This window comes from Pyxicephalus adspersus, chromosome 3 (assembly GCF_032062135.1).
Source record: "Pyxicephalus adspersus chromosome 3, UCB_Pads_2.0, whole genome shotgun sequence".
In the NCBI taxonomy this organism is placed as follows: domain Eukaryota; kingdom Metazoa; phylum Chordata; class Amphibia; order Anura; family Pyxicephalidae; genus Pyxicephalus; species Pyxicephalus adspersus.
In genome coordinates, this window is record NC_092860.1 from 21713037 (window position 1) to 21835758 (window position 122722).

General features: G+C 39.1%; 3 protein-coding genes across 6 annotated transcripts in view; 2 read left to right on the forward strand and 1 right to left on the reverse strand.

The window, feature by feature from the left end:
• The window catches only part of UBALD2 (UBA like domain containing 2), a 13929-nt gene extending 7153 nt beyond the window's left edge, over positions 1 to 6776 (reverse strand). The window contains exons 1-2 of the mRNA XM_072403838.1: positions 6586 to 6776; positions 352 to 414 (exon numbers count right to left, since the gene is read on the reverse strand). Of these exons, the coding sequence (XP_072259939.1) occupies positions 352 to 414; positions 6586 to 6705 (183 nt within the window). The 5' untranslated portion in view covers positions 6706 to 6776. The remainder of the gene's footprint in view (positions 1 to 351; positions 415 to 6585) is intronic.
• Positions 6777 to 25798: 19022 nt separating this feature from the next.
• On the forward strand, positions 25799 to 80555 carry RNF157 (ring finger protein 157). Of its 4 annotated transcripts, XM_072403841.1 has the most exons (21): positions 25799 to 25893; positions 26327 to 26535; positions 31856 to 31974; positions 45125 to 45213; positions 46449 to 46595; positions 48041 to 48158; positions 51123 to 51189; positions 53330 to 53373; positions 56850 to 56897; positions 56976 to 57047; positions 57480 to 57639; positions 59551 to 59663; positions 60818 to 61050; positions 61171 to 61276; positions 61807 to 61918; positions 64539 to 64732; positions 64809 to 64862; positions 66536 to 66581; positions 67435 to 67530; positions 72077 to 72117; positions 72974 to 80555. In XM_072403841.1, exons 2-20 carry the CDS (start codon positions 26448 to 26450, stop codon positions 72115 to 72117), a joined length of 1947 nt encoding a protein of 648 aa, XP_072259942.1. In that variant the 5' UTR covers positions 25799 to 25893; positions 26327 to 26447; the 3' UTR covers positions 72974 to 80555. The 4 variants fall into 4 exon arrangements, with proteins under 4 accessions (XP_072259942.1, XP_072259940.1, XP_072259941.1 ...); XM_072403839.1 differs by lacking the exon at positions 72077 to 72117; XM_072403840.1 differs by lacking the exons at positions 64809 to 64862; positions 72077 to 72117.
• Positions 80556 to 104950: 24395 nt separating this feature from the next.
• Positions 104951 to 110247, forward strand: FOXJ1 (forkhead box J1). The gene is made up of 3 exons (XM_072403844.1): positions 104951 to 105124; positions 107147 to 107678; positions 109359 to 110247. The coding sequence occupies exons 2-3, from the start codon at positions 107175 to 107177 to the stop codon at positions 110166 to 110168; spliced, it is 1314 nt and encodes a 437-aa protein (XP_072259945.1). The 5' UTR covers positions 104951 to 105124; positions 107147 to 107174; the 3' UTR covers positions 110169 to 110247.
• The last annotated feature ends 12475 nt before the right edge of the window (positions 110248 to 122722 follow it).

Sequence of the window (122722 nt, forward strand, 5' to 3'; positions counted from 1 at the left end):
AAAAAAAAAAAGACACAAGTACAACTATAAAAGCAATCTTTGAAATCACATTCTCAGAACGTGTTTCATTTGTACACATGTAAAAGGAAATGATCCTGCACATACATCATCCGCCCATAAGCTTAAGTCAAACACTATCCTGGAGACCATTTTGCTGGGGTGGTTACACACACAGTGCTCAGCTGTGTTTACATGTGTTGTACAGTACTGGAATCACACAGGGATCCGTATTACACATTCCTACCACTAGGGGACAGCTCCCTGCACAGAGCTCCACTCATATTAACCCTTCAAGCATTTCCAAAAATAAATGCCATGTGCTTAATGGAATAGATAAAACCACAAACTTACCATGTGTGGAGGATGTGGAGCATTGGGGATATTGGATTCTTGAAAAAAAGTGCTGAGAGCAGTCTAAATACAAAGAAAAAAAACCTGGATTACATTTGATTTTTTACAATCTCACGAACACAACTTAAATCATCAACCAACACAAACAAACCAACATTATTATTATTAAACAGGATTTATATAGTGCCAACATATTACGCAGCGCTGTACATAAAATAGGGGTTGCAAATAACAGTCAAATACAGACAGTGACACAGGAGGAGGAGAGGACCCTGCCCCGAAGAGCTTACAATCTAGGAGGTGGGGGAGGTATCACACAATATGCATTCTATTGTAGGTTAAGAGTTCAATTCCCACCGCACATTATCTGCTGAGCATTTGGTCTCAGTAGGTTACTTCCAGATGTTCCAAGTTCTCTCTAACAATTCAAAAGACTTCCCGAAAGGTTCAAGTGCATGAAAAACTAAAAACGTCTGAAGTTTGCTTAGAGGAGGGCATGGAAGGACTAAGAGCGTCTATTTATTGCCACTTGTGTCCCTGCTAGGAAGATCCACCATCATTAATTAGGAAGTCTTTGTGGACAAGTCACTGGAACATGAAATGAGGGGAATCTTCCAAAGTGGACACTTGCTCCAGTGAGAGCTAAAAAGATTTCCATTTTATTTCTCTTATGTCAAGAAAGGATATGAAAATAAAAAATGCAGCAACTGATGGATTTTTAACTATACCCACTTTATGATAAACTCAGAAAGTTTTGGCTTTAGGCAACGTATCTGTTTAGATTTTGAACCGGTTACAGGGTTGCAAATCTGCATCGCAGTTTGCAGGCATTTGCGTTAGAATTCACATTTTCGTGTTATTTGCAATGCCTGGCAGTCGGCCATCAATGCCACCCAGTGCCCACATTAACCCCAACAAAGCCGGGGGAAACCCGTTAACATGTGCTCACGAAGAGTCAGCCGCACGGTTTTACATCTAACTGTTTAAACAAGTATGTACGACTTCGATGGGGGCATTAGGCTGCATACACACGTTCAATAATTGTCCTTGGTAAGATCTTTCACAATCCCAACTTACCACAAAGAGTGAATGAGCGCTGTACACAGTGCCATCCTGCTCTATGGAGCAGCACCCCGCTGCGCTCACTCCTTCCCTTCTATTAGGACTGTTTGTGGGTCTGCTTAGGATGAGCGCTGTACAGATCCTCAGCCCTGAGGCGATTATCAGACGATAATCATCTGACGTGTGTACGGCCCCTTAGATTGTGAGCTTTATTACCCAGTGCTATACAAATGGACAAAGGTCTGTCCTGTTTATACACGAGACATGTGAATGGGAACAAACTGCACAGCAGCCACCATATTGGTGCTCAGAAAGCAACGAGACAATACAAACACACAGAACTAACAAATGGCTTCTAATACGAACGTGCGATCACCTAAAAACAACAACAAAAGTCATACGTCAATTGTATTCTAAACACAACTTTATATCAACTGAATTGCCCGCAATGTACACTTCTATGTAAAATATAGAGGTAACAGACCCAGGATCCTGTTTTTCAGGTATCTGAGCAGATTACCTACATTTAGGGCCTGTTCATGCTTGTGCAATTTCCTGTACTGCAATCATGAACATATGATCACGCCGGATAGATCAGACAACAACAGGAGACATTCACTCCATTGCATTTGTATTTTAAATGCTGCATTTTGTGCAAACAATTTTTTACCCACCAAGCGCAAAGTGTAATCTAAGGGTATTAAAAGCAAACCCAAAAAAGAGCTCTTGATCAAGGAAAATAATAAAAGAAAGGAAAAATATTTCAGAGGGATCTGCATTAATGACTTCATACACTGTAAATGTAAAGCAGGGACAATGAAACACATGCCAAGCCGCTTTTACTGAACAAAGGAGTACAAAAATAAAAATAAAAGCACACCATGGTATGGATTTAATGCAGAAAACTGAAAATATACATCAACCTGGTATTGCAGCCACCTATACAGGGGAGCTCTTTGTCCTAATCCAGCGTGTCTACAGCTTTGTGGGGATGGGATTGCTTAATAATCATAAAAGGGAAGAAAACATGGCTTGTGCTGAGGAATGCACGGTTTGTTTACAATCACACACCGACATCAGATGAAACCAGGGACTGACAATGTATTGCATGCAGCAGAATATACATAGGAGATGTACGTATGTGTGTGTATTGTAATATATATATATAGTTTATATACAATACGTATGTGTATTATAATAACATGTTATTATAATACACATACATACAAGTCCTGTGTCGCTGTCTGTCATTTGCAACCCCTATTTAATGTACAGCGCTGCACAATATGTTGGTGCTATATAAATCCTGTATAATAATAATACTACATACACACAAAACATATTTCTGTTTCTTGCACACAGATACCCATCTAGCATTGTGCACTTCCATTCTTCATGAAACATACAATAAATGTACAGATACAAACAAGGATTCCACACTATACATTTCAGCAAACAAAGGACAATGTCCCCTGAAAAAAAGAGGGGTAAATCCTAGTAAACTGATGATAGTTGAAGATTTTACACATGGTGGGAGGTTTGGTGATCTGTGTATATGTGCCAGTGTGTGCAGCAGAACAAGGCGGGGACAACACTGACAACAATAACAATGAACATTAACCCTTTCACGCATGCAAAGCCACACTGCGGGATTTCACAAGAAAGCTCAATGCTGAGAAACATCTAGACATTTGCTAAAAGCCAACGCTGTAAACAAAAGTTGCTGGTACGTTATGACGACAGGGATAGAGTGGCACGTGTGGAAATGGAAATTTACAAGAAGAAATAAATTGCTTGGCTTGATGCTAATAAATGCCATGGTTAATAAATACCTTTATTTGCAGGGACACAAAGCTTTAGATTTTAGTGTATTTTAACATCTATGTAGTGCTGAGTATTAGGAAATAGATACAAAATGATCACCATGTGCTAGATTGCAAGCTGTTCTGGACAGGATCCTCTGGTCCTCCTGTGCCACGATCTGTCATTTGCAACCCCTGTACAGCGCTGCATAATATGTTGGTGCTATATAAACCCTGTTTAATAATGTTAGCAGAATAATTTAATTTTTATATTAATAATTAACTTTCTGGCCAGGATTTTCTTTGCTGCTTAGAATAAGATACAGCAACCTGCGACATTGTGATTATATGTCGATTGTCCTGACCCTTTGTCAAGTCAGCAGCTTGGCGATTGTGTTTTCGCATCATTCATACGAGAAGTGTTCCATGGAACTCAGATGTCCGGCGTGGTGATATTCCGGCTCCTGAGCTCATACAAGTATATGAGAGATACAATTACTGTGTTTATAAATAGATGTGCTGGGCTTCAAACCCCCGCTGCTCCTATAGGATCTTAGTGAAGTGTCAGGAGCAAAGCTCCATAGAAATATTTCTACTACTAGAAGTCAGGACCTTCCTGTGATTGTAGAACAATAGATAGACCGGCGATGCCTGTGCCATACAATACATACACGATGCATGTTTGCTGTATCCTAATCATGGAAAGCGTGTTTCCTGTATAAAGAAAATCATTATTATATATCACCCCATAGATAGATCTCACATAGATGATGCCATGAATACTAACTCATCGGATTTCTATTGTTTATTATATAACCCAGCCACATGGAGTGTGTTCTGCACAATACAATGTATCGCAATGCCTGGAAATATCTGCAGATGTTCATGACAAAATATTAAAATGAAATCAATGGCTCCGATTTGTAATGTTCTCAGCATGCCGGGGCTATCATAGCTCACATCCTTCCTCCACATATTCCTCAAAGATTACTATTAAACAGAATTTATATAGCGCCAACATATTATGCAGTGCTGTACAGTGAATAAGGGTTGCAAATGACAGACAGCTATAGACAGTGATACCGGAGGAGGGGAGGACCCTGCCCAGAAGAGCTTACAATCTAGGAGATTACAGGCTTGTACTAATGTTTTTCAATTTACATTTCCACCACAAACACATGACGATGACAAACGTTGACAATTCCTCATGTATGTGCCGTTCTGGGTGATCGATTCTCGGGCCATCGCATGCTGGAAACCTTTCTACCTTTTGTGTGTTGGATGCAGGTCAGTGTTTAGACGGGCGCTGGCATTCTCAAATCTGAGGTATAGGAAAGGGAATTACATGTTTCAAGCATGTTTTAAGTGTTATTTTATAGGTAAGGTGACCCACAGAAACCAATCAGAACATTAGATTGTTTTTTGGGTTATTTTACCATTGTTACACCTGCCCGCTGGCCCGGTCATTGCCGTCTCATATTTCTAGGTATGGGGCAGAAACATTTCTGTTGGTCCCGATCACCAGGCCCATGGTGAATGGTCACAGTACAGAGGGAATATGAAGATTCACCCAACACAGAGCCATCATGGACCTTCCACAAAATCCTTTATTCTGATCCTATATTTGTGTGATCTGTAAATTTCATGTCCTTGTCATCAGGAACCTTACAGCGTATGTGCTTGGCTTGTTCCTATTAGAAGAATCTCTTTATTATCTAACATGGCAGCTAATATAGTCAATACTAATATAGTAATATAGTCATTACAAACTTTTTATATTATTATTATTGTTGCTTCCATCATTAAATTATACTGAGCTGCACATTACATTTACTACGGACTGGAGCCCGACATTAGAAATTTGAACACTTCCACTATTAGGAGATGGCTCGGCTATATAAACACTAATTAAACAAAGAATTCTGCAGAAGTGTAGATGTAACGAATATATAAAGGAGATATTCTGCATTTATTTTGTATTGTAGAGTTAATCTATAAGATTGTAGTGAGATCAGGAAACGGTGTAAGACTTTTTCACCTATTTTTCAATATTCTACTGTCCTAAACCTGTATAATGTTTGTAACTATAATTTTACACAACAAGTGAATTGTCCTGGAGTGAAATCCTGCCCTCCATGAAGCTGCCATTACCCCCCACACCTATCTTTTAATACCTAACTTCCTGGGACACATTTATATTTTCTGGCACTAGCAAGGATTTGGTATGAGGACTTCTACAGCCAATCAGAACTCTCTGAAGTGTGCAGATTCATCCTAAAGCTGGCTGTGCATGTTACATAGTAGGTCAGGTTGAAAAAAAGGACACAAGTCCATCAAGATCAACCACTATTAAAATCTCCCATAGATGTGACATGAGGGCCTGTCTAAGCAATCCATTGGTTTCTTATAGAGAAGGCCATTGCACTATTAGATCTAAAGGAGAATGCAAACTCTGTGTAATGTGAAGGATCAGATTGTTATATGTATGATAAATGAGTGTACAAGGTGTATTATCAGACTGCACGGTGCTTACAGAACAGCCATATGAAAAAATACTTCTGTTATCAGATGTCCTGATGACATATGGCCTCTCTAGAGGTGGTAGTAGGGGCTCTGTAAGTATTAGGGGGAAGTGCAGTTATTTAACTTGAAACCTCCATGCAGGAGATACCTGCAATGAAGACCAGCCTGTGATGTTCTCCAGGATGACTGGTCTGGTATCCGCCCCCTTTTCATGCCTATACTGACTGTCCCCCTTGCACATATGTGCAGCACAGTGATGACATCATCACAACATTCACCTGCTGCTGAGAATGGAACATTGCTCAGTATTTGACACTGGTGGGGCTGTCAGATTTGTACCCCCCCCCCCCCCTCAGTGGTTCCTCCCACTACACTTTAGGCCAGGGCTATGAAAATGGAAGGTACCATTGCCCTAAAAAAAAAGGACATTTCTAGAAATGTGTCAGTTGTTAGAAACAAGTTTTTTTTAATTATTTTAATACCAGGTACCACATTTTCTGTTAAGTTTTTACAGTTGTGACAAACACTTTACATGGGGGGGCACACTGGGAGGGGATTTATTTTCAAGACAAATGTGTATTTACTTAATTAATAATGTATAGGGTGTATATATAGAATTACAACCAATACCACCAATGGAATAGACACAAAATTCAACTTTAGTGTGTTGGCAGGCTGCAGGGGAAAGGTGTGAAACCTTCTGGGTCCATTCAGTACATGGGGGGTCACATGATCACCTCATGCAGCTATAAATAAGCGAGGCGCTGGGCTTGAAGTGTACACAGTGTATAGGGTGTGTGTGTGTGTGTGTGTGTGTGTGTAAACATGGTGTGCTCTGCTGGCTCACCTCAAACTGCCAATGTGCCGCCTGCAGGAGCTGCTTGGCTTGATCCGCCGCACACCCAGCCGTCAGAACGAACTGATTAATCATAACCTGGTGCCGCAGTTCCTCCATGTTCACCGACATCTCAGACACCACTCCGCACTCCCACCCGGCCGCCTCGTTATGTCCTCCACCACAAGACCCGGCGCGACACCCACCAGAGGGGAGGGATTGGCGAGCTCTTATTGGCACGATCCGCTGTCTGTTTATATCGCAGCACCCCTTAATTCGCACGCCTATTGGTCTGCCGTCATGTTTTGGCAGTCAGTCTTCTGTCATTGGCGAAGGCTTTCTCTCTTTTGTTATGCCCGCCCACTCTGATGTTTTGGATCGCGCGGATAGGATGCTGATTTGTGTTGACGGGCGAAGTGATCATCCTGCGGGGCGCTGATTGGGTAGGGGAAGCCGAACAGACCGGGACGCTGTTGATTGGCTGTTGTTTGATAGTTTGAACACAAGGCTCTGAAGTAGGGAGCGATGTGATTGGATGGTGGGTGCTCGTATGTGACAACAGGGAAATGTGGCCAAGTTCATTGAGGACTTTGTAAGGGTTAGAAAGGCGCAAGTGTGTGTTTCTGTGTACCACAGGCCGGGTCATGGAGGAGTCAACCATAACAGTGACAGAAAACTCAGTCCCTTGCCTACGACAAGTATGCACCATGGCAGAACATGTGCCAGGCTCACTAAAACCACAAATTGTGTCTTATATATAATATATTAAAAAAATACAGAATGCAATCTGTGCATAAAGCATACATTCAAGGTTCCAGTTAGAATGTGGCCCTCACAGACAGGAAGTGAGGGGCCCCTGTGTCTGAGGGTCTGTCATTGGCTGTTACTGCAGCTCTTCCAACAGAAAGTTCTGGTGCTAAATATTAGACAAAGCTTCATCTCTTCACACCAGCCAGCGTTCTATTCCCACATGTGCAAAAAATACATTTTCATGACTATCTCCTCACAAATAATAAAGCGGCATTTATAAAATACAGATTTTGTTTCGCTATATGTAATATAGAAACATGCAAGCAAATATAACACAGGAAAATGTTGCTGCAGTATGGTTGTAAAATGCAGCTGCATGCAATATGTATGATAATGTTATTATTATTATTATTATTATTATTATTAATAATAATAAACAGGATATATATAGCGCCAACATATTACACAGCGCTGTACATTAAATAGGGTTTGTAAATGACAGACAGATACAGACAGTGATACAGGAGGAGGAGAGGACTCTGCCCCGAAGAGCTTACAATCTAGGAGATGTTCCATAATATTGTCATCAGGTCTTGCATCGTACTGGCATCCGTCTCTGAGCTGGGATGCCTCTTCTTTCTGGTTCTTCTTTCCCTACGTCACTCGACGCAGGCGCGAGATTGGGTGACGTAGGTTGGAAAAAAAAAAACTTACCAATCTCACTGCGCATGTGAGAGATGGGCAAATTTTCCTTACTTCACCAAAAGGCTCCTTCTGTTCATGCCCAAGATGCTCGGGCATGTGCAGAAGGAGCACCCAAGAGCCTCCCGGGATGCGTGACGTAGGTATCCCGGGAGGCTTTGCGCTCCCATTCATTCACGATCGAATTAGGGGGTGGTGCTGGAATTTCTGAGTTTAGGTACACATTAACTTCTGGAGCAAGCTGTGCTTTGATATGCAAAAAGAAACAACTGCAGAGTTTGTCTTGGTCATTAAAGAGTTACAAGAGGCTGCTGAAAGCTCGCCCCTCTAAGATCACCCACAACCTCAGCTGTGTTTAGCAAAAGATTTCTTCTGCAAGACATGCAAACAAACCCCCTCTGCCCCATCAAGCCTCCATCCTGCACACAAGGGAGCAGGGGAGCTCTGTTCATATCTAGGAGGTGTCTGTATGTCGGATGTCCTTAAGTCAGGGACTACCTGTACATGAATACGGCCCAGAAAGATAAAGCATGGCAAAACCATATGACAAACTTTTCCCCCACCACAGAGACTGACGCCTGGCTGCAGGATATTGGTATGGCATATTCTATTTTTTTGTTTCAGCAAGAAAAGTGAGCCAGCTGGGGAGTCAGGTGTGACCAGGTGTGGGTGAAGCAGAAAGGCAGCCAGGTGCATAGTTAGGTCAGGCAGGCCAGAAAAGCAGCCAGGTGGAGGTTTGGGCTGCACTTGCACCTGACTGCCTTTCTGGCTTGTCTGATCTGACATTTGGACCCGGCTCCTTTTGCTGTTTGTCAGGTCCTCCTTGCATCTGGCTCACTTGGATCTGGGGTTAATGACCTGTAGAAAAAAAAAAAAACGTTTTGTATTTTAAAGCCTGAAAAAAGGCTCAAAAAGCCTAAAAACAATGTGTTGGCAAATACAGGTGCAGTAACACTCATATGTGTAACATCAGCACAAGATGATACTGATCATATAGGCTGTACAAAGCTCAATCACTAATATTGTCTCCTATTGTTTTCTGTTCATATCTCTCTTTTCTGATCACAGGCACCTGAAATCGATTACAAGAGATCACTTTGGTGTGATCAGGAACAGGGCGATCTCTACCTACTACAGGGGGTCATGTTGAAAGGTCGGCCTTGTTTGTAATAGCACCACTTACTTGAAGCCTATCCAGACAATAACTGCTTTACAAAGCTTAAAGTGGAACTAAACCAGTGATACTCATCTACATCCGCCATCTTCCTTTTTCGTTTCGTCCTGCAGACGATCTTGGACCATCTCAATTGGCTGTGCAGGGATGATGCAGGCGGACTTGAGTTCATTTATTCCCTACATGCACAAGGGAAGCCGGGCTTTTCTGGTTTTCCGGGCAACAAAAGTTGAGCAAAGTTTGACAGCTGGCCGGTAAGATGAATTATTGCAGAAGAAACATCGCCTGCCCTTTCTACAATAATCACCTGTCTGATCATGGAATTTTCAAAATGGGACTTTAGTTCCATTATATGAGCAGTAGACTGTTTTATATTCAATAATGTGTAAAATAGACCTTTACATAACATTCCCTTATTTCCTTACAAATAACAAAGCCACATTTATAAAAGATGGTTTTTGCATTGCAATATGTATCATAGGATTCTAAGAACACACACCATGCATGCAAATGCAATGCAGCCACTGTAAAGCGGTATTGCATTTGCATGAAACATGTCCTTGTATGTATGAAATCAAACTTTGTAATATGTAAAGCCTGTAACAGCGAAATCAATGTTGTCTGGTTTTTGCAGTTTATTTTTTAGAGATGCTGTTATAGCTAAAGGCTGACCCTCCAACATGAGCCTCTTCCAGTAGGTACAGATTGCTCTGCTCCTGATCATCGCTCTGCTTTCCTGATCTCACACCTGAAATTGAAGCAAAAACATTGCAAAAGTTCTAATCTGAGGCGTGTGATCAGAAAGGCAGAGTGATCAGTTCCTACTAGGAATGTTGGAGGGTTTGCCTTTCATTTCAGCATATTCAATTAGACAATACTGGTCATACAGGCTTTACAAAGCTCGATCATTTTACATCATTATGTTTTATATTCTATGATTTTATCACACCAACACTTTTACTGTAATCTCCACTTTTCAAAAATTGGCATTTGTGGCCAGAATTGAAATGAGTTGGCCCAGGTACCACTTTCAAATATGTTCCTTAATTACTCCACTGAATGGAGCGCCTGATAACCAATGTAGGGTAATTATGGTGTGAGATCAAAGCACTGACCGCCACTGCAAAATACAGGTCATTCTTTATCTGATTGCTGCTTCTTTTTAATGGTGACCCTAAATCAAAGAGGAGCATAGAAGAGTTTTACCCTGATCAGGGTAATAACAGTCACTTCTCCTAGGCAGGAATCGTGGGTTTGTTCACACAGGTATACAGAATTCAGAAAGTGCTTTTCTAGTGTTTCACTGTTAAAAAAAACTAATAAATAACTGCAAAGCTCTCTCCATATATTGTAAACTAATGAGGGCAGCTGGAGAGACCTTATTTATTTTTTTTCAGCTATGTCTCGATGTTGAAACTCTTTGCGTTGCATGTCCTGGTCAGAGCACTTGTTAGACGCATCAACAAACATTAACAGGATGCCAGCTAAATGCTCTTTAAGAGGTTTATAACAGTTTCAGAAACAAATGTACCAACAAATTTTGCTTCTTTTATATCCCTTTAGGACAACTACAACACAGCTCTGGTTTGGGTGTTTTAAAAATGGCTGTAAAATCCTTGCCAAATCTGCCTACAAATGCAATCAGGAACCAGTTGGTTCTTGTAAGTGGTACCTACACCATAAATAGATCATCCATGTAAACTTGGGCCATGTACACATGCTAGATGATTGTCACCCGGGAGAAATGATTGTGATCATCTCAAAGACCTAGTGTGTGGACAGCTGTCCCCCAATGTTCTTTACTACTTTGTCCGGGCAGATCAATGAATGACCAAGTAGGATGACCACTGTACATTCCTATGGAGGTGGAAGCAACAGGGCACCACGTGCATGTCCTCCCATCCCCCACCTCTATAGAACAGCACTTTGTGTACTGCCCCCATTCATTCTACTCTTAAGCCGCATACGAACGTGCAATAATAGTCCATGCAAAAGGATCTTTCACGATCCTTTACAACGACTAGCACTGCACGAGGCATGAATGAGTGATGTACATACATATATCTGCTCTATAGAGAGGGGAGGGGGACAAAGACAGAGCGGCACCCTGCTGCGTGCTCTCCCCCTTAGCTTCCATTACGATCGTTCGTCGCCCATCATCTGTAGAACCGCCAGGATGACTGATCAGACGATGGACAACTGGCGCTGTACACACGCCAGATTATCGCCCAATATCAGCCTTGAGCCGTTTATCTGGCGAGAACTGTTGGACGTGTATACGTAGCTTTACTGGAAAAGATCAAGAAAGATAATTTTTATTTGAATTTGCATAGAAAACAAACAGTATTACAAACAATTAAATATAATTAGGCCAGGGAGGGGAAAAAAGGAAACAATTTCCCATATATGGTGTACACAGAAGGTAGAAAGAAGAAAAATCATAACTGTATCAATATCATTAAACTAAAGTCAACACCAGAACAATAAAAATTCCCCAATTGGTCACAACTGGACCATTTTTCATGTTTTGGACATATTTTCAGAAATCTAACATGTGTACATAGTCTTAGTTTAAAAGTAAATCTGCTTACTTTAAAATATTTATTTTGTAAACCTGGTGAATGTAACTTTAGTGAAATCCAGGTACTTCAGTGAGATCCAGGAAAACAGAAGCTGAATTGTTTTGAAGATCTCAATTTTCCCAGTTAAAATGGAACCTAATTCTCTTACTTTGTTCCCCCTGGCGGCATTGGCTGTTTTACTGTGCTTTCAATAAAGCCAACACGGCTATTCTATGGCCTCTATTTATATAACAGTAAATTAAACATTCCCTGAAACATTCTCTGGTGGTGAATCTTCATGTGTTTTATGGCAGTAATAGGTTCTCCACCAGGAAATGTTTCAGGGAATTTCAGATTTCCTTTTTTATAAATAGACCCCCGTGTAAAAAAAAGCTGCCATAACGCCGTAGGGTGACATGGCAATCGTCTTCCAACTTTTTCCATTCTTAGTCTTTGCTCCATACCAAATCACTATTCACCTATTCCATACTTCCTGAATCCTCTCTCCCCCTACTACATAAAACATTAACACTCTGGCGGGCAGCATGGTGGCTCAGTGGTTAGCACTTTGGCCTTTGCAGTGTTAGGTCCCAGGTTTGATTCTCGACCTGAACACTATCTGCATAGAGTTTGCAGGTTCCTCCCAGATTCCAAAAACATGCAGCTAGGGTAATTGGCTTCCCCCAAAACTGTGGTAATGACATATGACTACGGTAGGGACATTGGATTGTGAGCCCCTTTGAGGGACAGTTAGTGACCTGACTATGGACTTTGTACAGTGCTGCATATTATGTTGGTGCTATATATTACTGTGCAATAACACTCCCAGTAATGATGTGATCTACCATGGACACTAGCAATCAATACATTAGATTTTTTTCAGCTTCATAAAGAGACCCCTTGAAAAGTAAATACAATTTTTGTTGCTATCAGTGTGCCCATTGGGGAGATTTACCATCACTTCCTGTCTCTCTGACTCCCTGTTCCTAGGACAGAGTGTGATAATAAATCTCTCCAATAAGTAAACAGCAATAAAATCCTTTCATTCCCTATTATAAAACCAAAATTATATTTTGGATGCTGGCCATTGCTGCACATAGGTTCTCTACTGATGCTTACACAATATTACAACAGAAAGTGAAAACTGTAAAGATTTTATATGCAGCTATGGTAAGTATGTGCTTTCTTCTTTTTTATTAAATGTATGTCTAGGAGTAATGAGGCAGCCATGTACCCAGAGGAGCTGCGGCAGGCAAAAAGAGACTCACCTGGAATGATGACAACTTTAAAGCGGACCTATCATCACATTTTAACTGGTTTTTTTTTAATTGTTTAAAGAATTTTTTTGGTTTTATTGGGGAGGTCCCCTTCCCTTACTTCTTTACCGCTGCAGCAGTAAAGACAGAAGGGGAAACCCACAGCCTCCTGGGATATTTTCATAACATATCCCAGGAGGCTGTGGGCTGCCTGATACCTATAATGTAAAAAAAAAAAAGCCCTTTTTTTACATTTGTAGAAAACACATCATCCGATCTCACGCCTGCGCAGTGTTGTGTTCGGATGATTTAAAGAAGAACCCGGAAGAAAGAAGCTGGCAGTGCGCGATGGAACGGCGAGCGCCAGAAAGTAGAGGAAATTTGAGACAGCGCATGACATGCTGAGCTCGCTGTACATAAATTGAGGGCTTTTCGCAAGAAAAAATTTGCAATATATTTATTTATTTTTTCATGAATGTTCCACTTTACAAAGTAATGGTTGGAGTTGAGACCCAAGCCACTGATATATTAATTCTTTTGATATTTTGTTCATCGCCACATCTGAATTTTTTACTACATTGCTTTTGAAGAGTAATGCTGCATTGCAAAAGTGCATCATTACTAGATTGTGGTAAAGGTAAGATGATGGGAGTGGCAGTACAGAAGAGAATATGACTCTGGCTGGGCTCACATTACTTAACTCTGGGCAATCAACTTTAGGTGACCTAAGCTCCATTTTATCCAGCAGACACTCCCTAACACATTTTATAATTTGGTATTTGTGATACTTTTAGGTCTGTTGTCAAGAAATGTGAGCAAACGTCTTAAAATATACAATCCACTGAAGGAAAAGTAATAACTCTCTCCCAGTTATGGTTTATTACCATTTGTTTTATTCCGCACGCTCTGGATACAATACCCAATGCTTCAGGTGTGAAGGAGCGTGTGACCACCACCCACCTACCTACCTACCCACCAACCTACATACCGACCCACGGACCTACCAGATTAAAAAGGGGTCAATGCTTTTCAGATACTAAATGCAGGTCATATACACCTGATTGTGAAATTCAAATGATCTCAGAAAGTTTACAAACTGATTGCAGTTATAAGATATATGCAAGTTGAAAGAAAGCTGCATTTTGCTATCCACACAGGTCATACATGAAACAAGAGGAGGGTTAAATTGAGGATATGATTAGATCATGTGCTCACTTACATGCGCTTATATTGGTGATCCATGAACCCATCTATCTGAACTATAATTCGTATAGTTTGTGGTCCTAGTTTGCCATATGTTTCCCTTGTGCTCCTGCTGGGCCCATTGGTTTCCTCCACCAACCACTACTACTCTACCCTGTCCTGTATTGATGTGGAGGTAGGTAGGAGGAAGCACAGCATGGGACCATAGAATGAATTATCAATTTCTCAGCATATTTCATTTAGGAAGCAAAGCTGGATGAACAGGCATTGGAGGAACATGTTTACTGCCTTCCAATACATGGATAGTTTTTCAGAACTATTTTATTTTCCAGGCACATTGATCTTTCTCCACCCACGTAAGTACTTTTTTGTACTATCCTCTCCAAGCAAATATTCTCCCATGTACATCCCTACATTGACAGCCAGTATTCTAACCTGTCCTATAAGCCCAAGCTATCATGGGGACATCATGGTACTTCATGCCGGCCTGGCTCACAGTACAGTGCAGTACAGAATGCCCATTGCTGACCTTGGGTAAGAAGAGAAAGGACCCATGATGTCACCAGAGCAGCCTTGGTTATGGTATATATTTTGGGAAAAAACAAAACAGGTGTATGTGGGGGGGATTCAGGGAGGAGGAAAGGACTTGGGGGCTGTTAACTGATACTTGTGTCCATTAACACCTGTTTGTATAAAATACTCTGTCACTTCCAGCTACTAGTGGAAAATAGCAAATGCTCTGTCCGTGACTAAGATTAATGATGATGACGTTGTTAAACTAAGTGCAGGCAAGGCCTCTATGTACTGTGATTGTGACTGTTATTATGACTGATGATGATCTCTGAGAAGAAGTGTCCTGCACCAGGTGCACTCACAACACACTGACTGTTCTGTTTTCATGAGGAGGTTGTGTGAGATTAAACAGCTCTTCCTAATTTACCTTGGGAAATGGTGGTCAAACACTAGAGAAGATGGGAAGGCATTATAGGGAAGCATGCCAAAGATCACCAGGAGCTGAAATTGGTTCAGACTTTGTGTGATTTGCAAGCTGAAAAAACCCAGTTCATGCAAATCTGTTTAACCATCTGAATGTGCTGTAGCTTTACCTAATTCTAATCCTCAAGACATGAAGCTATTTGATGTATGTAATATATTGGTGACATATAAATACAGTTTATATTATTATATTACTAATAAAACTAATATTATTATTATTATTATTAATAAAGCAAATCAGTTGACACCAGAACATACCAGAATATCTAAGTATGAGTCTCTCTTTTACTCCAAGGTGCTGCATCACAATAAATCCACCCTGACACACATATTTCATGTTATTTTATTTGTTATATTTTAATCGGTATGAATAATGACCCCAGATCTAGATAGATTCTTGTTGTTGTACTTGTTTATAAATTGTCTTATATTTATAGAGCATCAACATATTACACAGCGCCGTACAATAAATAGGATTTGTAGATGACAAACCTGAGTACATGACAAATGCAAGCAGACATAACTCCAAATGACACAGGAGAAGAGAACCCAGCCCAATCGACAAATATATTACATAATAGATCTTAATATATCTACTGCACGTTGTGTGATAAAGGTAGATTGATAGTTTTGATGACTTTTTATTACATAATTTCATATTAACGTGCGGATGTGCAATATTAATTTTTGCAATCCATTCTGGCTAGTTGTTATGATTTTGGGCTGCTTTCATTTCACAACAATAATTGGATTGTCTGTATTATAATTATTTCTAAAGAAAAAAAAAGTTTTCCTTTGAAAAGAAAAAAAAAAAAAAAGGAAAGGATTCTTCTTTAAACTAAATTATATTTTGTATTTTTTTCTTGGGAGGTGCTAGGGGGAGTACCTAAGTAATAAACAACATTCATTACCATAACAGTAATTACAACTACAATACTAATTTTGATATACAGTATTTACCAACATATCAATGGCAGATAACTTTTTTCAGAAATACCAGGAAAATGATGTATGGAAGTAAAGAATTGACACCCCTTTGGAGACCCCACCAAAGACTACCCCCGCCACCAAAATCCACAACTTTTTCAAAGCACTGGGTTCTTGCTTTCCAAGACCCCAACCGCTAAAACGAGCCAAACTTTCAAATTATAACCATAACAGAAGGGGTGGCTGGACGGGAAACTTTTTTTTTCCAAAAGGGGGCCTCTCACTTCTGTCTAGCCCCTTTTAACTTGTCCTATTCCTAATCCCCTCCTACCCCACGCTCCATACTAGCCCAGCCCCCTCTAGCATCACTACATTTTATTAACCCCCTAAGACCCCTGGACTAGGCCTAGCAACCTGTCATGTAGGCCCTGTGCCTAATTTCTTACGGCTACAGGCCTCTCTTTCATCAGTGAGGCTGGGTAATCCAGCAAACCTGGAATGGATTTCCTAAAAGTCATTAACTATTTGTTAGCAAATGTTTTTAATCCTGGACCAGATCTATTCCATGTTTGCTGGATCACCCAGCATCACTGATGAAAGTGTATTCTTTCCAGCCTTGGAGAGCTTTAATAAATCAGGGCCTATGTCTTAAAGTCTTCCAAGTTTCAACCATCCTGGAGGATCAGGAACAATGTGGGCTTTGTGTGTACAGTGCTTGTTCAATAACCTGTCACTGGAAACATTCATTCTAGTGACAATTTTCCTATGTGTGTACATACAGTAGCTGTAGTGGTGAATCACTAAACAAAGTTGCAGGACACCTGTACTGACACAGATTTTCACTTGAGACTGTAACAAAGAAACGGTCCCCAGCCATGATAACCTAGCATCTGTACACACGTTTAGAAAAGATATCTTTTTGGCTTGCAGCGAACACCAAACAGATAACCAAATGTAAACAATTGTATTTGTTCTCCTTTCACATACACATCAATTAGGTCTTGTTCAGGGAGAAAGTCGTCTCCGCAGCCTCTAGGCATAAACATGCCCTGCCTAATGCAAAATTCACTGTTAAATAGTGAATGAAGCTAGATGCATGTGTTTTATTAATGAACAATGTATTTATTGTTTAAGTGATTCTCCATACGCTGAACCTGCTTTGTTAGAGGCTACTGTGATAATACATTCTATTTGTAAATTTCATCATTATTCATTTTATTTAATCATTTTATGTGATGGGTTTATATACAGCTGTGAGATGGATGGCCAGCACTTGTTTATTCTACTGTCGCTGGAAACGATCACAAAGATTTCACTAACATCTGTACAGGACTTAGGACTGTCATGATGGAGCTGCCCGATGTAGAAGATGGTAGTACATATACACTATATAGCCAAACACATTTGGACGCCTCTTCAAATTATTTAGTTTAGGTGTCTGCCGTAAAGGTTACAGCATACAAAGACATTTGAGACCATTGGCAGCTCCATAAAGACATATTAAGGCTCAAGTGACATGCACAAAACCCTGACCCCAACCCTACTCAACACCTTCTGAATAATAGCACTGATTAAAAACCAGGTAAAAGTTCTACCAGCATCAGTGCCTCATAAATAGTGATGGGAGAACTCGCCTGAGTTCAGTTTGCTAGAGTTTTGGTGAACCTTATGACGGGCTCTTATAGCGCCTATGTGTACACACACCCTACCTGTAAAAGAAATGTTTTTTTTTACCAAGGCTATGCTCAGACTGGCTGTGAGGTTATAGTGAAGTTACTATGTGGTTACTGCTTCCTCATGGCACTGACCTACAGCTTCAGGAAGATGCTACATGTAGCGTCTTATCATTATTAATATATAGTATTTATATAGCACAAACAGTACGCAGCGCTGTACAAAGTCCATAGTTGTGTCACTAACTGTCCCTCAAAGGGGCTCACAATCTAATGTCCCTTCCATAGTCATCTGTTTTTAATACAGTCTACAGGCAATGTTTGGGGGAAGCCAATTACCCTAACTGCATGTTTTTGGATTGTGGGAGTAAACCGGAGTACCCAGAGGAAACCCACACAGAACCTGCAAACTTCATGCAGATAGTCCTGGCTGCGATTCTAACCTGGGAACCTAGTGCTGCAAAGGCCAGACGTCTGAGCCATCATGCTACCCAGTGGAGAAGGAATTGGGGCGTCAGTGAGTGATTCAGGACCACTTACTGATGCCCACGGTCAAGTCTGCAAGTGCTAGTTCTTTAACAACCAGTGCGGAGGTGCAGGCTGGCAAGGTTACAGACCTGCCTCAGGACCAAGTGATCCCATGTAACTCCCAGCAGCTAACACCTTGCTAACTTAGTCAGTGATTTGACAGCAAGTGGCAATTAAAAGTACTGTACCGCTCACTGCCACCTCCATTCATTCTTTTATAGCATCTTCTCAGGGGCAAAGTTGACTGGCAAGAGTAATTGGTAACAGCAGCCTTTTTGCCAGTGTGAACATAGCCTAAAGTACTTATCCTGCTGCCCAATATCCTCTTCACATCAGAAGTAGTGAATGGTTGGTCCTCTGCAAGCTGTGGTTCTTTTCACTGACCACTTTGTCATTATAGGACACTGTGGTGACATAGAGGTCAGCAGAAAGAAACACAGCAAAGGGGTCACAGGCATTTGACACTGCCAAGTGTTTATTATAAAGTTTTGGGCCAGAATTAAGATTGGAGGAATAGGCAGAGGTACAGGTGGGTATAAAGTCTTCTTTGCTGATGATGCTTTACTGCATTTTATTTATTTATTTTTTTCAATGCTAGTTGCATAGGTATATAGTAAGGCTGAAAAAATATATATATCCATCAAATTCAACCACTAAGGAAAATAGCATACTAAAAACCAGCATATCCCAGATAAAACCATATACACATAGTGGACCCATAGTGGATCCAAACCTATAAAGTACCAAATTCAATTTACTACAACAGGGTAAAAAGATTCCTTTCTGATCCCATGAGGCAAATGGAAGATCCCTGGATCTATAGTCTGTTGTCATTCTTTAATACTTTAATACCCAGTTATATCCTGTACTTCTAGAAAAGCTACCAACTTCTTCTTAAAGCAACCAAAAAAAACCTTCCTGAGGGAGCTAATTTTACATTTCCAAAGATCTTACTGTAAAAAATCCTTTCTTCATGCAGAGTTTAAACTTTCCTTGTCTTTAGTAATGACTTTAAAGTGAATAAGTGTGAAGCGAGTTCTCTGTATGGACCATTTATATAGGGAGATCATATCCCCCTAAATGCCTCGCTCTAAAAAAAACTTCAAAAATAACTTTGAGATGTACAGATTTGCAAAGCCGGGGTGTATAGAATACAGTAAACAAAACAGCTTCATAAAATAAATGACCAGGCAGACATCCGGTCCAAAGTGAAAGCAATACAAATCTAAGTGATCATGTGTTTTACAGCTGGACAGGGAGTAGCATAGTTACATAGCATGAAATAAGTTTTTGTTATTTTTTCCTGCAAAACTTTCACATCACTATTCTGTGAAATCTACTGTAAGCTGTTTTGTAGACAGTACTGGATCCTGTGTTATTCATAAAAAAATCTTTGATACCCCTACAGAAAAACCCTGCAAACAAGTCCTTTGTGTAGGAGGGTGACTCACTTCCTCTCTCGTTTTTTAGATTGCGGAATGTTTGCAGAGCTGCTAGCGTGTGTGAATGTGTACAGGATGTGCAGGAAACAGCATGTCATAGGGCAACTACAATATTCCTTGCTAGAAGAGCTGACAATCAAAGTTTCCTTTGAAACATTTGACAGATGTTTATTCGACAGCTTCAGTTGTGATGCTACTTGATTTTAAAGCCTATTTAAATCCTATTCTTAGGCATAAATTAACCTCCTCCTATTGCTTCTTTTTACCCCTTACTCACCTAAGCTTGCTGTCCAGGTTCATCACTGGTGCCATCTCTGGGTGCGGGTCATCAGTAATCCATTACTGTAGATGTGTCTGCACCTGCCAGTCCTTTATTAGCCCCTTCTGATGCCCTGTGATATGAATGCTAACATTCTGCCTCGAGATCCTTAGAGGACCCCGGCACTTGACAGCCAATAGGAAGTGTCCATGTCTCCACAAGAGAGGAGACTTGGGCCCGAAACAGATTACAGACTGTAGATATAGGTGAATAAAAAGGTAGTGGGGTTTTTCTTTTTATATGCCAGCAATTGGAGTTGAACTTTGACATCAGCATAGTACAATTCTCTTTTAAAGACCAACTCCTTTTTTTCCTTAACCTCCCTTTTTGAAACAGCCTCTTTTCCTGCTGCTTAAAATCAAGCAAATTTTATTGAGTATGATTTTTCCCCTTTTATTTCCTTTAGGATTTTTTTCCTTCAAAATGCTATTAGAAAATTATTCTTGGTTTATTCTTGTGTCACACCAATGGGTGGCGCTGTAATCTCAGGTAAAGTGTGTAAAAACTCCTCCTGACAGAAAGTTTGTTACACGCTTTACATGAGTTCACAGCGCCATCTACTGTTGGCAAACAATAATATTCTTATTATACTGTATTTATAAAAAGCTGACTTAATATGCAGTGCTGCAAATGACTGACAGATACAAACAATAACACAGTAATGCATAAAAGATCATTTAAGAGTGACCCACCATAACCAACAAGTAAAAAATACTTAAACCTATGAAAAAGATATACCGACTGAGTCCATCTGACTTTTATTTTCTCCATGCATCTATTTATTCACATTCATTTTCTTGGCATTTCTATTAGTTTCTGTTTCCTGCAGTCTTCTTGCTGGTTTGCTGACCTCAGGGGCCCTTCCTCTTCTTTTTCTCTGCAGCAGCTACAATTGGACCTTGCTTCTAGACAACACTTTGTAATATGATTATGGTGTACTGCATGATAAAGGGATAGAACACCTATTAGTTTTCTATGAAATGCTTTGTCCCCACTAGAGATCATTTGTGTTATAGAACATGAGAAAATCAGTTTTGATTTGACCTCCAAACCAGTGCTGATGTTATTACTGTATGTTGGCTGCCATTGTTTTTTTTTTGGTGCCAGTCACTGCCAGGCAACCAGCTTTAGGGCAACAAGTCTGCAATGACAGCATTTTTATTGCTATTAGTACAAGTTCCCTTTGAACTCTTCCATTCTTCAATTATGTCAACACTGTGGTACCTATTATTCAATATGCAAATTCCCCAACAAAACCTGACACCTACAATGACTTCAATGCATGAGTCATGAATTGTCTGTGGGGAGATAAAGAAGAAGGAAGCCATGTGAATTACAGCTCTCTAGGATGACTTTCTTTCTTAATAATGCTGCAGATGATATTCTCATACCTTTAATTGGCACAGCACCATCTAGTGGGAAAGGAAAGAATTCCTCACTTTGCAACAAATGGATGGCAGGTTGCCTTTATTTTTGTGGGGGAATAGGTGAATTTTTCTACATTTCATTAACTGGTAAAACTTAATGGAAATAAAAAAAAGAGTAAACACGCAATTCTCAAGGCTTTACCACAAGGGTAATAATCATTATTTCATTCAGGTGACTCATTTCTAAAAGTGAAGTTAGGCTAAAAATTTGGTTACTTTTTTAAAATAAGGATCCTTATACTAGTATGTTTTGTGACTTAAACCGATTTATAATGCTTTGTTGTGGTCATACCACGACTAAAAAAATGCAGCAGTGTGCTTTATTAATTTTCCTAAAACTATCAAAGAGAACTATCAAAGTCACATGTCCAGTAGGAAGAGAGAACAACTTATAGTTCTTCAGGCCTAATACTGTGGCCTACATTTAAAGAATGGGCTGCAAAATCGGCTATGGTATCGTGGTATTGGATAATGTTGTGCAGCATAATATAGGTATTTTATATTGGCTCATGATATTCTATCTAATATATAACTTATACATTTGCTCCTGACATGTCCAACATGTTTTGTGACATGTTTTGTACTTGTGCTATTAATACTTATTTGTATTTTATTTTTTTTATGTATTTATTTTTTTTTATATAATTTTCTGAGATACAATGAAAGTGTTCTACCTTTATTTTTAAGCACACTTCTAATATGTAGCTTTTAAATAGAGGTCCCCCTTCCAACTCTTTTCCTATGTGACAAATTGTCAAACCTCAAGTTTTATTTTAGATTTTGTTCCTTTCTCCTCGGTTTGCAAATATTAAAAGTACATTGCAACACACATGGGAACAAATGCTCTTGAGGCAGCCCTTAACTAGGTACATTCTTGCATACTTGGTGGGAATGCCTTCTACTTTTTGGTCCGAGGTATTTATCTTGTTGACCACCATTCTTCAACAACCAATTTCACCTTGTGCAACACATCCTTACTGCTGCCAAACTATGCATAGCTAAGTCTCCTTCCCATTAATTTTTAGGAGGTGAAGTGGTGTGTCTCCTGGATTCATGTCTAAGAAAAGAAGAGCTCAGCAATTGGACCGAATGAAAACATTCGACCTAATCTGGTCCCCATGTATCTCCTATTCCTTCCCATCTTCTTTTATTTGTGTCTTCTTGACGATGAAGCCTTGTTTGGGCCTTCCCTCAGTAGCATCAATTTCTCACTTTTTTTTTTTCTTTTTACCTCTCCCATATGTTTTGTCTTATTATTAATATTTATATAGTACCAGGATTTATATAGGATTTACATATTACGGTCTTCCACCTGGTACCAATCTTCTCCCGGTCTGTGGCCTAGACACATGCTTCCAGAAGATCTGGTGTTATTTTGAGATTCTCTGATCATTATACAGGTAGTCCCCCAGTTAAAAACATCCGACATACGGATGACTCCTAGATACCAACGAGGCTTCCCTGCTGGCTTGTGTGCAGGACGGAGGCTTGATGGAGGGAGGGGGTTTGGTTTGCAGGACTTTCAGAACAAATATTATGCTAAACACAGCTGAGGTTGTGGGTGATGAGCTTTAATGACCAAGACAAACTGTGCACTTTTTTCTTTTTGCATATCAAAGCACAGCTTGATCCAGAGGTTAATGAATGTCCATAATGAGGTCCAGGTTATGAGGTCCATAATATATATATATTTTTTTTGCTTTGTTTGTGATTAACTCACAGTGAGGATTTTATACAGTAACTGACACCACACTGCCGAATAATATGTTCAGACAAACATCTGTCCTAATTTCATTTATCAAAATAATGTACCTGATCTGACTTACATACAAATTCAACTTAAGAACAAACCTACATTCCCTATCTTGTATGAAATCCGGGGACTACCTGTATTTAATAAAAACGCTTTAAGGGGCGCTTTAATAAATAAGCTTTCTATGGGACTCCTATTTGTTCAATACTTCTATGACACTCCCAATGATGTGTGTTCAATAATGGTTTGGTTTATACTGTTCTTGTTATGTCTCTTGAAATTTTCCAAAAAAAACATTTGGAAAAAAATAAATTAATATAGTTCTCTATAGGAATATTAGAACATAGAAATATTAGAACATAGAAACATCCGAAGCTCTGTTAGAGAGATTTACCCTCACCTTCAATAAAATCTGACATGGGTTCTAGCCTTTCCCCTCTCTACTAAAGAAAACCATTTTTATTTCTGTCTGTGTTTTTGTTTAAGAGTTCCTCTCACTTCTTTTTGGTAAAATGTTGTCAATAGACCAGTAAAGGAGGTTATATTTCTGTAAGAAAGCTCCACATAGCACTAAAAACATAAAATGTGCTTTTATCTTTCCCTTCTCTTTCCACTCTCTTCTAGCTAAGACAAAAATGTTTTTTGGTGGATATATGCTCAAGATGAATTAGTTTGGCTTTGCGCTGAAAAAAGTGAACACCAATCATTGTTATTTCACAGGTCTGCCAATGATAACATCATAAAAGACATTGCTCTCACCTACAGGACAAACCATACTAATGGCTCCACCATCACTGCCCTACTACCTGAAGTGAGGAGAAAAAGACCAACCAAGTGCCCACTTACCCATGTGACAACTTAGCCTACATGCAAATACCTCTGCTTTATTTTGAGGAAGAGGAGTCACCTGCGGACCTTACCAGGAAGTATCAGTTATTTGTCTTTATTGCCCGTGGCCAAACAAAGCAGCAAGGTATGTACTCTGTATGGAGCAGCTTGTATTCACATCAACTGATAGTTGATGACAACTATGATCCATTAACGAACTCCCCTTTTACTTCATGCCTGATCGACACTTTGATAAATAACGCCATTTTTACATGCCCTGATCTCCCCTGTAATAAGCACTAGATAGCATTTGCTGTTTGCCACAATTAGATTTTTCTTAACACCCTTTTAACCACTTTTGCAGCTATTCACCTAAAAAAGAAGTTTAGAACAGTTCAGGTGAATGGCGCTTCTGAAAGCCATTGTAGTGGTATAAAGGTGATTGACAGAGGGTGAGTGTCAGGGGAGATGATTGATTGACATGGGTGATTGATGAGGAAATGATTGATAGGTATGAAATTGATTGACAGGGAGGTGACTGATAGGTATTTGGTTGATTGAAGTGTACCTAAACTCAGAAATTTCACTTTACATAAAAGGGTAGACAACCCTTAAAAATTCTGTTTGTTTGTTTTTTAGGTGAAACATCCTTTTTTTTATTACAAAAAAGGGTACAGCACTGCACCTATGTCTTGATCGCCTAGGCAATCAAGAATGAATGGGAGCGCAAAGTCTCCCAGGATACCTACGTCACGCATCCCAGGAGGCTCTTAGGTGCTCCTCCTGCGCATGCCCAAGCACCTCAAGGAGCCTTTTCGTGAGAAGAGAAAAATTTGCCACCAAGTTTTTCTTTCAATCTACGTCACCTGTTCTTGCACCTGGGTCGGGTGATATAGGAAGAAGAGGAGAAGATAGCGGCGCCCGGAGCGCCAGCTCGGAGATGGATACCGTGACGACCAGATGGAGGACACCTCCTGACCGCTGCGCTGCATTTTTTTTTTTTTTTTTTTTTAGGCATTTTTGAGTTTAGTTGATTGACAGTAGGTAAGTGACAAGAAAGGAGAGTGATTGATTATCAGGGGTGTGGGTACAGAGGTTTCTTTCCTACCTTGATATATAATAATAAATCTAAAAAATAAGAGCACCAATAAACAAAAAATGTGTATGTATAATCCTAATTACAGGAGAACATATTTAATGAAATAAATGTGTAAGATTTAGTTGCACACTTGGACAGGTGAGTTGCTAAAAAACAACTATTGATTAAAAATAGAAAGTTAAATAAAGAGAGAGCTGGACCAACTTCTACCTTTGTGTTCTCCTGCCCAATATATAATGCAATACAGTATACCGGCCGCTAGAGGGAGTACAACTTTAGTCTCCATTCACATTACCGGTGACCTTTAGTCGCCATTTTTCTCTAACGTGCCCTGTATATTATTACCTTACTGTCTAATAGCAGCCAATACTAAATCCCTTAGCATTTCCTGTCACTATGAAAACACCCTGCTGCCCCTTTCTGCTGATCAGTCCACACACCGCTCAGAACACGTCCAGCCTGCTGTCTCCTCCCATCACCAACCAGCCCTTCCCCCCAACACTGGGCTTTAAACACGTGGTTCCCGGGTGAGGAGAAGTAGTTGTCATAGGAATGATGTCCCCGCCTCCTTTCTTTCTATTGGCGGACATAAGCTAATGGGCGGAGATTTATAGCTCCAGTGACGTCACGGATGTGTTCTGCAGCTGCTGCAGGGACCGGTGTCAGGGATCGAACCGGCCAGGTAATGTCAGCTGGGTCTCTGCCATTAGATGGGGCAAGGACCGGGATCAGTGTGACAGGGCGGGGTCCTAGCACAGGGTGGTCACCATTAGGGGGGAGTACAGTCTGATGCTCAGTGGCTATGGATTTATCAGGTCTGATCCATCACTGCAATACAATATGTTGTGGGCTGGTTTAGTGCTTTGGGTGGCACAGCATAGCAATATATTTCAGTTTTTATGCTTTTGCAATTGTTCTGCAGTTTATTAAGTAAAATCAATGACATTTCAGCTTAGATCCAGTCCAAGAAATAATTAAAGGATCCATGGTGGCCAAAGCCCAGCAGAAAAGTATTTCTTGTAATTGTAGATTGCATTGTATAGGACTGACCTAGATAAGAAGGACAGTACTCTGATATTAGCTGTGTGTCTGACTACATCTACTTTAACTTTAAGATTCCTAAAGGAAATCGGAGGTCGGAGTGCCGGGTGTCAGTCTCGCTTCCTGTCAGTGATTGACAGGTGACATGGCCCATCATTACTAGCACCCTGCACGTACTTCATCATCCCCGGGAGGATGGGGGCGCTCACAAGCCGGCAGCACGCAGGTGTTGAAGAGGTGGACATGCCGTCAAATTCCGTCTACAGATACCCCCCGAAATCCGGTGAGTGCTGGCCACACATCTGGGGCCACTTACATATCCACGCCATGCACAGGCTCCAATCACAAAACTTACACAAGAATAAAGATCGGTATTGTCAGACATGTGATCGTCACATTGTACAGCGCTGAGGAATGTTGGCACTTTATAAAGAAAAGATAATTAAATCTCACGGACTGAAACGATCACTTTCTTTTCATAAGGACCCTGTCCTGTTATGGAGCCTTCTATATAGATCAGGGATCCTCCGGAACCTTGAGCAATCTGTACCTCTCAGGTCAGTTTAGGTGAGGGTGTAAGGCTGACATTCTTCCCACTGGCCAGCAATGTAAGTGACATTCTTCCTACTGACCTCCACACTAATATACCGTGATCTATGGATATAGTAATTATAGCCGGGGGTTCCCTGAGGACCTGAACGTTTTTTTAAGGGTTCCTCCTTGTTGTAAAGGTCCAGAAACACTGATAGATTGTGCATAGTCATAAATCCAAAATGTATTTTATAAAGCAGTGAATCTGACGTTCACTGAAACATTCTCAGGTAGAGAATCCGTTCGTACCATTGAAACACATGGTCATGGAAAATTCTCCACCAGGGAATGTCATATTCACGGCTTTATAATAGATCCCTTTATATCCGTCTGCCTTATATTATACAGTGCAAATATTTATTGCTCTTTCCATATCATAAAAAGTTTCCTCTTCTGTTATTTAGAATTCCATCTACTGTATATAGCTGACATGATATAGTGAAATAATAATGCAATAGGAAGATGTATAGTGAATGTATGCTGTTCCTTCTTCTGACATATAACAGATAAAAAATATCTGTGTTTATGTATGTAGAATTTTTATTTTGGAAAGTTCATATATACATATCTATCTCTCTATATAGCTATATCTGTATATTATGTATATATTATATATATTATATAAAATGACCCCGAGATGATCCATGCAATGGCTGTGCAGCAAGTACCGTCTCTTGTGACTGCAGTGTCCTTGAATACGGTTACATAAAAAAAGTTTGCATTGAATAGTTAGTCTGCATTCCCATCTTCACATCAGAGAGCCTTTGGTAGATAATTGAATAAACCAGATCATATTTTAGCTTTGAAGTCTTGTAATTAATTCTTGATGTGCTTATTTCTTAGCCAGCGTTCTTTATTAGTCATAAATCACCGTCTTTTTCTACTCGGTAATTGGCTGTATAGTTTATTACGGTATATATGTGTAAAAGGAAGCAAACTCTGCATGTTTATTATTAATAATAATAAACAGGATTTATATAGCGCCAACATATTACGTAGCGCTGTACATTAAATAGGGGTTGCAAATGACAGACAGATGCAGACAGTGACACAGGAGGAGGAGAGGACCCTGCCCTGAAGAGCTTACAATCTAGAATATATATATAAATATATATTAGAAAGAAGATTATACATCCTTATTTTTTCTGATATTATACGCAGCTACCGATCACACATATTTCAGAGTCATGTTGGCTGGGACTTGAATGCGTGGGGTTTGGCTATACTTTTTTTTTTTTGCATTGGGGTTTATATAACGAAGGATAAAATGAAATATACAGTATGTTGTATCTTACAAGAAACATGATACATCATGGATAACTTCACCCTCAGTTTCCTGTTCCTATCTCAGGACGTTACCAAATGGTTACTAGAGCCAAGACGTAGGAAAGTCATACTCACGTGTTTGGCAAAGCTGATTTATGTCCATAGAAGCCTCTTTCATAGCTTTATTTATAGCTGATTTCAAGATAAAAGATGTAGTTAAATACATATCCTGGGGCTGTTTTACCTTCCAAAGGATTTGTCTTTCTTTCCACCCAGCCATGAGATTTATACAGGCCTGCAGCATGGGCTCCAACTTTCTCAGCCACCATTGGAGTAATACAGATCACCCAGCCTTCTCTGGTCTGTGATTGGATAATAAAGGAGCAGTAGCTGATTGCTTTAGTTATCTCTTTACTCATCCCTACAGTCAGTAAGTTTCTTCCATGCCCCAAGTGCTGCCACTCCCAGACTTTTTTCTGTTATATAGCGGATAAAAAGAAGTCAAATTGGATACCAAAAAATCCATGTATTTTATTCAGCATTAAGCTCCTGCTGTATAATACTATGTTTAACATTTCAACTTAAATGTGATAATATACATCCTGTAATTAATTTTTATTGATTTATTGCTGATCTAAATTGGATTGGTGAACATCAGTCTTGTAATATAGAAGTAACCTCGTGTTAAAGAATTCTCATCCTCAGGATCTTTCATGGGCGCTGGCATGTGGATGGAGAAATAGTAACGTGTGACAGTAGATGTGATGGAGAGAGAAGCTAGAACATCTCAGCGGTGTGTCTGCATAGTGTGTGACTGCATTAGCCTGCTGCATCAGCCCTGCAGAGTGTCGTACAGGGGCCGGAGTCTCCGCAGCGCTCTTGTCATTTAATCAGTGTCTGCTGAGCACACGCTGTCATTTCACATGAGCCGCCAGTTCAATTTACTCTCCGTACACTGACCAGACATAGAAAGCGTTTCAGATTTATGTCACGGAGGCTGACAGCGACCCGTACATGTGTGTTACTTGGATAGGGTGTCCTGCCTAATAAAGGTCACAGCGTCTTATAAATAATATGATTTTGCAAAAAAACAAGGCTTTGATACACCAGCCGATTTTAACTTCCAATCTGAACAGCGATCCCATAATTGAATGCAAGTAACCGGTCAGTCAAATGTGTTAGTAAATATTAAACAAATGCAAGCAAATCCTAAGAGTTCCCATCTATCCCACCCTAATCAGAATATGGTTTAGGCATGTGCCGTGTTTTGAGTCCTCTACTTAAACAGTTACTGATTGGTCACCGCTCAGACTGAAAAGTCCGATCGATTTGACTGGTCATTTAAGGTCTCCTTAAAAAAGACCCTCATGATGGATTTGCAGCGCTGTCAGCGTATTCAGGTTAGTTTATGTTCCGGTAGTTCTATCCCCACCTCCTCCTAAGGCCTGATCATTCAATGCACCTCCACCTCCGCTGTTTAATAATGCAGACCATCCAGAAAGCAGCTTGCATGAATAATGCATTGTGCAGAGAAAGGCCTTGGATTTTTATGAGTGTTAAATTGTTTTATGCCAACCATTAACTCTTTCCATGTAAAAGTCTGTTCTGTCGCAGGAAGGGGGTGCCAGTCAGTGGTCACTTCACAAGTAATCTACGTGAGTAGCACACTCCTGGAGCAGACGGTGAATTATGATTAATGCATTCTGGACTTTAGATGCTTGACAGGTCTTGCAGCATGGATTATTCATAAGAAGTCTTTGTCAGCATTTCATTCCTCCAAAATAACTTTTCTTCTCGTGACTGTTCATGCATATATCACAGGATGTAGGGAAGGCTATCACAGGAGAGGAGAGAAGTGATTCACTTCATTTAAATCTAAATGCATATGGAAGAATTGTGGTCTAAAAGCAAAAAGTTTCTTCTTGGCCAATAAATCACTGGTGATGATAGCACTTCCTATGTTTTCTGCAATGGTTATAATGAACAAATGGACCTGTACATTGGAGAAATGTGCATATGTTGCAAATGTGTACGTAATGGGCCTGATTTAATAAAGCTCTCCTAGACTGGAGAGGAGAGACCATCATGGAAGAACTTGAATAATCCAGCATGAAGGGATATATAGCTATTATTTGCCAAATGTTTTCAATCCTGGACTAAATCTATTCCAGTGAAATATTGATAAAGCAGGCCCAATATGTTTTTCTTTTAGTATTAATATTAATAATAATAATAAACAGGATTTATATAGCGCAAACATATTACGCAGTGCTGTACATTAAATGACATACAGTGACACGGGAGGAGGAGAGGACCCTGCCCCAAAGAGCTTACAATCTAGGAGGTGGGGGAAGTATAACACAATTAGTTAAAAAAGTGCATAGTGTGAATGGGTCCCTAAGGAGTATCTACCCCCCTCCCGGTTCAATGGAATGGAATACACCCCCCAAAACAAAGCCACTGGTTGTAAGCATTCCACACTTTACTCAAAATCAAGAAAGGGTTTAAATATACCTTAGGGGGCCCTCAAACAGTTGCTTTTCTAACACAATTAATATTCGTTAGCTTTTAGCCTGAGCAACCTTTCTAATCACTCAAAGAAACAAATATGTCTAGCAAGGGCTCCAGAAACATTTGCCTCATCATTGCTAAGGTGCGTCTGCAAACATACTTGATTGTAAGTAGGTAAGAGGGCATGGGCAGGTAGATCAACTTTTCTTATAAAAATATTACAAAATCAAGTAATCATGGAGGTATAAGTCAATTCATAACCCTTTCTTTCCTGATGGGTAATGCTTCACCCTTCTTGGTACTTTACCTTGACCCCCTTCCCTAGTGCCTAGCTTTAAGCCCCCCACCTAGTGCCAAACCTTAACTCCTTCATTCCTGGTTTCTAAAGCTTACCACCCCAACCTGCACCCTAGTACCTAACCCCAACCCCCTGCAAGAGGAACTAAACTGAAAACTGACAAAAAAACACTTATCTTCAATTCCTCAGGGCAGTCTGATCAGTCCGGGGGTGTCTTGCATTGCATCTTCTCTTCTTTTTCCTGATTCTTTATCCTACTTCACCTGACCAAGGCGCAAGATTGGGTGACGTAGGATGAAAAAAAAACAAAACACTGCGCATGCGTGAGATCGGCAAATTTTTCACTTTGCCCGAAAAGGCTCCTTCTGCGCATGCCTGAAATGCTTGGGCATGCACAGAATGAGCACCCAAGAGCCTGCCTGGATGCGTGACGTAGGTATCCCGGGAGGCTTTGCGCTCCTATTCATTCGCAGGCGATCGAGATTTACGGGTTGGTGCTGCACCCTTTTTTTTTTTTTAAAAAAAGGATGTTGCACCTAAAAAAACAAAAAACAACAGAATTTTTACCTTACATAAAAGGGTTGTCTACCGTTTTATGTGAAGTGAAAATTGTGAGTTTAGGTACGCTTTAGGCTGAGGTTAGCCTACCCAAAATCTAACCCCCCAGAACAGCCTACCCTTAGCCTACCAGGTAGGACAGTTTGATGGGTAGGCTATTTCAACAGGGCTGCAGCCCTGCCATTCCTTTATACAGTGCTATACATGTTAGAACATGTTTTACTTTGTATTTTTGTTTCCCTGTTATTCGTCTGAACATTATAACAAATATTGGCGTGTAAAATACCGTTCTTCTCCACTTTTTCTATATGCATGTTGTTGCTGGTATCTAATGCCCCATGCTAGACCTTCTCACTTTCTCTCTTGTTGTTTTTCCTAGGTAGTTACTTTGCCAGCCACTTTATCATGGGTGGAGAAAAGTTTGAATCCAGCCATCCAGAAGGCTACCTGTTTGGGGAAAACAGTGACCTGAACTTCTTAGGCAGCCGCCCTGTCACGGTACGTATATGTATGCCGTTATTTCATCATAGTTTATGTGTACATCTGCGTTTCCATTTTTAAAGAACATCTTTTCATCACAATAAATCATTCAGACAGTACGCATGTAATATGTTTTTTATAGCCATTGATTCATACCAAGTCATTTTACACCTCCACCCTCTGTCTTTACAATTCTGTGCTCCCTCCCTCCTATGCCAGGCTGTGTTCCGGGGGCATACCAGGATACCACCGCCTTCTTTGTAGAGGGATGGAGCACAGTGCTCACACGTGTATGGCTAATCCCCCACACATGTGTCATTAACTCTCCCTACTACTACTGCACACGGAGGTGATTAAGTCATCTGCTTTTATACCACTCGGGATCTTTTAATTCAATAAGGCATCACATCATGCATGCACACATACAGCTGGAAATGTCATTTGTGTGTTGTCAATGTTGAAATGGTATTACTATCCCTACACTGACACAATCTTCTTACCTCTTGCTGTCACATACAATTAACCCCTGCTGCCTTGATTGCAGCTATTGCTGATAATTCATTGGAGCACAGGGTTAAACCAATTATAACATGTAGGGTTACTAGCTCATCTGTTATAAGATCTGATGAAATATGCATGCTTCTGGCACTGGTCCACCCCCAGCATCTCTCCTGTATGTAAGAGTTGACATTTAAAGCTGAATCATTTTTGAGCAGGAAGCTTTTTGTATTCTCTACAGAGTTTAGTTCTGCTAATTCTTTTTATTGGCTTTTAAAACATAGCTTTATATCATTTCTGGGTGTTACAGAATGTACTGGTATATTCTTGCTGCCATACATTGGTGAACACTACGGCCTGGCTTTGTTTAATAAAATGCTGTTTCTTTGTGATCGTTTGCGTTTAATAAAACATACAAGGCGGTTTATACTTATGGTGGTGAAATATTAAAGAAGTGCAGCTTCATTGCAGAAACAATGGATTGTATTGTCCCAATGTAGTACTGTGTTAAAATAGCCATTTTACATGGTCTGGCCGGACAACCTAAAGCAGCAAAGAAGACCTGCAACATTTTATACAACATATGAGCGCTGTATGTGTGTTGTAGTGCAGCGTTTGGCATTTACTGTATGTGTATGTTGTGTTTAAAATGAATACATGAATAGTGATGCACAATTACGTGTGTTGTGCTGAGCAGAAGGCACCATGGTGTGCTGGCTATTGTGTGTTCCTCTGCTGTGGTCCTTCTAATACCACCTAAGGCTGGCAAAAATTGTCATTGGAAAGGATCTTTTCCAATAACAAAAGACTGCACGATGCATGAGCGAGCACTGAACATACAGTGCTATTCTGCTCTATGGAGAGGGGAGGTGGAGAATGATGGAGCGGCACCCCGCTGTGCTCTCTCCTCTTCACTTTCATTATGATCGTTCCTTGTCTGTGGATCCGCCAGGATAGTCGTCCGGATGACTAGCGCTGTACACATGCCAGATTCTCGGCTGATATCAGACGAGAATCATCTTACGTGTGTACATAGCCTAAGTGACTTCTATCACTGGAAAGGTGCAACAAAATTGGTGCATCCTTCTCAAAGTCCAGGCATTAATCTATTATCGCTTCTGACATTCAGGAGGTAACGGTAAAATTGTAAAGGATTTGTTTTGCTTCCCAGTGTGGTTAGTTAAGTTGCTACCAATCCTGGGTGATATCTTATGCTGATAGCCAAATGCAGCCCTCGTGTAGACACTTCCATTACAAATTAATTGATGGTTACATTTGATCAGCTATTTATCTCCTCTTAACTTGTTTTTGACCTGCTTTAGCATTTCTGTAGACTTGTATGAAGAGTGTAGCAGTCAAAAAATGGTCCAAAGTGACTTTATTTGTTCACATGAAAGAGTTAAAAATATGCACACATTGTACAATAATGACATTATCACTTTTTATCGTAGAAAAGGAAAATATTGGAAACAGAAAAAATCCAATTCAGATATGTGTTACTGTTTGTTTTTCCACATATTCAAGACTTCTCTGCACGTAAGCTTATGTTAGCACACATGTTTTGGTGCATTGATGTGCACTGCGTTAAAATAACACAAGTGTACCCTTCCAGTGATAATTTTAAAAATTTGTGTTCTGCCACAGTGATAATCACCAGGACATTCAGCGAAGGAAAATCTCCACTCAGGCTGATGGATGTATTAAACCTTTCATACTCCGAAACGAAATCCAAACATCCTACCAGAAAAAAAAAAAAAAGAGTTTAGACTTTTACGTATATTTTATCAGATCAAATCCAAGATATCCCAGTGACGTTAAAATTTACAGCTTATAAATGTGATGTCTTTACCCAGCTTAGTAAAAGGTTACTGAAATGTCTGTGGGCATATAGTAATCTGTGCGGGAGCTCCCTGGTCAACTAATTAAAGTTTCTGTAGGTCACGTTGGATTTCCTTGTACAGTTGCTAATTGTTTTATCAGCGCCAGCGTTGTCTGCAAGGTACATGGAGTCACTTGGTTAGTGTATGAATGTTTATATATCAGTCGTTCTAAAGCAGCGTTTCTCACCCAGGGTTCTGTAGAACCCTAAGAATCCTCCAAAGGTTTCTCGGGGTTCCTTAAACAATTTGTGACCCTCAGGTCAGGTTAAAGCAGAACTAAACTCAAAATAAAAAAAACACACTCGCCTTTATTCCCGCAGACTTGGTGACCCATCGGGAGGTTTCTTCATTTGGGGCCTGCCTCGTCACGGTATCCTTCTTCCTCTGCGCTGGACGCTGCCATCTTTTTCACATTCTTCTGGGTTCTTCTTCGTATGTTTCTCTATCTTGCACTGCGCAAGCCTGAGATCGGTTGACGTAGATGGGGAAAAGATTGGCAATCTCATATTAAAGAAAGGGCTCCTGCCAGATCGGGCATGCACAGAAGGAGCAGCCAAGAGCCTCCTTGGGTGCATGACGTAGTTATCCCGGGAGGGAATCAAGATAGAAAGAAAAGGTGCTGCACCCTTTTTTTTAATAGTGCGTTTTACTTAAAAAAATAAAATAAAATTTTTACTTCATATAAAAGGGTTGCCCGCTTTACGTGACACCAATGATCTATTTGGCTATCTGTAACGCTGACATTCTTCCCAGTGACCAGCAATGTAAGAAGCATTCTTCACACTGACCACCATGCTAATGCAATATGCAATAGTATACAATTAATTCAATGACTTTCTCAATGCAGCTTGAATGCCTATATATATGTATGAATTTGTGATTGGTTTAGGTACAAGTGATACCTCAATTTAAAGTAACACTTCAATTTAAAGTATTGAATGATACACATGTATCGATCTAAAATACACTGTATCGATCTAAAATACAGTCTGTTAACTACATATTTAAACTATAACTGGATCTTGGTTATGATCCCTGACACACATGAAAATATTTGTTTAATGGGTGAGACTTTATTGAAAAAAAATCATCACATTATGGCAGAGACAAAATTTAAACATTCATAAATTGGATCTTTGATCAGTTTCATCACATGACTGATTATGATAATATGATATAATATAATATATTGATACATGTGTAGGGATACTACAGACCTGATAACTAGATTGGGTGACATTCTTATGCTTGTGGGTGGCCCTGATTCTGCCAGCCAGCTAGTGACCCGATGGTTAAAAAATAAATAATCAGAATTAATCAGACAGAGCTGACTTGGGCTACTTTAAATTAAACTCTTTTGCTCTCTATTACGAGTACAAATAAGCAATCGGCATGCTTTAGCTATCCCTCAGGCTCCAACTCACAACATGCTGTTAATAATGTTCTTGCAGACTTTAGCGAGGCAGTGATGTAAGCGTATTACTTAAAATAGAACCTAAGCCAAAGCTATTTTTTCACTTTTTATTATAGTGGGAATAAATAGAAATTCCATTTGGTTTTTTATTACTGTTTGTGATCCCTCTGGTGAGTATTCCTTTCTGTTATGGGCTCATTTAAAATGAAGAACAGATATCTACTCTCCTGTATACATTACTTTGCAATGCCCAGAGCAGCCCACCTCATTCATAAAAATTGGGCTATGGTACTTAGCTGGCAGTGCCCCAAGGAGTACCATTTGTTTAATGGGGGAGAGTCGGTCATGTGACTCTTTTCTGCCTCTAGTATCTGATGATACCCATGTACATTGGATGTGAGATTATTATAACAAGCAAACTTTCCTATTGTGTAATACTTCCCCACCTCTTAGATTGTAAGCTCTTTGGGCCAGGGTCCTCCCCTCCTCCTGTGTCACTCTCTGTTTTTGTCTGTCATTTGCAACCCCTATTTAATGTACAGCGCTGCATAATATGTTGGTGCTATATAAATCCTGTTTATTAATAATAATAATAATAATAATAATAATTAATAATAACACAATGTGCGTTGCATTTACCATGCTCCTTAATTTTCATCGGGCCCTTAGCATACAACTATGGACAAGAAACTTTGCACCTGCTTTAATATCTTTAGCAGAGCACCACACGTGTTTCTTATTGCATGTGTTGTGCCTGGGGGTCAGATGTGTTTTGTTTTGTCTGTGCATGGAGTGCCAAGTGACATGGGATCATTCATACACTGCACCTAAATGTGAATGTGGAAATAATAGGATTCCAGATTTGGGGAAAGGGTGCAGGTTAATCCTTATTCTTTTGTCCAGGTCTGAACAGGACATTCCCATTGTTGTCATATATCTTCATCACATTGCTTAGATATGAGACACAAATTCATTTGTATTAATATATCATTACATGTATTTTTTTTAATGGAAGCGGTGTTAAGTGCTCGGATTTGACCAGGGATTAACATTTTGCAATCCCTGCACAGCAGGACCAGTGTGTGAAAGCTTCCTAGATTTAAGTATGAAACCAATCTGTTCATGTGCTGATAAGAAGATGCTGATAGAAAAGAAATGAGATGCTTTTCTTTTTGCTGTCCAATCAAAGATGGCGGGTTCGGGAGGACCTGGGTTTAGGGGAAGTGGGTTAAGTGATACTTGCCATCAGACTGAGGACATCTAATGGCAGAGAAAAAGTACACCAAGGAACATCTCTGAGTTGAAAATGAGAATTGCAGCAAAATCTGGGTTTATTATGTTATTCTTTTTAGCTTGATACTTTTGGCTGGAGTTCTGTTTTAAGGTAACTTTCTTTACAAGAAAATAAATGACTGCTCTTGTAATTGGAATTGTTCAGTCTTTTTAATAGTGTAAACATAAACAATGAGAACAGTTTATGTTAATCATATAAATGTGTCAATGTTTTAATAACGCGTTCTCTATATAGTTTGTATTTAGAATTGCATATTTCAACTTTGTGAGTCCTCTGACTCATTGAAAACAGCAAGCTCTTTATGTGGAAGAAGCTTATATCATCACAAGTCGTAAAAGTTGAACTTCTTATTAAAAACAAGATGTAATATAGTACTCATAAGTGCATCAGCCTGTACAGTTTTATTTTCTTGGTCGCTGCAAATACCTACAAATATCCCTTGAGGCTGATAGTGAAATTCACCAGCTACCAGTGATTGGGTGACAACAATGCAGCACACCTCCTGAATTCAGAGTAGAGTTGCCACTCTTATGTGGGCTGTGTCTGCTCTATGGTGGAAAAGTATTGCACAAAACATGGTCATCAGTACTTTTACTTCCGATTTGCTAGCCTGTAGCCTATAAATCTGCATCTGCCCATGAAGTCCCACCCACAGATTTCTGGACTGATAGCATTGCCCCTGTGGTTGAAGCCCTCCAGTGCCATGTGCAACGTCTGGGAAGGGGAGCGTGTGAGACAAATTGGTGCAGTTAGGAAAGGTAAAAGAGTAATTTTGTTTTTCTTTATGAGGCCTGTGGATCAGATGATAAATTTATTTTGGTTTTAGTGTCAAACAAGAACCTTTAATTGTACTTTAAAATGGAACTACAGCCATGTTATCCATAACATCCAGTAACTCTGATCTTGTTTCTGCCTCTCGAGTCGATATGGTTAGCCTGGCATGTGGGCCCGAGTACAAGTAACACAGATATTTCAGCTCTGAAAAGTGGAGGCCCGGGAAGATATAAATTAGGAACAAGCTTGTAAAATGTGGAAGTGATTTCAAAAACGTCCATCCAATATGAAGCAACAGGTTAATTTTATTGGTATGTTAGCTGGCTCAGAGGTTAGCACTCTGGCCTTTGCAGCGCTAGATCCTAGGTTAAAATCTCAGCCAGAACATTATCTACATGGAGTTTGCAGGTTCTTCTCGTGTTTGCGTGGGTTTCCCGGGTACTCCAGTTTCCTCCTACATTTCAAAAACATGCAGTTAAGTTATTTGTCTTCCCCCAAAGTCGACCTTAGACTGTCCTAATGAAATATGACTATGATAGGAACATTGTGAGCTCCTTTGAGGGACAGCTAGTGATATGACTATGGACTTTGTACAGTGCTGTGTAATATGTTGGCGCTATAGAAATACTGTGTAATATTAATAATGTTAGTGGGCTGCACATGCCCGCCTTTCCTTTATTTGTTTGCTGTTCCAAACATTTGCTTGGATTAGAGGAGGGGGAAGTGTAAGCTCCATCTCCCCATGTCGAATTACCATAGGGCTGAGGACTGTAAAACTGTCCCCTTGTGACAGAGAAGAGCCAGACACCAAGCACCATGGCACACAGCTTTATAATGAAAGCTCCAGTGATTGAATGGAGTAACAGGAGTGCAGGGAAATGTATTATGGGTTGGGGGTGAGGAATGTTAAAACAAACCTGTTTCTTTGAGCAATGCACAGGTTTCCTTTCAATGACAAGTTCAGTAACTGGTGCCCCCAGCCTTCTCAATACACTAACTATATATAACAATTGTTGTGTATATATTTATATATATATATATTTATAGATAGATAGATATACACACTGTATAACAGTGTTTCCCCAAACAGTGTAGAGAGTCTGTTTTTTTATAGTAAGTCCCTTATTCCTGTCACTGCAATAATAGTTCACATTTTGTGGTCACTGAATATACACTCCTTCCCCTTTTCACCCAGATCTATAATATTATTGAACATACTAATAAATATAATACAGCTAATGAAAAATGTACCTATTTCAAAGGGGCAGTAGGCTGTTTGGTATTTATATGCAAATAATGAGATTTTTCTGTTTCCATCAAAGGCATAGATCACCATATTTATAAAGTGTTGATCAGTGCCCACATTAAAGTCAATGGCCACTGAGCACTATTTTTTATGCAGGATTGCCACTTGTAAAAGCAGCAAACAGTTACTCCATTTAAAGTAATAGAGCTTCTAATAGCCAATTTAGGATCAATTTGTTATCACAATCAAATCCCTGATCATCACAGTATTATATGACATACTCTATGGCATTATAGCCACTTCTTTATAAATAGGCTGCAAAGATATTGTAAGGCAGGACAGTAAAGTGATATTCTAAACAGGATTTTATTTATGTTTTTCTTACATCACTATACACAGCAGCAAGATAGAGAAGATCAATACCTATGAGAACACTACCACTATCGGACCGGCTGCTTGGCATTCATCTGGGAAAATGAAATAGACTGTCACTTAAAATGCGGCCATATGTTGCTGTCCATATTTATTTTCTCATTGTACAACACAAAGCCAGTGCATCCCAGTCTCCACTTGTGTAACCATTCTGCTTTGATGTCCTAGATCTCAAAAGCTGAAAGCATTTTAGCAAAGAAGTCACGTTGTCATTTTTATTTACATGTAAACACTGCAGCAGAGTCCATGCACCATGCAGTCCTGTAGCATCGGGAAGATTTGAAAGGCAGAATGAGATATCTGGTGGAGTTACTGAACTAACCTGATTTTTTATCTATAAACATGATTTACATATGAGACAAGTGCTGCAGGATTCTTTGCTATTTTTGGCTAGTTGGCTGGGACTGACCTGAATTGTGAGCAATCCTAAGGGCTCGCCCTCATCTGTGCCTGCAGCAGAATTTTTCTTTCTACAATAGTTTTGTAGCCAGGGCTGTGTCTACCATACATAAAAGGGTGACAGTTGCCCCTGCACCCAGTCAACAGGAGCCGCCATGGCTTTTGTTTGCTGCCTATATCCAGCTTTATTCATGACGATGGCCCTCCTTATGTCTGAGCCTGTCAGATGTGCTGCATGACACAAGGACGACGCATTCCACTTATATGGCTGACCCCCAATACCCTGGGCATTATGGAAAAGAAACCGATAATCCCAAAATGGACTTATTACAATCTTGTTTCAGAGCCTTTTTTCGGAGGACATCATACGCATTTGCATTACCATTACCTTCACTAAAAGTGTTACTGCGGGTAGGGAAGAGATGTGGTAGTATCTGGGGAAAGTGATATGGGGTCCACCAAATGCTTTTATGCCCAGGTGTCTTTATATAGCCTTGCTTGTAGCTTACAGTCATAAAAAGTAAGCTAAGTACTTGTAAAAGAAATGTAACAATACTTATCAGTCCTGCCTACTCTTTCTCAACAATCTTTTTCATCTGACTTTTATGGTTGTGCCGGGTGCTGTGCCCTTGCTATGCACTGGGTTTCCACACACCAGCCCCTTTGTGTCACACTTACCTTTTCTTTGATAAAGCGCAGGAATCTCTCTCCTGCACATGCAGGCGGCTCTGACCCTGGAAGTTTTTAGCTCATCCACATTTTATCAGTTTCGCCCATCCCGCTGGCCAATCAGGAAATAGCCTCTTTATTATCTCTGGCTTTTTAGCTAGCTTAGCACTCAGTGTTCGTGCAAAGTGTCTCCACTGGTGCGGAGCCCCCTAGCTCTGCTGAGCATTTCCTCTACACCTGCTGTTTAATTCAGCTCTCTCCCTGTCCAGCTCCCGTGTTGTCCAGTCAGTTGTTTCCCAGTCTGTTGTTTCCCGGTCAGTTCTCTTGTGCTGTTTCAGTGTTCCTCCCTTTCTGTGGTGTCACCTGTGCCTCCTGTCGCTTCCTGTGTTTCCTGTGTTCCCTGTATCTGCAGTGGCCCCTGTGTCTCCAGTGTCTGTTTCCTGGGTCCCTGGTATTTGACCCCTGGCTTGTGACCTGACCTCTCTTGATTGCTGCCTGCCCGGACCCTGGCATTCCTTGCCAATTATTTTTCCTAGTGATTTTGTACCATGTCTCCACCCTTTTGGGCCCAAGGACCGCAACCTGGCAGTAACCAGCAGTGCAACATCCTCACCACTAGAGGCTCTGGAGAAAACCTGGTTACTACTTAGCCTTGGCCCTTCTTAGGGCTCACACCACTTCCGTGCAAGCCGTAGCACCCCCTAGTGGCCCTGTCTCCGCAAGCGTGACACTATGGTTGTAAAAAACTAGGAGGGGGGATGCAATCACAACATACAGAGGTGAACACGGGTCTCCGACACTTCTGTATTGTCGAACGCTTCAAATGCTTTGATTGGTGGAGCTCTGCAATGGCTGTTTTAGTTTTTTTAGTTTCATTAAAACTTTTATATAAAAAAATCCCATCCTGGCATTCGTGGAAATAATGAATGCCCTTGTGTTGGTAGGAGTAAAAAAAATTCTTCAGTGATGGGTGGGGGTGTCACATCTTCTATATTCATTGATTACTTTCCTCTGTTAGGTTCCGCAGAGTCATGGCCAGTACTATAAAGTCATCATTGGGCATTCTTCTTATTAGTCTCTGTAATAGATTTACAGGTACAGCAACTCCCTATAATGTGCTGTAAGAAAGCTGTGCATGCGGTGCATTCTCATTATAGGGGCCAATAACTCCAGCAAGGAGCTATAAGTTACCCAAGGTACAGAGTTTAGTGTCTGCTGGTCTCCAGTTTTTAGAGCTGTTTTTTGACGTACATGGAACATTTCCTGGTAGCTTTGCTTATTTAAGCAAAAATGTGTACAGTATCCAGATCTCAAGTTCCATTTGTTTTGTACTAGAAAGAAAATGAAAACCGGATGGCTTGCTGCTGACAACACATGTACTTGTTTTCATCAAGTTAAGGAATGCAGACATTGTATTTTGGGCAGGAAAATGTTTAGTTGTGTGGTTGTGCCTGCCGTTTGTGAACTTCAGCACACTGCAGAAACTACTGATCACAGATTGTTGAGCCACAAGCAGATTTTTATTCTTTATTATTTATTAATTAACAAACATTCTATTTTACAATGGGTTACCATATCATATTACTCCATTCTGGTTATTTAGGAAAGATGAGGTTTTAAATTTGGCAATTAAGTTTTGAATGGTTCATAGATAACATATACATACAAACATGAATCAAACCATATGTACAAGTCAATAGGTTTTAGGTCATACCCTATATACATACCAAGGGTGTTCTTGACCGTCATCTATACCTGGATACACAATTAAAATTTAACGGGAGCAAAGAAAAAAACGAGAAACTGCTGGACATCTCTTAGCCTGACGCGAGCTTAGTAGGGATGTATGTATATACATACCTATTAACCTACACAAATGGTCAAAAATGTTACTTTTACTTACTTTGTAGCCTAAGCATCTTTTAACAATACCCCTGAAGAAGCCAATAGGCGAAACACATCGGGCTAAGAAGCGTCTAGCGGTTTCTTGTTTTTTTTCACTCTCGTTAATCATTTCTATATTATTAGAGTATCTAAGCATAGATAACGGTGAAGAACACTCCTGGTATGTAAATGGGGTATGACCCCAAACCTATTAATGTGTATATATGTTTTGATTCATGTTTGCTATGTATATGTAATCTATGAACCATCAATAGAAACTTAACTGACAAATTTAACACCCCAGCTTCTTCTCTCTTCATTGTCTTCTTACCAATTTTTTATTTCATTTTAGAAGCATGATCACCAGGCAAAAACAAACTTTCCTTACCTTTACAAAAAAAAAAACATTTTTCTTATTTCCATTTTTTTATATTATAAATAGGCCCCTCTGAGTCCACTTCCTACAGGCAACAGCTCCACTTCTAATCTACTAATTCTTTTCTGTTTTCGTGAATCAGCCTAAATATTTCCAGGGTGCATTTTTATTTAGCAATTTTATTTCCTTCGCCTCTGTCCAAAATCCCTGCAGGGCCCTCATGTATTAGCACATGGCTCTGATTGAGGTTGACATACAGCATTAAATATAAAACTGTGTTTTCCAACTGTGTGTTCACCTCAAAGGCCTTGCCTAAAATAAAAATTTACAACTGCCTTCAAAATCCTGTGGTTTTGGGAAATTTGGTTTAGCTGAAAATATTTTTCTGGTTTGGTGAAAATAATACAAATATATAAACATATAACACATAAATAAAAGAAAATCATTCACATCATTTTATTATATGAGTTTTTTTATTATTAATGTTGTGTAAGTGCTTTCCAACAAGCGGAACCTCTTGTACTAAAAGGAAAGATACAATTCTAGTTACCCCAAACTAGTAGCACAGATGAAGGGCACATGTAGCTTATAGAAATAACCAGGTAGGTATAGATCTGTCCAAAGCCACCAGCTTACCATTGTCCTACCCGGTACACAGGAGGAAATAAGAAGTCCTGATCTCACAGGCAAACATGGACTCCTTAACTTATAAACCACCAAATGTGTTTTGTTCTATCACTTAAATGCAAAAACATTTCCTGTTGATTCTGCTAGAAATCATGCAAGCTAATAAATTCCTTTGCTGTGCTTATCAGTGTTATTGTTCCCAGTTCCTTCTGTGGACTACAAAATACCTCTGCTGTAGGTTATAAAGAAGCTGGGAGGGGAAATTGATGTTTAAAGCTACGTACACACGTCCAATGGTTCTTGCCCCGCTCAGGGCCGATATCAGACAAGAATCTGGCGTGTGTACAGCGCCCGTTGTCCATCGTCTGAATGACCGTCCTGGCGGATCTATGTATGAAGGACGATGAACGATCCTAATGCAAGGAAATAGGGGAGAGCACGCAGCAGGGTTCCGCTTCGTCATTCTCCCCTTAGCATAAAGCAGAATGATGCTGTATGTACAGAACTTGTTCATGCATCGTGCAGTGCTTAGTGGTTGGAAAGGATCGTGAAAGATCCTTTCCAACGACTATAATTGCACGTGTATGCAGCTTAGGTTTTGTCTGTGGTGGCCACACTGCTGCATTGTCACCCTGGGACAGGAAATTTATTAAAGCTTTCGAAAATAAAGAAACCAAATGCAGCCACCAAATGTAAGGACTGCTAAGAGATAATATATAATATTCATCCTTGGGTTTATACCAGGCAGATATGAAAGACCAATTCATTCTTTATTTTTTTGCCTGACCCTGTGTGAACATACTACTTCTTTGACATAACTAGTTGCTTTCTCGGTCCTGGCTAGTGATTGACCTGTCTTCACATTATCTTCCCATAATCCTTTGCAAACCAGGACTCAGAGGTAGAGGTCAGCAAAATGGGCCAAACAGGATTTTTGCTGAATGGGCAAAATCATAGAATCCTTTAAAAAGGTGTCCAGTGGCAAGTTTACATTTTGCCAGACCACTGTTTAACCCTTTTTTTTAAGCTGGGTGGGAAGAAATTGTAGGTGGGTGGCCTAAAAAAACAGCCAGGTGGTTACTGAAAAGTGCTGGGTGGTGCACCCGGCTAAAAGTTGCTGGAGAAAACACTGCAGACCTTTCTGCACACAGTTTTTTCTTATTCGTAATAGAAAAAGTTTTGTCAAAATTCCTTACACTGACAGCATATCATTATGTAGGCTACAAAAGGCATCTGCCAGTCCCACTGGCCAATTCATTACATTCTGCTATGGTTTATTTTTGCTGATGGTTGCCGCCAAGGTGAAGAAGTAGTCGAGAAAGAGTTGATAGGGAAGAAGGTGCCCACTCTGGTATCAGATTGACCTGGCTGTTAACTCTAATTAGTGAGTTATAAAAGGAAAGGGTAGTATAAGGAAGGGTGAAGGGGGTGGCGCCAGAAATATAATTCACCATCACAATAAAACGCTATTACACATTGCCTGTGACGTGTTTGGAAATGATAACATAGTTATGGGCAAAAATGTAAACGGCTTACCTGTCAGTCCATGGTAACATCCAACATCGTAGTTTATCTGATGACTATCTCTGCCCAAGGACCAGCAATCTGCCATGTATTCTGTAGATGACTGTATAATTGTTGAAATTTTCTAGCAATTTTCTGTCTTTCTTTTTAGTTCCCATATGCTGCACCTTCACCACAGGAGCCAGTGAAAACACTACGCAGTCTGATCAACATCCGAAAGGACACATTGCGTTTAGTAAGGTGACTGAACAACTAATTACTTATTTTTTTGTGTGACAGTATATATAGTAAGATGCTTCCAGACATCATCTAATATTCTCAGAGAATAAACATCCACTCCAGGTTCCCTGCTCAATTAACCCATACCCCCTTCCAACCACAAAAATGGCTCAATACATCCCTAAACCCTGGTGTTTTTTTACCGGTGACATATTGAGTCCTTCCTCTTCATCTTTTCTCCTGCACAGAAAGGCCATAATGACCCCACAGGGGTTTGATAGTCAATGCTTTGTTTGGGGTATGTTTGTTTTCATCCAAACCAGAAGAGAACCAGTAATAGATCACAGATTGATGACCCAAAGAGCCAATTACAGACAAGCATAAACTTAACTGTGCCTAAATCCCTGTTTTGTCCATACATTTCTGATTGGCAACCAACAATACACGACCCCTAGAGAGTACTAGGCCCATCATAGGGTGACAGTAAAAAATGGTGGTAATTTGCCAAGACGGTAGAGAAAGTTCAAAGTCAGAGCTCCCACCCCAATTGTTAACAAGTAAAACCCCAGTTTACAAACCTTTAGGCATGAATGGCCATCACACATCCCCTTCCTAAATCTAAATTATATCTCAATTCAGACTAGGAATTTTTTTGTCATGCTTCCATATGTCATTCCTTGTCTTCAAGAGAAAAAGGGGTCCTTTAAAAATGTTGTTAAGTCAAATAATTCTGTAGGTCAAACATTATAAAATTTGTTACAGAACAGTGAGTACCAGTGAATGGTACCAAGGTATGGCACCATTACTTTTTGTATGGTGATCCTAAGAGTGCTGCCCACACATATATGAAAACTTAGATTTTTAAAAGAATTAGGAAAAAGTCATGTAATGTAAGTTTCAACTGTAGAAGAGTAGTTTACTGCTAATGCAGCATTTTCTGGAGCAGCTCTGGGGTTGCAGATTTCCTAAAGCTCTGGTCAAGTCTGGAGCTAGATCTCTACAGATGGAGCCATTGAAGTCAGAGCTGACATACCTAAATCTCTGCCAACTCTTCTTTAGGTTATACCTTTATTATTTGAGAAGCAAGGGCCCAGCCTAAGCTGTTATTTACATGGATGGTTTTACAGGATTATAATTTTTTTTCTTCAAATAGGCTCATCTATCATATCCATTAACAAATTATTCATTACATGTTTTTTTTGAGTTTGAATAGTACATTGTATGATTTCTGGGTCTAGTAACATGGCTTTTTTTAGGTGTACAGAAGAAATGAAGGCCAGCAATGTGGAGGGCAGCCGTCCCAAAACACAATATAATGTGGAATTTACATTCGATACAGATGCACGAGTGGGAATCACCATCTATTACCAAGCAACTGAAGAGTTCCAAGGGGGAATTGCCAGGTGAATATTCAGTGACTGAAAACACTGTGCACTGGAGTAATTGGCCAGAAATAATGTAATGCCACTCAGTCTTGCTAATTACGGTATATATGGGGTATATACGTAGACTTCTGAGTACTTTATATTTGCTCTTTCATCAAGAGCCTGCCACTAGATTTAGGGGTAAAGCTCCCAGGTCAGTGTTCTCCTAACTAATAAATTATCAACTTCACATATGTTTTGCTAGGTGTATTGCTGAACAAGTGGACTCTGCTTGCAGTAAACGTTCCAATTTATTCCAGTATTCTTAAGGGATAAGGTCAGGACGATGTACAGGCCATGTGAGTTCCTCTGCACTAGACTGATCATACCATGTCTTTATGGGCTTGTCTTTATAAACGAGCAAAGCCATACTAGAACAGAAAATAGCCTAGCTCAAAGTGGTGTCACAAGGTTGGAAGCACACAACTGTCTAAAATGTCTTTGCATCCTGTAGCATTACCAGAATCTTTTGGTGGAAACACCTGAACTCTATCTTGTGGAGTGCCACATAATTCTGACTATTAAGTGCATTATAGATTGTCATTAAAAGAGAAAGGGGCAAGGTTTCTACACATACATTTTACTATATATATGGTGGCTCGGTGGTTAGCATTCTGGCCTTTGCAGTGCTAGGTCCCAGGTTCAAATCTCAGCCAGGACACTAACTGCATGGAGTTTGCAGGTTCTCCCCGTGTTTGTTTCGGTTTTCTCCAGGTATTCCGGTTGCCTCCCACATCCCAAAAAAACATGCAGTTGGAATATTTGGCTTCCCCCTAAAATTGACCTTAGACTGTCTTAATGACATATAACTATGGTAGGGACATTAGATTGTGAGCCCCTTTGAGAGACAGCTGGTGACACGACTATGGACTTTGTACAGCGCTGTGTAATATGTTGGCACTATATAAATACTGTATAATAATAATTAAATAAAGACACAGGTCAGCTTCTTTAATGTAGTTGTTAGCTCCCTTTTTCACACCAGAGACTTCTTAGCAGTTTCCTTTACAGCATTTACAATAAAGATTGGAAAATAGTAAGGTATGGTATATTTTGTGGTTTAATAAGATACAAAAAGTTCATATTTCTCATAACTCTTTTATCATCTAATTGTTTCATCTGTGTCTGGCTATGAGCACAGACCATTGTCAAGTTGCACCCTGTCTCCTGTCTGTGGAGCATGTGGTTGGAACAATTGCTGGTGGTTTAAATGTAGCTGTAAAGTTGAGTTTAGCTTTGTAGAGATATGTGGGAATTATGCATTTGGGTCAGGCGTTTCAGGTATGCACAGTAGAATCTTGGTACATAGGTTGATCCTATTGCATATCATTGTATGCCTGTGTGGTTATATATAGATCATGGTCCCATTTTTATTCATTCTCTCCCATTATGCTGAAACAATAATTAATTGTGTTATATCTCAGTTACATTCCTAAAGCCAGCAATCTGCAGTCAGAGACCATGTACTTCAAGAAAGGAGTCAGCCAGCAATTTTGCCTTCCGTCATTTACCGTAGACCCATCTGAATGGAGGGAAGAAGAGGTAAGGCTTTTTTACATGTGAATATCATATGCCTATATTATTTGTCTCCTTTAAAAATCTGTTTTTTGTTTAAGAAATGGCAATAGTTTTATATGTCCCTGATTTAGCAAATTAAATGACATTCAGTAAGGGTTTACATTTACATTAAATGCTACCAACCTTTACAGGTCAACAACATATTTAATTTTAAAAACTAAAATATCAAGTGTTGTGACCCTTAGCATTTGCTGTAACCATGATTCCAAACATTTTTGTATGACAAAGAGTTGCAAAGACAAATAAGGATTTGATTGGTGAAACATTGTAACCTTAATTCATTCACATGATAAAATCCTAAAACCTAAAAACCACTGTCATAAGTAAAATCAAGAAAAAAACAATTACAGATTATGAATTTGTTTTATCCTTATAAGATGGGGTTGATTCAATTAATAAGTAGTTAGATATGTTTGATGCATTTTGTGGAATTACGGTAACTACTTCTTTAAAGAACCAAAACTAAAGGTGAACATGGGGAAATATGTTTGAGTTATTTCAGGTAGTCAAATGAATCTGAAAAATGCTTCAAAGTAACATAAATGAGTAAGAAAGAGCACACAAGGAGTCACAGAAAAAAAAAAAGACTTCCTCAGTTGCTATGTGGTTAAAAGGCTTTCGCTGTGTATGTGCAGGCAAGGACTTGCATTGCCCACTGTATGACCAGTATAAGGGAGGGAGCCTAAAAACTTGTAGGATAACTTGGAGCAACAGGGAATGAAAGTTCTGCAAATGTTGACATTAATATTATTATTGTGGGTTTCCATCTACTGCTGTTCTGTTGGGTAATAAATACTGCACTGCTGGAATCCTCTGGGATGTTTCTTTTCCAGCATGCTGATAATGATTCATTGTACAAAACTTTACAGTATGAAAGGCCAATTTATATCAATCGTTCTCCCTCCTAGACCATCAGAGTTGCTACTGCGCATACTAGGAGTGGTTTGGGACAATGCCACTTAACTGGGAGGAAACCCATACAGACATTATAGGAACATACAAACTACATCCAAATTGTGTCCCGGGGAAGGGGGTTATCCAGGAAGCTGACAAGCTGACCAATTACTTAGTAAACCTTCCTAAAAAGTTCAATCTCCTAAAAAAGACATAACATTAAAAGTCTTAGTATTTGGAATATTCTTCTGTACTTAAACCTTTAAGTCATCTCATCAATCATAAATTTTGTGTGCCACGCTTTCAATGGTCAATCATTTTATTTCAGCTTTCACTGTAGCAAGAGAGAATGTGGGCTAGTTTACATGAACAGGGGATGTGGTTTCTGCAAAGTCTAGTTAAAAAAAATGATGGTTACCATGGTGAGATAAAGAAATTATTTCTCCATTTCTTCTAATGTAGATAATAAGACAAGTCAGCTTGTTTTTCCTAGAGTACTGTACTTATATATATAGTTTCTGTTTTCCAAACAAACCTTTAATGCAGATTACATATACTAAACTGGCTTCACTAGTGTGTAAAAATTTATTTTAAGCTATTGAGCTTAGTAAACAGCTTCTTTTTAAGCAGAATATTTACAGATAAATGTGTAAACATGTGGAAAGTTGCACCTGGCTGGCTGAAAATGAGCACACAGAATATTTATGTCTTATTTATTATATACTTACTTAAAAAATAGAAACTATTTTATACTTCATTTACAAAATCACTTGACATCTCAGACTTTACCTTTATTAGTTGTCATTGTAATGCAGTCAGACTGCTTGTCGTTTTCTCTTGTATACAGGCTGTGTGCAGTAAAGGTTAAAATACCCTGTGCTGGCAGCATGCTGAATACTCACGTTGAGGACTACACACAACACATGGGCCCAGGCCCCCAGCTGTCTGACATCCCTTTACACTGCTCTAATTAATAGGGCTTCTCAGGTAGCATGAGCACTCTTGACTTGGACCACTGGAGATCCATGGCAATGTGTTTTGTGTAGGAGCAGAGCTCTAAATCTTTAGCAATGTGCCAGCGCAATATTTTTAACCCTTCCTGCAGCACATAAAAAAGAAAAGAACAAGCATGTATAGTATCTTTATAAGGAAAGTCTGTTTGGGCTTTAAAGCAATCCAACCCTTTGCCCATATACAACAAAGCTAAAGATTTGTGTAAACTGCCTCCTACATGCAGCAAACCTTTACCTTTTCTTCACACCCCAGCTGGTGGAGTTATTCATTTCTTATTGTACAGTCTGACTTTAAATAAATGACAAAACTACCATTACTGTGGGGATTCCCCGCACTGCAACAAATAAAGGTTTGATTGAACTATTGTATTCTGGGGGATTCTCACTGCAAGATTAGTTTAGTTATTTACTTTGAGTTCAGCTGTAAATGGCTTTGCACTTTGGGGCCTAGTGGGCAGCAGTGCATAAAATAGAAGCCATCAAGTGAATAAGGGATCAGTTAAGTTCTTTGTTTCTAAATGATCACAGATTCCTAAGCGTAGGGCTAGCCCTAGGCTACCGATAGACTGGCAGGTCTCCTAGGCTACCAAGGACATGAGCATGCATACCAAGTAGTTAGGAGGAGAAGCTGGCATTTGAAGGTCAGATTGCCTTCAAATGTCCATGTGCTATCTAAAATGACTGGCCAAGGAAAACAAGTAAGGTAGAAATTCAGAACTGCCATCCATTCTGTGACCCTAAGGGGCACATTCATAAAGCTGCAGTACTGTTGCTTTATAAAGAAAAACCCACACAAGTATAAAGCACTGCAGTGAGCTTTACAGATGTGCACTTTGCTGTGACAGCTTGGGGACTCTGGTGCAGACTAACAAAATTCGATGAGAGTTCTGTAAACACAAAACAGAAATGAATTGTGAGGAGCTCCGTGATGAGTTACACGTCTGTCTCTTCTTCAATCATTGACATTGCTCCATTCAGTATTATTTGACCTAGAAATATAATTCTACTTTATATATTTCAGCTGACATTTGACCTGGATCGAGAGGTGTATCCAATGGTTGTTCATGCAGTGGTGGAGGAAGGCGAAGGTGAGATACAGACCTGTCAAGCTGCTTCACTCTTCCCCTTTAGCATCTAATAACTGCCGGTCTGTTCTTAGAAGAAATTTTGAACACTTAGCGTGCACCAAGGCTTGACAGTATTTTCATTTTTTTAGCAATCCCTCAGTGCCAGGAATGTGTGCAGAAAGAGGGGTGAAAAGTTTGTAGTTATTGTCATCCTACACCGTCCCACGTCTGCTTCTTTTGCAGAGTGCTGTCCACCACCATTGACAATGCAATGAGGTTTTTTTCAATACAGTACGGGTAAAGCACTTGGTGTAATGTTTTCTTAAACCGAACCGGTGGTCAGGCTATGACCATTTAAATATTTACTTGTTCTTTGCAAGCAATAATTGAACTTTAAACTAAGCCTTTACTAACCTCTCCAGCAGCAGGCTTTGGAAAGCAATTCATCCTCACAGTCCACAACAAAGACCCTGAAATCTTCAGTTTCTTTTATTTCATCCTCTGGCAACAGAAACTTAACCTGTCAGCCTTCTAATAATAACAAAGGGCAGGTACTGTAAGCTGACTTCAGCTACTCCATTGTTTTTTCTGCAAGCTTTGAGTATGAATTGATCCACAGTGTCAGGCCCCATAGACACAATGTATTCAAAAATACATCTAAAGTGTGAGCTTTAAAAATACAAACCCACTTTAAAAACATTAAAATTCTGCACACTCCTGCATTTTGCAATCATGTAGAACAGTCTCTTATTGACTTTCTCTCCATGGGGAACTAAACAGCTCATGTACGTATTGCCGCTTTCCTTTGGAGGCACCCGCTCATAGCTGTCACTATAGACAGGCAAGGAGATCTGTTGCAGCTTACTTATTATTTCAGTATGTATATGGTTACTTTAGTTATGCTATAATTTATTGAAGTGCATCTAGTGTTAATTCCTTGAATTGGTAATAGCCTCTTGCTATCCTCTTTCAGCACCTAGATTGGGTAAGGGAAGGACAACACCTAAGCTACATACACACGTGCAATAATTGTCGTTGGAAATGATCTTTCACGATCTTTTCCAACGGCTAAGAACTGCACGATGCATGAATGAGTGCTGTACATACAGCGCCGTTCTGTAATATGGAGATGGGAGGGGGAAAACAACAGAGCGGCACCCTGCTGCACGCTCTACCCTTTCACTTCCATTGGGATCGTTCGTCGTCCGTGGATCCGCCAGGACGGTCGTTCAGACAATGGACGACTGTACACACGCCAGATTCCCATCCGATATCGTCCATGAGCCAATTATCGGATGAGAACTATTGGACGTATGTACGCAGCCTTAGACTCAGCAAGACTTTATGTAAATGTTCTTCATGGGCAGAAAGAGCAGAATAAACAAGGGGGAGAGTTTTTGCTGTGCTGCTGTCGCTTTAATTCCAACAGGCTGGACAGGTGCAGAGTCCTAAACATTGATATGAAGATCTTGTGGTTTGAGTGGTAAGAACAATAAAGTGGGTCATTTTGTTTCCCATATTTCCTGTATAAGTTAAATAAATCTTTCAAGTCACTTTTGGGTGTAGTGACCTCTCATGGTTTGGAATTGGTGGTGCCAGAAGTCCCCGGCATGCCTTTATTATCTGTTTAAATTTGTTTGGTTATACAGTAGATAACATTAAAAAAAAGATTCCCTGTCTTTATTATAACTCCAGTAACACCCTTGGATTAATTAATCAATGATTAATTCGTATTAAAGTAAGAATGAGTAAAAGATCCATGTGTATGTAAATAGATAACAAGAAATGGAGGATTGGAAATAAAATCTAGATATTGGGCCTGATTTATTAAAGCTCTCTAAGGCTGGAGAGGATGCACTTTCTTCATTTAAGCTGGGTTATCCAGCAAACCTGGAATGGATTTCTTCAATTTCTTAGCAAATGTTTTCAATCCTGGACCAGATGCATTCCAGGTTTGCTGGAACACCCAACTGATGAAAGTGTATTCTCTCCAGCCTTGGAGAGCTTTAATAAATCAGGCCCATTAAATCTAGAAAGAAAAGAAAATAAATTTGGTGAATTAATTTAGAGCTTGTTCCAGTTCCTTGATCTCTGGGGAAAAAAATCTGTATTCCTTGTGATACAAAAATTTACAATCTGAATAGTTTCTTTCTCTTTTCAGAACATATTGGTCACTCTCATGTGCTGATGGCAACATTTGAAAGGGTGAGTGTTGTTTTTTTTTTTTTTGTGGATTAAGTGTCAGTAATTCAGTCTTTATTGGCAGTGCTAGCCGCTGTGCCCCATAACATTGTGCAGAATCCAAAAATATTAGTTCTTTTGCACTACAGGTACCTTGAGAACTTTCTACATGAACCAGGCATTTTACTGCCAAATAAAATTATAAAATGTTAAGCCAACAAAGCTCTGCAGAGTTATCAGTGCTTACTGCGATAGAAAGAGCTCTGTGATCTGTGATGGTGGAGGACCTGTCTTGTGACTTTTACTGAGCTCCATGACAAAGCTCTGCTTCCCAGAGGTACATTACATCCAAAACATAAATAAAATGTTGTGAAAATGGCTTTACATACCCTTTCCATTCCCTGTCTAGAGTTACATTTTGTAGTGTAACATGTCCTGATATCTTCATTCTTTTAATCAGGTACTAGAGACCCAAAAATGACCAAATCTTCCACAGTAGTGGAATCTTGATATTGACAGATTCGTATGCCCTGGTTTTAGTTCTACACATTGGGCCTGATTTGTTAAAGCTCTCTGATGCTGGAGAGGATACATTTTCATCAGTAAAGCTGGTTGATCCAGCAAACCTGGAATGGATCTGGTCCATGATTCAAAACATTCGCCAGCAAATAACTTTTAAAAAATCCATTTTGCTGGATCACCCAGCTTTACTGATGAAACGGTATGCTCTCCAGCCTTGGAAAGCTTTACAAAATCAGGGCCACTGACTGAAGAAGTGATAATGCCATCAAAAAATAAAAGTTGGTAACCATTCAAAACATGGTAACAGCAGCATGGGATTCTCCAATAATTCCTGGCACTTATACTATAATCACTATGACTTACTAGTTAACAAAACAAAGATAATAATGACAAGGTCAGAGCTTCCCTTGATAGGAATTAGATTGGCAGTGCCTGTACCATATTCCTATCTTGAGGTTCCTCTTTACTGAGATAAATATGGGGATTGTCTTGGCCAACATTTTCTAAAAACGCTTGCCGACTCAGCGTCATCCATACTTTCTGAGGCATTGACCCAGAATAAGTATTCATTTGCTAACTTGTAAAGAATGAGTGTAAAGCTCCCGATCTGCAAACTTGTTACTGGTCAGAAAGTAATGAAGCTGTTGGGGAAACATGGCAGCTAAATGAAGAGTCAGATTTTAGGGGCTCATTCTGAATACATGCACTTATACAATTGCTAGGGTTCTGTAATGTAAGACCCTTGTCTTGCTTTTTTAGGCACATTGCTGTGATTATTGAAGGGCCGTATTCAATTGATTTGTGTGGGAAAGTAACAAAGCTTTAAACATTTCAGCATGCAGGGCTTTTCTGAATACAACAGATTAGTTGAAATGGCATCCAGGAGAAACAATGGATTTTTCTATATCCATATATTCCTGCATTTTAAACCAGCAAAACATGAGGCATTGAAGTCGGAGTAAGCCAGTCCTAACACTGGCTGTTTATAGGAGTAACTCTGCTGACACCTTGCCTTGAAGGAAATCGTTCTTACTGAGCATCTTGCAGAATCAATATTTTTTTTCATTTCCAGTGACCTGAAGGGGTTTCATTGCACCGTACAAGTCTTTAGATATGGTGGCTACATTTATTTGCTATTTTAGACTAAGAACATTTCAGCAAGGTAAAACACGTGCTGACCCTGCCTGTGTCTTACTGTCACTTATTTTTAGAAATATTTTATCTACCCTCTATAACAATAAATCCAAGTCCAGTCTGGGTGACAACCACCACCCAGTCCATGGATTTATAGTTCAGTGAAGTGAGAAAAGCCACCTAGGAAATTTATTTGCAGAAATACCAGGTAAAAATAAAGTAAAAAAAAGGAGCCTGAACGATGAAATCTAATGCAGCCACCTAATTTAAGGACTGGTAAGCTGCAATATAATACAGTTCTGTTTTTTTAGTACCGATATGCTTAACAAAACTGTGACTTTTTTCCACTTTAAACAAAGTGACATAGACTATTCCTATCTCACCCCTTTGACCCTCCTTATACTCGCATATCCTGCTGCTCTGTTGTTCTGCATGCTTCAACCTATGTAAGCATTTGGCCCCTAAGGCCTGAGCACTTCATATACATCTTGAAAGGCTCCTGCGTACCCAGGCGCATCAGGCATTCGTTCTGCAACAAAAAAAAAAACAGCAAAAGGGTGCAAAATTCTGAGTGTAAAGGAGTTGGGCTGATAAGACACTGTTACTGATCTAAAAAGATATGGAGGCTGCCATTGCTGACCTCTCCTGAAAAGGCTAGTTGCCTTTCTGTCGTAATGATGCCTTCAGTACCATATATACTCAAATATAAACCAAGGTACCTACTTTCACCTGAAAAAAACAAACAGGAAAACTACATTGACTTAAGTAAAAACCCCAGGCTCAAAATATGGGCGTCATTGCTAAAATTTTAAAAACTGTAATTGCAAAAAATGCCCATAAAAATGGAAATAAATCCCCCCACTGTGTGTTATTTTAAAAGCAATTATTTAGCTTGGTCTGTTTATTTCCCCCCTTTTTACAAGGCAAAGTATTAAATACTTTTAAATAGGTTCTGATGGGTCTCTTTCTCCTAATTGATGTCTTGTGCATTATTGTTTGCCACTGGTAGATGGCACTGTGTCCTCATGTAAATCGTTACAAAATTTATTTTGTACTCTAGCTATGTACACACGTTCAGTAATTCAAACAAAAGACTGAACGAGCACTGTACATATAGTGTCCTTTTGCTCTATGGAGAAGGGAGGGGTGAGAATGACGGAGCGGCAACACGCTGCACTCTCTCCCCTTCACTTGTATTATGATCATTCGTCATTCGTGTATCCATCAGAACGGATTTATGAATGATGTCGGGTGAGTGCGGTACACACTGCAGATTCTTGTCAGATACTAGCCCTGAAGCGATTATTGGGCGAGAATCATCTGAAGTGTATACGTAGCCTTAGAGTTTGCCCTAGATTTTACATGAGGACACAGCACCATCTAGTGGCCAAGTATAAACCAAGATTCTTTATCTAACGCTGACACATTTGCTGCATGCTTGTGCCTTCCCTGTACATAGCTAAAGCAAAAGCACTTTTGATAGAAGGCTAAAAATGGCAGCTCTCATATTTCTCAATATATTTTGAACAAACCTGGTATATGTGGAACATGGTATATTTTGAACAAGCCTGTTCTAAAGGATTACTGACTTTTTACAAGAATGGAAAACAGAATGTTACTGGAGATAAATTAGAGTACATGTAGAGAAAAGGTACATCAACATTCCAGAGTATAAATATGTTAACCATAGCCAATCACACAGAATGCATCCAGAGTGTTCCCTAAGTTTCTGGCAAGTAAAAAAAACTTTTTAGTGGGTAGGACCTTATTGTGCCTGTCTAGTAATGAAAGCGGAGTACTGCAGATTTCCTTCTGTCCTCACTGATGTCACTTTCCTCTTGCAGCATGCAGATGGCAGCTACTGTTTAAAGCCTCTGAAGCAGAAACAAGTGGTGAGACAAGAATAAATTCGAGGGATAATACAAAGTGTGTCTTCTTTAGCAGATTCTTAGTTTTGTCTTCTTTTTTAGGTGGATGGAGTTAGTTATCTCTTGCAAGAAATCTACGGCATTGAAAACAAATACAATTCACATGACTCCAAGGTATCTGCATGCATGCTTTCTGTATGATTTTTGCATTTCATACATACATAACAGGGCAAAGCAACATTTTAACTTAAATCCCCCAGCAATGTATACCTACCTGATCAATGAAAGGAGGGGAAGCCACCTTGTGTAAGCTGAGTTCCCTAAGTTTTAGCTTAAACATAACTTTGGAGTTCACATGTCACAGCACTAGTTACATGCTCCTTTATACCTGGAAGTACTGGATATAAAGGTTGCACTTAGCAGCTGGTAGGTAGTATTAGAAAGGTGAGAATATATCCTGGTGAGGTGACATCAAACAAACTGGTTGCTATTCCCTGCAAGGGAAGCTCCTATATTCACATACATGTGATATTTATCAGGCTACATCTGGGGCAAAGATCTTGGAAATGTGCAGAGATTATATATATATATTTTTTTCTATACCAGGTGCAAGAAGATGAAGTCAGCGACAACAGTGCTGAGTGTGTGGTTTGCCTTTCCGATGTTCGAGACACCCTTATTCTTCCATGTAGACACCTCTGCCTGTGCAATACATGTGCAGATACTTTACGTTACCAGGCCAGCAACTGCCCAATCTGCCGACTGCGTGAGTGCTAGATCTGCTTTAACTGTATTGTAAGGGCTTTTACTTTACAATTCTTATTAGACATTACTGTAACTTTTTATTTCCTCTACTCTATAAAAAGCATGAAACAGTTTCCCCTACTGTGTGCAAATTGTATATCTATTTTGGTTTATATGGGCCCCCACTTTTTATTACATAGATTGAAGATGGCTTTCTTGAGTACATTTGGGATTCTGGCATCTTTCTGTACAATTTTAATGTACAGCGCTGCGTAATATTTTGGCTCTATATAAATCCTGTTTATTATTGTTAATAATAATAATAATAATAATAATAATAATAATATAAAGTGGAACTAAACCATGAAAAATTAGAGGATCATCTTTTTGGTAAAAGAGACTTTGTGAATATTATAATATAATATACTTTATATATAAATTATTATTGCCTGCAGGGTATGCACATTGCAGTGTACATTTCCTGACCCTGTAAGAAGGTGAGAATGAAATGCCACGGCAGTGTGACCCAGCTTTGTACAAGAGTTGCATCAACTATGACTGAAGAAGTAAACGCAGACCTAGTGGTATAGGAGATGGAAGCCAAGTGCTGGTATTACTAGAAGCCAGCAGACTAGGGCATAAAATCCACCACAATGCTCAATTTTTTCATGTAAACTTAAAATGTTTCTAGACCCAAAAACAAACATGTTATTTATTGCAGCTTACCAGTCCATATGTGGTGGTTTTATATAATTTTTAATTTTGACCTACCATACCATATACACTGGAAATCTAACAGAGGTACCTACTTTTACCTGAAGAAAAAGACAGAAAAACAACATTGACTTGAGTTAAAACCCAGGGCACAGAGTTTTGACATAAGTGCTATCTTTTAAAACAGTTATCAACAGATAAAATTAATGTAATTGAATACAGTCATGGTGTGTTATTTTTAAAATATTTATTTAAACTGTGGATTAAAAAATTAAAATCACATGAGCTCATTTTTTCCACTTTTTACAGAATTAATTTTTTTTGCACTTTTGAGTTGGTTTTGATAGGTCACTTGAACTTTTTGCATTGTTGTTAGTCACCAGTAGATGGCGCCGTGCCATCGTAAAGTGTTACAACTGCTGTCCAAGGTGACAACAGTTTATTATACACTACACATGAGGACTCAGCACCATCTAGTGGCCCAAATATAAACCAAGATTCTTTTTTAAATGGCATTCTCAGGTCAAAAAGTCTCAGGGTATACTAAAGTATGTACAGTAATCCTGTCACTAATAAACTTCCTTTCATATGCTCACTTACCATGTTTTATCTGGAAACCTGATAGCCTTGTGTCAAGTTTTAGTTCACAAGAGGTTTCAAAGACTCAAAATGTATGGCAGGATTAACAGCTATTTTCTGCATTTACTTGAAAAAAATGAATGCAGCCAGTATATTTCAAGGTGCACCTATGCCTGAACGTGGACTGTAAAATACTTATATATTCCAAACAAGCAGTAAAAGCCCTGATTTTTCTAGCTGCCTGCAGTGTGCAGTAATTCATTCAAAGATCCATAAAGATCACATCAAAGACTGTAAAATCGGGTTTCTGTCCATTTTTATCAAAACCTTGCAAACAGAAATGATGCGTATTGACAGCCCCCCAACAGGACATTAAAGTTAAATGCATTTTTTTCAGACCAACAAGTTTTTTTTTCTGTACTTGCAGGGTAATGGAAGAAATGTGCATCTATTACAAAGATGTACTCCCTAGTTTTTTTAATTTTGCCCAGGCATTTGCCCGTTGTTATTCTGACTAGATGGAATGAGAACTGGCGGATTTCTGTATTCTTATTTAGATGATCTGAGACCTACATACAGATATTCCTCTGACATATTTTCTTTGTTTATCTCATGCTATTCTACTTATTCTGTCCTGCAGCTTTTCGTGCCCTTCTTCAGATTCGAGCAATGAGAAAGCTTCCAGGTCCTCACTCACCAGCTGGATTCAGCCCTATAATCGCAGCCCCAACCTCAGATTCTGACGAGCACACGGTGAGTATTATTTACAGCCTTTGTGTGAGGTACTGAAAAGCATTTTGGTGGTTAAATTAAAATACACTGGAACATCTTATCATATCCCATTATTATGTGAAAGGGTTCTGTAAGTGCCAGTTCTCATTCACCACCCATATGTTGTATTGTTACCTGCCAGCCGCTCCAGCACTCATCAGGCAGCTATGGTTCAAAATGAATCAGTGTCTGCACATGTGACAGCTGACAGCAGTGAGCGTTACTAGTACCGCTAATTGCACTTATTCATTCCCTATGGGGGCTGCGGCAGGAGACCTAGATGCAGTATCTCCCTAAGCAGCAGCGTTTCCTGGCACGAAGAAGCGGTAAAAGCACCACGGCTTCACTGCCAGTCTAAATTAGCTCTCCTTTTGGAATGTATATGGGTAAAGAAAAATCTGCTAAATCCAAAAAACAGTGGTATTCTTATTTTTTCTTGGTGTATTTGTGCATTTCTTTCTAGATCTGTGCAGTAACTGAGCATAAAACAAGTCCTGCTCACTTTCTAACTTGTACAGAGTGACCGGACTTGTATCCCCCCCCCCCTCTTGCATTTTTCTGCTGGCTGCCTGTAGTGAATGTAGTCCCATACATAGGCTGGGTACTGCACCGTCATCAGGTCACTGTTACATTAAAAATACTATCTGGGTTTACAAAAGCATTTGATGCACACAAAGTTTTAATGTTCCCCTTCTGGGCAGCACATAACTTTCCTTCACTCTCCTTTTGCTCATCTAATGGTACTTTCAGCTATAAAGGAGCATGTGAAGCACAGGCATGTGACGATGTTGGGAGATTGGCCCAGTGCCATTACATGAACATGCAGATATTCTCAATTTGGAGCAGACCAATGCTTTCTTTCCACATTTCTGGTACAGAATGGTGGAAGTGCAAAGGAAACATGAGTATGTGTTGCTGGGAAATGGCGAATCAAAGCATGGGTTACCATTAAAATTTCTGAGGCATATTTATGAAAGATTTATATGCTCTTTTTTTTTTATTATTTATTACGGGAGATTTACCCTGACTGCATTTTTGTACTACATTTCTTGTGATTGTCATTATTCTATCACATCTTTCCTCTAACTCCTCATTACATAATCTTTTATCTCTCCTAAATTGCTTCCCCGTATCAGTCAGCTGAACATGTTCCTCCTGGGTATGAGGTAGTTTCTCTCTTGGAAGCTCTGAATGGACCCCTAACACCATCACCATCTGCCCCACCTTTGAGGGCTCTGGGGGATTCACGGCGACCTGGTGTGCTTCCATCATATGGCAGCGATATTCAACTCCCTCACCTACGAATGCACTCACCTCTGCAGCACCTATGTAGCAGCCAAGCTTTAAAGCTGAAAAAAAGTATTTCCAGGTAAAATAATTGCAGAAGGATCCTAATAAAATTGTTCAGGCTTGTTTTTTTTTTAAATGTCATGCTGTGTTTCAGATTTCACAGTCCGTTTGCAATTTAAGTATTGTCTTTCCTTTTCAGGTCACTTTCCCAGAACTCTTCTGTGTTACAAGAAGATGAAATGGAGAAATCATTTAGTGAAGCTGAGATTCGAAGTCCAAGGAAAAAGACGCCTCAACTAGCTGAGGTCAGTAAACAGTTTTCACAAACCTCATAAATATAGTTTATTCTTCCAGCCATATTGGCCTGAAACAGTATATAGGCAGTCACTCATGGAATAGTCTACAGTGATTGCTAATCATATATTTTTTAAAATGATCATCAGATGATCTATCTCAGATGTATAGGTGATCCATAATGGTTATTCCATGCCTCTGTTTGCATACTTGTCTGTTCTAAAGGTGCCAGGTTGGATGGTAAAGGTAGAGCCCAAGATAAGTCTAGTTAGAAAATAGATCCTGGCTGGCAAATTTCAGTGGCAGGAACAAGGTCATCCAGAAAAATCAGGCCCAATGGAGATCCAAATGTGCCAAGACTTATTTATTCACTTTTTAGGAAAGAATTATTGATAGATGTATTGTAGAATTAAGTTAAGATCTGTATTTTGCCTCCACTGACTTTTGAATGTAAAGAGATTGCTAAATGACTTCAAACCTGCTGGTGCTAAAAATATTAGAAAATAAAGTATTCACATTTTTTATTTGTGTTTTGCCCTAGGAGTGTGGAGCTACCCCAGAGAGTGAGAATCTAACTCTGTCATCCTCAGGAGCCATTGACCAGTCTTCCTGTACAGGAACACCTCTTTCTTCTACCATCACTTCTCCTGAAGGTTAGGGACTCTGTATTAATTGTTTAAATATGACAGTACAAAAGACTTCACATATTCATAGAAGCTAATGCTGTTACAGGCCTATAAAGCACATATGCCCCAATGGATATGGCCATGCTACCAAAGTTCCCTTTTGTTAAAATGCCCAATTTTTAGGTGTAAGTGTTAGGTTTACATATCGATCCCCCCAGTGGTAATTACCAACTGCCTTCAGAAATATCAGATGGCATTTTTTACATTTACTTAGTTATTTTTGGCAAGGAGCTGCACCTTTAATCTGCCCCTTTCTTGTCACCATGTGTAAAGTTTTGCACCACTGTGATGTTTATAGTTGGAAGTGTATAAAATGCAGCTTTTATCTACGGAACAAAAAGGACTTTTCATACATACCATCAGCTTTTATATTGTGCACACATCATCATGTGATCACTATCAGACAGCAATCAGTAGATGGAAATCCATGTGATCATGGCTGTCAGTAGTAGCCTGGGTACAGCAGATATACTTTGCACACATTATCATATATTTCCATGGCTATACACTTTTTTTGTAGATCCATGTGTACATTAAACCTTAAAAATCTAGCTCTACACCCTAAAACACATTTATATTTAGCACAAATATGCTACTTGACTATAAAATGTTTACATGGGAACATACAGGACTTTCAAAAGTTCTGATGTTGTCCAACAGGTGAAATGATTAGCAAAACACATGGACACTGCATTATGCAAACAATACTATTATATTTCATTGACAAATCTTTTTTTTCCCTGTGACTTTCTGAATGTCAGAGAGTTCCCCCTGTTGTCAGGATACGTCATTTAAAAGTAGTGAAATAAAGTACATCTCTGCTGTTTTAAAGCACATCTACATTATTATTATTATACAATATTTATATAGCACCAACATAATATGCAGGGCTGTACAAAGTCCATAGTCATGTCACTAGCTGTCCCTCAAAGGGGCTTATAATCTAATTTCCCTACCTCAGTCATTTGTCTTTAGTACAGTCTGAGGTCAATTTTGAGATGAAGCCAATGAACCTAACTGCATGTTTTGGGAATATGAAAGCTACCATTACTGAGTTTGTTCTGCCTGGATGTAAAGCCGATCTTTTGGTGTCAATATTGTCGCTCACACACATAACACAGACATGCAGATATCTTTGTGACAATTAGCTGAACAACTAAGCTACATACTCATTCTGGGTCAGTGATTCAGGAAATATTGAGAACAGAAGCACATAACACCAACTAGGGAAGCTGTATATTTTATAACCAGGGAAGAAATGGCAGCTCACATATTCTCTCTCAATGTAGATCCACTTTAATTGTTATTTCGGCAAGGAACTGATTAATTCAGCTTTTGGTTGGTGATAAACATATTTGATTTAGATGCACATTTTCCAGTGTTTTGTCCATTTAAAAGCCCTGCGAGTACAGAACAATACCAGTTAATTCTGATAGGAATACACTCCACTCCCAACCTTCTGTTATAGACAGTTGACACAGTGAGCAGGACTGGAACAATCCCTTGAGATTTCAGTGCAGAAGAAGCAGTTTCAGCTTTAAATCTCGACATTTCTTTGAATCAGCATCACTTATTATTTGATATAACAAAACACTTTCAATGGTAATTACCAACTGATCTCCATTTTTAAACAGCACTGGGGCAGAACATCTGTTTGTCTCAGCGCCATTTTATTATAGTATGCTGTTCTAAACTTTGTGACTCTGGTGGGTCCTTGGCACTGTAAGATCAAAAACATTGGAAGTGAACTGACACCACAAGTAATGTTTCTGCACTTCCTGTCAGTACAGGGCTAGACAGAGCTGCAAGAGTTTTCTAATTCAGCAGTAAATTACTCCTATGGTGATCTACTGCTAGCTGGTTGTAGCCTGAAATAGGTCACATTTCATTGTCATGCACAAATGTAAAGAAGGGGGCTGGATCAGGCTAAAATGACCCTAAACCCCCCCCCCCCCCCCATCAACAACCCAATCTAAACTTACCGTATGTTATGCTAATAATTTACATAAAACGAATATGGGGTTTCGTGAGTTCACAGTAAGTCCCTGGCAGATAACTAGGTTAAACGTTAGGAGAAGAAGCTTCTGAAGATGACTTCCATACAATTCACCAGCTAATTTGTAAATGCAGTTGTTTTTGGAAAACACCTAATGTGTGTTACACCTAATCCGCTCCTACTCTACAAGTTTGGACTTACTCCATTACGCATTACTGACAGATCAGATAAATTTTTGATTTTGATTGTTTTTGAGTGGGTTGTTAGAGCTCTCTGTGCGTTGTCTGTTGCTTTGACTGAAACATTTCTTACACCAGCTTTGAGAATTCTGTTGCTTGATGCTTCTGTAACCATTTAACTGTACTCCTCACCCGTCCCTTTTCTGCCCATCTTTCACCCCTGGCACCTACTGCTTTATTCCTCTTCCTCTGGTTATCACTCTTTGGTTTGTGTCTCGCACTTCTCTGTACCCTGTACTGTAATCCTCACTTCTCATCTTTTTCACCTGTTTATCTTGTTTTCCCCTTTTGTCTTATCATTTGTTATCACTACTTCCTTCATTGCTCCATTCCACCCTCATCTCTTGCGCAGACCCTTTGAGCAGTAGCCTGGCACAGTCCGTAATGTCCATGGCCTCGTCCCACAGCCAGCAGTCCCAGCTCAGCACAGACACAGTGTCCTCCATGTCTGGCTCCTACACAGCTGGCGTGATGGAGGAGGAGGAAGAGGGGATCACACCATCACCTCCAGTGGCACCCAGTGGGTCCCCATCAGAAGAGGGAGAGGTAAGTCATGCATTGTTTTCAGCACCATTCATTCATAGCCTAATAGATACTAACAATCTATATGGCTTTCTTACAGCTATCACCAGAGGGGCACTTTGTGACTGTGTCTGCAGATGAAATGGATGCAGAGGTATACCCCATTACTGCTTGGGTAGGAGAGGGGAGGGTATGGATACACGAGCCAGAATTCAACATTACAGAGTTCTGATTGAGTCCTTTCAGAACTTTGTGATAGAAAGTGTACCACCTCATATGTGGTGCAACCAAGATTATTTTGAAAAGCACCCCACCCCATATTGTACAGTAGCAGTTTGGGTATCAATGCACATGTTTTGTGTTATGGCTCGCTGTTTCAAAAAAATGGTCATGTGCATTTTTGGATTTGTTGTGGTGCATTGCCGGACAATTTAAAATAAATAGGCTATTTTATTGCAACACAAGTGCGGTAACACTTCTCTTTGTTTACAGTGTTCTCCCCAAAAATGTTTTGCTGCTGGATGTGAAGAGGCTGTAAGCAGGTTGACAACATGCCTACAGCCTCGCCCCACCGAGCTGCAAAACATTTCTGCGGACAACATGTGGGCACATTTAGTGTTCCTAGTTGTTTGTTCCATTGCTATCCAGTAGCCCCTAAAAAATACCCCCCTTCCCTATACTTTGTCTAACTTCCTAGTGCCCACCCCCTTAGTATATTCCATTTTCTATCATCTTTTTGTTATGCTCCAACTGTCCAGTGCCCCTGTATTGTTACCATACTTTTTAGTAATAGCCCAAAAACAGCCGGGTGGTTATCAAAAAGTGCCAGGTAATATAGGGGGCTGGGGAGAGAGAACACTAGGTAATAATATGTTGCAGGTTCGCTACATAACATTAAACACTTGCCAATACTCCCTACTGTATTTACTATGCAAAGCATACAGTAATTCTTGACACCAATCAGTGAGGCCAATTGATCCTAATTTGACATCTGCCTAAAATGTAGAACTGCCTAATGTGATATTCCTTTGCTAATGAAGTTATTTTTAAGTAACTCTTAAAGAGCTATAGTAGCAACTTTAGATTCTAATAAAGACACCAGTAAAGGTGGCATCTAAAAAATATAGTAGTATATCTAAATCCCAATTTATTCATTTTTTTATTACTGTGTATACAGCAGGTAATAAACTGTTGTCAGGTTGTTTTATTGTGTTCTCCTGGCAAGTTTCCCAGGAAGTCCTCAGAGATTGGCATCAAACTTTTTTGAGTCCTAATTGTTATGTTCACTCATGCCGAAAAAAGTATTAAAAGGTAGCCAACACAGTTTGGGGCTACCAACAACCCCCCTTAAGCAAAGCTTTCAGGGGAACAAGATATAACTATCATTAAATATGCATAATCAATCACAACATAACATAAATATAAGTAAAACAAAGATAATCACATATGAATTACAACAGGTTTTAACCTCATTTACTCTATACAAAACTAAAAGAAAAGACAACTTAGGCTGTCCATGATTCTCCACTGGTACTTTCATGGCTGTTTTCCACATACATGTATACTGGGCACAATTTGAAGGACATTTTTCCGCAATTATTTATTTTCTCAAGTCTGGGAGGTTTTAATGACTGAGCTGGACAGAACCAATATTGATTTTAAAAGATCAACCTCATTGTAACTATTAGATAACAGTAACAGTTAAATCCAGAAGATTAATATTTTAAAGAAGTGATATAGCAGCATTGAGACCAAAGCTTTGCTTTATACATGGGTCGCAAGATCATGGACTTACTGATGTCATGTCGCCTTTTTGTACTTTTTCAGGGAAATGTCACAGAAGAAGAATTTGCGTCTCCCGAAGAGGACGATGGTAACACTTTCAGTATTTACCCTGTTGAACATGTTCCATCTACTGCTTTAGTCTTTTCATGGTGCCACCATTTATGTGTGTTGTGTTTCACTAATCCTCTATGGGTCTAATATTATAATAATCTGAATGGGCATTTATGATAATCTGAATCTCTTATTTATTGTTACAGAAATACACACTTGCATCCCAGGGATTACTTTATACTGTTTGCTTGTAATCCTTCTTTTACTGCAAAAGTGTCAAATTATAAGGACCTAACCCAATGGGCTTTTATTTACATCAGACTGGTTTTGTATACAGAGTGTAGGGAAACATAAAATCTGTTTAAAACAGGTCAGCTGTAGGTCAAATGCTCCTATCATTGAAATCAGTGTGATCAGAAAAATCCTGTGCCATCAACACAAGACCAAAGCCACTGACACAGGTCCTAGAGTTGTCTTCTGTCTGCTAACAGTAGGTATATAAAACTATCATGTAACAAAAGTGCTGTCAGGATTGCCGAAATACAGAGGCTTTGCAATTGAATTTTAGTTCTTTTATTCTGGTCAGAGCGTTACTAACCAGTAATGCTTTGTAGGTCAATAGTTTGACATTTCTGCTCTGACCAGTAGAGAATACAAGTGAATAAAGATTCAGGCTCTTACAAATGCCCGCTACAGATCGGTACTCCACTTATATTCAGCTGGTGTTTCATAATCTGCATGTACAGACCATTCCTGCATGGCACCATTATTGCAGTTGACAACTCTCTTCCTCTTCTTACTGTGCACAAAAAAATTCCAGGTTAATATATGTTGGGCAGTCAATCTGTAAAAAATCGCGCCCATCTCTAACTTCCTTAACTTTGTTGCAGGACAGAGGACTGGCAGAGAGTGTGACAATAACAATGCAGCTCATGTCACACTGGACACTCTGGACAATGTGCGGGGCTCTGATGGCTGCCTGGCCGGTGAGTGGCTGCCTCCTGAACATGAACTCTACCTCTTCAACCCCAACCCTAATAATGGTATCTCACACCAAACAAACCCAAACAGTCTCCGATAGCAGTGAGTGGGGAGAGTGCCTGCTCATAATCCCTCTAATATCTGTAGTTGTATCACTCTGCCCTGTCTGTCCTCTTCTATTCTTATTCACATATATTCCTTTCACTCTGTCCGATGTCTTTTCTCTAGTTCCTACGAGAAATTTTGTTTTTCATTTCTCATTACTTTTTTTTTTTACCATTTCTTCATATATTTACTTTTTAAGTTGTCTGAGAGTTCATGGCAATGCTTCGTATCAAGCATTTTTGGTATAACCAAATTGTTCTAGACATTCGTTCTTTGTAAAGTGCTGACCAGGACAAGCATGCTGCAGTTAAAGTCATTGCTCTTAATCTGCAGAGATTTGGGATACAGACGGCAATAAATTCTGAAATAGTTGCACATCAGCTGTGTCATAACATGCACTTAAAGCTGAAGTAAACTCTAGAAATAAAACATGGCAACCAGGCAGGTTCTTTTTTTACAGAAGAGATAGTTGATGTTCCTTCTGCAATAAAATAGCTTTATCTGCTTGATCACCTGTCTCTGTTCAGTCACAGGCACCTCCATCTTCTTTCTTCTCCTTACCCTGGTGTTTGTTTTTAGCCATCTTGATTGGCTAGGCCAGGATGACGTAATTCCTATGCAGACACGTGAGAGTTCATTTAGTCCTGACAGCTGTAGAGGACGCCAGCATGCGGCATAACACTGAGCTGCGCATGCAACTGAGAAACTACATCTCCCGTGTCCATCCCAAGGCTATGTTTGAACTGTGACTTTAAAGTCAAAGAATGGGAATGACAGCCATGTTGCTCAGGAGAGGAGCAATGGCAGCCCCTGTATTTCTTTTTTTAACAATTCCCTCCTAAACAATAAAGAACTTGGCTCAGTTTAAGAACCTTGAAGTTCATTCAAGAGACTTTTGAGGCTCAAACTGAGCTGAGTGATCTGGTGCTTAAAGTGGAACTCAAATCCCACTTTACAAAATAAAGATTCAAGCAGCTGGTTATTACAGAAAGGCACCGGCGATATCTTTTCTGCAATAAAACGACTTACCTGCCTGATCTCGCCAGGAATATTTTAAAAAACTGAACTGCACATGTGCAGCATCAGCTTTGGTTGCTGGGCAAACTCTGCATACTGGCTTCCCTTGAATGTGCTGGGGGTGAATGGACTGTCCCTTCTTCAATAAGATGACATGAGTTACATCATCCTGGCACAGACAATTAAGATGGCCAAAGCTCGTCACTGGGCATTAGAAGGAAGGAAGATGGCGGTGCCCTACGAGGGAACACGGAAAGTTAAGTGCCACAGCTTTAGTTCCTCTTTAGGAAAGATTGTTGTGAAAATAAATATAGGGGCTGCCATTGGTATTTTACTTCTGCCTTGCTTGGTATTTACTTATCATAGGTCATATTCGGAGTGTACCTTCATCTACCCTGCCCTTTGCATTTGTTTCACCCTGCAGTCCTCAGTTGGACACACCTGTAGTTCTTTTCCCCAGCATTTACTCGTAAAGTCTTTTGAAAGAAAATCTTGACTCCTATTGTTAGTGCTTTTTCTTGCAGCGTAGATGGTTGATTATTGCACAAAATATTGATCAGTCAGGCTGGGCAAGAAATAACTGCTTTTTACTACTTTTTTTTAACTTTGTGCGTTTTTTTTTTTCGATCCCCAGCCAGATGCAGATTTTTATCATAGAACAAGGGAGAAACTTCTGTTCTAGCACCTAGGACATTTGATTTCTGCCTCAGGCAACAGTTGACTTCAGTAAATGCAAGGTGAATGGATTGTTCACCTTTCCTCAGAATGGTCCTGAATGAGTCATTCACATTCCCAGTGTGTTGAATAATTATTGTAAGTTCTGCAAGGGCTTTGGGTACATTTGCATGCTGGCTGTAACTTTGGTTTTAGGCCACTTACTGCACAGTTGCTTTTGGTACCCAAACACTGTATATAAGTCTGATATTGTGGAAGGATTCATTTTTGCAGAAAATTACTTCAATATCCAATCAACTAGTGTATGGGTAACTTAAAGGGAACCTGCCTAAAGCTAAATATGTTAGCAGCCATTGCTGACTTTTTTAGCAAGTTTATTCTTCAGGACCGTCATCCTGATCCTGTAATCCTTTAATACTCTTTTTTCTGGTCAATGACTCAATCATCAATGCAATCATTAAAGGAAATTGCAGCAGCCAAATGTACACGTTCAAGGTTATCAATGGCAGCTTCTATAGGCCTGTTTTAATAGGTTTTTTGTGTCTCCTAACCCATGGGCCCTGATGTATTAAAGCTCTCCAAGGCTGGAGAGAATACACTTCCATTATTGAAGCTGGGTGATGCAGCAAATCTGGAATGGATCTGGTCCAGGATTCAAAACATTTGCTAGCAAATAGCAAATGACTTTTAAGAAATCCACTCCAGGTTTGCTGGATTGTCCAGCTTCACTGATGAAAGTGTATCCTCTGCCCAATGTCTCAGGCTCCTTGTCAGCAAAAGCCTTTTAAAGGGTCGTCACTTCTTGGTGTTATTTCCAAACATTCTGAATTTTTCTTCCATGTTTCCATTGCCACATGGACGATATTGTTATTAGGGTAAAAAGAATGGTCCTTCAGACTCTAGTCCAAGTTTTTGTTTCCCTTTTTTTATCTTTCTTTGCATTTTAGGTTTCTTTTGTCATCTAGTCATTTTTATTTCTCTTTTTCCCAATTCATCGGTGTATTTTTATTCTATTTTTGCTTTTCCTGTCTCTGTTTCTCACTTATCACTTACCTGCTGTAAAAGTTCATGTTCACTATGTGTCAGCTGTGCTCACTGCTTCCTGCTCGGCCTGACCCTGCTACCTATCTGCCCCCATGGCAGCACACGTGTACCTTGGCATGTCCCTACAAAAAATCTGCAGCACCCTCCAGGCTTTCTGCGCTACTGGGGCTTTAAAGCAAAAGACCCCTTAAAAAAGCTTCTGCTGCATGAGACAAGACCTGGCGGGACAAGCTATTTAAGGCACTGTAAAATTAGTTGTCTGATTTGGCTAAGGTATAAAAATTATTGTTTGTCTTAACAGCTGCTGAAAACAAGAATCTTTAATGCTGAATAACCGTGTTATACCTTAGTAAACTGAGCCCAATATCAGATTCTGAACTGCCCTGGTGTATGCCAGTTGGCAGTTATAAGTACAATTTATAGGTTGCTATGGGCTTACAATGGAAGTTTCTGCTATACACTTTTATATACGAGTGCCTTTGAGATAAAGGGTTTTTAAAGCAACCCTGTATAGAGCAATGCACAGGTTTTCTTAAGTTTCCATTTTCCTCAGCAGCACAAACTCACTTTTCCCCTGCTCCCCAGACATTAAATTCATTCATTGGGAGCACAGAAAGTACTCAATACAGTAAAGCAAAAGCAAAGTCAAGCTAAAGGTCAAACTAATAAAACTGCAAGTAGATAAACATAAAAATGTGGTTGGATGTGAGGTCAGAACCTGATGAACATTTTAGCTAAAGTAAATCACAATAAAATTGCAGACGTCTATCTAGCAGAGAGTCATCTTTTCAGGAGGTTTTTTTTATCTCAGTGTGTGGCCTGGCACATTTATGATCTTAGCAAAAAAATATCTACTGCAAGTAGTTGCTGGATGGCTTTGCAGCTGACTATTTCTCTAAGATATTTATACCAGGCAGTAGTAATGTGGCTTTTGGACCTACATTATATCTAATAACAATTACCATTGTACTATCAATCTAGATTTCTGCTTTAACTACCTTATAATCCCTTCCCTGGATATAAAGCAGAATAAATACCTAAACTAATTAAAAAGAACAAAGCAGGAAATGAATACATTTTTAATGCTGACTAATCATGTAACACTCTGCAATCGCCCTTAGATTTATCTACAAATGTACATACCTACCTAATTGGGTTTTAGCTGGCATTTTTCTTTAGGATTGCCTTGTATAGTTGTTGGCATATCTAAAGGAGATTGTACAGTCCTGCTGGAACCAAGCTATGAACATTGAAGCATTTATATATTCTTCAATCACTGAATGGACTTTACAATCTTCACTAATATCTGTAGAGCTGTGGAGTGGTTCATTCTCAAAGTTCAGAAGCAGAGATTTTGTCCAAGGCTTTGTGTTAACATTAGAAATTAGACTGCTAAGAGGAGCTGAGCTTCGGAGAGATACTGAGAGATAAACAGACTTTAGTGCATCTGCTATGAGCTTTAAGGATACATTTCTCCACAGTTCCTGCAGCTTTAGTGGTAGTAAAGGGGTTCGTTGTGTATTTACTATATCCTAAATGCTTAAATGTCCATACCCTGGCTACAGGTTTACATTAGGTCTGCTGTCCCACTTGCCTGCTTGGATTTGTGCTTTCTTCACCTCTGTTGTCCATTCTGCTATCTGCTTACTTCTGCTTCAGTCTCTTCTCTACCACTGTCTTCTTGTTTCTTTCTCTTCCGCCCATCCGCAGTGGCTGTTCCGGATCCCCAGTCCATACCGATTGGAGATTAGGTAGGATATGGTTTGATGGTCTAAATAAGAGTTCACATTCTGCTCAGCACTAAGGAGTCTCTGAACTCTACACTTTTTCCATTGCTATAAACCATTATATTGTCAGTCTATGTATATGAGATATTTTTGTACATGGCTGGAGATTCAAGGGTCATTTTTTTTTTTTAAAAAGATTCAATGACAATTTTGTGATCTAGGCTTATGACTGATAGTTAAACATAATATTAATTTTCCAACTTTGGGTTGACATTCTCTTAAAATTTGTTATTTTAGTGTTCTGTTCAGTGGTGACAGCTGTATTTATATAATTACACAACCTGCATATGCATAAAATAGGCATCAAATGATTGCAAGATATAAATGGCGTACGATCAATCCAACATCAAATGTAATTGTCATTGAATCTTCTTAGAAATCTGCCTATATATGTCAGTCCTACAGTTTTAAAAGACACAGAAATGTTTTGTCTTTTTTTGCTTTTACCATTGTGGATTTGTAGGCTATATTCCTGTGTTAATTACGTTCCATTTTAGTGAATAGAATGAGCCTTATGAAAGATGGATCTTTTGTGATGTCTTCAGCAACTAAACCGATCCTTCCTTTCATGATTCTGACCTAGCTTAGAAAATGAAAGGGAGCTTCCTACTGACTGCTCTGGTTCTTCACCAACTTTCATACAGAAGGCTCAGTATTGTGTGTAAATTTTGCATCGTCCTATTTTATTGTTCAGTATCCCAGAGTATTTAATGCTGATTCTGGTATTCCCCATCATTCACATTCCAAACATTACACATCTATATCTCATGAATTTATTATTTATATGGATGATATAAATATCCCGTCTTTTTGTCCTTAGATGGCTGTTACCCAGATGTTCCTGCACAGAAGAGGAGGCATCCATACCATGTGTCGGACACTTGTATCTCTCTGCAGGAGTTGGGAGACAGACAAGGTCGGCTGGGTGCTCAAGATGTGTGATGACTCTTCTCTCCAATGCCTTGCTGCTTGCCCCATGGACACCTTTCCACCTCTCTCATTCAGAGAGGCTCCCTCACCCATTAAGTCGCTCAGGACTCACTACTGACTATATCCTGTGCCAGCTTTCATCTCCTACCTTGTTTCACGCTCCAGCTTTAAGCAGGTCAACATTTTCACTCACTGCCTTTGCAGGAAGGTGGTTCCTGCCCACTTTATGCGTGAATCCTGGACTAGAGGAGCCTGGCACTGGCAATGCTGAAACATGCACTACATTATGTAAGCTAGAACTTTGGTAAATCGGTTCCAGCAAAAACTGCTGGCAATTGTTTGTTATAGAAGTGTATGGTGCAAAGCCACACGCTATGATAACTGTGGGACCTGCTGTACCTTCCAGTAAGTAGCAGTGCCTATTATGGTTTATTGCTGTAAGAAGAGGTGCCGGGGTTATCGACTGCTGTGCTTATTAATGCATCAACTATCTATTGAGGTCACCTAGTCTGTTTGTACCCTCTGGGCAAAAAAAGAATTAACAGAGAAGAATGATCGTATCTGAAGTGAAACTCCAGTTTTTGTGGAAAACGCCTTTAGGTCTGCTATAAAGATTGCAATAATTTTTTAGCAAACTTTATTTCACATCCTTACCTGCTTTTGTTCTATAGCATAAGATATGTTATGCCAGTGCACTTGATTACACCTTTCTAAATCGGCGCTATGCCAGAAGTTTTGCCTTTGCTTTATTCGTGTGATTATGCTCAGTTTTGTAATAAGGGGCATTGCATCCCAGAGTCCCTGTAGGTGTACAGCACCATGTACATGTATCTCACCAAAGATGACATTCCCATTGCGATCAATGTTAGGAGGTGACAAGTGGTACTTGATTTCCGGTTCTATGCAGCCTTCTAGAACCATTTACAGAAGGATGAGTATAATGGGATATCCTGTCTAATATGAGAAGATAGTTTGTATTGTAGTTATACATTTTTTCTGAACTGGAGTTTCCTTTCATAATTGGACCTGAGTGTAGATATCCAGATCCAGTATTGTTGGTATGATTGAGAATTGAGTGATTTATCGATGACTGTAATATAAGGCCAGTTGTGTCAGCTATATGATCGGGAGCTGAGCCATGTATAATGGGAACATGTAATACTTCTACATGCTAGGGTCTAGGAGTACCAATACTCTATTTCTTTCATGTTAAGAGCATAGCACTGCCAGTGCATGTGAATATATCTTTGTTTTCTTCTATGATCTGAGCCTTTTCTGCATCACATCTTAAGTCAACAAGAATTGGAGCCAGGGAACAATGTTTTTACCAGTGGCAAGGAACTACCTGCTGGATTTTATTTTCTGATCTGTGTTGATAAAGGTCCTGATTACCTTTTGCAGTATTTATGCAGTTAGCCATCATTGGTGTTTTGTGTTATTTCTGGCTGTCCATTAAAACGTTCCTGCTGGTTTACAAACATGTGCCTACTCAGATGCTCAACATTCTCCATTTATGTTTGTCACTTGGGTGGTTCTAGTTACAAAATGTGTTCCTAGTTCTGCCTCTAAAGGGAACCAGTCACAAAAGGATATGTGAATATTTTTTGTTGGATAATTTCACTTTTGTGAAGTTGCCATTTACAGATCCTCCCTTTTTCTTTCTCCCTACTGGAATTTCAACAGAGCAAATATTTACCTGCAGCTTCACTAATGGGATTGTCACGGCTCCAGCCTGTCATGTGGGTGTTTGGTGATCCCTGTTCAGTCCTATGAATAGATCCATGTTTGTATTACAAATAGAAAGCCATCCACAAAGTATAGTACAACTTCTCCAAAAGTGCATCTGTTCTTTAAAGTCCAATTAAAACTTTTATACAAAGTAGAACAATACTGTGTTCACAAAAATTCAAACTGAAAGGTATTATAAAAAAAACCCCAGTACCCGACCAAACTTCATCACTGGCACATATCGTATACCAGTTCTGTGGTGATTGGCAGGGAAAGGAAGGGTTATTACAAGTGAAGCACTGATTACCCCACTTATCATTATATGTGGTCATACAAAGCAGGGTGACAATTTTAATTGCAAGCCATTCAGTCCTGTCACCCTGCCGGACTAAGGGGGAGTAATTGGCAGGTTCCCAAGGTATTCATATGTGGTATTCTGAATAAAATGTAAATTTGTATAATGCAGAATATGTTTTGCACAGTATTATTTTGGAATGAGAGTATAGTTGTACTTTAAAGTGTATATAATCCCAATCACTAAACTCCCATATAAGTTTATTGTTAATGTCTTGTTAAATATACAATATTTATCTAAAACCCCAGTGATCCTGCCATTAAGATCACTTTCTTGTTATAAGGCAATCACTGTTTTCCAGCTGTCTTTGCACATTGCACAGGCATGGCCCAACATTATCATTATAAAAAAAAACATATGCAAAGGGTAATATTTTATGGAAAAAAAACATGGCGGGTAATACAGCAGTTCATAGTTATTTAACAAACAATATAATTCAGTTACAGTTTGTATACCCTTTGTTATTGGTATTTATTGGAATGCTTTTTTTATCCTTAAAAAATGTCACTTGCTTAACTCCTTCAGGCCTTAATATCTCTGGATTTCAATCTTTCCGTCAGTAACTGTATTCTAGGCATCATATGGGCAATTGATATTGCTTGCAGTATACAGCACATATACAAAACCTACATAAAGCAGCTCTACTAAAATATCTTTCCACCAGGAACAGAGATAGTGCTTCTGTGGACTGGTAAAATCACATATCAAACGTTTCAATAGAATAATGCAGGTGACAGTTGTGTTTACCCTGCCATGCTTTGTGTTTCTTCAGGCACAACATGTCCTATTGAGGTGTATTTGAAATGCATGCAGAGCAGGCCAAACACCACCTTTTCTTACAAACTCTGCATTTTGCATTTGAATGCCTGCGTTTGATCAGCTCTGTGTTTGACTGCAAAAGGCTGCCTTTGACAAGAACACTCATCTAAATAAACTTTTATACACACAGAGCCAATCACCAACTTCACTGTGTTGTGCTACAGAGGAATTTCATAACGACTGCTATGGGCATTTTAAAGGAGGCAGTGACTATTTGTAACTGTACTTCAGTATTTTGGGTGGGATAAGGAAGTTAGGGGAACTGGAAGGACATTTATCCACAAGCATATGGCCACAGTTTGACCTGGCCAAGCTGTTAGACAAGGCGAATTTCCAAATATTCCTATAGGACAGGCATGTCCAAAGTCCCGCCCGGGGGCCAATTGCGGCCTGTGTTCAGATTTCCACCGGCCCGCAGCCTCTGTCATAAAAAATCAATAATATGCACCAATGTTGACCAAAGTATAAAATACATGCGTACAAAAAAAGCTTTTTTTTATTTAGAGTTGATCAACCGCCTTGCAATTATCGCCCGCTACTCCGCGGGCATAATCGGCAGAACAGGAGTCCCCATGTGTGCCCAGGGAATCCCCTATGTCATTATAGTTGGTCTGTGCTGTGCGGGACCCACATGGACCACGCCCACTCTGATTCCAAGAACATGTTCTGCACGGAGCTCGCACTGGACTCTGTGCACAGGGAATCCTTCACGTCACCCTGGTGGGCATGTGCTGTGCAGGACCCGCGCAGACCATGCCCACACTAACCCATTTTCTCCTCACCAAATCTGGCTCTCTTTGCAAAAAGTTTGAACACCCCTGCTATAGGAAGTCAGCTATAGGGCACTGTATATATTTTCTATCCTGTTGATGTTACATAGAGGTGTATGGAGGACATATAGATAATGGTAAGTGGGTAAAAACAGTGCTTAAAATACTTTACATTGCCAAAATTAAGTGTAGATCTCAGAGCCAGAGAGAGTCACTGAATTTTACTTTTTTGTTTTTATTAATTAGTTGCCTTCATCTTTTACGATTGCTGCCCACCTGGTCATCTAGTTAATTTCAGCCCTGATCCAGGAATCCTTACTGTACACCTCGCTCCAAATTTCTCCAAAAGTGTCCTCTTTACACGGGACATGCACACCTCAGCATCATTTATGCCTATAGGAAAGCTGTACTCCAAGCAACTGCTTGAGGCCACCATAGGTATTGAGTTGGATTGGAAATCAATAGGACTGTGGTAGGCATTTATAATACAACTTTTTAAGTAAAAAGTAAGCAGCTTAGATAAGGACTGAAGGTAAATATGAGACCAGGAGGGCCAAAAGACTAATGAAATCCTTTTTTGTGAACCAATTCCATTTCAAGAAATCACAATGGTTTTGGTTCAGACTTCTCATATAATTTTGTGTTGATAAACAGCAGAATTCAAACTAAAAGGTCATGTCCAAAAGCAAATGTCCTAAAATAATCTTTATTCTGGCACCCTAGATAAAAATAGTTCATATTGCATAGAAACCTTCAGCTTTGTGGACACAAAGCAGCTAATTTATTTTCAAATGAATACACTACCTACCTAAAACAAACGGGCTGCCAACACTTTGTACAGTACAATGCAACACAGATGGTTCACACATAGGTGCACTGTGCCATTCAGATGAGATGTTAGACCCAGCTTGGAGCATTACAGTAAAGAATGGTTTATTGCAACGCAGTAGTCTGAGCCAATTCAATGCAACGTTTAATTGAGCAGAATGGAATTAGAAAGTTTTATGTTTCCATTACTAATTTATATTTACTGATAGCTCTGTATCCATATTATTACATATCTGTGTAAATCTAACATTAGTATGGAAGCAAATAAAAGCTCCTCTGGATCAACCCTCAATAATAACCATGCTTCTCATGTCTAAAATACAAAAAGGAAATAGCCCATAGGAGTATTTAAATAGGTAAAGTAAATATGACCGACATCTGGATAATTCAGATCTATGACCCAAGTCTCCTCGTTATGAAGTTCCTCTGCCAGTGGTCACACTTCATCTCATTCCTTTCTGTTTTCTGATTCTATTTCCCATTGAGTACAATGCAGCCAAAATATAACAGTGACGGGAACAGCGGCAAAAGCAGGAGATTGAGCGTGTAAACCTTGGATGGCAGATCTTCATAAAAGAATAGATCATCAGCTGTTTCTGGGCTTCCTGTATAGGCCGGGGTTGTAAATGGAAAATGTCATTTGTTTTCAGAATATAAAAATATGCAACATTTACATGCTTGATATGTAGATACTGCAAACATTTGTGTATATATTTTTTTTTAAATAATTGTTCTATTTATTTAAGAGCAGTGAGTTGTTATAATCTTGGTTGTGTGTTCTTTTTCATTTGGTAGTTGTCTGTTGCTTGCTTTGCTCTGATATTTTGTTGTTCCAGTTATTATTAATTGTTTATTAAAGGATCAGTCCACAAAGTGTAAGTCAAGCTCAAACTTTGTTTTTGGATAGATTGCAGAAGACTTGGAGCCTCTTTAATATTTATACATCAACCTAGGGCTTTGATTTGGAGTTTTACCTCATTTCCTGCACCAAATTTACTAAATGGGAAGTTAGGGGAAAACTTCACCAATGGTAAAAGTATTGTCACTGGGATAGGTAGTGAGGGTGAATTATAATTGAGCCCTTGAAAATCATCTGAAATCCAATGCATAAAGAGGCTAAACCAAGAAAAGGCTGGGGAGGAAAGGGTTAGATCAGGGGTGTAAAACTCTGGCCCCGGGGGCCAAATCTGGCCAAACCCCCCAAAGGCTCCTTTTTTTGACCCCTAAATATGAATTGCAGCTGGCTTGCCGCTGCATTGAAATAGCGCCGCTACTACAATTCATCAGTCGCGTCCATAGACCAGCGGGCTCTTTGCCTATGAGTGGCCCTGCATTGGACTGTTTTATAGGAATTGTAGTAGCGGTGCTATTTATCTAAAATAGGCTTGTTCCAGACTGAGTGTTAAGCAAAACCTCTTTGTTTCCATATGAAAAAGTTTTATATCTAATGAGAAGGAAAAACTTCCTCAATTTTTGTTAATAAACTTCAAGGTTGGCCCGCAACTTTGTCTAAGTTTTTATTTTGGCCCTCTGTGTATTTGAGTTTGACACCCCTGGGTTAGATGATCCAGGATGCCTTCCAAGCAGGAAACTAGGCAGGGTCTGAGTTGCTGCAGTTTCTGATGCACACTATGAGAAACACTTATCTCTTTTTGTGAATTAGTGATCTGCAGAAGGAACCACAGCATGGAGCATTGGACCAGGTAGTCAATATAGCTTAGTAGTGATGTATACAAGCAGCAAATGGAGAACTACAACCCAGAGAAGTTAAAAAATATGAGCCATCAGAAGGTATACTATTCATCTTCCTATATACAGGCCAACTCAACTTTGAAAACATCTTATAACAGGGCCAATGTCTTATATATTTTACATGTAAAGCTCAGTACAGATGCTAAATTGCCAGCGCTGAGATGGTCATTTGGATGACAGTCAGTACAGGTGTCCATGATTAGCAATAAGTCGCTCCAGATCACTAAAGGCTGCTAAGGAGGTCTTTAAAGTCACCACATTGGGGAAACCCCTGCATAGCAAAACTGCATGCTTGTACAGCCAACTTATTCCTGAAAGTAACTGAGCACCTGTAAAGATCTGTGAAGGTTGGTGGGATAAAACAACCAGACATTTCTTTTTGATCTATGACCCTTCTGCAGGACCTCCATTGCAGCTCTTCGTAGTCACCAGTAAGATTTTGATCAGCTTTAGGCATTTGAAATATTCATTGTTTGCCTTTGTGGTTTTGCCTGAAGCTAAACAAGATAATAATGGTGACTGTAGGGAGTGGAGACAGTTCTTGCTGCTAAATTCTAGAGGAGCGTTGGTGAAGTGCTTTACGTTCCCGTGGCCTATTACTAAAATGAAAGTTTTTGGGTAATCTTGGAATAAAAAGAATAGGGTGTGAGCAATGGCAGCTATTGGGCCTATAGCTGTGAAAATTAGTGAACAAGAATACATAATTATCTTCACGTTCACTGTTTTGAACTGAAAGCTGCAATGGAAAACACATAAGCCATATACCCCTATACATCCCTATATTCATGAACTACATCCTGCTCCTACAACGCACACGGCTCTTCACATCCAGTGCCAGATTTATCCGCCAATAATGTCACTGTGTATACCAAATTCTGTATAACACGTTCAGTTGTCAGTTGTACATTTGTACTCATGTATGTGAACAAGAGCAATATGTAATAATACATGTATGTAACTGCAGGGCATTGCACATCCATGTACTATAGAGAACAGGTTGCGTGTTCTGCCTTTCTATGCATATGTGAAATCACTATCAGCTCCCTATGGAGAACGCCCTGCTAGTCTTACCTTTGCTGCAATCTCTGACTATGAGAAGAACCATTTCCAGATGGGATAATACTCGCCCTTCTCTCAAATTTGTATCAATGCAATATGTATATGTGTATTTAGATCCCTGCATGAGCACACATGAATAAATCTTTAACTTCCTTCTGTTCTATTCAGCCTGGTTTCTTGAAGTTGTGTTGTAAGAACAGCAGGGAGCAGCCTAATACAAAGGTTCCCCAGTGGGTTCCAATGTTCTTATGAATGTTCCTGACAGGTCAAAATAAATAGAAACCATATGGTATTTTTTTTTATAAAAGTTGTAAATTGTATTGTTATATACCAGCCCTAAATTTATTTCAGTTTTTTTGGTCAAACTAAAGCCATCAGGGGCGAGATAACCCTATACTGATACCCGTGGTTTTGGAATGGATGTCCAACTACCTCATATAGGTGTGAAGGTCAGGTTGAACTTTTGAAAATATAGGGGCTGATTCATACAAAAAACAAATTCTCCTTGCCTTTATCATGGCTTTTACAAAACCTTGAAAAACTTTTATTATTACACCATCATATTACGCTGCGCTTTACAAAGTCCATAGTCATGTTACTAGCTGTCCCTCAAAGCAGCTCAAAATCTAATGTCCCTACCCTACCTAGTCATATGTCATTACCACAGTCTAAGGTCAGTTTTGGGGGGTAACCAATTAACCTAACTGCATGTTTTTGGAAAGTGGGAGAAAACCGGAGTAACCGAAGGAAACACAGGGAGAACCTGTAAACTCCATGCAGATACTATCCTGTCCGAGATTCGAACCTGGGACCTAGCGCTGCAAAGACCAGAGTGTTAACATGATTCAGGTAATTGAAATGATCATAGAAGTAGTTTTGCATGGCATCCAGCAACAATATGTTGGGGACACGCTGATTACATGAAGATTAATGGGAAGCTTTCACCTATTTACTGTCATTGGTATAGCCTCCTTCAGGATGGCAATGCTAATGCAGTGCACTTCAGCCAAGGAAACTTCATCTTAACCTATAGGCAGAAGTAAACCCATCATACATGTCCCCGTTCCCTCATACGGTGCTGGCATCTTAGTCTGGTAGACGATTTTCAGCCATCTTGATAGGCCGGGATGTTGTAACTCCGCTCAGATGCACAGGAGCTCCTTCTTTCCTGGCACATGCAGAGGAAGCCGAGAATACTGGTTATCCTGGCTACCAAACTGACTGCACGTGCCAGAAACCCCAAGCAATCAAGTAGGTAGGAGGAATTATCACAGAAGAACATCACCTGTCCCTTTTTGCAATAAATCAATGACATGCCTGATTGTGGATTCCTAAAATAGAAACTTCTGCTTTAAATCAGAAATGAAACACCAAATTTAATGTATCACAGCTCCTATGAATATTTATTAAATATTGGTAACTCCTAAAAATCAGAGCAAATGCAGTGATAAATACATTGCGACCTTATAGTGAAGGTAAATGTTATAAAATACCAACTATGAGGAATGGTCAGTTCTTATTGTCTAGTCTACAACTATCTGTAAGGCTCCTATGTATCCAGGGATTCCAAATGCAACATACAATCTTTATAATTAAAATATCTGATAAGACAAAATCTTCCTAATTCTAATTGGTAACTGGAAGGATCAGTTTTCTGCTGTACAAGTAATAATCAGCTGTTGTTGCCCAAGGCTAGATCTCATTCTGCGTGAGGTTTGTGCCTTCAGGCAGTACTGTACGTGTGGCTTTCTGAGATCAGAGGATTTCCCCAATATGGTAAATGATGGCCTAGTATATGTGGAGTAACTGGAACCATCTCTAAAACTCTAGCCATCTACAAGGTAGCCTAACCAAATGTGTTCCAAGCTAAGGTGGACACTTGGATCAAATGCACTACAATCTTCTTATTCTCTAGCAATCAGCTTCTGTCCTTACTCCTATATGTCCTGCTGTTATTTCTGCAGTGTAAACTAGAATTTCAGCAGAAGGAAACCTCTTAGAAATGGGTGAATTTGCATCAACTGGGTGGAAAGTTTTAGAAAACAGGTTGAAAGGGAATCTAAAGAAACACAACATTTCTTACTTCTCATTCTGTACATTCTAGTTGCCTGGCTGTCATATTGATCTATTGACATTAAGACTTACTTATGTAAATTTTTTAAATTTCATTCACCTCTCTCCAAAGTTTGTCCAAAAACACAAATCAGTGGAGCAGACGTGAGTGTAGACTATAAATTCATTTCATATCTTATGATCCTTGGAAAACCAAAACTTTGTGCAGAGAAACTCAAGCTGTTCACTTGCAGGAATCAGAAGTCCCTCTCCCAGTGGTGGTTACTACACTTATATATAAATGCAATACCTGGGTTCTCAGCAACAATAAGCATTTCAACACAGGAGGAAAGGATTATATAACTGCAATATTTATTGTCAGATAATCCTTTCTTCCTGTGTCCTCAGAGTGCCTCGTCCCTGCTGTGATCATATATATCAGGTTTGAGTATGTCCTAACACAATGATCACCATGATCTGATATCATAGTAATCACATGGTCAGGAGTCAATTAACAGGACCACTGGCCGAAAATCAGCCATATTTCCTCATGGTATATGTAGGCTGGGCTTCCTGCTCAGTAATGATTACCAATATTTGTGCCTTTTTATGCCCAAAAAAAAAGTTAACTGGGCACAAAAAACTTTACTTTAAATATATATTCTTCAATAGCCACAAAGGATATAAATCCACTTTGTGTGCACCAAATGCCTTTGCATGCCCAGTTATTACCTTGTAAATCAATGTTGATATCATCACTGTGCTGTACATCTGCCATGAATAGGGTAGAGCTTTGGGATGGCCTGATTCATTAAACCTCTACAAGGCTGCAGAGGATACACTTTCCACAGTGAAGCTGGGTTACCCAGCAAACCTGGAATGCATATTTAAATTTCCTTAAAGTCTTTTGTTATTTGTTAGCAAATGTTTTGAATCCTGGATCAGAACCATTCTAGGTTTGCTGGATCACCCAGCTTTACCGATAAAAGTATATGAAGGCTTGGAGAGCTTTAATAAGTCAGGGCCATAAAGTCCACCTATTACAGGTTACGTGCAGAATACTACAGAGGGGGTGGATACCAGACCAGTCACGCTTCACAAGAAAGGAGGACAGCAGTGACTGGTCTTTACATAGGAAGCTCCTGCACAGAGGCAAAGTTTTTCACCGAATCTCTGCTCAAAAATACACAAATTACTGCAATACACCACAACAATACAAATTGTCTTGTATTTACAGCGTATTTATGTATCCCAGAGTAAAAGAAAAAGATTTTGTTTCCAGCCAATTTCATGTAGCTCAATTCCAGGTTCTTTTTCAGTAAAATCCAAATTTTGCTGTAATTACTCCACTCATTCTTGTTGGAAAGCAGAGTAAAACAGTTCGGACTACCCTTCTTTTTTGCCTAGGGTGTGAGAAGTGCTATTGGTACAGCTTGTATGAACTATAATTACTATGTATTTTCTTTTGTATTGTTCAGTAAAATGGCTTCTGTGGGTGGCAAAGGACCGTCATCAATTTCAGCCTCACAATGGTAACAATTGACATTATTGCAGATATACAGTGCAAACAGCAGCAATAAACTTGGCTAAAGGCCTTCTTCTCCACCCATTACTGGACGTCATTGTCCCCACTTAGCCCATCAAGGTCAGACCTGTTCTGCCAGCTCTGCAGGTGCAACATGAGCAAGGGACTCTAAGATTGTTCAAGGAAATTATTAGACCTTAGATTGTCACAATAGCTGTAAGTCCCTTTTACAAAGAAAAGTCTATTTTAGTGTTTCTCTGATATTTGAGATGACCACACGTGTATCAAAGTAATCTAAACGTTGCATGGACATTACGGAGACCTTGTGACCCCCACCCCTCCGGGTCCCTGTAATGTCAACAGGGATTATTTTGCCTTTCCAATATTGCATATACTACTTTACAAATAAACATAATCATATTAACTGCAACATCAGCAAATTGTACCAGGGTTTTTTTTGCCTTCCTCTGGATCATAGGGTTTTAAATCTGGGATATGTTTATTTCACTAGTGGTTGAACTTGATGGACTTATGTCTTTTTTCCACCTGACTTACTATGTATCTATCTGAGTTCAGCTTGATATAATTTAAATCAGACCTACAAATTCAATAAATTTTTAAACCCAAAAACAAACATTTTAATTATTGTAGCTTGTATTAGGTGGCTGCATTATTTTCACTGGCTTTTTTTTTTTTTTTTTGACCTCGTAGTCCTGCCAGCTTTAAACTCCTGGGGTGACAACATTCCTTCACTATGCCTCTATAGAGGAGGAGCGTCGCCACCAATTTTATGATTTGGCCTACAAACAACCCCTACAAACAGGGGTCAATAAATGTAACAAATTTAAATGTAACAATGTCAGTCTTCTGATCTGCTGTTTTGAGTTTACACAGCCATTTATTTTTTTGGACTTATTCTATTCTGGTTCCAGCAGCTCACCAAGACACTTATACTTGGACACCTGTGCAAAAGAATTGAAGTGGTTTCTTCACCATTCGGGTGCTACATATACCAAGCCTACACACTTTCAATTATTGTCACCCCAGACTATTGTTTCAGGTGACAGTTTAGTAAGATTTTCATTAAAGTCTAATCACCATATTTATAATGCCAGATTTAAAAAAGGTCGATCAGGTTTAGTATGGTTGTGTCCAGTGCATTGGTGGCCATACCACCCTTTCCCCAAAATTGAAGATTAGAAGCTCCATTGGAGTAATTGATTGCCATATTTAGAGGTGTATGAAGCCCATTTAATTTCATTGTGGCTGCAGTCACCCTAAAGGTGATCAGAGTGTTTGAAACAAACATGACTGTATCTATTGTGGTCTATGGTGTTCACTAGTGTTGGTGTTCGATATCCGGTTGTTCTTATATTTGACCGAATATGGCTGTTCGAATTTGGATAGACCTGACCCGAAAAACACGGAATTCAATGGCGCAAATTTGTGTGTGAAAAAATGTGTTAAAAAAAATTAATGTTAATTTATTGAATGTGTGTGATTTGTGTAACTAACTTTTTTTTTTTTCAGGTTATCCCACAATGACAGGATGATTCCCATGGCTGCACAGCTGTGGGAATCCTCCTGTCAGTGTGGGATCCCCGGGCACCAGAGGTTAAATGAGGACAAGTCTCCCCATTCATCACCTCTAGTGCTCTGTGATTGGCTGAGGAAAGGTAAACCCTGAAAACAACCTTTTATAAATCTGGCATTATAAAAATGGTAATTAGACTTTAATGAAAAGCTTACTAAAATGCAGCCGCTGTGTGCGACAGTGTGTGATCTGAGGCACTAGAGAATAACTAACCTCTAGTGCCGGGGATCTATCAATGAATGCAGCCACGGTCACATTCATTGATAACAGTGTGCGATCCCCGGCACTAGAGGTTAAATGGGGACAAGTCTTCCCGTTCAAAACCTCTAGTGCTCCCTGATTGGCTGAGGAAAGCTTTCCCCAGCCAATCAGGGAGCACTATCCTTATTCCTGGATAGAGTTTCTCTATCCAGGAACACAGGACTCCCTGTGTTCTTGGATAGAGAAACTCTATCAAAGAACACATACAACTAGTAAAGGGCTGCAAGAGCAATCAGGGGAGCGGAGCTGTCACCTCCCCTCCTGTGATTGCTTTTGCAGTTCTTTACAGTCCCGAAAAATACCCGAATTTTCCCACTATTGACTTTTTTGGTGTTTGAATTCGGCATTCGATCACCCGAACAATATCCCCTATTCAATCGAATAGCTGTCGAACCGAATAGTGAGATATTAGACCAACTCTAGTGTTCACCCTTATCATTGTGGCAATTATTATCGGGCAATATGTAAAATGGTCATCATGCTTACTGCTGCTTCATACCTACTATAGAGGTGGTAAAACCTCCAGGATATGGATGCTCAATTGACAATCATATCAGCCGATCACTTATTTTCTGAATGTCCCCTTTCTATCAGCCAGCATGGTCACCAGTTTTATAAATGGCCCCGTTGACCTTAGATAGGCTTTAAAGCCCAATGTTTGCCACTGAGTACTTCAAAATAAACAACCGGGTCAATGACAGCAGCAGGGATGGAATCTCAGCAAGTCTGCAGTGAATTCCAATGAATCCTTTTTTTTCAATATACACATAACCAATAAAAAACAATGGGGTTTTTCAGGTCAGTCATGCAAATGTTAATCGATGAATATCACAGGATGTGACTGATGGCAAAAATGTAAAAAAAAAGTAGAAAATCAGTTGTTAAAATAATTTTTTTATCTTCATCCTTTTTCAAAACAGGATTAAGAGAAGAGCAGACCTGTGTGAGCTGTATGGATTGTGCGTGGCAGGATTACTAACAAAGTGCAACTGTGTACACCATAGCCAAGCATAGATACACTAAGGCTACGTACACACGTGCAATAATTGTCGCTAGAAAACAAGCAATTAATGACCGATAAACGATTATTCACAATTATTTTGAATGATCATATTGTGCACAATTCTGTACATGCTGAAAAGATACGATAGTTCAAATATAATCCACTAATAATGTACATACACTAGATGCGATCGTTTGAGCGGTGCAGGAAGTGATATGTACAGGAGAGAGTGCACCGCAGAACAATTCACAATCACTGAATGACCGTACACACAATAGATAGTGAACAAATGTCACCCAATCAGATCCGCCAGGATGGTCGTTCATTTCCAGCAACATTCCTCGTTTTTTGGCGTCGTTGGCCAGACGTTGTGCACTTTTTTTCTTAACGATTATCAGACGATCGGTCGTTAGTTCGCTTCCAACGATAAATATTGTACGTATGTACCTAGCCTAAGTATAGGCATACAGGAAAACAATCATCATCACAAAATCAACATAAGCAAATACAACATTCATTATACTTCTTATAGTTATACCACAAGATGGCATGATAATGCCTCTGGTTTTATGGGGAAGGTTTTTTTTAATATATGTATATATATATATATGTCAATGAGCTTGATTGTAAATAATTTTACCAATGTGTGCTTTTAGAATTTCTCTGTGTAGATAGAAAGCCAACTGCGGTTTACCCCTCATCCCTGTTTGCAGCACATTCTTTGCTTTTTTTTCCTGATGTTTTTTTTTCGGTCACTTGGGGTCAGGGTATATTGATTCCTCTTTTTAGCCCAGTGATGGGCACATCCTAAATGCTGCAGAAATTGGCACCATAAATATGGTTCTCTCTGAAGCATTACTTTGCAAGTGGGGAGCACCCCGATAACACAACTCTCCCCCACCCAAGGTAAGGTCTTTGATGCCCTGAGTTTAGATGAGTTTAAATAAACAGGGTGCATTTACTAAGAAGTGGTGAACTATTACCAGATTGCAACTATTTTGTTTGCCATTCTTTGGTGCATCTGACCAGACCGAAAGGCTTGCTTTGACAAATATAATAAAATGACAAGTTCCTGCAATGTGTTTTTTATTTCAGATATGTGATAAGTGTTAAATAGGAAGAGAAGACTAAATATAGGCAATAAAAGGCAATAAAATAAGCACACATTGATAAAGTTTACATGAAAAGTTAATTTCAAATGAGTCCATTACAGCCTTACAACAACCCCCCTCCCATTTCACATAGAGTTACATGGGTAACTCTAAATCCTTAATCACAAATTAATAGTTGACATGAACACAGGTACCCAACTCATTTTCTGTAGTTTCTCTTTTGTTTAAATTTGTATTATTCTCAAAATCAAGATTTAAGTATGGCCCAATTTTTGGGGGTTTTGGAAGGATTAGAACTAGATTTTTATATGTCTTTGCCTAGCAGATTAAGCCCCTGTATTTGTCCTGGTGATCACCATCACTGAGACAGAAAGTGATGTGATAAAGATTTGAAATATATAAAAAAAATAATACACATATAATGTGATGTGATATATGTTTTTTTTTGTTTGAATGTGGTTGCCAATTATTTAACTGTGTGCTTATTTCCCTAAGGAGTGCTTTATAATGTCAAAAATCATCTTACATTCTGTCATTTTCCAGCCGGATACAATAGAATACCTTAATATTTCAGAGAGTATTATGAAGATACAGTCATGGCTCAACCACCTCCTTTGCATATGCACAAGTAAAAAATTTTATTTCGAGATATAATTGATTCATGTAATGAACCTGATTATTGGATTGCTGCTAAAGAAGTGTCCTTCTGATGAAGCCTATGGGTGAAACGTGTCAAGGACCTTTAAAAGCAAACCAAACAACATCATTGCAGTATCCTAGTCATTCATTGACAATTGTATAAGAATTAATGTTTTTCGTGTTGTTTTAAGAGAAAAATAAAATATTGCAAAAGATTTTAAAATTTTAGTTGTGAGTGTTACAATTATGCACCATAAAAATCCTCAGCATACTTTTGTAAAGGAGAATTTAATTATAAACTTGGAGGATGAGGTGTAACCTATAATACTCCCCCAGTGACCCAGTATTATATAAAATAAATAAAAATCCATCAGGAAGAAGGGTCATTGCATGTGTGAACAGGAATGCTCAGAGGTCTCAGCTATACATTTCCCTGTAGATACAAGGGATCTAATAAAGCTTTCCAGGACTAGAGATTAGAGATTGTCATGGAGGAATGTGGATGACCCAGCAAATCTAGAATGAATTTCCTAAAAAATAATTTGCTATTAGTTGGCAAATGTTTTCCTGATGCATTCCATGTTTGCTGGAAAAAATAGGATCGCCCATCTTCTCCTCCCTTGGTCAGCTTTAAAAGCCCAATATAAGAAATAGGTGATATTAAAAACCAGACTCTAGATCCCATAGTTATTCACTCATAACTGTTCATTCAGACAAGAGGGTTGTAAAGCAGAAGAATAAATGCCTTAATCCTTACTAATGTGGCATAAATTTTCATCATTTGCACCCCAGACCTAAATGGAGAACCTTACAATGGTCCCAGAACACATTCTTATAATGCCAGAAAAAGCATTCTTACTACAGCGTCATCTACCCAGATCTGGTGGGGAAGAAATTCCTTTCCCCAGCCCTTAGTTTTAATTAGCAGTGATTCATAGAAATATGGGGGCTCAATTAATGACACTTTTTTGTAGCTCACCAGAATTAGTTTTACCTTTTCACCATCTACCATAAATTGCAATATCAGTTTGGATGGCCTAGGCCTTCAATAGATAAACCAGATCCTATCAGCATGAATAGGTCAACAGTTATAATAATACAAAGCAGATACTGTTATGTTACCATTCAAGAATTTTCTTTATAGGTTGTACTCAAAGAATAGCCCCCATTCCTTCTAGAGCATTATAGATCAGCATTCCAGTCCATTCTGTATACATCCACAATGTACACATTTCAGTATCTTCCTAACACCTCCACTGTATGTTTGAGTCTCAGATAACAGCCCCAGTCTAAAAGGGAAATGACAAGTCCCTGCAATGTGTTTTTTTATTTCCGATATGTGACAAGTGTTTAATAAGAAGAGAAGACTAAATATAACTTTGTTTTAACAAGGCAATAAAATAAGCACACATTTATAAAGTTTACATAGAAGTTCATTTCAAATGAGTCCATTACAGCCATTCAACAACCCCCTCCTATTTCACTTATCTCATGGGTAACCCTAAATCTTAAATCACATATTAATACAAGTTGACATGAACACAGGTACACAACTCATTCTCTTTATTTTATCTTTTGTTTAAATTTGTATTACTAAAATCAAGGTTTATGTATAGCCCAGTTTTTTTGGTTTTGGAAGGATTAGAACCAGATAATGTTAATATGATGTATTAGAAAAAAAAAATAATACACGTATAATGTGATGTGATATAGATTTGATGACTGTATACAATTGGATGGGGTAGGTAGGTATGTAGGTAGTGAGAAGCAATGTAATAACTGCACTGATCAGCTCAATAACTGATTATATCAGAACCTTTTTTACTGCATTTTGTGCACACATTGACATACATTGCAGTAACATGGGGTAAAGCGTACAGGTAAACATGTGTTACCATAATGCAGAGGTATAAATGAACCCTGAGAGAGGAATTGTAAAGATTTTTATATCAATTCCTGTTGCATCACAAGGAATGTAGAAAGTATCCACAATAGAACACAGGCAGCAAAAAAACAAAGTATATATTTTTTTCCTTTTCTGTTTAAAAATAAGTGCATTGCAAATAAATATCAAAAGCAATAATGAAAATACAACAAAAAAAAAAAAAATAAACTGAATATTCTAAATAAAAAAAAGATAATATTTTTATCAAGAAAAATCAGTTTACCTAGGAATGTATTTTGCAATAACTACAGATCTGGCACTTTTGGAATATATATATATATATATATATATATATATATATATATATATATGTGTGTGTGTGGTGGGGGGCTGGGCCCATGAACACTTTTACTTTCTGGTAGATTACATTAACATATATACCATATGTTGCAGTGTGTTGCATTCAGTGCATGTAAGAAATAGGCTGGCAATGCACCAAAACAGACAAAAAAGGGATTTGAAGCTCTTTTTTTGATGCCGCAAACCACATGGCAAGATATAGGAGGAGTGAAGTTTATTGTGTTAGTGTGGGCGTTCTACTATTAAAAATGAATTGCACCACAGTGCTCTAACATAGAAAATGCACATTGTACTTTACCTCTATAGCTGGTTGTCAGTGGGCCCTTGTACAGTCAACCCTTTGTCTGAAATAGCAATGAAAGTAAAATGAACAAATTTCCTCTGACAAGACAGAGTTGTGTGTATGAAAAAGGCAAAAGGGAACAATTCATAACTTTAACAGTAATTGCTGGGTGTACAGTATGTGCACATTGCAATTATATTCTGATGATTAGTATTTACCCTTTACTAAGCTAGACTTTACAATAAGTAGCTTTAATCCCCTGTTTTTGGAGTTTGTAGGATTTGGGGTATAGACTCTTGGATTGGTTATCATTAGGTATCCAAGCTAGAAAACCGGTCTGCAAAGTGTTACAATATGGCCTATTAGTTTCCAAAAAGCTTAGCACTATCCTTTAATTAGGGTCAGCAGTAAACTTTCCTTTTAAATCTAAGTGTGGCCTTTTTATGTAAATTTTGAAATCAGACCACACAAAGCAGCATAATGCTTTGGTGGGAATACATTTGGGGGAGTGAGAAATGGAAAAGGATTTGGGGGTTCTGATAGATCATAGACCTAATAACCGCATGCAATGCCAAGCTGCAATATCTAAAGCTAGTAAAGTAATTTCTTCTATTAAAAGAGGAATTGACTGCAGAGATGGAGACATAATCCTGCCTCTGTACAAAACATTGGTCAGACCACATCTGGAATATACAGTCCAGTTTTGGGCACCAGATCACAAAAAGGACTTTTGTGGAATTGGAGAGAGTGCAGAGAAGGGCAACTAAACTAATAAAAGGAATGGAGGAGCTCAGCTATGAGGAGAGATTAGCTGAACTGAATCTATTTAATAAAAGGAATGGAGGAGCTCAGCTATGAGGAGAGATTAGCTGAACTGAATCTATTCTCCCTTGAGAAGAGACGTTTAAGGGGGGATATGATCACCCTATAATATATATAAATGGTCCATTAAGATAACTCTCCCCCAATTATTCACTCTTTGCATCTGGAGTAAAAGAAGTTTATGCCCTGGATAAGGAAGGGATTCTTCACTGTAAGGTCTGTGAAAATGTGGAATCGGCATGTAACTATGTAACTATGCTGTCTTAGCAGCATGTTCGAGATCTGGAGCGCTGATCTATGGGAAGAGCATGCAGACAGGTTAAGGTGCATTTCTATGCTCTTGTGTGCACCTGTAGGAAAAGATTTGTTCAGTAACATGCTCATACTCCTGTGCATGGACACATGGGTACCTGTACGAATGCATTTCTCAACAGATGCAAGGGACCTATTTAAACTCAGCCTCGTGCCTGCTTCTATGCTGGTCGGTCCTCAGCCCAATATATGGACCCAATCTGACCTGTGTTCCTGAATCACTTGTGGCATCATATCCTGATCTTGCTCTTTAGATCACCCTTACCTGGGTATGGACTATGTCTAACCATTGATGAACTTGGCTTGTTCCTGGACTCGCTTTGCCAATTTTTCTCAACTGTCCCTGTCAGCATGCTGCTGACCTTCGCCTGTTCCACAACCTGTCTCTGATTTGCATTCCTATACCTACCAGCACAGACGCTTGGCTTTTACTCGACCTGCCTCTGATCCGAGTTTCTGTACCTTGTTTACTGGCATTAATTCACTCCATGTACCTAGTGCCCCCTGCCATCAACCTCAGGGGCATTATGGCTAGATACCTCCATCACCTCGGGCATCCATCATCTACATGACAGCTGCTCTGTATAAGAAAAATAGTCCAGATCTTCAGCTATCCACCATGCCCCCAGCACAGAGCTTCAATCAATAATGTTAGTATTGGAGCCTGAGCTTTTTTGATTGCAGCAGTGCACAGGGGGCATGCGGGACCACTGGATCTGCTCTTTTGCTTGGTGCCTTTCCTACCTTTGTGAGGGATCAGATACTTTACACAGTACAGTACTTTTTTTGTTTAAAGCAGAAACTCAAAAGTAGAAGTAAACCCAAACACTAAACTGTAATAAAAGCTAAATTAGGACAGTGAAACGAATGATAATTATGTATCCAAGTTTTTTAACAAGTGGTACAACTTTATGAAATATTCCCTTGATCCCAGAGAATTACAGCTAATACAGCATTGCCACTGTTACTCTACCTGGCATGCCCTCCACTTCCCTTAGGCCTCCAATTGGATCACAATAATCGGTTTTACAATGAAAGGTAGTTGTTTGTATACTAATTATCTAATTTCCCCCTTTTTTTCCACCCCAGATCCCTTAATATTATAAATGAAAAATGTAGACAGATGTTGTGTGATTTTATTGAATAAGATTGTTATGTCCAGGCATGGGTAACAACAGTTTGTACACCGACTACTGTAATGCAATATATATTCAAAATATTTTATTTTCTTCTTTTATTGCTTTTGTGTACTGTGTTTGTTTATTGTTTGTTTATTCTCTGCTACCATAAAGTTTAAAAAAAATATTGTGCAATGAAGGTCCCTATGCAAACATTTACCGTTATAGGTTTCTAGATTGTAAGCTCTTTGGGGCAGGGTCCTCTCCTCCTGTGTCACTGTCTGTATTCGTCTGTCATTTGCAACCCCTATTTAATGTACAGCGCTGCGTAATATGTTGGTGCTATATAAATCCTGTTTATTACTAATAATTATATTAATAAAAATAATAATAATACGGTGGCAATGTCCTATCCTTGTCTTATAATTGAGCTTTTACATTGTCACCTTGGATTACTCTTGGGTTTCTGATTGACACCTTCACTGACTGTTACAAAGGTTTGCCGGCATGTTTGACTGTTGTCAGGAAATCTACCCTGAGAAATACCATAATAAAGCGTATTACAAAATATAGCATGGAGTCTAGATTAGATCAGCTGCACCAAAGTGTTCCAATGACTGGTAAGTATTTTAAAGGAAACAAGAAAAAAAGGCTCACAGTGCTATAGCAAATGATATGCTTTATTTATATTTCCATCTAAAATTAAACAATTTATATCACCTGGTCCCAACAAGGAACTTGAGTCATGTCGAGACCTACCTCTGACATAAGCATTCAATTGTCCTCACCCAAACTCATCAATCATTCACAGTGTCATTTACATTGCATTGTATTGGCATGTAGGGAAAATCAGTTTAAAGGCACCATGAATGTAGAAGGAACTATAACAGTTATTTGTGCAGTATGAAGGATGTTATCTGAACACAATTAGTGTGTCACCAGTCTAACAAATCTTGTGTTATGCACACAGAACAATGTCCAATGAAAGTTTCAGTTTCTGAATTGTTGAAGTTCAACTTTAAAGTTGACAAGAAATATGAACATATTTATAACATTTATTTGTAGCAAATGCAGAAGGTTCAAACAGAGATCTAGAGCACAAAAGAAAGTTTGGATCATTTCTAATAAATCAAACGGTTCTATATGACTTTATTGAAAGTGAAAGATATATTCTTTGCCTTTTATTTGGTAAATTGTGCCTCTCTTTATTGTACTTTGGAGATGACCTGAATGATGGAAGATTTGCCAATTCTTTGGTAAGTCATCTATTTTGCCTGTGATCCCCCTGCTGCTGATCTTTCTTCATTATAGACTTACCATGACTTGTTCTTGTGTCTTTATGTGCTGTCACCCTAATGAACCGTCAACCTAATGTAGTACTAGTGCATGGATATTTAAGAAACAGAAGGGGGGTACATATGGCACAGATCCATAAATGTGAGGCCGAAGCAGGGAGATCCTTGCATTGCAGGTCCTTAAGCACAGTTTTGTCTCCAGCAAGCCCTTTAGAAATCAATTAGCTGATGAAATATAAAAGCAGTCCAAGGCAGCAGTGCCATACAACCACATTGCAGATAAACAACCATAGGGCTGTGGATACACAGCTTTTTCTCAAGAGGATATAAACAGAAAATATAAACATTTTTTGGTACCATTGGTTGCATTTTTGCATGTCCCGTTTTGGGTTCACTTTAAATCCATGAACTTCGGCCAAGAAACCCTTCATTTAGATGTGATCCTCAATAGCCACAAAGAATACAAATCCATCTTGGGTGCACAAAATGTCTGTACAAACCCAGAATTAATCTTGTAAATGTAGCAATGAAATTATCTCTGTGCCCGTGGAACAAACAGAGCTGTTTGTAGTCATTCCACTATTAGCTTCAAATTCAAGATATTTCTCCGTACATTAGCTACCTTCAGTAGCAGTGACTAGAACTCTAGACATAGCTAGAGTATGCACAGTTTGGAACTATTGTTTTATTGACTGACAAGGACTGTGGAGGCTCTGATTCATTGACCAGCTCACAGTTAGGTGAAGTATTACTATTGTTACTATTATCATTAGTTGTATTATTTTGGTATTACTACAGAAATGTAAAATATTAGTTTGCTTTTTCTCACTCATTATGGGTTTATTTCATTTGAATCTAAGACCAAACAAGAAATGATAGTTATCAAAGTCAAACTATTTGATGCTATTAAATATAACAGTTAAAGAATATACACAGGTAAGGTCATGCTTACCTAAAAAAGAAATAAATAAATGAAACAATGGGATGAGAATCGGTATTCGTGGAGCGGGGTGACTGCTGTAATGGTGGAAACAATACTGAAACGTACGGCTCGGCAGCGGTTCCCTCATACAACTTAATACTACCCTGACGTCACACTGCGTCTCCCTTGTTTTTCTGTCTCTAGTACAGTTTGTGAATTAAGTGCAAAATAAAGTGGAAAATTGTCATTCAGAATACAATAATTTATTAGAATATTATTTCTGATTTATTATTAATAAAACATATAAATTGCAAATAATGTCCACGTTTTTCTGTGGACCACCAAACTTTTCTCCATGGACCACTGGTTGGCAACCACAGACCTAAAGGATTCCCCCTGTCACCCTATCCTGAAGACATAATAGGAGATGAGAAAAAATATCTGTCTTTAACCTAACTTAGATGTGACCCAATTTGGTGGTTAGGGGCTTTATTAATGGCATTTTTAGATTATTTGAGACACTTCGGTCATCATTTGATCATTTACAAGGGGTTCACAGTGGGACATGCTAGAACACGGCATTCTTCCTCATGCACATAAATGGAAGGGGCAGGAGGAACATGCACAGAGGTATGCTTTGTTCTAGTGTTCTTTGTGGACACAATTTAATCTATGTACACGCTGGATAATTGTCACCCCAAGACGAACAACCGTGATCATCTTTGGAGAAAAATCTGGTATGTGTACAGTGGTCCCCTAACAATGTGTGATCCATGTCCGATCCTTAAACAACCTACCAGGGATGACAACTTTAATTGGACACTAAAGCAGACATTTTACATTTGTATGCAGCTTTGGACCTCCTTCACTTTCTGTTTCTTCGTGGGTAAGTGAGAGTGAATTTCCAATATGGAGACACAGATGATTTCAGTAAGACCCTGATGGAGGTTTTATTTCTTTCCCCACTCTACCAGAACTAGAAAAACAAGTTTTTGGATTAAACTTTACTGGATTAAACTTTACTTTACAGCTCACTCTTACACTTTTGTAGACCATACAAGGGTGCCAAGCCTTCACCAAAACATGGGAGAAACCACTGGGAATTTCTTTTGAACTGATTAACAGGGGGTGGGATTCTTGTCCATTTTAACTATTATAATGTAAATGACCCAATAAGGAAATAGTATACTTCATTACTGGGATCCTATGCACTGCTCATTATTTAAACAGATAGCTGCCTTTGTTTTGTTTTCACACCTCAGACAGAGGAAGGCAAGGAGACAGGGAGTGTATATTCAGGGTATAGGAGTGCACTTGTCAGCTGGATCCCTACACTAGTTCAATACGGTAAATATTATTTAAAAAACTGAAGAAAGATTCAGAAATGGGTTGCAGGGCTGAAGTACAGAAGATTTTAACATGTTCCCTTATCTTTTACACCTTCAGTTAACTGTTTTGGAGATAAGGAGTGACTAGTAAGGCACCACCTGCTGATTTCAGGAAATTTCAAATATGCAAAATAATACCAATTCTACATTAAATTATATAAATATTATGTCAGGATAAATATTAAAGCTGAACTTCAAGAATTTATATTTTAATATGTTTACAGTGTGTTAAGATCACTTTATCTCTGCATTATTTTACATACATACATTAATTAGCATTCATACATAAAATACAAATAATGAAAAAAATATATTTCTGGCATTTATTTTGATCCTGACTTACTTTATTTTATCACCAAGATCTTGTATTAATGATTGGAGAGTTGGACTGTTGTGTAAAAACCACCCAAAGATTCTTTGGGGGAATTCTCAATGGGGTTCAGGTCTTCTACTCCCTGAACTAATCTTTCACAAATGAATCCTGGCATTGTCATCAGTACCATCAGGGAGGAAAAACATCTATTTATGGAAAAACCTGGTCATTCAGTCATTCAGTATATTTATATCATATATTCATATATATATATATATATATATATATATATATATATATATTGGGGCCCATAACATTGCTGAACCCAGACCTGACCAACTAAAGCAACCCCAGCTCATAACACTGCCCCCACAAGCACCCCGGGTCATGTACATAATAGGCTTGGGGACTTTTTTGGGCCATAGTTATAGAAAGTGTACCATCTAGGCCAGAACCGAAATAAATAAATGAATAATAATAAATTAAAATAAACTGAAGGGTCAGTCTACCCCATATTAACACATTATACATGACTTTTATGTTTGGTTAAATAACTGACTGGCATATTGTATCTCCACCAAAGTAAGAGGAATCTCAGTGTTTCTACTGAATCATCAAAATGAAACATTCAGTGAGTAAGACTAGAACCCCTGCAATGGCTACAGAATGTAAGCAGAACTGGAAACTCATGTTTGGAGATCTTGTAGCCCACATTCTCGGCAGGAATATGAACAATGAGTGTTAACTAACTTGTCAGCATCCACCCAAAATATGAGATACAATATATACTCATTATTGTAGTAAGGTAGCTGTAATACTAACTACCTGCATTCTCCATATGGGCAACCTAGCGCAGTGTTTCTCAACCAGGATTCCTCCAGAGGTTGCTAGGAGTTCCTTGAGCAATGAACAATTTGTGCCTTTCAGTTCAGTTACCACTGACACCAATGACCTTTTAGGCTGTCTATAAGGGTGGCATTCTTCCCCCTGGCCAGCAGTGCAGGAGGCATTCTTCCTACTGACCATCATGTTAACGTATTCTGAGCTGTGAATATATTGGAAAGGTTCCCTATGTCCTAAAAGATATTAAAAAGGTAGATATAGAGGATAACAGCAATAGTGGATTATACACAGTACTGGCCTATATCAATGTATTTTGTATTGTCTAACCTAGTAGAGCAATTATGTTTCGTGAATGACATCACAGATATCTCATTACCTTTGTGAAGCCTCATATATGACATGGCGTCAGGTTTTCACATATAGGCCCCCAGATAACACAACCAACAATGTTGTACTGCTGTTCCGGTGATTCCCTAATAGTAGCAGAGTAGCAGAGATTTTCAGATTCACTTCTCCAGGTCTATATTTAAAGCAGGGGAGTCAAACTCCGGCCCACGGGCCAACTCTAGCCCGCGATGTATGTATATTTGGCCCTCAAGAAAATACCAAATGTCTAATATAGCTGGCCCACTGATAGACAGTGCATGCACCAATACTACAAATACCAGAAAGCTCTGCTGGTGCGTCGATAAGGACCCACAACTTCCTCTGTTGACATTCATTAGCGAACTTCCTCAATTGTAGATATTTTTTCAATATCAAGGTTGGCCCATGACTTTGTCCAAATTTTTCATTTTGGCCCACTGCGTACTTGAGTTTGACACCCCTGATTTAAAGTGTATACAAATCCAAAGAATGATTTTTTTTTGTTATTTGATCTCTTTAGATCTAGTAAATATACCAATGAGCATTTAATGAGTCCAAAAATACTGCACATGTTTTTTGTATATAATACAAATGGATCAAAGATCTATAGTATGGGCACCTTATCTATGGGGCTGGTCACAGGTCTTGCTTTGGTGTTATTCTTCCTTTCTAAAAGGAATAATGGGGCTAGACTTGGATATGTTGTTGCTAAATGTGAAACCATTCACACTGACTCTCAGCAAATTATAATATGACCTGCCTGTTGGAAGTAAAAAATAAAGACCACTTGTATGAAGTAACAAAGAGGTTCAAGTGTTCTCCAGAGGTGATGAAACACAAACAGAAGATAAATGTATTTCCTAAGTGTTTGATTTGGACTGTTTATGCTACCCTATGGTGGTCAGTTAATTTTAGATACAAAATAAATAAAACAAACAAGGGTTATCTAGCATACAAAGAAGATCATTTTACAATACTTCTGCTCTAAACAAAAAATTATTTTTTACTAATAATCATGGAGTAAAACTAATAATAATGGTCAAAAGAAACCCAGGTTGGGTAATTGTAGTGTATCCCTACACTAAGGGTCGGTGGAGAAATGCCTCTTACATTGGAGGCCATTGGAAATGTGCGCACTCTACATAATTGGAAATGTGTGCAGCTTACATTGGAGGTCATTGGAAACATGTGCACCCTTACATTGGAGGTCTCTGGAAATGTGCCCCCTTACATTTGAGGTCATTGGAAACATGTGCACCCTTACATTGGAGGTCACTGGAAATGTGCCCCCTTACATTGGAGGTCATTGGAAATGTATGCACCTTACATTGGAGGTCATTGGAAATGTATCTTTCATTTTAGGTCTTTGGAAATGTAACTTAATTTAAATGATAAAACCACTATACAGAGGAAGAAATAAAGGTATTTTGGTGCAACATAAAGCAGTCCTCTGCAGTACTTCTTCTCTGCCACTAGATATCCCCAGTTACACAGATTGAGCAAGAGCCAGAATAATCCAATCCACTTGCTGTGAGCCCAGGTTGTTATAAATTCTTTCCCTGGGCTTTAAATATTCAAACACTCTGGGCTCACTCTAGTCCAGGAACAGCTACCACTAACTGATTCTATCCTGCAAAAGTATTGGTGTTCAAAATTAAAGTATTCTACCCTTTATTTAAAAACAAATCAGCCCCCTTCATCTAAGCAAAAATCCCTCAACCGAAATGCCTTACCTTTTCATGGTGGCATCAGCCGGTTACATCCTCGGGCACAAAATCCATGACATTAAACAGAGGCAATAATCAGCCAGTGCATTTGCTCACCATAGACTTTGGTCTGAACTGCAATACTAGAGATGCTAGGAGTATGGGCCTATGGGGGGGTGTGTAAGCACCTGGATCGGGGAGGCTCTGCCTAGGATTAGGGTAAATGGCGTAGGCACTGTAATATACAGGGTGGATTTGATAACATTTAAATGATGATCAATGGGTTTCACTACATTTTAGAAGGGCATTTATCTGTGGACGTGTATTCTAGGTCAACCGCACAATTTCTCTGGAAACTTAAAGGTAAATGTTATATTTTGGGTCTGATTTATTAAAGCTCTCCAAGTCTAGAGAAGATAGACTAACATGGGTGAGCCTGGGTGATCTAGAAACCTTGGAATTAATTTCCTAAAATCATTTGCTTTTATTTAGCAAATGTTTTCAATCCTGGACCAGATCCATTCCAGGTTTGCTGGATCACCAAGTTTCACTCATGATAGTCTTCTTCATCATCTTCTCCAGTCTTGGAGAGCTTTGATAAATCAGGCCCATTGTGTTGCATTTCATTATATTACTATTTGGCATTTTCATATGAAAAATTGGTAAACTATGTACAGAAGCAAAAATGGATGAAAAAGCCAGTTACTATTAAAGACATATTTATAACAAAGAGAAGATATCAGAGCCACTCCTATGCTTTTAAAATGTGTCCCTAAGATACTTATTCAAAAGGCAACTGCACTGCAAAACAAAAAAGAAAGAAGAATTGGAAGTTATTTATCATTATATAATCACATAATAGGGATTAGACTATTTGTAAAATTCAGACAATATGTAATGCCTATTAAGTAATTGTACATACTCCTCTTTAGTATGGAATTTATTTATTTATAAAACTTTAATTAGGACCAAATTTAAAGTCCCTTTATGCTGTGATCCAGTTTTGAACTGCTTGGTTTTGTCATGCAAAAAAGGTGATAAATAGGGTGAAAGCAATGTTGGCACAAACAGCCATTGTTGATAGTGTGCAGGATGTAAATAGGTCCATCATGTCCTACACACCTGTCTTATACAGGTAATGAATGTAAAACAGAGGTAGACAGAGGGAAAAGGGGGAAGGAGGACATTAACACATATAAAAGGGAATTCATTATGTTAATGTGTCTGTGGAGGGGATCCAGCTCAGAGAGAGGGAACAAGCAGCAGATATAGCGGGAGATAACAGCAAGCTGTTTTTTTTACAGACCCTGCTTACAATGCCTTTGCTGGGGGCTACTTGGTCAAGGTCTTTTGAAGCGAAGTTTTAGAGGGAAAATGTGCCAAATTTGAGCCAAGCTGCCCTCCAAATAATCAGTCTCTTGACTGCTTAGAAAGGGACTGTTCAATCCAGTGTTTTCTTCTGTCTAAAACTGAGCAATAGCGTATAACACAAGCCCTCATTAAGAAATAAGGTGAACGTGAATTTCTGTATCCGTATAAGAATGTTAACTTATTTTCCTACCACTCCTGCCCAAGCTTCAGTTAAGTCGGCAGCAGTGAATGGGTCAACTCCTTGCAGTTCCTTATTATGCAAATAGGTGCCATGTCTTTGGCCTACGTCCAGCAACCACTACCCTCCGCCTCCCCTAGTATTTTGGGGGATCTTTTCAGGTCCCAAATTTTGTCTATGGGAAAAAACCCCAATGAATGGGTCCCTTGCTCTTCCACGGTACAGAGGGGACAGGGCTGTCACGAAGAGAAGAGGGGAGGCGGGCACTGCGCCTGCCAGGCAGAATAGAGGCCAAAGACTGCATTAGAAGAATTGTTTTCTGGGGCACAATCTCTGCCCCCTCTTTGCTCTTCCTTCATCCTTCGCATGAATATCAGTATCTTCCCATCCCACTAATTCTATACTACAGTAAAAGGAAAGCAGCCACAAATTGTTGTGTATATTATAAATCACTGCTATATAAACTTTACAACTTTTCAGCTGCACTGCTGTACTGGCTGCTGAGTTTTACTGCCATACAAGTCTACATATATATGTATTTCTGGAAACTAGCAGGGCTAATCATGTAAAGTTCACTTGCTATGTAACCGCAATCCAAGTATTAAAACAATGCTTACTTCTAATTTTAAAAATAAATGTATGACTCTCATACTGATCCAATGGCTTCACTACTTTCAATCACTTGTTTTTTTTAAAAGCACCATGCTCTTTTTTTAATGACAAGAACACAGTCTCCTGGACGGAGCTAACATTTGTTAATGAAATAAAATAAAATGCTCCATGTTCAATAATAGTGCCCATCAACTGAATGCAGAGGTACAAATTCATTATAGCCACATACAGTGGTTGGCCTTATAACACTTTAAGGTTCCTTGACCACCATCTTGGTTTCTGTTCTTACCCTCAGTGGAAATTATGATTGTCATCTGCTTAGTATTTCACCAGCCTGGATGGTAAAAAGTGGACATGATTATTAATTGAAAAAAAAGGTTGGTACTAATGGAATGGAAACCCATCTTCCTGAAGACGTTAACCACATTTGCCATGGGTCATTTCCTGAAGCCTTCCTACATCTACCTTCCCCAGGGGGATGGGGTGCCCATGGAAAACAATAGTAAAGACAGTATACTAGGCTGAGAAGCAGGAAAAGGTCTTCAAGTAGCTGACCAACCTATGTAGAAATATTAGGAATTAGTAAAGACCCCTACACATGTGTTTGTTAGTGGTCATTCAACATGGATTATGGCTTTATTTGGATTTAATACTTTGGTTCAGTGTCTCATACAAGTCAAGTTTATGTAAAAAGTCATCAGACCAGTATGACTGCCAAACAACCAGAACTTTCCCTTTTTAAGTCTTGGAAAGTTTACCCTTACCACAAAGAGTATTGAAGTTTTTGCCCCATGGGCACCTATAAAGTCTAAAACCCACAAAGCAATGCCTCTTTAGCCCCCTATTATAATCTGCCAATGACTAAAATAACAGGAATCTGTAATGGGAACTAAGCCAGGCTATCCTTTTGATCTAAAAGCTTTGCCATCAGAAGGGTCAGATTTTTATCACTGGAGCCTATAGGTGCACAAGTGCCCCTCTGTATAATCAGCCATTTCCACACATCTTCTTATTTTCCTGGCCCTACATTGATTTAAAATATTGTGAAAATGTATAGTCTCCTTTATCAAATGTGTGTTACCCGGGACTCATACTGGTCCAGTGCCTTTGAATCTCTGATCTTAGGAATGTAGGCAGAGGCACTTTACTGTTATTTTCCTGTACCTGAGATAGATCAGTGATTGTGAAAATGAGGAATCCAGCAGATCAATATGATGGTTACAAAACTAAAACACAAATGCCAAAAAAACAAACTTAAGTGTAAAAGGATAGGTGGAACTCTGAGATGTATGTGGTGGTGGGAATTATAAGGGCACCTTTACTTCTTTAAGTTGTGTAATGCATGTGTGTTCGAGTACATTGCACTAATCAGTGTTTCTCAACCAGAGTTCCTTCAGAGATTCCCAGGGTTCCAATGATCAGTTTGTGACTCTCAGGTCAGTTTAGGTGCATCCAATGATATTTTTGGCTATCTGTAAGGGTGACATTCCTTCCCAATGGCAGCAATGTAAGTGGCATTCTTCTCACTGATGAGCAAACTAATGTACTGTGAGCTGTGGATATATTAAAGAGGAAGTAAACCCAAAACTACTCAAAACCAAAAATATCACACCGTCAATCCTACAAAGCAGTTGAGCTATTGGGAGGTTTCTTCCATTGGGTCCTGCGTCGTCCCGGTATCCATCTTTGAGGGAGCGCCAGGCACCCCTATCTTCTACTGGTTCATTTTCCTAGGTCACCCGATGCAGACGTGGGATCTGGTGACAAAGTTTTTTTACCTTTTTGATGGAAAGGCTCCTTCTGCGCATACCTGAGATGCTGGTGCATGCACAGAAGGAGCAACCAAACCCTCCCGAGTTGCATGACGTAGGTATCCCAGGGGGCTCTGCGTTGCCATTCATTTTTGATCGCCCAGGCCATCGAAAATTAAGCCAGTCGGTTCAAAAAAAAAACACAAAAGAATTTTTACTTTAAATAAAAGGGTTACCTACCCTTTTATGCAAACTGAAATTTCTGAGTTTAAATACAATTATAGCAGGGGTTCCCCAAGAACTGAAAATTATTTTACGGGTCAGTAGAGGCTGGGGTAGACTATCATAGGAGAACATAGATCATAGATGAGTGATCCAGCAATCCTGAAATGGTCCAAACCAGAACTGAGAATATTCCCTAAAACCTGAAAGTTATTTCAGGTATAAAGTTTTCAGTAAGGGAACCCATAAAAAATGTTTATTTTCTAAGGCAACTTCACCGTTTATTGTTGCGTGCCACAACGCCAATGCATTGGGGTGCCATTAATGGTATTTTGACGCATGTTGTGATAACGCAATGTTTACATTCACACGTCATAGATTATAATATGATACATTTCTGTAAATGTGTCACCTATCATAAACCGAAATATTTCTGTATTTTATTTCCAATACAGCATACTAATAGCACTTCCTATGAACAATAATAAAGGAAATGGCACTGATAATGGCAGACTCAGCAACCTGCCTCATTCACAGGAGGCGTGGCCGAATGACTGAGCTCTCCATGGGAACTTTTCCACCAATCCGAGTGCTGAAAGCTGTTTACCAGGGCGGGGCGTTACCATGGCGCTTTGAGAAGCCTTTCAGAACCGCTGGTACTTAATGCGTGGCAGCGAAGAACGGGGGAAAAGCTGGCAGGGCGATAATTCATCCAAACTCGCCGGTATCTGCGCCGCTTTATTCTGGAAGCTTCCGATCTGTTGTGCGTCACTCCGATCCTGCACATTCGCCACCAGGTAATGGGGAGCTGTTCACCTTGCAGGCCGGTTTCATAGCTGACAGGTATTGGCGGTATTCGGGTGGTTTCAGTGGGTTATATTATCTGGCTGGTGAGGGGTCTGCTATGGGAATGCCAAGAGGCAGCAATCAGGGCTTGTGTAGGAACGTGCATGGAATGTGAATCAGGGGCATCAGATGGCTGCTTGGGGCTTCCTATTATTTATATAAAATGAGTATTCACCCTAAGGGGCTGCTGGGTGAGCTGGGGTGACCCCACACAATACATGGCACAGGTTATTGTATGCACCCATTGGCATCACCCCCAACTAGGACAACAAATCTCACCTGCTGCCCTTATCATTGGGTTTTTTATTTCTTTCTTGGCTTGTATTACCAGAAAATTTTGGTAAAATGTTGGTTTGAATGTGGTCATGTGACCTTCCCTCTTACCCCCCTTGCACCCTGTTATGTTCATTTGGCACCCCTGACTTTTTCCGGAATGACTGTCACTTGTTGCTATTGGTGCTTCTCATATTTCTGGCAGGAGAAGATCATACAGAATAGAGGATAATGAGTGGGGTGCATTGATTTAAATGTGGTCATGTGACCTTCCTTTTCACCCCCTTGTATCTACCTTGCAACAATGACCTGTTACATTCATTCTGCACCCCCACAGGGACTAAACAGGTCACTATTGCCACTGGGCAGTCCATGGTGCTTCTCATAGATCTATTGCAAGCTATGGAATCTGGCAGATCATACAGAAGGGAGGATAATGGTCCTGATTTATTACAGCTCTCCAAGGCTGGTGAGGCTGGGTGATCCAGCAAACCTGGAATGGATCTGATCCAGGATTCAAAAAATGTGCTTTGCTAGCAAATGACTTTGTTGAAATCTATTGCAGGTTTGCTGGATCACCCAGCTTCACTGATGAAAGTGTATCCTCTCCAGCCTTGGAGAACTTTAATAAATCAGGCCCTATGTGTGGGGTGCATTAGTTTAAATGTAGTCATGTGACCTTTTTACCCCTCTGTATCTTTTTCCCCTCTTGTACCCAGTGGTGATAGTAACAAGTGACCTGTTTAGTCCCTGTGGGGTGCAGAATGAATGTAACAGGTCATGGCTACAAGATACCTTGTTACTATCACCACTGGGCAGTCCATGGTGCTTCTCAGAGATCTATGGCAAGCTATGGAATCTGGCAGATTGCTGTTATTTCTTTCTTTATTTTTTGGAGATAGAGCGATGATTTACCAAGAGTTCTTTTTTTCAGTTCCACTTTGATTGGATATTAAATGTTAAAAAGTTAACTTCTCTTAAGTAGATTAGCCCCCATTGAATTCACTTGATTCCGCTGTTTGGAAAATGTTCAATTACCTGAAAGTACAATACACCAATCGCTTGCCTTGGCATTTTTGTCTTTTCTTTGTGGTACAGAATATGGCAGACTATATATTAAATTTAGTGTATTGCACAGAAACGTGGAAGATGTGCTCGTAGGTTGTTGTTTCTGCAATAATGAATTTATCTAGACTCATAGTGTAATGATGTTTTCTGATTGCCAAATGGTTTTCCAAGGCTTCGATGGATAATTCTAGAGGAATTTTATTAGCAGCGCTCTGCACTTATCACAGAAGTGTTTCTGCCACCCCGGTCTGGTGGGTGTGAGGTTTGCACCCTGGGAGGCCTTGAAGGGGGGTTATGCAAATATTCCTACCACCTCTTCCTGACATTCAGCACGTTCTGTTGGCTCGTTTTGTACCATGATTTCCGTATCAGAGTTTCTCAGGCCTTATTGCTAAAAAGCATTTTTGAGCTTTTGTGAAAAACTTTTTTGTGGGTGTGCAATGCCATCTTTCTAAATTTTATCAATTGCAATATAAATATTAGTATTAAACAGGATTTATATAGCGCCAACATATCACGCAGCGCTGTACAATAAATAGAGGTTGCAAATGCAGACAGGGGCAGACATGCTACATTCTATTTAAAAGTGACGCTTGAAATAAAACCTACTTTTTCCTTTTTTTTTTTTTTAGGAAAAGTCTATAGCCCGAGGCTCTTTGAATGTTTGATCTGCCAACTGAAATCCCCACAGACATGGCAGACAACTGGCTGAACTATCAGTCAGAGGGGGAAATGAGCCACGACAACCTTTCTGGGTCGGTCAACTTAGATGACAGTTTGACCAGTCTTCAGTGGTTGCAAGAATTCTCTATAATCAATGCCAACGTGGGGAAGACAAACTCATCATCCGGAGATTCCCATGGGTATCGTCAGTTGCCAGGCTCAGGTGCTCCGTGCTCCCCCTTAGCTGCTGATCCAGCATGCTTAGGAATGCCACACACCCCAAGCAAACCCACATCCTCATCTACCTCAAGGGCAGCCCTTCCGCCCATGGAGGAGATTGACTATAAGACCAACCCACACGTGAAGCCACCTTACTCCTATGCCACCCTCATATGCATGGCAATGCAAGCAAGCAAGAAGACCAAGATCACACTTTCTGCAATCTACAAGTGGATCACAGATAATTTCTGCTACTTCAGGCATGCCGATCCTACCTGGCAGGTAAGGCAGACATCCTATATCCAATTATATATATAGACTTATCAATGGAAGCTCTTAGTTTGAGTATAACATATATATTTATCAAGGTTATATTAAGAGCTGCCATGGATATATATTTGATCATATAGTTACAATAGGGTGACCATCTACCCATTCACTCTAAAATTTCTATATTGCATCCTCAAAACTGTCCTTGATTTCTGTACTTGAAGTTGTAAAGCAACAAACCATGCAGCCGGCATCTCTCTGCTTCTCCCTTGTGTATAATTACTCTCAGGTTCCGTGACTCCTGAGTTACTATTTTGTACATCCTGCATCCCAGAGCATCACTATTGTTACATTAACCCTCAAATCCTTTAGGCACGTAGTTGTGTGACTATTCAGAAACAAATTGCAGCACAAGGGTTAATGCATGCATAACAGTGGTAGGTCACTGCAGGTTCTTATACAGGGTCACTAACTACACTGCCATATATCAGTGTACTATTAGACTCTGAATGTCAGAGCCCTTCCCGCCCCTTGTTCTGTAGACTCTGTGTGGCCCTGACATACCATTGTCTAATAGTAATGGATGGTCTTTGGGAGGGACCAGACGAGGCTGTTTTATAGGGGAAATCGTGTACAGTCAACTGGGGAAAGAAGGGGGGTCTACCAGAAAAAGAGGGAGCCCAGTTTCTGTGCAGCTTTAAATACATTATTCACGTATAATCTATTTAAACTCATTTGTGTGTCCACATAGGGGCAGGTTTACACACAATCAAAACTTTCCTAGTGGTAGAAAATGAAAAATCCTCCCTCTACTAGACTTGAGAAAGGCTGGTTTAATTAAACATTGATGGTGGGGGGGGGGGGGGAATCCCAGAAAGACACAGGTGGCATGGATGGAGACTGCTGAGGCAAGAATGATAAATATGTTTAACTGGCCAAGCAATAAGCATCCGAATACAAGCAGGGAAAGCGATGAATAGAAAAGGGAGGTGGGGGCTGCGTAGTTTGCTCTCCCCCTTGTTAAATTTCATTAAACAGTAAATAGCGGATCAGTAAGATCCGGGAATCCTGTGGCTTGGAGAAAAAAGAAGGGGGGTTGCAGGGGTAAAAAAGAAAACTATTCCTATTTCTGTCTGACTTGTAAAGTATTTCAGAACCTACTTCTTGCCCTCAGCTTAAATAGGAAAAGGGTGAACTAAGGATGTGTCCAGCTATTGGAGCTTCTCCAAGACTCCTACACACATTAGCTTATTATTTATGTCCTCTTTTTATCTTGTTCTCGTAAGGTAGACTTTAAAAGAGTAAGTGGCCCCTTCTATTCCAGGCAGAATAATGGGAAGCTGCTTTGCATTTTTATTGGTCTACACAAGCACCACGTCCTAAAAAGTTACTATACTTCCTATATTGTTGCCAAATATATAGGTATGGAAGAGTTAAAAAGAATTAGTGGTCTTCCCAAGGCAGTCATCTTACAAATGAAAAACAAAAGTTTATATGGATAAAAGCTTCTTGAAATTCACAAGTTAGTTCTTATAGAGATTTCAAGCTTCCACACATTTTGATGATTTGTAAAAATGACAATATACTAATTCATTAAATAAAAATTAAGTAACTAAAAATATACTACATTTTCTACATATATTTTACTATAACTATAAACATGTTCTGACAAAATGTTTTCCTATGTTATAGAATTCCATAAGGCACAACCTTTCCCTAAATAAGTGCTTCATTAAAGTTCCTCGAGAGAAAGATGAGCCAGGAAAAGGTGGATTCTGGAAGATCGACCCACAATACGCTGACCGTCTTATGAATGGAGCCATCAAGAAGCGACGGCTGCCACCCGTTCAGATCCACCCAGCTTTTGCGGGTGCTCAGTCTACTCCTTGCTCAGACAGCAATATGGGCTCTGTTTGGCCATTAAGTGTCAACTCTGAGTCTAATCAACTGTTGAAGGAGTTTGAGGAGGCCACAGGCGAACAAAGCTGGAATTCTACTGGTGAACATGTCTGGAATGTGATAGACGGCAAAGGTCACAAACGCAAACAGCCATTACCGAAAAGGATGTACAAGACTCCCCGTCTATCCAGCTCCCCACTTTTGTCCCATGATGAACAGTCTGACCTGGGATCACTTAAAGGTGATTTTGACTGGGAAGTCATCTTTGATGCTAACATCAGTGAAGCCAACTTTGCTTCCTTTGAGGAACTAGAGGGAACCCCTCCATTAAGTCCAGTCACCAAATCTGTTGATCTTACAGTCCACGGAAAGCACATTGATTGTCCTCAACAATGGTACCCCATGAGGCAAGAGCAAGCAGCAGTCCAAAACAGTTTGGATTTTGATGAGACATTCTTGGCCACCTCATTCCTTGAAAACCCTTGGGATGAAAATCGAAACGATTTCCTATCTAATTCTGCCAACCTGGATCAACTCTTTGACCTCAATGAGGATTTCCCTCCAGGACTCAATGACTGGGCCTCCATGGGCTCCTATTTATAACAATGGTGCCATCTGGGACTCTTAGAGACACATAGACATTTGTAATATAATTCAAATAAAATAAAAAAATATATATATATATGTTTATCTTAAAAAGTTGTTTAAAAAAACTTTAACTCATTCATGGAGCAGAAGTTTGATTCAAAGTTTACACGGCTGGTAAAAAAAAATCCAGCACTTGCTATATAATATCATTCTGCCAGACAGAAATTGTTCAAAAAATGTTAACTTTGTACAACAAAATGCCATGTATGATTCCTCTAGTCCTTAATGAAAGGGCAGTACTTGGTAAAAAATACATTTTTGTACTTATTTTTCTATATACTAAAGCAAAAAAGAGATTTGTTTAATGTTAAACTTTTTTCCTAAATTCAGTCTTTTACAGACAGCCCAAGAAAAAAAAAAAAGATTAATGACCAATTCTAAAAAAAAAAATATTGGTCTGATTTATAAAAAAAACTGAAGCAATAAAATGAAGGGGCATGTCTTACTTCCTTTCTCAAGTACAGTTTCCACGGTACAGTGGAAAAGCTAATACTGTAAGTGATTGGTTGATCTTGGCCAATGGCAATAGTTCTTTTTTTCTGCTTCAGTTTTTATAACATAGCACAATATTACCCGGCTTGTAATGACTTCCAGTATGTTGCTAACCTTGGGTACTATGGGCATTGTGTGTCCATTGCAGAACAAAGGGCAATTTTTTTTTGTTTCAATGTTGTTGTATATTTTGTACCTCATTTTTGCCTGTTTTATATTTTTTTATATGTTAGAGTCAGTTTGTTTGAAAAAAAATCAAAACACTTTACAACTTCTTCATGGCGCATTGCCAGGGCAGATTGCCATACCTTTTGGTTTATTTGTTTTTTTTTGGGTGGCAGAACATTAGGATGTTAATGGCGGGGCATAATATGAACAGTTGCTGCTAGCAATTTTCAACAATTATAAAAAGATACAAGATGTTTGGATTCAGTTTGATATATACATGCATATAAAGCCTTTGCTGCCAGAGTCCATATTGTTTTTTTTCCCCAGTTCCGGTGTTAAGAGTTAAGTAAGTGACCTTGCTTGAATTCCAATACGTGGAAGAGGAACAAATAGGTTTGTGTGCTGTATGTGTGCGTCTGTGAACAGAATTGGCATCGGTGAACAATAAGGAGTTTATGACTGTTCAACGCCTGTTTAAATGACTTAAACATTGTTATGCAATTTCAACTGGGGTGGAAATGAGGGCTGAATGCTGGGAAGACGTGAAAGAAACAACAGCACACTTGTATGGGCTTTGAAGGTGCATTGAGTTTCTTTGCAGTTTCTATTTCTACTGTTCTGTAGAAATAAATAAATCTCAGAAAAAAAATCATCTCTTGTATTTTCTTTTATTTATTGGGTGGTCTTAGAGTTTATTACACATTCCAAACTTAAGTGTCTAGTCTTTTATATCTGAGCAGTTTAATCAGTTACATCAAGGAATTTTAAAACCTTAAGTAACCCTGAAAGATGGTTATTGATACACAACACTGTACATATTTAATATATTCACTACACATAGCAACATTTAAATTATATCTAAAAAAATTAAATATATTGCAGCTGTCTTGTTTTTAGTTTGGTGGGTGTATTAGTTGTTTCAGGCTCAGTACATTCTGCATAGATGAAGAAAACGTTTTATCTTGCCAGAAATCTTTCATCCTTTCTTTACACTAAACTTATATCTCAAACAATACTACTGGCCTTTTCAATTATTTTTTTGGATTTAAATACAACATCACATTAGCAAATGGATATCAGGAGAGGAGCTTAAGGTGACAACTCTGCTCCCCAATATATATTGTGCATTGGACCTAATTTATTAAACCTACAAGACTGGAGAAGATAGACTATCATGGGAGAACCTGAGTGATCCAGCAATAGTTTATCTTCTCTAGTCTTGGAGAGCTTTTATAAATCAGGACTATGTAGTGGGCATTGCTTAGGACAGGTTGTTCTTGGAAAGATCTTCAGATTAATGTACAGGGACACAAATGTGAAAATAAGGTGATGTAGCCACCACATCTGATTAGTCATCATAGGAATCATTTTGGTTTTTCTTACAAATAGCCTAAAATACACACAGGATGTTTAATAACTGTACATGACCCATTAAAACATGGATCAAGGACATTAAATCCAGCAAAGGTAAATGCTGACTGGTTGCCCTTTGCAGTCTACTGATTCTTACTCCAGTTTTTACAAATCCACTCAGGTACTCATGTGAGGTTGATTTGAAATAAAGACTATTCACTTAGCGAATGTTCTCTCTTCAAGGTGTACGCTTTAGTAAATACATTGAATAAAATAAGGAAAATCAACTAACCATGTACTAATAGAAATCCTGTTCAGCCTTTGACTCCTTTAATAGATCCAGCCCACTGGTTGTGATGTCTTTTCAATTCTGGACTATTATCGAGTCTAACATTTCCCGAAAAAACAATTGTGTGCTGACTCTATGTGCAGTGTACACTCCAGATTTAGAATATTTAGGACATTTTTTGACTAATCACATTTACAGTCAATTCCTACACCTTATGCACCCTTCTTATTTTTCCAAGATGATCAATGTTGGCTGCCATTGTGGCTTTGTTGGCTGCCATAATTCTACAGATGTAAAATATTCCATATTCCTCAAAATTTTATTAAGTGTGTAAAAGGAGGAACCGTAAAAAGGAAAATATTAGCAGATGAAACGTCAGCTTTTATGATAAAGTATTACAAGGAGTTAATTGTTTTTTTAGGTTTGACTGGTTCAGAGACTTAAAGTACAACGATTGTGTAGTACTACTAACTAGGAAACATAATCTGTATGTGTCTGATCCCATATACATAAGTCAATGGAAATCATACATAGAAACAAGGATTTAGGATATTAACACATATTGATTAGTTTATTTACATAATGACATTATTTGACATAATCAAAAAATTGTATAATTCTTATTGTGAATATTCCCTTTAAGGTAGCCATACCTGTATCCATTATTATTCAGTATAAAAGATCTCTCAGTATTGTAGATTGCATGTCTATTCATTGTTGTGTTATACATTAAAGCGGAACTAAACCCAGTCAATACTCATCTGTCCATGTTCCGTCATTCTGGTGCCACTAACTTCTTCCTTATTCTATTATCCATTTTTTTCTTCGACCCTCTTGATTGGCCAGACCAGGATGACATAACTTTTGCCTTGTAAGAATAGATATTACAGAAGATACATCACTTGTCCCTTTCTGCAAAAAAAAAACCTGCCTGATGGCCAGTTTTCAAAGTAGGATTTTAGTTCCACTTTAAATGAATTTAAAGCTAAGAATAAAAATGTTATATATTGCAGGTAACTCAGTCCCTAAATTTAGTGAAGTTTTCTTTTTTTTTTTAATTCTTCTTGTTATTTTTGGCTGCGGATTAAGCCATCAATGCACTGCCTCTCCCAAGGTGACAACACTCAATGGTGGAGCACGTGTCACCCTAGGTTGCTCTCCAGATTTGGACTAGAGAACAACTCTACCTCCACTCTCCATAACACAGGGAAGAGTTATTCTTTATTCCAGAGAAGAGAAATTACAAGCACAATGAGTTTGTGTCAAAATCAAAAGGTATTTTTCTATCCTTGGACAAAATGGACATAAGCTAAAAAAAGGGAACCTAATGCAACTTTTACATCTAAGGACTGAGTCTGGAATACATGACTTTTTGTTTTGTGTTTTGTGATTGTTTTATCCTTTAAGATGTAAATGTAATTTAATAAAATGTTTTATTTTATTTTTTTTCAATGGAGGAAAAATTCATGAAACCTATTATCGTAATGTTGCCATAGGACACTTGGGGTAGACTGAAAATTTTCAATGAAAAGGATTAAATGCGACCCATACATATTTGGACATCTTGGTGAAAAACATTGATGCTCTTTTAATGTATTTCTAAATACCTTACAAGTTGTCTCAATGGTTTCCTTGCCGGACTGCTGTGAGTAGTTCTTTCACCTTTTGTCTTAGGTTTACTGGTCCCGTTTCTTGTAGAGCATGCTCTATTTGTTGCTCTGAGCTCACTGGCTCGTAACAGATTGCAGGGTTAAATGTGGTGGTGTTAAATGGGGGCAAAGAGTGAGTTCACACAGACTGTTGCCAAAGAAATGTGGGAAATCAGTTTAGAACTGGGATTTAAATCCCACCATGGAGCAAAGGGACTAAGAATTGTAGTCTGTGTGACCTTGGAGGAGAGGGGGGCTGGAGGTCAGCGAGGTAAAAGAAGCCATAACTGACTTTGATGCTCATACACAAAGATTATAAAAACACTCAAAGGTTTGTATAAAAAACAAAGACGTAATAATAAAATGAAGGTCCCTAGAATACCAAAAGCAGATATCTCTACATTTATATAATATGGGTCTACTTATAGATTTAATAAAATATAAGAGATGTGGAAGACTGGTCTGTTCAGATTTTCACAGTGAAAGTATTACGATATTTATCCACACAAAGTGAGTCTGTAGGGGGTTGACATAGGATCTGCAAATCTTATTACTTAAAACACATTAGCTACGCAGTGCATTATTAAAAGAATGGCAATTCTTCATTTCAATTTGAGAAAGCAAAGCAAGCACAATGAAGTCCCTGGAGTGCTTATAAGCTACGTCAGGTCCAAGTTACCAGCCATTCAATTGGAAACCAAAAAGTGAAAGTACACTACAATTCCTTTGCCTGAAATATACAGATATCACAATAAACTGCTCAATATTACATCATCACATACAATTGTAAAAATGGTGATTAGCTGAAAAAATAATCTATTTTTTCTGCATAATGGCCACTGTGGGAATACCAGATCAGATATATCTTTATAGTTTGCTTAAAAAGATGTTTCTGCTTTGAAAGTGGAAAATGTTATAGGCCACATTGGAATACAGTGGTGTTTGATTCAAACATTTAGATTAACGCTTTTTCTGCTATAGCCAAGACTCTTACCACTGAGATGGAATAAGGTAAGGGATAGGTTTGTAAGGGATGGGCTCATCCCGCTGCCATGAATCAATGGGGGATGGACTGAACACATATCCGAACATGTATAGCCTGAAAGGTTTGTCCCTTTAGCCATCACATTAAATGGCTATCACAATCATTTACAAATGGATTTATAAATATTCCATTGGCATCCCATGTTCTAATTGCAATTCCTTTTAAGTCTAAGCAACTGGCAATCCCAAAATACCAATAAGCCTATGGAAAGTATTAGTTGGGTTAGAATATATTCTAATTCTAAAATGTGCTGAGATGATTCCATTTGATACCATTTGTCACAGCACACGTAGCACCATTTGATTTTGGGGTAAAAAAAAAATAGATATAGATCTTGGCACTGACAGGGATGTCAAGGGCCTACCAAAAACATTTATTGAATGAACAGCGAAGCATCTTTGTTTTCCTCTATACACTTCTCAGCCTTATAGACCATTTGTGGTCAACTTGACATTGGTGACGTCAAGTCAATGGATCCTTTATATTGTCCCCACATGTTATTAAGTGTATATAATAAGTTTGGAAGCTTTGCATGCATGCTGCCCAAAGACTAGGGACATGGTATAGAAGTTGTTGGAGACTGAAGATATGCTTCATGGGACAGTTATGAGACATGAAACCATTACATTAGACTGCTAGACATCACTTTTTTTACAGCCCCTTTACAAATCAAAATCCATGATAAAAGATGCAAAGACGAAAACCAACAACACACAAAAGCCATTAAACTCTTGGAAGCCAATCAAATGTAGAAGGTAAAGAGTCTCCTAGAGATTTGTTGTGTCCTAGACTCTAAAGCACAAATTAATTGATTCAATTCTTGGAAGCCAATCTAAGGAATATTTTCCTTCACTGGTTAACTGCAGGGGCCCTAAGGACTGCACAATAGGTGTCAATAGGCTTCAGGTTGGCACTAGGGATTTAGGCAGCCAAGGCCTCCCAGTATCCATTCAGTGGCTCTGAGTACATTTCTACTGATCAACAGAACTTTTCCCTTACAATTAGTCCAATGTTCCGCAAAACTTTACAGTAACTGGTAGTTGCAAGGAACAAACATTTTTATATTATCACTGAACTACAAATGCATAATGATTATTCATTTCATTGTGACTTAACATTCTCCTAGATAAATTGTGCAGCTTGCTTTGTGTTAAATGTTGTTTAAAGAGAAGGAAAATTACAGAAATGCTATATTCTAGAATCACTGCTTAGTGTCACGTTCCAAACTGCTAACATGTTGGTTTGTATGGCTTCTAGAGGAAGATTTATTATCAGGGCTGCTAGGAAGCAACAATAAATGTCATATGAGTCAGCTGAAAAATGTTAATTCAATACCGGGCAATGTTCAGTCTGTAGAGTGGGCATCTCATTGCTGTAAATGCTGCTTATCTTATATCTGGACATTGCTGCTAGCTGAAAAAGAAAGGTCGCTGTCCAAATAAATAATGGTTTGCAGAAAAAAGTATATGTTTCAAAAACTGAAAGTGGACACCTCAATAATTCTTCAAGCCTACAACAATATATTCCTGGCATATCACAATACACCGCAACAGTTTAACTTTTGAGCTCCAATCCAGGCTTTCCTGGCCTGAAATTACCATTTTATATATATACCCTCCAATGTGAGTTGAGGAGAAAAAGGCACAACAATTTTTCTTTCAAAAAGTTATATATAATTATATAATATAAAATAATAAAATATATAATACAAAAGGTATATTATTCTATTTTCTATTGATTGTACAGCATGGTGGCTCAGAGGTAAGTGCTCTGGCCTTTGGAGCGCTGGGTCCCAGGTTTGAACCACTGCATGGAGTTTGTAGGTTCTCCACGTGTTTGTGTGGGTTTCCTCCGGTTAGGTAAATTGGCTTCCCCCCAAAATCGATCTTAGACTTTGTTAATGACATATGAGGTAGGGACATTAGATTGTGAGCTCCTTTAAGGGACAGCTAGCGACATGACTATGGACTGTGTAATATGATGGTTCTATATAAATACTGTGTAATAATAGTAATTGTAGCACTTGTACAAAGCTTTCAAACAATACAATATTTATTATTTCATAGAATCTGCTTCATAACATTCACAAATCTTTCCAATTCCTGACCTGATCATATTTGGAAGCCTTTGCTTGGGTTTTCAACAAATAAAACCTCTGGAAGCAATATGTGAAAATAACTGATTGCCATCAATTTGTCCCTTCTTTTTTTCTTGATGATGTTTTTTCCAAAGTCTTATAGATATTGCTAATATGAATACCTATATAGGTAAATGATTTTTTCATGGAAAATATTGAAAATTATGTTTCTAATTAAAGGTTCCACCCATATTTTACTTAAAGGTTTTTAATTAAATGGTTTAGAAAAAGCATGTTTTGCCAAGTGCATTAGGAAACATACAATATTTGACTTCCTTATCAGCAACATCAGCATCAAGTGCTGGGCAGAAAAAGTAAAAGAAGAAATTAATTGGAGCAACCTTGAGACCCGAGCAAAGGGACCCATTCATGTGGAAAGAGAAGATTTGGAAGAAGAAAGATTTAGAAGAGGAAAATAAGAATATTGTGGATCTAGACATGGAGACCAAACTGAGAGTTCAATAACATTTCTGAACTTCTTTAAAACTTTTAGTTATTTTTTTTGTAAATTGTGAACAAAAATATGAGGAAGATACACACAACATAAGTTTTATATGCTCAGAAATGTCAATCAACCAGCATGAAAAGAAGTCAAGAACATTGGACATCTCTGATAAACAACCCTTGGGGCTTTTACTTGCTGCTCACTTTGGCCCCTGGTAACTATTAGACCCTGAAACTGACCAGCCTTCCCCTGCTGTCTGTTATAATAACCAGATCATGCTGAGCCATTAGAAGTGAGGAAAAGTTATTTGAATGGTGGCTTTTGGTGTCAATATTGAAATATCTATGTGTGACAAATTACATGATTGTTAGCTCTTCAGGGCAGGGTCCTCTCCTCCTGTATCACTGTCTGTATTAGTCTGTCACTTGCAATCCCTATTTAATGTACAACGCCACGTAATATGTTGGCGCTATATAAATCCTGTTTAATAATAATAATGATAAAAATGTGTTAAATAAATCCAATCACTTAAATCTCATATAAGAATTAATATGTTCATGTTTCAAAAGTTATTTTAAATCTGTTGTCTTTAAATTATTATCTGGTTATCCTATTATAAAGGTAATTGTATAGGCCTTTTAATGGGGTGACCGCTGTCTCCAAATTGTACTCCTACCCAATGAACATGCTGATAGAAAGAGGGAACAGAATTACCAAGAGAGAAGCTCATTGGTCTGCTGCTTCTCCCTTCACTGTCCATTCACAGGCTGTGGTTGTAACAAGACCTGTAAATGTTTCCTAACTACAAAATGAAAGAATCACGTCTTCTGCCCTGTCAAAGAAGGGTGCTCATTTTTAGCAAATATCAAAACAAGAACAACTGATTTAAATTTATTTAACCTGTGTCTGTATGTACTTTTATAATACTAAAGCTAACAAACCAGGATAATGATCCCAAATTACAAAAAAAAGTCCAAAACATAGGGCTTGTTTTATAAAACAAGTAACCTGACATTGCCTCGCACATCCCCTAGTGGAAATCAATTACTGCCATCAAAATACATGGACCTGGAAGATTCCCACAAGGGAATGTTTGACGGAATGTCTGATACCCTGTTTGATAAATAGAGCCCATAGAGTTTGCAGGTAATTTAATAATGTTTATTGGCTAACTTAGGTCATTAAAAATCCAAGCTTTCACAATGGCTTAGACCTCTTCTTCTGTTTTTTCCTAAAGAAGGAATCTCAACCATCCCATAAGCTTTCATTTTTAATAGCTTAGCCAGTAAGAGGTATTGGTAGAACTACAAAATAATGGCTGATTAAAAAACAAAACAAAACAGCGAGTTTAAAGCTGGAGATATATTTTAGATTTATGGTATTTTTATTTCAACTTCCATCCTTTCAGAGGGACCTGATCATTGAGCAGCATTCTGGTATTCACAAATGCTTTGCCAGTTGTAATAAATCTGCAACCTCCAGCATGAGTCACATTTACTGCTAAGGCCCAAACACAAACAAAAAACTCTTCCTTTGCATAAGGAAGATAAAAGACATGAACGTAAATGATTAACGACGTTCCAAGGTGCCAATAAATCTGACTTGGAACACAGGCTCACTTCCCCCTTCACTATTCTACGCATTTATACTACATGTTATCTAGGATAGTTAGGTTCAATATGTTCAATATAAAAAAAAACAAAATTCAGAACTGCTTGTTTCTTCATGACATGGTAAATTAAATGGCAAATATGAGAGGGAGTTAATGTGTTCTATTATAATTGTAGAGCTAGCTTATGTACCAGGCTATTCGAAACAGAAGTGCATCCTCATAGAGAGGGAGGGGGAGAGGAGCTCAGAAAACAAGAGAGGTATTTAGGGGAGAGTCTTAGATAATAGGAACTTTTCCTTCTCTTGTTAAGTGTGTTCCAAGACTGCCGTCTACAAGAAACGAGAAACTATTGATAGAGAACTTTGTGTACTAAGAGGGGTAGGGGAGGGACAGGTCAGAGTTTTGATGGAGCTGGTCATAGTGGGCATGCAAGAACTAGACTCCAGGAGAGGGGTGGAAAAAGAACTGAAAGCTTATTGATATGGTGACAAGGAGATGGAATCATTTTTAACATTTTATCAAATTTGTTTATTCCAAATGGGACATTTTGTTGGCAAAAACATTCCCTGGTGGGAATCAATTACTGTCATTGAAAGAAATGGACCTGCAAGATTCCCACGAGGGAATGTTTGGGAGAAGGTCAATTCCCTGTTTTATAAACAGAGCCCTTAATATTCATAAAAACTTAATTTGTTCCAGATTTGAAAAAAGCATAGATTGTACATTCTTTTGTCATATATAAATGGCATGCGTCAGTTCCCATCATCATTCATGACGCGTTTCGCAGTTGCTTTTTCAGATTTCAGAACAGTTTAATGTCCGGCAAACTTTTTGGTTGGCTTATAGAATAAAACACCCAGACAGAGTGTGAAAGGTGGTTAATGGCGTCCTCATTGTTCTCCGGACAGCAACAGTATTTACCTGGAAACTATATGTGTTCCCACTAGAAAAAGGGGGTTACGCCCATATCTAATATCAGACTTCACCTTTACACCTACCAGGTTTTTTATTATCAATTTACACTGTTAACTCATGTTTTTTATGTGATCAACATTTTTTTTTACTATACATGAATGTGCCTTATAAAAGAATGTCTGCTATAGACACAAAGATTTAGACTGGCTATATAGAACATGGGCCAATCATGGATGAGGACTAAGGGAAAGGGATTACCAGCTAACAGGTAGGGGGAAACTGGAAGCTATACTTTGCTTTGGGTTTCATCCCACTGGGAATGATCAATTTTCCCTTTTTTTCAACATAATAAGGGGAAAAACATATTGCTTTTTTAGGAGAAATGTTCTGGAGCAACAAGAATGGTCGGACAAAAGTCCTACTTTTGACGGTCTGATTCCCCACAATATTATTATTATTATTAATAATAATTATAATAATAATAATAAACATGATTTATATAGCACCAACATATTACGCAGCGCTGTACATTATAGAGGGGTTGCAAATGACAGACAGATGCAGACACTGACACAGGAAGAGGAGAGGACCCTGCGCCGAAGAGCTTACAATCTAGTAGGTTGGGGAATGAGCACAAAATAGGAGAGGAGATTTGTAGTGGTCGGAAGTAGTGATGATTTCAAAAGACCGAAGAAAATGGGTAGGCAAGTTTGAAAAAATGGGTTTTGAGTGTTCTTTTAAATGAGCAGAAAGTAGGAGGGAGCCGAATAGGACGAGGAAGACCTCCCCGCCTTTTTCTGCTTCGTTCAGTCATTAAGAATGAGAAAAGTAAGACCTGTGTAAGTTCCATGTAACGTGGAGTTTGCATAATACATTTCTGCCCACCTCAGTGGCTAATATTCAGGCCCCAGCCATGTCTTATAAGTGGAGGGGGTGATATGTAAGCTTCTCCGTACTTTGAAGTACTGGTCCTGGGGGCTGAATGTAATGGTAGGGAAGTGATGGAAACATGTATGAGTATGTGCTATTTGGGCAGCTTAATTTCACCTTAACTTTGAATGCCAAACACTTGTATTGGGGCAGTAAATAGATTTAGTTGCCTCATTATTGGTATGCAGCCCATGAGTCAGAGAACAGCTGATTCCATCACAGCTTTTCCTTGCAGGTGTTTTGTTTCATGACAGAGTCCCTTTAAGCTTGAGACCGAGTAGTCAACCACAGGTAACATGAGCCGTAGATATTTGCTTGGCAGGTTATAGCGTTATTGTGATAAAGCCAGTCCTGTATGCTGAATTCCTCTACAGTCATTGTGACTGAAGCAACGCTCTGTCCTGGGTGTGAAGGAGTTACATGCCGAGTGCTGCACCCTGGTCACACGAACTGCCCCAGCTCTGCCTGCCCAGACTTGTCTTCTTTCATGGTTGTGGAGATCCTCCAAAGCTGGCCGCAACCTATTGTTCAACTGCAGATGCCAAAATAAAAGAGAACTGCTCCCAATAAAAACATGTAAAACTTAATTGCCTTTAATAAAAAGTGCACGCTTTCCCCATGCATTCCTTTTGAAGTATTCAGTAGTTTTATTTCTTCAAACAACATCAATGCTCCATCCACCTGGACCTCATATTCTGTTCTCCAAACCTGAGATTAAATGTCATCTTCACTATCACCTGAATATTTTTAAAGAAAAATGCTTTCTTCCCAACCGTCTTCCAATTACCATTCCTCCTTCTTGTAACCAAACTCCCCAACTGTTTTTCTTTTGATCCAACTAGAGCCCATCTCTGGGCTTATACAATTGCCACTCCTTTGCGTCCTTCAAACCCCTCTACCTATGTTTAGGAAACTTTAAATATTTCCCTATCTTGTTTTTTTATTCTTCTTTGCTGTCTATGTCCATGCCACTCCAGTTATGCTGACGGGTTAGTGGCGGATGTAGCCAACAATGGGCCCTTGCAGAACTAGCTTGGGGCTTCTGTGGACCAGGACCCTTTTGCATCAGCACACTTTGCATCTCCCTGTGTCTGCTCCTTTGATCACTGGATTCAGTGGTGCAATTAGTGCCCAAGCCAAGATTTTGCTTCTTCATGACATAATCAAATATTGCAATCCTAAAACCCAAACATAGGAAGTCTATATAACGGGCCTGATTTATTAAAGCTCCCCAAGACTGGAGAAGATAGACTATCCTTGGAGAACCTGGGTGATCCAGCAAACCTGATCCAGGACTGAAAACATTTACCAACTAATAGAAAAATATTTTAAGAAATACATTCCAGGTTTACTGGATCACCCAGATTCTCCCATGATAGCAGGTCTTCTCCAGTCTTGGAGAGCTTTAATAACTCAGGCCCAATGTATCCACATCACCCAGACATTGTAGTGGACATGTGAAGAAGAACTTGGG

Coding starts and splice junctions, on each gene's coding strand:
- RNF157 (XM_072403839.1), top strand. CDS start 26,448: ATGGGGGCGCTCACAAGCCGGCAGCACGCAGGTGTTGAAGAGGTGGAC. Junction 26,536..31,855: donor CAGATACCCCCCGAAATCCG/GTGAGTGCTGGC, acceptor TGTTTTTCCTAG/GTAGTTACTTTGCCAGCCAC. Junction 48,159..51,122: donor CTGAATGGAGGGAAGAAGAG/GTAAGGCTTTTT, acceptor TATATATTTCAG/CTGACATTTGACCTGGATCG.
- FOXJ1 (XM_072403844.1), top strand. CDS start 107,175: ATGTTTGATCTGCCAACTGAAATCCCCACAGACATGGCAGACAACTGG. Junction 107,679..109,358: donor ATGCCGATCCTACCTGGCAG/GTAAGGCAGACA, acceptor CCTATGTTATAG/AATTCCATAAGGCACAACCT.